This window comes from Arachis ipaensis, chromosome B4 (genome assembly GCF_059453495.1).
Source record: "Arachis ipaensis isolate K30076 ecotype BB chromosome B4, ASM5945349v1, whole genome shotgun sequence".
Classification (NCBI taxonomy): Eukaryota; Viridiplantae; Streptophyta; class Magnoliopsida; order Fabales; family Fabaceae; genus Arachis; species Arachis ipaensis.
In genome coordinates this window covers 95,075,453-95,219,631 of record NC_142439.1, presented here as the reverse complement: position 1 = coordinate 95,219,631, position 144,179 = coordinate 95,075,453, and the positions used below count along the sequence as shown (strand labels likewise).

The following is a 144,179-nucleotide window of genomic DNA, read 5'->3' as shown; positions in this document are numbered from 1 at the left end:
TTACCATTTGATGCCGTGATTTGTGTGTTAAGTATTTTCAGGTTTCATAGGGCAGGAATGGCTTAGAGGACAGAAAGAAAACATACAAAAATGGAAGGAAAGCATAAAAATGGAGTTTTGAAGAGAAGGCAGCGACGCGAACGCATGGACGACGCGGACGCGTGACTTGAGCGGAACACATATGACGCGGACTGATAAACCACTATTTTATGGTTTATCTTATACTGAATTGAGTGGTTTTTATCAACTCTTTACCCACTTATTCATACTATTTGCATGTTTTACATTTTTCTTCCTGGTTTTGTGCTATGATTGAAAATATGCTTCTTTGATCTTATATTTGCTTATTATTAACCCTCTCTTACTACCATTAGATACCTTGATATGTGTGTTAAGTGTTTTTAGAGATTACAGGGCAGGAATGGCTCAGAGGATGGAAAAGAAGCATGCAAAAGTGGAAGGAATACAAGAAGTTGGAGAAACTGCTAAGCTGTCCAGCCTGACCTCTTCGCACTCAAACGGCTATAACTTTAGCTACAGAGGTCCAAACGATGCGGTTCCAGTTGCGTTGGAAAGCTAACGTCTGGGGCTTCGATTTGATATATAATTTGCCATAACTGCTCCGACGCAAGGCAACGCGAACGCGTGGATCACGCGGACGCGTGACCTGGCAGGAAAGCAATCCGCGCGGCCGCATGGACGACGCCTCCGCGTCACTTGCCCACGACCTGGACGTAACAGAAATCGCGATTTCTGGGCTGTTTTTGACCCAGTTTTCAGCCCAGAACACACAGATTAGAGGCTATAAAGTGGGGGAATGCATCCATTCAGAGGGAGCTCGCAATTTTATTACTTTCCATGATTTAGATTTAGTTTTGAGAGGGAGATTCTCTCCTTTCTCTCTTAGGATTAGGATTAGGATTATGATTTAGGACTTCTCTTAGTTTTTAAGAGTGACTCTCGATCCAGGTTTAGTATTTACTTTAATTTATGTTTCTATGCTACTTTTACTTTAATGCTTTTATTCGTATCAATAAATGTTGCCAATTTGGCTTATGAACCCTTTCCATGTTATGATTTGAATTAATGATTATTTGAGGTATTTCAGTTATTGATTGCTTTCTCTTTAATTTGTGTTACCATTGCTTTCCATCCAAGGACATTTTTATTCCAGCAATTTTACTTTTTCCCTTTTTGGTCTTGGTTAAGAAATCAGTAACTCAACATTATTAAACTCAGCATAATTGATAATCGTTATCTTGCTAATTGAACTAAACTTCAATAATCCCAACTTTTTCTTAGGAAATAAATAGGATTCGAAGGTCAAAATAATTAGTCCCTTGACTTTCCTTTACTTTAGTAAAGGTTAACTAAGTGGAATTAAGATTCAACTTTCACTATTGTTGAGAGGAATAACTAAGTTGGACTTCCAATTTCTCTTACCTTACCAAAAGTTTGCTTTACAGTATTTATTTATTTTAATTGCCATTTAAATTATTTGTCATATCTACTCTTCACTCTCAACCCCGATTTTACAACCTCCATAACCAATAATAAGAACATACTTCCTTGCAGTTCCTTGAGAAGACGACCCGAGGTTTGAATACTCGGTTAACAATTTTTAAGGGGTTTGTTACTTGTGACAACCAAAACATTTGTATGAAAGGACTTTTGAAGGTTTAGAAACTATACTTGCAACGAGGGTTTATCCGCAAATTTCTAGACCACGCAAAAGTTCTCTCATCAAAATGGCACCGTTGCCGGGGAACTGCTAACGTGTGCCTTATTATTGGTTATTGTAAATATTTTTCTTTTACTTGTTTATTTATTTCTGTTTTTCCTTTTTATTTTTCATTTGCTACCATGAATTCTCACCCCTCTTGCTTTGAGTTTGGTTCTAACTTTGTTGAAGGAAATTGAAGTTACAGCAGGAATATGCATCAAGGTCAGACTAATCAAGGATGGATGGAGCCAAGAGGATCTAATCAACCCTTTAGGCAGCAACACCCTCCGAGATATCCTGGACAAAGACCATTCTACCGTGCGTACCCAGCTGAAAGATATGGTGGACAACCTTGTAACTACCAACAAGCCCCACCCCGTGCATACAAACCATTCTTTCAACATAACCTCGAACCACCACACTCACAAGCTTCTCTTCACCATTCGCCACCATATGATCCTTCCTTACCCCAGTACCAATCCAATCACTCCCAATCACCGCCACTTTCCTATGTATCATGTCCAAGTCCGGCAACCCGAGAAGCAGAGGTTCGCCTAAAGGAAACAGTAAATAAACTTCAAACAACCATTCGACAACTGGAGCAAGCAGTAATTCAATGGGTTTCTAGGCACTCAAATACACAAGGATCAGCCACAGCCTCATGTGAACAGTCTAACGAAGAGCGTAGCATGAAGGAGATACTAGAAACTCCAGTGGACAAGACAGAGAATGAATTCGTATTAGAACAAGTAGAAGAAGCTGTCATTGTTCAAGAAGAAGAGTTGGTTGAAGATCTAGGAGATGCTGAACCTCCATGGGAATGCAGAGCTGAAGAGAACTCCGTCAAGGACGTTACAGTTGATGCTAAGGAGGATAGTGCACAACCCCCAAGGCAAGTCGTTTATGAAGAATCAGACGGAATAATCCAAGAAGCAAATTCCCTTGATAGTGATAGTCACAAGTCTAGCTCTCTTAGTAATGAACTTGCATCTGCAAGTGAATTCTCTGAGATCAAAGAATCTTCCCCAGACGAATACGAAGATGATGCAGAGGTAGATTTCTCTCAACCTCCAATCTATGACTCAAGTGATGAGGAAGACATAGAAGACTTTGACCAGGACACAGATACAATTGTAGAACCTTGCAAGGAAGTGGAGGAATTCACAGAAGAGCACAAGGGAGTAGAACTTACAGAACCACCGGAAACACCTATCCCAAGGCCATTACCACCTAATACAAGCTTCAAGTGGGTACAATCCTTAACCTATAACTTTACTTATTCACTTGAATATGGTTTTCTTGAAACAGATGGCCAGCTTAGAGCTCTTTGCGGCTTTAAGAGTAAGAGGGAAATGGCTCGTACTCAGAGTTGGTGCACAAGGTTCAATAAAGTTCCACGCTTCAACTCGAAGTGCACGGATTGGCATCAAAATCAATTGAATGGATCGCAGAAAACGTTTGGTTACCATGGTGAGAATTTACTTTTTAAACCACCTGGATGGAAACATGGAGATCAAGACGGAGGCGGATTTAAAAACAAGGCTTGGGATCCTGGAATCTATTCTGACATTCGTCACCCCGGGAGCCTGAAAATTTGTTTGAAGCTGCTCAGAAGCTTTACATGCCTAGTTTGGGACCCCGGAGGCTATTGGCATTCCAAGCACTGGTGGAGATTTCTGGATGAATTTAAACACAAGCCACCATAACAAGAAGCTCCTCCAATGTCCAACTTAAGGACTTTAACTAAAAGTGCTAGGTGGGAGACAACCCACCATGGTATAGTCGCTTCTTTTTCAATTTAATTCTTGTTAATTGCCTTCATTTTTATTTTCTTTTCATTTTACTTTATTGAACCTGGAATCATGCATAGCATTCATATTAATCATTGCATTCTACATTTATCTTACATATATAAAAAAAACGCAACGCGACGCGACCGCATCAGCGACGCGTTCGCGTCGCAAGGAGAGGGGAGAAAATAAAAACGAACAGAGAGTCACGCTGGAGCGTGGCTGGAGGTGTGCCCGTGGCACAAATCGTCCCACGCGGCCGCGTGACCAAGATTTCGACGTAATAATAGTGCACAGCCGAAAGTTGTGCTAAAGTGGTGCTGGACTGGCGCTGGATGCGCAGTCCATCTCACGCGACCGCGTGCCCCACGCGGCCGCGTCACATCCTACTAAGTGCCCACTCACGCGATCGCGTGCCCCACGCGATCGCGTCACCCAATATTTGGCAACTAATGATTTTGAACAAAGAGTTGTGCGAGAGCGAGGCTGCCCTCGCGCCAGTAGCATAAAACGGGTCACGCGACCGCGTCAATCAGTTTAAGCGCAAGCCGCGCGACCGCGTGCCCCACGCGACCGCGTCACTTGCGCCGCACAGCTTATCCTAATTTGCCAAATATCTTATCTTTTCTCCCCCAATCCTAATTTTTCCTCCCTCCTTTCTTACCTACTTCTTCTTCCCTTCTTTCCCTTCTCATTCTTCTTATCTTTTATTTTATTTTACTTAATTTATTTGCATATTTCATTCATTGCATCTTAATTTTGTTCATATCTTTGTTTTCTTTTCTAAATTCATTATTTTTCCTTTGGTGTTAAAATTTTCTTATTTAACTGTTGCATCTTCTCTTGAATTATTTTGGGTGCTTCATGACTTGTTTTATTCTGATTGGGTAATATTATTTAAATCAATGCTAATTTTTATTACTGATACTCCTTTTGCATTGACATGAACTTACATTGTCTTTCATTACCCACTCTCTTCCCCATTGTTGCAAATTTTGCACCACTGGTATGCCATGGCTTCTATTATTTTCTCACGTACATGTTGAAGCTTCCATGTAAATGAGACCCTTTTCATTTGGCATTAACCCAACCATACTTCATTTATTTTCTTATCTTTATTATTGGGTTACCCGTCTTCCCTTTTTCTTTCAGAATGGCCACCAGGAAGAGAACCGGAAGACGTTTACATGGGGAAACAAAACAAGTCCATCTGCACAATCCTTGAAGGAAAGCATCAGTTGGAACAATCCGTCCACCTGCATATCTCAGCATGCACCGAGGACGGTGCAATCTTTAAGTGTGGGGAGGTCGATACCGATCTCCATGGGTTAGTATTTTCTTATCAACACCAATATTTTATTTTTTCTTGTTCATTGTTGCATTTGTATGATTGATTGCATATTTGTTTGATTTTTTGCATATTTTACCACTTGGTTAAAGTAATATTTTCTCTTTCAAGAAACCTTTTAAAGTATTTCACTAATTTGAATAAAATTTTTTGTTACACTTGCTTGAAGAAATATTATATTGGAACATGGTTTAGAGCTCGAACACACAAAACCTGTGAGATTTTTTGAGCCTAATTGATTGGTTGCATTTTGTCAACCAATAATTTATTTTTGATGTGTGTTTTTCTCTCTAAAATTGTGATCTTTGTCTTGCTTGATTCTATATTTCCATTATTTAATGTATGCATGCACTTATATGATTGAGGCCCTTGTTTCACTCAGCTTACATACCCATATGGCCTTAACCCTTTCATTATCCTTTGCAAACCAATGTTGAGCCTATTCTACCCCTTTGTTCTTTACTTTAGCACATCATTAACTCTAGGCAAAAAAAAATAATAATGTCTTTAATTTGAATCCTTGGTTAGCTTAGACTAGTGAAAGTGCTTATGATTTAAGTGTGGGAAATTCTGTTTGGAAACATTTGGTTTGAGAATTGAGTATGTTAGAATTTTCTGAAAATGTGAAAGAATGTTGAGAATATGTTCATGCATTCAATAAATTAATCATATGCATTGAGAAAAAAATAAAAGAAAAAAAATCTGGTTTAAAAAAAATAAAATAAAATAAATAAATAAATAAATAAATAAAATGAAAAAAAAAAGAGCAAATAAATAAAAGGGGACAAAATGCCCCAAAGTTAAGTGTTGAAAGCAATGCATATGAGTTGTACTTGAAATTATAATACATGAATATGTGAAAAATATGGTTAATGGATAGTTAGATGTTGTATTATGATTACATGGATTGTTTAAGTTAGGTGGAAAGTTTAAGTTAATTAAGGATTCAGATTTTAGTCCACTTGGCCAAATACAATCCTACCTTGACCCTAACCCCATTACAACCCTTAAAAGACCTCTTGATATGTGTATCTGTGCATTAAATTTATGTTGATTGTTAGATGAAGAGCAAGCCTTAGAAAGCAAGGATAGTAGAAAATTGAGAGAATCGAACCTTAAACACTTGAGTGAATAGAGTGTATACACTACCAGTGAGGGTTCGATGCTCAATTCCTTGTTCCCTGCTTTCATGAGCTAGTTTCTTCTTGCAAGTCTATTTGTACTTCATTTTCATGATTTGAATTAGTGAAATCCATTTCATATTTCTTCTTGAAGGATTTGTTTACTTTTAACTAAGTAGGTAGAATCATTTCGCATGTAGTTGCATTCATATAGATAGGTTGCATTTCATACATTCTATCATTCCTCTTCATCTTTATAGCTTCTCTTGAGCTTAGCATGAGGACATGCTATTGTTTAAGTGTGGGAAGGTTGATAAACCACTATTTTATGGTTTATCTTGTACTCAATTGAGTGGTTTTTATCAACTCTTTACCCACTTATTCATACTATTTGCATGTTTTACATTTTTCTTCCTGGTTTTGTGCTATGATTGAAAACATGCTTCTTTGATCTTATATTTGCTTATTATTAACCCTCTCTTATTACCATTAGATGCCTTGATATGTGTGTTAAGTTTTTTCAGAGATTACAGGGCAGGAATGGCTCAGAGGATGGAAAAGAAGCATGCAAAAGTGGAAGGAATACAAGAAGTTGGAGAAACTGCTAAGCTGTCCAGCCTGACCTCTTCGCACTCAAATGGCTATAACTTTAGCTACAGAGGTCCAAATGACGCGGTTTTAGTTGCGTTGGAAAGCTAACGTCCGGGGCTTCGATTTGATATATAATTTACCAAAGTTGCACTGACTCCAGGTGACGCGAACGCGTGGATCACGCAGACGCGTGACCTGGCAGGAAAGCAATCCGCGCGGCCGCATGGACGACACCTCCGCGTCACTTGCCCGCGACCTGGACGTAACAGAAATTGTAGGGGACGATTTTTGGGCTGCTTTTGACCCAGTTTTCAGCCCATAACACACAGATTAGAGGCTATAAAGTAGGGGAATGCATCCATTCAGAGGGAGCTCGCAATTTTATTACTTTCTATGATTTAGATTTAGTTTTGAGAGGGAGATTCTCTCCTTTCTCTCTTAGGATTAGGATTAGGATTAGGATTTAGAACTTCTCTTAGTTTTTAAGAGTGACTCTCGATCCAGGTTTAGTATTTACTTTAATTTATGTTTCTATCCTACTTTTACTTTAATGCTTTTATTCGTATCTATAAATGTTGCCAATTTGGCTTATGAACCTTTTCCATGTTATGATTTGAATTAATGATTATTTGAGGTATTTTAGTTATTGATTGCTTTTTCTTTAATTTGTGTTACCATTGCTTTCCATTCAAGGATATTTTTATTCCAGCAATTTTACTTTTTCCCTTTTTGGTCTTGGTTAAGAAATCAGTAACTCAACATTATTAAACTCAGCATAATTGATAATCGTTATCTTGCTAATTGAACTGAACTTCAATAATCCCAACTTTTTCTTAGGAAATAAATAGGATTCGAAGGTCAAACTAATTAGTCCCTTGACTTTCCTTTACTTTAGTAAAGGTTAACTAAGTGGAATTAAGATTCAACTTTCACTATTGTTGAGAGGAATAACTAAGTTGGACTTCCAATTTCTCTTACCTTGCCAAAAGTTTGCTTTACAGTATTTATTTATTTTAATTTCCATTTAAATTATTTGTCATATCTACTCTTCACTCTCAACCCCGATTTTACAACCTCCATAACCAATAATAAGAACATACTTCCTTGCAGTTCCTTGAGAAGACGACCCGAGGTTTGAATACTCGGTTAACAATTTTTAAGGGGTTTGTTACTTGTGACAACCAAAACGTTTGTATGAAAGGACTTTTGAAGGTTTAGAAACTATACTTGCAACGAGGATTTATCCACAAATTTCTAGACCACGCAAAAGTTCTCTCATCACGGATGCATAACTGATGCGTACGCACGACCAGGAAAAACTCCAGATGACGTGAACGCATGACCCACGCGAACGCGTGACAGACGCCACGTGCAAAAACTGCAGAAAACGCTCCCAGCAATTTCTGAAACCCTTTTCAGCCCAGATCCAAGTCCAGAAACACAGATTAGAGGCTATAAAAATGCATCCATTCAGGGGGATAATATCTTCCATGATTCACTTTTCATAATCTAGATGTAGTTTTAGAGAGAGAGGCTCTCCCCTCTCTCTTAGGATTTAGGATTAGGATTCCTCTTAAAGGATTTAGGATTTCTTATTATTTCAACTTACAATTTCTTGTGAGTTCCAGGTTCAATGTTCCTTTTACTTATTTTCTCAATTTATTTTATGAACTCTTTATGTTTAGATTGATTTTCTGTTTAATATAATTTGAGGTATTTCAGAATTATGATTGCTTTCCTTTATTTATATAAATAATTTAGATTTTCCCTTTTTACTTTGGTTGATTAATTGGTAACTCTTGAGTTGTCAAACTCATCATGATTGATAATTGATATCTTTGCTAATTGATTTAGATTCCTATTACTCTAGTCTTTCCTTAGGAGTTGACTAGGACTTTAGGTGTTAAATTGATTTATTCACTTGACTTACCTTCATAGTTAGAGGTTGACTGAGTGGGAGCAAAAATATAATTCTCATCACCATTGATAAGGATAACTAGGATAGGACTCCCAGTTTTCATACCTTGCCAAGAGTTTTCTTAGTTATTGATTTACTAATTCCTGCAATTTATTTCTCTTGTTCAAACCTTTTCAAAACCCAAAAATACTATTTTCCATAACCAATAATAAATCATACTTCTCTGCAATTCCTTGAGAAGATGACCCGAGGTTTAAATACTTCGGTTTATAAATTTTATTGGGTTTGTTACTTGTGAAAACCAAACGGTTGTATGAAAGGATTTTCTGTTGGTTTAGAAGCTATACTTACAACGCGATAATATATTCGTGAATTTCTTTACCGATAGAAAATCAGTTCGTCAAAATGGCGCCGTTGCCGGGGAATTACAAACGTGTGCCTTATTATTGGTTATTGTAAATATTTTCTTTTACCTGTTTATTTGTTTTTATTTTTAATTTTTATTATTTACTATGAATTCTCACCCCTACCGCTTTGAGTTTGGTTCCAATGTTGTTGCAAGGAATGGAAATTATAACAGGAACATGCATCAAGGTCAAAACAATCAGAGATGGAAGGAGCCACGAGGATCTGATCAACCCTTCCGACAGCAACACCTTCCACAATACCACAGACAAAGACCATCCTACAATGCATGCCAAGACAATTGTTATGATGGACCCTTTTGTGACAACCAACAACCACCAAACTGCTATAGTCAAGAGCCATTCCGAGGTGTATACCAAGATGATAGATATGGTGGACCCCTATCATATGCCTATGAACCACCTCCTCAACACAGCTTTGAACCACCACACTCACAAGCCAACTACCACCATTCACCTCCGTATGACCCTAACCCGTATCCACCCCAATTCCAATCCAATTACTCCCATGAACCACCACTTCCCTATGCACCATGTCCATATCAATCACCCCGAGAATCAAGGGAGCAACTCAAGAAAACATTTGAAAAATTTCATGCCACACTTCACCAATTGAATCAAGCGATAAATCGACTGCCTTCCCGACGTTCGGACACTCAAGGAACCCCTATGGCTTCATGTGGACAATCTAATGAAGAACGTAGCATGAAGAAGATATTAGAAACTCCAGTGGACAGTACGGAGGATGACTTTGTACTAGAACAAGTAGAGCAAGCTGTAATTATCGAAGAAGAAGAATTGGTTGAAGACTTAGGAGATGCTGAACCTCCATGGGAAAGTCAAGTTATAGAGCCTCCTTCAAAGACGTTTGAAATAGATGTTGAGGAGGGTGTACAACCTCCAAGGCATATCATGCTTGAAGACTTTGAAGGGGATGATCAAGAGATAGATTCAATCATTGATGAATTCTTATCTACAATTGAATCCTCTCCCATTGGACTTGACATGGAGATTAAAGAAGAAGAAGCACAGCCTCCCATGCCCTTGGTGAACAACGAAGAAGAGATCGAATTAGAAGAAAGCTACCAAGGGAATGGAGCTGGAAATCACCCTGCCAAAGTTGTTGGAGACCTCTCCCCCAAAGCCATCACCATCCATCCCTTCATTCAAGTGGGTAAATCTCTCATCTCTAAGCTTAATTAGCTCACTTGAATATGCTTTGCTTGAGACGGATGGGCAACTTAGAGCTCTTTGTGGCTTTAAGAGTAAGAGGGAGATGGTTAGTGGTTGGCAACACAATCCTAGGTTCATTGTGGTAGGAAGCTCACGGCTGAAGTATCATGGTTGGAAGAATATTAAATTGAATGGGTCTAGGAAGTTGTTTGGCCACTTTAGTGAGAATTCAGATTGCCTGCCACCCGGTTGGAATACTAATGATCAACAAGAAGACGGGTGCAAAAGCAAGGTTTGGGACCCCAGAATTCATTCTGCCAATCCACACTCTTGGGGCCTTGTCACTTGCTTTAACTTGCTTGAAAGCTTTCTGCGCCTAGTTTAGGATCCCGGAGGCCATTGGAATTACAAACATTGGTGGGGATTAAAGGATCAGTACAAGCACAAGCCACCATGATAAGGAGCTCACCAAATGTCCAACTTAAGGACTTTAACTAAAAGTGCTAGGTGGGAGACAACCCACCATGGTATGATCGTTCATTTTCTTCCATTTTGATTTTATTTTGTTTTGTTTGTTTTTGAATTTTATTTTATTCTATTTTCATTGAACCTGGAATTATTCATAGCATCCACACTATTATTGCATTTTGCATCCTGCATAAAAAAAAAAAACACGCACGCGACGCGGCAGCGTCACTGACGCGCCCACGTCACCAGTGCGTTGGGAAGAAAACAACATCGAACAGAAAGTCACGCGAAAGCGTGGCTGGAGGCGTGCCTTAGGCACAAACGTGCTCACGCGTCCGCGTCACCCACGCGGCCGCGTCATTTGCGACATAAGCCTCCCACGCGTTCGCGTCACCCACGCGAACGCGTGACCCTAAAAATTCGACGTAAATAGGTGTATGGCAGCATGTTGCGATGGAGCTGGGTTGGACTGATACTAGAAGCACCAGCTACATCACGCGACCGCGTGCCCCATGCGGCCACGTCATTTTCAAAACATCACCATTCACGCGATCGCGTCAACCACGCGATCGCGTCACCTTAAAAATTTGGCAAAAAGAGTTTTGAAACAGAGAGTCGTGCGACCGCACAGCTGCTCTCGCGCCATTCGCACAATTCAAGCCACGCAACCGTGTGACCCACACGTCCGCGTCACCTGACCTTATCGCACACCACGCGTCTGTATCGCCTGCGCCGCACAACTTATCCAAATCAGCGCCTATTATCTTATCTTTTCTTTTCTAATCCTAATTTCTTCTATCATTCCTTCTTTCTTCTTTCTTTCTTACTTTATCTCTTTCACTTCTCATTCTTTTTCACTTTCATTCTATTTTACTTAATTTACATACTTTCATTCATTGCATTTTAATTTTGTGCATATTTTTATTTTCTTTTCTAAATTTATTATTTTTCCGTTGGTGTTAAATTTTCTTATTTAACTGTTGTATCTTCTCTTGTATTATTTTGGGTGCTTAGTGACTTGTTTTATTCTGATTGGGTAATATTATTTAAATCAATGCCAATCTTTTATACATGTGCTCCTTTTTGTATTGATATGAACTTATACTGTCTTTCATTACCCACACTCCTCCCCTTTATTGCAAATTTTGCACCACTGGTATGCCATGTGCTTCTATTGTTTTCTCACTTGCATGTTATAGCTACCATGTAATTGTGATCCTCATTATTTGGCATTAACCCAGCCATATTTTATTTGTTTTTTTTTATCTTTCTTTCTGGGATACTTTTCTTCTTTTCCTCTACTTTCAGGCTGGCCACTGAGAAAGAGAAAGGAAAAGCTTCTAAATGGGGAGACAAACAAGTCCATCAGTACAATCTTTGGAGAAAAGCACCAGTTGTAGCAGCCCATCCACTTGCACATCTTAGCATGCACCGAGGACGGTGCAATCTTTAAGTATGGGGAGGTCGATACCGACTTCCGTGGGTTAGTTATTTCCTTCTCAAACATCAATATTTTATTTTCTTTGTTTGTTCATTGTTGCATTTGCATGCTTGATTGCATATTTATTTGATTTTGTGCATATTTTACCACCACTTGGTTAAAGTAATATTTACTTTTTCAAGAAACTTTTTAGAGTATTTCACTAATTTAAATTAAAACTTTTTATTAAACTTGTTTGAAAGAATATTATACTGGAACATGGTTTAGAGCTTGAACACACAAAACCTGTGAGATTTTGAGCCTATTTGATTGTTTGCATTTTATCAACCAATATTTTATTTTTGGTGTGTGTTGTTCTCTCTAAAATTGTGATCTTTGTCTTGCTTAATTCTATATTTCCATGGTTTGATGTATGCATGCACTTATATGATTGAGGCCTTTGTTTCATTGAGCTTACATACCCATATGGCCTTAACCCTTCATTATCCCTTGCAAACCAATTTGAGCCTATTTTACCCCTTTTGTTCTTTACTTTAGCACATCATTAACTCTAAGCGGAAAACAATAATGTCCTTAATTTGAATCCTTGGTTAGCTTAGACTAGTGAGAGTGCTCATGAATTAAGTATGGGAAAAGTGGGTTTGGAAACATTTAGTTTAAAAATTGAGTGTTATATATCTTTATGAAAAATGTGAAAGAAATGTTTAGGACATATTCATGCATTCAATAATTTAATCATGTGCATTGAGAAAAACAAAAGAAAAAGGAAAAGAAATATATATATATATATATATATATATATATATATATATATATATATAATAGAAAAAAATAAAGGAGAAAAAGAAAAGAAAAAGAGCAAATAGTAAAAGGGGACAAAATGCCCCAAAGTAAATGGTGAAAGCAATGCATATGTACTGTACTCGAAATCAGGATGCATGAATATGTGGAAAACATGGTTAATGGGTAGTTAGATGTGGTATTATGATTACATGGATTTTCTAAAGTTATGTGGAAAGTTTAAATTAGTTAAGGATTCAGATTTTAGTCCACTTGGCCAAATACAATCCTACCTTGACCCTGACCCCATTACAACCCTTAAAAGATCTCTTGATATGTGTGTCTGTGCATTAAAGTTATGTTGATTGTTAAATGAAGAGCAAGCCTTAGAAAGCAAGGTTAGTAGAGAATTGAAAGAGTCGAACCTTAAACACCTGAGCGATTAGAGTGCATACACTTCCGGTGAGGGTTCGATGCTTGATTCTTTATTTTCGGCTTTCATGAGCTATTTTCTTCTCGCAAGTCTATTTGTACTTCATTTTTATGATTTGAATTAGTGAAATCCAGTTCATATTTGTTCTTGAAGGATTTTTTTACTTTTAACCAAGTAGATAAAAGCATTTTGCATCAAGTTGCATTCATATAGATAGGTTGCATTTCATACATTCTACCTTTTCTCATTCATTCTTTATAGCTTCTCTTGAGCTTAGTATAAGGACATGCTAATGTTTAAGTGTGGGGAGGTTAATAAACCACTATTTCATGGTTTATCTTGTACTCAATTGAGTGGTTTTTATCAAGTATTCACCCACTTATTCATATAAATTGCATGGTTTTACCATTCCTTCCTCATTTTATGAGATTTATAAAAACATGTTTCCTATGCTTTATTAATATTAAAATTTATTTATCCTTTATTACCATTCGATGCCGTGATTTGTGTGTTAAGTATTTTCAGGTTTTATAGGGCAGGAATAGCTTAGAGGACAGAAAGAAAACATACAAAAATGGAAGGAAAGCATAAAAATGGAGTTTTGAAGAGAAGGCAGCGACGCGAACGCATGGATGACGCGACCGCGTGCCTGGCGCAAAACGCGAACGCATGGACGATGCGAACGCGTGACTTGAGCGGAACGCATACGACGCGGACGCGTAACTGACGCGTACGCGTGACCAGGAAAAACTCCAGATGACGCGAACGCATGACCCACGTGAACGCGTGATAGACGCCACATGCAGAAACTGCAGAAAATGCTCCCAACGATTTCTGAAACCCTTTTCGACCCAGATCCAAGTCCAGAAACACAGATTAGAGGCTATAAAGTGGGGAAATGCATCCATTCAGGGGGATAATATCTTCCATGATTCATTTTTCATAATCTAGATGCAGTTTTAGAGAGAGAGGATCTCCCCTCTCTCTTAGGATTTAGGATTTCTTATTATTTCAACTTACAATTTCTTGTGAGTTCCAGGTTCAATGTTCCTTTTACTTATTTTCTTATTTAGTTTATGAACTCTTTATGTTTAGATTGATTTTCTATTTAATATAATTTGAGGTATTTCATAATTATGATTGTTTTCCTTTATTTATATAAATAATTTAGATTTTTCCCTTTTTGCTTTGGTTGATTAATTGGTAACTCTTGAGTTGTCAAACTCATCATGATTGATAATTGATATCTTTGCTGATTGATTTAGATTCCTATAACTCTAGTGTTTCCTTAGGAGTTGACTAGGACTTTAGGTGTTAAATTGATTTATCCACTTGACTTACCTTCATAGTTAGAGGTTGACTGAGTGGGAGCAAAAATATAATTCTCATCACCATTGATAAGGATAACTAGGATAGGACTCCCAGTTTTCATACCTTGCCAAGAGTTTTTTTAGTTATTGATTTACTAATTCCTGTAATTTATTTCTCTTGTTCAAACCTTTTCAAAACCCAAAAATACTGTTTTCCATAACCAATAATAAATCATACTTCCCTGCAATTCCTTGAGAAGACGACCCGAGGTTTAAATACTTCAGTTTATAAATTTTATTGGGTTTGTTACTTGTGACAACCAAACGTTTGTACGAAAGGATTTTCTGTTGGTTTAAAAGCTATACTTACAATGCGATAATATATTCGTGAATTTCTTTACCGATAGAAAATCAGTTCGTCAATGATCCAATCTGGGAGACGAGGGCTTGTATAGTGGAGGTCAGACCGGTAAGTGTGCTTTCCAGGGTCTTTTGTCCTTGTGCAAAAGATTGAAGCATCTCGTCATAGGAAGAGGAATGGGGCAATTGTTTTGGAATTGGGGTGGTTCTATGTATGGCTCATAAGGCTCTTGGTATGGTGGATAAGGATTAAGGTCATATGAGAGTGTTTGGGGGTAAGGTGCTTGTGAGTATGATGGTTTAAAGCTATGTTGAGGAGGGGATTCATAGGTATATTGTGGTGGGTGTTGATTGTCACGGAGAGGTCCACCGTAACCATTGTCTTGGTATACATCATAGAATGGTTGTTGATAGTCCATTGGAGGTGGTTGTTGCCAAGAGGGTTGATCAGATCCTTGTGACTCCTCCCATCTTTGATTTTCCCATCCTTGATGCATATTCTCATTGTAATTTCCTCTTCCTGCAACATAGTTGTAACCAAACTCATAGCCAAAGGGGTGAGAATTCATAGTAGCTAAAGAAAATAAAAACAAAAACTAGTAAAAATAAGCAATTAATTTCTAAACTAACAAAAACTAGCAAACAAGCAAAAAGCAAATATTTACAATAAACAATAATAAGGCACACGTTTGTAACTCCCCGACAATGGCGCTATTTTGACGAATGGATTTCTGCTAGTAAAGAATTTCACAAAAGTAATCACGTTGTAAGTATAGTTTCTAAACCAACAATAATCCTTTCGTACAAAAACTTGTTTGTCACTAAAGTAAACCTAATAAAAATATAAACCGAAGTATTCAAACCTCGGGTCGTTGATGACAAGTCATCTTAGCCTATTTTAACTAGTCTTTTTCTTTTGTTTTCATTAGAATTATGCACTTTCTTGAGCTACAAGCAAGCTAATTGAGTAGATTTTCATGTTTCCCTTGATTGAACCAACCATATATGAATTTATGCCATTTCATGAGGTTTTATGCTATATTTGTTGCATATTATGAAAGAATGAATATCTCATGATTTTGAGCATAGCTTTGATAAGTTTGGTTGATTAATGATAGGTGAAGAAAGCTTGGAGAAAGGTTGAAGTAAAGAGGAATGGCTAGAAGTGAAGAGAGGACAATGGAATAAGTGAAATTGAACCAGGAGGCATGAAGTTAGCCCCAACGTTAGCCCCCTAACTTGGAGGCTAACGTTAGGCATGAAGATTACTCCCTGGGCTCCCCACGTTTGAGCCAACGTTAGCCCCCTAACTTGGAGGCTAACGTTGGCAAGAGAAACTTCTTCCCTGGGCACCAACGTTTGCGCCAACGTTAGACCCCTAACTTGGGGGCTAACGTTGGCACATGAACATTCAAGGAAGAGGCAAAAGTTAGCCCCAACGTTAGCCCCCTAACTTGGAGGCTAACGTTGGAACTTGAGAGTTTCTCCCCTGGGCACCAACGTTTGCGCCAACGTTAGCCCCCTAACTTGGAGGCTAACGTTGGCACATAAATTACAAAGGGGGAAGGGCCAACGTTTGCGCCAACGTTAGCCCCCTAACTTGGAGGCTAACGTTGGCGCCACTAGCACAAAGCATTGCCAACGTTAGGGTCAAAGTTAGACCCCTAACGTTGGCACCAACGTCCATACCAGAAGAATTTTGCTTGCTGCTATGAAAAGTTGGAGCCAAAGTTAGACCCCTAACTTTGGCTCAAACTTTAGGTCCAACTTTGGCTAACCTCAAACCCGGTTCAATTGGTTCACTTTGGTTCTTCTTCAAACTCCAAGAGCAATCAACCAAGGCCTTTATCAACCCAATTCCATCAAGAGCAAGGGCCCAAATGATCATCACTCAAAGGCACAAGAAATAGATAAAATAGGAATTTCATTTAATTGTAATTTGTTTTTAATTTCATTTTCATTTCCATTTTGTAAAGCCTATATAAGGCATCATTTTCATATTTGTGAGGAGGCTGGCTCCAGAAGGGAGCACGAGGATTCAAGAGCTCTCTTTAAATTTTCTTTTCTTTGTTTTTGAATCTTGGGTTGAGAATTGAAGAAATTCTGTTTCAATCTCACCTTGAGAATTCTCTCTGTTTACTTGTCAGCATAATTTCAGTGAATTGTGATTTGAATCAAAACTCTCTTTACTGCTTTCTCCTCTATTTTCTTCTGCAATTATTCTCTGTTGGGTCAAGGAAGGAATTGAGATCTAGACTTGGTCTCTAGTCTCATCCAACCCCTGAGATCTTCAACCTCTCATTTAGATTTTGCAATTGAGCCAAGTTGCTCTCTGTTTTGATTTTAAAGTGATTTTCCAAATCTGTTGAACCTGCTGCATCTTTTACTTCTCTGTTTGATTGTCATTTACACTTCCGTGTTTGATTTCATGAATCCCAGTACCTAATTTCCTTTATTCTTCTTGCAATTTAACTTTCCAATTACTTGATCTACTGCTTTCTTTTAATTTCCAGCACCCACTCCCTTTTAATTTCATGCAATTTACATTTCTTGCAATTTAAGATTCTTGCAATTTACATTTCTTGCTCTTTAAGTTTCAATGCAATTTACTTTCTGCACTTTAATTTTCCTTGTCATTTACATTCTGTTGGCTTCAATTGTCACTCAAATCACTCAATGTTAGCTTGACTAAACTAATCACCCACTAAAGTTGCTTGATCCATCAATCCCTGTGGGATCGACCTCACTCCCGTGAGTTATTATTACTTGATGCGACCCGGTGCACTTGCCGGTTGGATTTGTGTGTTTTGGGAGAAATTTGTTTTTCACCAAAATACTCATCAAGTTTTTGGCGCCGTTGCCGGGGATTGATTAGATTGACAATGATTAAGTGAGGTGGTGATCTAGATCAAGCATTTTTTCTTTTCTGTTTCTTTAATCTTTGACTTGCACACTAACTGTTTGAGACTTTGTCTCTACTAACCCCCACTGCACTCAAGCTACAGAATGCTCTGTGCATCTTTGCTGTTTTGGTTGTATGACCTGAACCAGGAGAGAGTTCTCCACCTCTGGAATTTCTGAAGAAGGGCACCAAGAAATGGAGGAGACCGGAAGGAAGTCCATAGTGAGAGGAGAAAAGCTGAGGCACTATGATTTTCAGCCTCCATGATCAAAGAATGAAGGATGTCAAGCTAGTGACAATAAAGAAGCGCTTTGTTGGGAGGCAACCCAACCTGAGGTAACTTTCTTTTCATAGCTATTTCAATAAAAAGGTTACTTAGTTTTATCTATATTGCAAGAAGCTAAGTTTGGTGTTGCACACCAAAACAATCTAAGGGAGAATGAAGGATTCTAAGTTTGGTGTTCCACCAAAATTTCATCATAAAACGCATTCTCACTTTCTACATAATGCTAGCTTCAAGCATGTAGACAAACTAGTTAACTGTTCTGCTGTTTTCAGTTTTATTGCTTTTGAAAAAGAAAAAGAAATTATCACAAATGGTTAACCATTGGCAAGGTACTAAGTTTGGTGTCCCCACACCAAAGTAAGTTCAAAAAGCCCGCAAATAAATCATGAAAATTAACCATTGTTTCCAAGTGCTTGGGGAACAAGCAACTTTCAATATCATTGCAGAATGACATACAAGCTTTTGGAGGTTTGAACATCATCAAAAAGGAGAAAGATGAACATGAAGGTCAGCAACAATGATGATGAGAAAAAGGAAAGCAATTGAACTCCAACAGGTTGTATTGTTAAGTGATTGTTATACATCAAATATTGCTGTGATTGAAAGTTGGATTGTATCCTTAATTGCCCTGCCTGCATGCATAGTATAATTTCTTTCTTTATAATTCAATAAGCAAGATGTTTGATCATTCACAACATCCTCATCTTCAAAACTTGTTTGCACTCAATTTCCAAGAAATGCATCACATGAAAGTTCTTTAAAAAGAAGGATTGAGGAATTGAACAATTTTGAGGCAAGCAAAAGATTAGGAGAAGTGGTGGTTCTAGTTGTATGATTATGTATTGAGGTTGCATGCTTGTGAAAACTTGCATGGGAGCTCATAGGCGGGACATGAAGTTCAAAGAAGTATTGTGGAGATTCTCAAAAATCTATTGATCCAAGAAGCAGTAAACAAAACAAAAGAAAGAAAAGAAAATACAAAAACAAAAGGAATATGGCCCAAGGCTCTGAGCATCAATTACTAGGCAGAAAAGAAAGAAAGAAACAAAAACTCAAAGAGTTGTTATCCTAGTAAATGCTTGTGGTTGAAGTGTGTCAAGGAAAGAGGCTTGAGCAAGTAAATCCTTAGGGGTGCTTTAACACCTAATACCTTAAAACCAACTGGTTTAGGAGTATTGATTGAAAGCTTATCTAAAGAGCCGCTTTGAGACATGATACTTAGAGTCGAGGCCAAAGCACAGAAACTATAAGCTGCTTCAAGGTGATTACTTATAAAGAGATCTCCATGGTACCATTTGGATGAAAATCCTAAGACCTACGACTCCCAATATGTAAGGACTAGTGAGCACTGAAGCCCTTGCATAAACATATGATTTAGAGTTCACCCCACTGATACTTGATCACTTCACTCACTGTACTTTACAAGTGTTCCTCAATCCATCTTAATTGAAAGAATCTCTGAGCATAATTCATTTCTTGCTTGAGGACAAGCAAGCTTTAAGTTTGGTGTTGTGATGACAAGTCATCTTAGCCTATTTTAACTAGTCTTTTTCTTTTGTTTTCATTAGAATTATGCACTTTCTTGAGCTACAAGCAAGCTAATTGAGTAGATTTTCATGTTTCCCTTGATTGAACCAACCATATATGAATTTATGCCATTTCATGAGGTTTTATGCTATATTTGTTGCATATTATGAAAGAATGAATATCTCATGATTTTGAGCATAGCTTTGATAAGTTTGGTTGATTAATGATAGGTGAAGAAAGCTTGGAGAAAGGTTGAAGCAAAGAGGAATGGCTAGAAGTGAAGAGAGGACAATGGAATAAGTGAAATTGAACCAGGAGGCATGAAGTTAGCCCCAACGTTAGCCCCCTAACTTGGAGGCTAACGTTAGGCATGAAGATTACTCCCTGGGCTCCCCACGTTTGAGCCAACGTTAGCCCCCTAACTTGGAGGCTAACGTTGGCAAGAGAAACTTCTTCCCTGGGCACCAACGTTTGCGCCAACGTTAGACCCCTAACTTGGGGGCTAACGTTGGCACATGAACATTCAAGGAAGAGGCAAAAGTTAGCCCCAACGTTAGCCCCCTAACTTGGAGGCTAACGTTGGAACTTGAGAGTTTCTCCCCTGGGCACCAACGTTTGCGCCAACGTTAGCCCCCTAACTTGGAGGCTAACGTTGGCACATAAATTACAAAGGGGGAAGGGCCAACGTTTGCGCCAACGTTAGCCCCCTAACTTGGAGGCTAACGTTGGCGCCACTAGCACAAAGCATTGCCAACGTTAGGGTCAAAGTTAGACCCCTAACGTTGGCACCAACGTCCATACCAGAAGAATTTTGCTTGCTGCTATGAAAAGTTGGAGCCAAAGTTAGACCCCTAACTTTGGCTCAAACTTTAGGTCCAACTTTGGCTAACCTCAAACCCGGTTCAATTGGTTCACTTTGGTTCTTCTTCAAACTCCAAGAGCAATCAACCAAGGCCTTTATCAACCCAATTCCATCAAGAGCAAGGGCCCAAATGATCATCACTCAAAGGCACAAGAAATAGATAAAATAGGAATTTCATTTAATTGTAATTTGTTTTTAATTTCATTTTCATTTCCATTTTGTAAAGCCTATATAAGGCATCATTTTCATATTTGTGAGGAGGCTGGCTCCAGAAGGGAGCACGAGGATTCAAGAGCTCTCTTTAAATTTTCTTTTCTTTGTTTTTGAATCTTGGGTTGAGAATTGAAGAAATTCTGTTTCAATCTCACCTTGAGAATTCTCTCTGTTTACTTGTCAGCATAATTTCAGTGAATTGTGATTTGAATCAAAACTCTCTTTACTGCTTTCTCCTCTATTTTCTTCTACAATTATTCTCTGTTGGGTCAAGGAAGGAATTGAGATCTAGACTTGGTCTCTAGTCTCATCCAACCCCTGAGATCTTCAACCTCTCATTTAGATTTTGCAATTGAGCCAAGTTGCTCTCTGTTTTGATTTTAAAGTGATTTTCCAAATCTGTTGAACCTGCTGCATCTTTTACTTCTCTGTTTGATTGTCATTTACACTTCCGTGTTTGATTTCATGAATCCCAGTACCTAATTTCCTTTATTCTTCTTGCAATTTAACTTTCCAATTACTTGATCTACTGCTTTCTTTTAATTTCCAGCACCCACTCCCTTTTAATTTCATGCAATTTACATTTCTTGCAATTTAAGATTCTTGCAATTTACATTTCTTGCTCTTTAAGTTTCAATGCAATTTACTTTCTGCACTTTAATTTTCCTTGTCATTTACATTCTGTTGGCTTCAATTGTCACTCAAATCACTCAATGTTAGCTTGACTAAACTAATCACCCACTAAAGTTGCTTGATCCATCAATCCCTGTGGGATCGACCTCACTCCCGTGAGTTATTATTACTTGATGCGACCCGGTGCACTTGCCGGTTAGATTTGTGTGTTTTGGGAGAAATTTGTTTTTCACCAAAATACTCATCAGTCGTCTCTCAAGGAATTGCAGGGAGGTGTAGTTATTATTTGGTTATGGAAGAGTATATTTTTGGGTTTTTGAAAGGTTGAACAAGAAATGCAAATGATAAGAAAATAAACTAATAATTAAGTGAACTCTTGGCAAGGTATGAGAATTAGACATCCTATCCTAGTTATCTTTATCAATTGTGATGAGAATTGTTTCTTGCTCCCACTTAGTTAACCCTTACCGAATAAAGGAAAGTCAAGTGGACTAATCAATTTGATTTCTCAAGTCCTAGTCAACTCCTAAGGAAAGACTAGCTTTAGAGGGATCCAAATTAACCAGCAACTGTCAATTATCAATCAACAAAGGAGTTTGATAACTCAAGAGTCTCTAATTACTCAACCAAAGCCAAGAATCATAAAAGGCTAATTTAAAACTCTCCCAAGTATTTTATCAAACACTTGGAAGGCATAACATAAAAACATAGAAAAGTAATAGGGAATGTAAAATCTAAAACCAATTGAAAGCATCAATAACATAAAAACAATCATAAATCTGAAATACCTCAAATTGCATTAAATATAAAATCAAATCTAACATTGGAAGGTTCATAAACCAAATTGGAAAAGAAGAGAATCAACAAGAGGAACAGATAAACCAAAGTACTAGAACAAACAAAAGTAGAAGATAAACTAAATTAAAGGAACATTGAACCTGGAATTGAGAAGAAATAAACCTAAAACTAAGAGAAATCCTAAAATCTAGAGAGAGGAGAGAGTCTCTCTCTCTCTCTAGAAACTACCTCTAAAACCTAAAATTGATGAATGAATGTTGTGTGAATGCCTGAATTTGTGATTCCCCCATTCTGCAGCCTCTATTCCGTGTTCTCGGGCTTGGAATTGGGCCAAAAAGGAGCCCAGAAATCGCCCCCAGCGCTTTCTACAATTTTCTGCACGTGGCGCATGTCACGCGTGCGCGTCATTTGGCGAATTTCCTTGTCACGCGTACGCGTCAGTCACGCGTACGCGTCACCCTTGTGTGCGCGTCGCTGCCAGCTTCTCAAAACTTTATTTTTCACGTTCCTTCCACTTTTGAATATTTTCTTTCCATCCTCTAAGCCATTCTTGACCTATAAAGCCTGAAAGCACTCAACATACAAATCACGACATCGAATGGTAATAAAGGATAATTAAAATTGACAGTTTAAAGGTCCAAAAGACATGTTTTCAAGCATAGTACAGAATTAATAAGGAAAATATAAAACATGCGAATTATATGAATAAGTGTGAGTTTAGTGGATAAAATCCACTCAATTAAGTACAAAATGTACCACGAAATAGTGGTGCATCACATATGCAACTGTAGACAATGAGCGTTCTATCAGTAATGAGGAGTTTGAGGTCTGAAGTTGATTCAGGAAACATCAAACCCTACTGTTATGTGGAGATTAATGGTCTGAAGTTGGCTTCACCAGAGAATATCTATTGGGTAAAGTTAATGAAATCTACACTGTTTTTAGCTTTAGATGGACTATATTCCCGATTTATGTATAGCTCCAATATTGCTTCAGGTCATATATGAGGCATTAACTGGGCACAGGGTTAGCTAGAAAAAGGCTCTTCACTTCTTGCATGATAGATTTGTTGAAGGGAAGAAGACTGGGGAAGATGCTGATCGGCCATGTATTTTGCTTATTGATGAGCTTAATCTTCTTGTAACCAGAAACCAGTCGGTAAATTCCAAATTTTATAACAAAAGGTTTTATTTGGATCATTATTAGTATACGAATCACATTATGATGAAGTTGCATTAATTACAAGTACTGTACAATATTCTTGACTGGCCTACTAAGGCACATTCCAAACCTATTGTGATAGGTAAGACCTATGGCATGCCATGTTTTTTTAGTGTTATGATCTTCCAGATTGGTTGGGGAAATTAAATAAGGGGAAAGCTGAAACAAGAATCCATATTATACATCCGCAATGGCTTTTTGTTTTCTACCTTACAATATCTTAGGCTTGTGATAATCTGATGAATTCAGGGATAGCAAATACCATGGATCTTCCAGAGAAGTTACTTCCTCGATATTGAGTCGAATGGGCATACAGAGGCTTTTCTTTGGCCCATATAATTATCAGCAGCTTCAAGAAATCATTTCAAGTCGCCTTAAAGGAATCAATATATTTGAAAAGCAAGCCATAGAATTTGCTTCAAGAAAGGTTAGTCTCTGTTTCATTAAGATGAGTTATGTGGCATATATGTTTGATTTGCACTACGTTACTTATGTGGCATGGTTGTTGAAATTGAAACATTTCATCAATTGAAACATTTTTTTTCTCCTTCTGTTTTAAGTTGAAGTAGTTCTTGAGCTCATCAGAAAACAAACCCAACTCACTGTTAAGCAGGTATCTATATATCAACCAACTCTAATTTATAAAATCTTCATCGAAATGCATGATTCATTTAACTAATTAATACAGGAGAAGTTCTGCAACTATGCTTGTGTGGAACGCTTTCTGAAACAAAATGGTGATAATGTCAAACGAGCTGCCAAGCAACTCAAGTCTTGCCTTTCTTGGAGAGACTCCATAGGCACTGGTACATATTATTCTCTTCTTTCTCCAAATTACAAAGCTTCTTAACCGTTATCATCAACAAATTAAACTACATGGACTCTTTTCTATTCTTTGAAATTTTAATATCTTTTCTATTCTCACACATACAAAATATAGAGTATTTGATGTTAAAATTCAATCTATTAAAATAAAATAATAATATGATTAACATGTGTAGTGAGGTGTGAAGTTTTTCATATTCCTTTGGACTAATTCATTTCACCATATTGTCCAATCATGTATCCAATTGGAGCTATTTGATTATGGTTAGTATCTCATACATTCATTTCATGAGTAAAGTGGATTGTTGAACATGATTCAGGCTCAGCTATCTGAGTTTGTAAACGATGCTTTATTGTCATCAGTTTCATGCAAGCAGCCTTCCCAGCCACCTCCTCTCATGGTGCCCATTACTGTTATCAATGGAGCTACTGTCAAAAGAGCTGGTACCTACTGCTTCCTCTCTCTAATGGCAAAGCCTAGTTTATTGTGAAACGAAATTAGTGTCTCAAATGCTTCAAAATTGATATTAAGCTTCATATTTTCTTGTGCTACATTTGCAGTATGTTTGGATGGAACATTGCCTGCCTATCACTTTCATCTTGGATCCGAATCAAGAGCAAATAGTTGGCTCATTGACTTAGAGGTACATTCAAAAAATATATACACTTGATTTCAGCATCTTTTGCCAGTTCTATTTTGAGTCTGGTTTGTTATTTTTAGCTTATAATGATGGCTGCATATCAAATGTAATTGAATGTAACAATTATTTGGTTTCTCTCTCTGACTAACCCATGGTCATATTATTTGCGAAAGCTGTGCATTCAAGCTAGTAGTAAGTTGATTTTCATGTCTTGTACCATAAACTTATTTACTTTTTGACTGGTTATAAACTGATTTGGAAGAGGAAAAGGCACATGAAATTGCCAAGTTACAGGATACTTTGCATGCAATGGTGAGCTTCACTTATTTATCTTTCTCTTTTTCTCCTATTAAACTTGCAGCCCCAAATCGAAAGTCACTGGAACTAAACCAGATGTTGAGGTGAGCCTCACTTATTCATCTCAAGAATACATTGTATATAGATTATGTTGTCACTATTTTTTATATTTTTGTCAGAATTTGATACTTGAAAAACAGATGAGAAATAGAAAAATATAAGGAGGCAGAGAAGCCTGAGGTAGAGGATCAATTCATGACCCACTGTTTGAATCAATGGACACAATAATGATGAATGGTTTTTGTACAGATGAAGTTCCAATTTTAGAACCTAATTAAGCAACCTTATTGTATATTTTGATTTAATTAGAGGACAATAGTTGATGTATCAATACACTTTGTTGATATATGGTTGTTACTTGTTATTATAATTGATGTATCAACACTTTGTTTATATTTTGAATTATATTGACTTGTTTGTTTATAGTACTTTTCTTTTAGTTTGATAATACGATGAATTTGTTTATTTTTTGAAATATTATAAATATTCGAATACAAATTAGATAAAAATTTGTATTAAATTTATATTTATTTTGTATGAAAATAAGTTTATTTTGTACTTGAAAAAATAAAAAAAATTATTTTACCTTACTGACAGATTTACAGACAGATTTTCTGTCTATAATCATAGTGTGAGATGATTTTCCAAGGTTCAAATTACAGACAAAAAATCTGTCAAAAAATTCGTCTGTAATTACAGACGAAAAATCCGTCAGAAAATCCGTCTATAATTACAGACAGAAAATCCATCTGTAATTACAGACGGAAAATCCGTCGAAAAATTCGTCTATAATTACCGACGAAAAATCCGTCGGAAAGTTTGTCGACTTTGGGAAATAGATGGAGAATTTACAGAGGGAAAATCCATCGGTAACTGGTAAAAATTCGTCGGTAATTTTCCGACGGAAAAAAATCCGTCGGTAAATAATTTTTGACGGAGCTTTTACAAAGGGACAAAATCCGTCGGTAATTTCGTCGGTAACCAAAAATCCGTCTGTAATAAAGACTAAATCTGTCTGTATTAATCTATTTTCTAGTTGTGTCTAATTTGGTATCCAATGTTTTGTTTCTTTTTATTTTTATTATTTTAGTTGCATTTGGATTAATGGTGCTATTTAGTATTGGGACACTCTATTGTACAGATTAAAGTTGTATAGAGAAAGTATAAATTCTTTTTATAGTTATTTTTTATTATTTTATTATTGTTTAAAATGTGAGTCCTAACTTTTTCAATCTCTCTTTCATCTCATAAAAAGAAAAATCTGTAAACTTACACCTTTACCATATAATTCACCTTTAGCATTACTTGAATTGAATTGGTGTACAAGTAAATTATAAAGGATTTCCTTTTTTTTCTCAAATAATCCGGCAATCAAATCTCAGCAAAACCAGTCATACGTAACACAGTGAATTAACATAATTTAAACAATTTCAAACAACTCCAACAACAATATTCTGCAATTCAGTTCAATAACCAAACACTTTTCAGCAATTCAGAACCTAATAACCTAATCTAATTTATCCTAACTACTTAAAATCTACTAATAAAAAATTAATTCAAACTAACTAACTAGAAATCAGATCAATAAAACTAAAATTAACTGAAATAGAAATTAAAAACAGAGTACTAACCTGGGTTGCCAAAACAAAACGAAACGAAGAAGGGGAAAGGAGTTGCAGCGGCATTATGATGTTGCTAGTGTGAAAAATGGCAAACAAATGATCGCTGAAGCTGGAAGCTAGCCGGAACGAGGAACAGGGACTATGTTGTTGCTCTGTTCTGCGAACAAGAATGAGAGGTAGGGGCCGAGCTAGAGTCGGTTAGAGAGAGAAGGGAAGAAAGAGAAGGTAGGCACGGCGGCTTAGGGTGGCCAGCGGCCACAAGGAAGGAGGAGAAGGGGTAGAGGGTTAGAGAGAGAGTGGAGAAGAAAGGGTAGAGAGAGAGAGTGACAGAATCGAAATGAAGGGGGAGAATGTTCGTACTTCGATTTAGGGCAAAATTACCATCGGATTTATCGTGGAAAAATCTGACGGTAAACCATTGTAGGTCACCAAAACGCAGCATTTCACTTATTTGAGTTTACTATCAGATTTTTTCGACAGTAAATCTAACCCTAAAGGAGGCGCCAATTTATTTTTGTTTCTCTCCAATTATTACCGACAAATTTATCGTTGGAAACGTAAATCTGCCGGTATTTATTTAACCTTACGAATTCGACACCGTTACTCCCGACAGATCCAATGATATTCTGCAATGCTAAATCCGATGATAAATCCGATATTGCTCCACGTTTTTCTTGTAATGGAACAAAACATCTTAAGTCGAACTTCAGTTGATTTTGAATAATGTTATGTTGATTTTGAATCTGCCCTATGCTACTTTTGCAGGAAAGATAGTGCTTTAATTTCTTTTTTTTATTTATCATTTTTTTTTTGTTTATGATCAAGACTACAATATCAGAAATGTGTTTTAGTTTATGAGTCTATTTAACTTGTCACTTTCAACAGTCTTATGGATTTACTTCTTTTACTTATCATTATGTGTTGATGTTACCATCTTAGTTTCCATTTGGAAATTAGCACATATATGGTCTAATGTGCATTTTTCCTCCTCCTTCTTAGGCATTGTACAAGGAAAAAAAAATTGAGTTCATTAAAAATTTTTATGTATTCTTCACACAACAATATGCAGTTTTATTCTTATATCTAAAGTGGTGGTTATTTTTTTCCTTATTTATTTATTTTTTCTGCTGAATGGTTGTAATTTAGCCTCTATTATGCTTAATGGTTAATGCATGTAAAGCTATGCTTCCAACGTGGGATGGATTTCAATATTACGATCATCTTTTTTTTTTCTGCTTACAGATTCACATTGGATTCTGCATCTTAGTTGCAGTTGCTCCTCCTACAATATTCAAAGAAAAATCCCTGACGTATGTTTACATGTGTATACTCTTCATTTAACATCATTATGCCTATATTGCATTTTTTTTTTTTATGTTTTCAAGAGCCTAGTGTTACTCTGAGATTATGTTTAAAATACTTTGTTGCCTTTATGCTTGTGATGATAACGGTCTTCACTAAATCTGCTTCACCCAAATGTTTGCACCTCCAATTATCTAACTAATAAGTTACAATTATGCCTATTATAACTCTACTATTTTATGCAGAAACTATACTATGCTGCATTAATCATTAAGACAACTACTCAAATGAAGATGCTACAAAAAAAAATTTTACGAAGATTTTTGTATTAAAAGTGTATTTTATTTGTTTAGCCACACTTTAAAAAACATAACACTTTTGTAGCACATCAAAATCAAACCATACAATTCATGATCTAATGGTAAAAAAAAAAAGCATCTTCATATGAAGATAATTATAAAATCTTTATGGTAGTATCCACCAATCATTAATTACTTTCTTTTTATCGTTTAATAATAAATAAATTAACATTAAAGATAGATTTTAAGGTATGAAAAATTAAGCTAAGGTCTAACAGATTTTTTTTTCTTTTTATTTTTTTAAAATTTGAAGATTAATAGAATTTAGTAATTAAAAATTGAATATCGATCCAACCTTACAAAATAATGTGATTAGTAATTAGAGACATTAAAATGCTGAAATTAATTTTAAAAGCAATACTTTTATAAATCTATGTTTGATCATTTTTATATTTTGTTAAATTATAATTATATATAAATAATGTGATTAGTAATTAGAGACAATAAAATGATATAATTAGTTTTAAAAGTAATACTTTTATATATCTATATTTGATGATTTTTTATATTTTGTTGAATTATAATTATATATAAAAATTAGGGTTTAAGAATAAATGTAAAATTTAGTAAAAAAATAGGTAAATAAAAACTTAGGATCTGCAACCGATTTAGCCACCAAAAAGCCTAGTCGTTATCAATAAGGAAAATTTTGGTCACTAATGGTTGGTCGCTAATTAGCGACCGATTACCTCAACGACCGATTTAGCGACGGAAAATTCGGTCACCATTTAGCGATTGATTTGGTTAGCGACCAATTTTGTTTGGTGAAGGTTTGGTAGTCTTGGTTGAAAATCGGTCACTAAATCTGTCGCTAATGATTAGCGATCAACATCGGTCGCTATTTTAAATTTAGGGACCAAGGTTTTGGCAACTACTAGAATCAGTCGTTAAGTCGGTCGCTATACTGATAATTTTTTGTAGTGGTAGCCCGGCCCTCACCTCAACATTAACTGCGATGTCGTCATCACTACCACCTTCTCCTTGTTGCCCTCCTAAATTCTCAACACCACAATTCTATCTTTCCACCATCACTAACACCTTCTTCCTCTTCATCTCCAACTGCAATCGCACAACCCTACCATTGCACAACCCCACTATCACCAGCATCTTATCGTTCAACAACAACAAATTGCAACAACATTCAATTTTATGTTTTAATTCTTTTTTAAAGAAAAAATGTAGAGAGAAAGAAAGAGACCAGGCAAAGAAAAAATAAGAAAGAGCGTAAGGAAAAGGGTTATGTGGTGGGGCATGAGTTGGAAAGAAGATCTGATATGGAGAAGGAAGAGGGCAATGGTTGTGGAATATGAAGGTGATGGCGATGATGCTAGTGCTGAGTTGTAAGAGAAAAGGGCTACGACTTACTCAAATATCAGAGCCATACATGGACCCATGGTGTGGCTTTGATTTCGGAAAAGTGAGAGAGGAGAATGGCTTTGAGTTGGAGTTGGGGGAGCTATAGTGTGGTGAGGGGTTGTCGAAGTTGAAGATTTACGCATAGCAAGAGAGCAAGAGAGTATGTGATGATGATGGGTGAGATAAGGGTAACTTAGTCTCTTCTTCCATTGCATCCCTCTCTCTCTTCGTTCTCTGCGCCTCCAGCTATGACGACGACGACAAAGTCCTCCTCCATTGAGAGATCTATAACCAACTTTGAAGATCCAACTCTAATGAACCCGAAGCGCAACAATAAGTCGAGCTCTTAAATCTCTTGAGATGGCAACTTTGGATGCAGGCACAGAAAAGATGTCAAAGCTTCAAATGCGATAGATTTGGTAAGGCGAGTCGCCGCTGCTTCTGCCGTGAGGAGGCTGGCGAGGGAAGACACTGAGGTTAGAATGAAGCTCAAAATGCTCGAAGCAATTTTCCAACCCAGTCCAGTCGTTGTATTACCTCCACATTTTTCAGTTCAAGTCCTAACAAATTTACTACCTTACTATCATGGTCTCTCTCTACATTCAAATTTTTGTTTAATCTGGAACTATTTTTGTTTTTATTGTTATTCTTGTTATTACATTTGCTTTTAAATTTGAATATAGAAGTATTTTTGTTTTTACTGTTGTTATTAAATCTTCTTCTCAATTCGATGTTGTATTTGGTAGTGGTGGTGATTGAGAGAGAGAGTAAATTTGTCAGCGCCTAAAACTTTTATTGGTAAAAATGATAGTTTACCCATAAGTCTTGTACCTTGATGAGGTCATTACTGATTTAGTTATAATCACTACAAGTTAGTTCATGTTTAATTATAACTAATTTGGGTTGGTCGAATAGTCAGCTCACTTGTCTGTTTAAGCAAGTATCGAGAGTTTGAATTTCGTATTATCTATACAACAACCCATTAGTAGGATAAATCCTTAAATGAAATTCAGATCTATAATAAATTAATTTTTGACTTATCAAAACTAATAAGAGATAATAAAAAATCTAAAATTCGTATTTAATTATGAAGATTCTAAAACAATAATTTGATCTATTTCATTTTGATGTTTCTGCCGACACAATTAGTTATAGTTACATTGCATAACTTCAAGAAAACAAAAACCTTAAATACACATTTAAAATAAAATACATCACATATATTTATAAAAAAAATATATTAATTACTACTTTTTTTGTATGCACGTTTTTTATTTTCAATTTAGTTGAGATTTAGCACACAAACTACCTAAGACATTAGCATTAAGGTGATATATTTTTAAATGCCTTCTATACTAAAATACAAAGTTCCTAAGACAGTGCAACGTTTTTCAAAAAGGAAATAAGCAACGATACTAGTTATTATGATTTTAATAGAATTTAGAAGTATTATTATGACGAATGTTAATGCATTTAACAAAACTAAGGAGTGCAATGCTTCTTGCTATTAAAGTAAAAGAAAAAAAAACAAAAACAAAACATTTTAAATTTTTTAAATTTTAAATTATAAATATAAATTATTGATTTAAAATATAATAAATAGAGAGTTAACATTTATTTTATTAATAAAGAATACATCATTTCTTAATAAAAAACGATTAAGGATAAATTTTATAATATTGAAGGTAACAAAGCGTGTGGCTATCCAAACTTAACAAAAATTTATGTAATTTATTTTTGGAAAACAACCATATGTACCTATGAATTTTGCGATAAAAAAATTTATCAAATAAGGAAATTAACAATGTATCCATAAAAACTAGAATTTTTTTGTGACAAAAATACCTAAATTCTAATTTTTTGTTGGCTTTTCAATAAAATTTTCAAATTATCCTTACCATTTTTTGGGTGACTGAAATAAATTAAACAAAGAAAAACAAAAGAAACAAAACAAGGAACTGCTTAAATAGAGGGACAGTCCCGTTTAAGACTACTCTTAAACTCCTCCCAAGGTGAAAGAAGCTCCACATGCGAAAGTTGTAACTTCATCGCCATCTTTGCCATAGTATCTGCCACCGTGTTTGCATCTCTCATAATCAAACGAAAGTCAACACGCCAATTCCAATGCATGATATCTCTTATTTTGAGCACCAGTGGATCAATAAACCCAAAACCATCTTGAGTAACAAGATTAAATGCTTCCACACAATCCGTCTCACAAATAACATCTCGTTGACCCACATCCCAAGCTAAGAGATATCCTCTCCAAATAGCAAACAATTCTCCTTGAAGAATACTATTACTCTCAATCATTCCCAAACACCCCCTTTGCCAGCTCCCATTACAATCTCTAATAACACAAGCAAAACCAACACTATCACCCGAACCAAAATAACTAGCATCACAATTAATCTTAAAAGTACCAATGGATGGGGGATTCCAAAAACCATTTAGAGTAGAGGGAAGGGACATACGTTGTAATTCAAAAATATTTCTAAGCTCCTTTTCTGAAGTTAATGCCAAACAAATGACTTTTTCCGGAGGCCAAGTTTCATGGGGATTAAAGATGTCGTTATTCCTTGCTCGCCATATCCACCAAAGTCCCGAAAAGAACTTGAACGGGTGCTCTCTGCTATGATACAAGAACCAGTTCTTCAAATCCAAAGGATGACAAGGAATATCCAACCTTTGCCAGACAAGCTGAGCTTTTGGACAATCCCGAATACAATGTATAACCGATTCCTGGCTAGAAAGACATCTTGGACACCTATCCGATGACGACATCCCTCTTCTAAAGCGAAAACTTGCAGTAGGAAGAGCCTCCTTAAGACACAACCAAGCCAAAAACTTATGTTTTTCCGGAACAAGCTGACGCCAAAGCCAAAGCCAATTCTCCCTCTCCTCCCAACCAAACAGCTGCTTACACAACCACAAGTAACCATTGCGTGAGTCATAGACTTTGGCAGCAGACCCACTCCAATACCAACCCACTTCCGGACCTGCTTGTTCATCTGGATTGTAAGAGAGAATATTATCTTTCAGATTTTGAGATAAAGGAGAATAAAGAGTATCCAAATGCCACCTACCAACCGACCAAATATCTTGTATCCGGAGATTCGAATCAGAAATGTGGACATAATCCATCTCATTAGATAACCGTCCTTCTCTCCTCCAGCTAGAAAACCAAAAATTCTGGTTCAAATCTCCAATACACCAAGCAAACCCATCCTTCAACACTTTCCAAGCCTTGCAAAGACACCTCCAAATGGGAGAGTCCTTGTTCTTAGGATAACTAAAACAGTCATATAGAGATGATCGGTATTTGGCATCCAATAATTGGACCCATAGCTTGTTTGGCTGCTGGAAAAAAGTCCAAACTAGCTTCCCAAGAAGAGCAATATTTACACAATAAGGATCTCTAATCCCCAAACCTCCATATTTTTTTGGAGTAACCAGTACCTTCCAACTAACAAGATTCAATCCTCTTCCATCAACTTGTCCTTTCCAAAGAAAATTCCTCATCATAGACACCAATTTACTAATGATTCCTTTGGGAAAAATAGAGACCTGCATCTGGTACGTGGGAATAGCAGCGGCAACAGAATTAACCAAGCAGAGTCTACCAGCCCGATTGAGTAAACTCCCTTTCCAGCTTGCTAGCCTACTCCGAATCTTATCCAGGACACCATTGAAAGCTGAACGAGTCACTCTAGAATGGCTAAGGGTAACTCCAAGATACTTGCCCAAATCCTGGACAAATCTGATAGAGGATACCCCAGTGAAAACCTCTTTCCTTGTTGCAGAGACATTCTTGGAGCAAAGCGCTTTAGACTTCTCCACATTAATCTTCATCCCAGATGCTTTGCAAAAAGTCTCTAAAACCAACATCACATTTTGCACTTGTCTCTTTGTAGCTTTACAGAATAGAAGCAAGTCATCCGCAAACATTAAATGGGATATTCTTGGTCTCCCTCTAGAAATAGCAACCGGCTCCCACAAGCCCAAATCAACCTGATGACTAATAAAGCATGCCAGTCGCTCCATACACAACACAAAAAGATAGGGTGACATAGGGTCTCCTTGTCTAAGACCTCGGCTAGGAGTAAAGCCATTCAGACGACTCCCATTCCAAAGAATAGATAAGGAAGAAGCAGTGACACAATTCATAATCAAATTAAGTGTAGGAATAGGAAAACCAAAGCTCTTAAGGGTATGAGCTAAAAACCTCCAGTCAACTCTGTCATAAGCTTTCTCCAAATCAATCTTAAAGGCCAGTGTGCCTTTCTTTGATTTAGTCTTCTTCATAAAGTGGAGGACTTCTTGAGCAATAATGATGTTGTCAGGAGTTCCTCGTCCCGGAATAAATCCTCCTTGAAGCGGGCCAACAATCTCCGCAAGATGAGGACGAAGCCTATTAACAAGGACCTTCGTGATGATCTTGTAAACTACATTGCAGAGACTAATCGGCCTGAAATCTTTCATAGATACCGGTGATTCAACCTTTGGAATGAGAACCAGTAAAGTCTCCAACATTCTCGGATCAAGAGTAACACCGGAGAATGCCTGCTTAACCATCTTCCAAACATCAAGACCAATGATCTCCCAATATTCTTTGAAGAAGAAAGCTTGAAACCCATCCGGACCTGGAGCTTTAAAAGAGTTCATGTGAAAAACAGCTGTTTTGACTTCCTCCATAGTAACTGGTGCCGTAAGATTATTGCAAGCTTCCTCATTCAGAGAAGGAAGAGGCACATCACCAAGGTAACCCAAATCAACATCATCCAAATGACAGAATAAGCTTTTATAGAAAGACTCTGCTTCTTGACTCAGAACTTCTGGATCAGTTTCCCACACTCCATCCTTGAGAAAAAGGCCATGAATCTTATTATGCTTCCTTCGCGCAAGAGTTTGAATATGAAAGAATCTTGTATTCCTATCCCCGAACGTTACCCACTGCTCTCTGGACTTTTGGAACCATAGGAGCTCTTCTTGCACTAGAGTATTATTATAATCATCAAGCAACTGTTGCTCTTTCTGACGCAAATAAATACTATCCACCACTTCCAAACGCTTTTGTAAATAATTAATCTGCTGCTCTAATTCACATTTCTTAACAAAAATGTTACCAAATACCTTCGAGTTAAACTCTAGTGAATTCTTCTGTACTTCTGAAAGCTTGCCATGAATTCCTCTATTACCATTTATTTTCAACTTCAATTTCACCACCATCTCTTCTAAAAAGATGAGATAATTTAAAAATTTTATTAAAAAATTAAAATTTTGGTATTTTTACCACACAAAACCCATCTTTTATAAGTACAACTTTAGTTTTTTTATTTATGGATACAAATAGTTGGTTTTTCTTTATTTTTAAACCTGATAACTTTTAGACATTACATTAATTAAAAATCTCGAAATCAATAATTGATTAGCATTGTTAAAACTACATAAACTTAACTTTTACCCTAAATGGTTGCGGGGCAAAAAGGAAAAAATTGCACACGTTCTTCATTTCAGTTTTACAAACTATTCAAGTCTTCTATATTATTTGGTAATTACTAAACTCAACATTATATTGTGACCTTTTCTCACCACTGTTCAACTTCATAAAATGCTTGTGCTAAGAGTAACAAATTCTCTCAATTGTCCTAGTCTTGAATTCAATTATTGTCGTTGCATGTGATTCTCGTTATTATTTCCTCCTACAATCACCATCTAACACAATTATGGTTTAAGTAAAAAAGATTAGTGGGAACACATTATGCACATAATAAAATGGAGGCAAAAATATGGACAAGAAAAAATTTCTGTGGCCCCTGTTGAAGCTTTACAAATTTCATAAAAAGAAATGAATGAATCAGGGGCTTCAACATGGCAACAAATTAAACGCATTCTAATTACAATGAAAAAGCTTACACAAAACCAAGGCTCTACTTAACAACTCCACAAATTTTAACCAAAAATCTAACCGAACGTTGTGGCTTTTCCAACAACGATCAACCTCTTTGGTCATTGAGAATCAGCAATGAGGAGTGCATTGCCGTCTTCCATGGTGGTCTTGCCGTTTGCCGGAGATCTCAGCCTCTGATTCTGAACAAAGCCAAGAGAGAAAGAGAAATAAGCGCATTATGTGGCGATCATAAACAATGACAATGACACAGAAAGCAGATTGGTTAGTATTACTCTTGCATCTTAATTCTTACCCTATCTGATGAAGGGTCTACTAGAGCACTCATGCTCAACTTGTGGCTCTCTTCTTTTGACCAGCTATCTTTGTCTTTGGTGCTCAATGGTAGCATGGTCATGGCCATTCTATCTGGCATTTCTGCAACAATAATAATAATAACTTAGTCAGGACCAACACTAAATTCATTTTGTTTTGAGAGTAAGACAACTTGTAATTAGAACACAAATATAGATCATTTTTCCTTTCTCTGTATTTTCTTGGCATATTGTTTGGAATTTGTCCTTAGAACACAAATACAAAGATAATGAGACACTGTCTCTATATTTGTGTCTAGAGAGACCACAATTTTTGTCTCTACTTATTCCAACTACTTTACGGATTTCACAATATTTTTTTTATCTCTATAATTATTCCAACTATCTTACAGATTTCTATCTCGTTGTCTCTGCATTTCTATTTAAAGACAGCTTCCGAACATTACTTAACAAACACAGCCCATGAGAGACGGCTATAATGTACAAACAAATGAATGAACATAGATTACCAAAATTTAAGTGTTCAACAAACATGTACTATTTTAACAATTATTATGTACAAATGCACTAACCTGGCAATTTCTTCTCAACAAAAAATACAACCAAATTAACCGTGTACCTGCAAGGAATCAAGAAAGCATTAACTTACAAGAAGGACATGGATCAGAATCAGTTCACGTAGGAGACGAAAAAGGCTCCTCACCAGGCAACAACTACATCGACCGAGTAATGTTTGCGCGATGCAATGATCAAAAGACTCTGGATTACTGCAAGAACCCACCCTAGCTGCTTAATAAACCTGTGGAGGTTCCCAAAAATCACAATTAAGTCATCAGTCAAAACTTAAAACATAACACAACACAATCTGATAGAAATTTGTTGTACCTGATTGTGCCATATCTGTAATACGTGATAACCGAGACAAGAGTGAAGATCATGTGTGATGAAAATATCAAGTCTCCACAGCCATGTACCAAACCATCAGGAACTGCGCGATGACAAAATCAAATCAGAACCAAATCAAAACAATCGCGAGATGGCATTAAAGCTAAACAAATTCAATGCAATAATACTATACTAACAATTAATTGTTATGATTTCTATGGCATCTTTTGGAGGAGGTAGCCTAGCAGAAGGAGATCCCTGTATCATCACAATAGAAAAACTCTTAAATTTAAAAGATTGTTTAAGAAAAAATTAACTCATACGCATAAAAAAAAACTTTTATTGCAACACATTCGAAAATAGTGATTTCGATATACCTCGCGGCAATGGTAATTTGGACCAGGAAGCTGTGTAGAGTAAAATGTCACTACGCGAAGAGCTTGACAAACCTGCAGTAAAGAATTACAGAGGAGCCAAAAAATAATCAGAAAGTTGCAATATATTACAAATTTATTCTCTTGCAAGTTCTTGAATACACCATTTTGATTTTGATTCTTAAAATACACAAAATATTAAGCATTAAACTTAATTTTCTACCCCATCCAGTCCGATAAGGCTTAGTTGCACTATATTAAGCATTAAACATAACTTGCACAACTTAACAGGGAAAAGAACAAATCAAATGAAGGGACCACAGAAGTCTCTTCACATTTCTATTCTAAAGCTATTAGACAAATGCATGGAAGCATCACTTGTTTGTCAAATCATGACATTGCTTTAATAATAGACGTTACAATTATTGTTGGTTAAGAACTGCATTTTTATGTTGAACACACTAATGAAATTATCTGTCATCATTGAATCTAAGCACTCGACCTTTTATAGTTGTAAAAATAAAAGTAATAATGTTACGCAAAATGCTTCATTAAACAAATGAGAAGGAAAACACTTACAACTAAGTAAGCTAGAACCCTGCACCATAGTAGAACTGTGTAGATCTTTTTGTTCTTGAATATGAATGGGTGAAATGTCCACTGCAGAAGCATAAACCACATTTAAAAAAAAAAATTGGAAGAAAAGAAAGAAAAAAAAACTCATTTCTGTGTTTTAATTTTCACTGAGAAATTAAAATTGGACAAAATGAAATATATGAAAAAAGAATAGAACATTTCAGACGTTCAGAACAAAATTAGAATTTAACCTAAATATTAGAGACTAAAACAATACTTTACTCTTACATTTAAATATACCTTGATTTTTTAATATACCTAATAAAGAATAGTAAAAATGGCATTGAATTTGAAATAAAAGGAATGTTTCCTATTTCAAAAAACAAACACTAATTAGTTTTGAATGTAACCATTTGTGTTTATAGAGAGAAGACTTACCAAGATAAAAGATACGAAGATAAAGGTAAACAACGTTTCACTAACATAAGCTCTCTCGAGGCCAAGTTCCTGTGACATCAGCAACACCAAATTAGAATGGAATATTCAGTATGTATATATATATATATATATATATATAGAGAGAGAGAGAGAGAGAGAGAGAGAGAGAGAGTACTACAAACCGGAAGAAGGAAGAATCCAGTATCCTGTAATGTAGGACCGGGTCTATGTAAATAATGAACTCCATGTGCAGCCAAACCATGAAGGTACTGTGTAAAATAAAAATAAAAAAGCTCAATACATATTTAGTTTTGGACATCAAATATTAAAAGAAAGTAATTGCGCATTTAAATTAGATTCTTTCTTATTTTTATTAAAAGAGAAATTCAAAACAGCTTGACAGATTCTTAAAGCAACTTTAGCGAATGAATTCCATTCATTTTTAAGAAGAAAATAATAATAAAATTATTGGAGTACATTAGTTGTGTGCCAATGATGAGCATTTCAAATGCGAGGGAACACAATTATGAAGAGAGGTTTCTGTTATTCAAATTTAAGGCAATTACGATTTCTACAATAACCGTAAATGACTTGGTTATTAAAGTAAGCACACCAATTGAAAAAGAAAAAAAAAAGTTCACACACAAAAACAAAACAAAAAAAAAAAACACGTTTTTTAGCGTTCAAGGAACGTTGCCAGACTCTCCACAACCACATGCGATAACTACTCCCACAAATTAAATTTTATTTTTCTTTTTTCCTTAAAAAAGATGTACTTGATATTTTCATAATTCATGATACCTGACAGAAAATACCAGCGAGAAGGTACTTCCAATTATCGGCAAGGAGGATTCCCTCTGTAACTGCCTCCGCAGAAGCTCTCTTCCATAGCTACACATTATTCATACATTCAAAAACAACACTCATTACTTTCATTTTTTTTATCCATAATCAATAATAAAACATGATAACATAACAATAAGAACAAGCTACAATAAGCATTGAAAACACCGAACCAACCAACCTACCTTGGAAGCCTCGCGACCAATGTAAAGCGACATTTTCATCCTTGTCCTTGCTATGTAGCTTCTGGCGTTGTTATTGATGATTACGATGTTGTGAGCACCACTTCAATATTCTATTCTTTCTTTCTTTCTTTCTTTCCTTCTTTTGTTTATATTCCCACCACGAAGAAATGAGTATTATTCAAAAGAACACAGAGAGAAGAGGATTTGATTAAGACAAAAAAGTGAAGCCCAGAAAGATAAAAATGATAGAGAGAACCCAGAAGACGATTCACAAAAGAAACCAAGTTCCCCCTTTCTCCGAAACCGATCAAAGGGGTAGCTTGGGCTTTTTGCTTTCTCTGTATTCTCTCTTTTCTCTTTATCTATCTCTCTGGGTATTTTTCTTTTCCTTTTTCTGTTTCTTCTCCTTCTTCTTCTTCAATGCGTGAAATTCTAATTCTATTCTCTAATCTATTCTCTTCGAGTTTTCTCGCCTCGCCTTGACTATAATGCAACGCGAGATGAACACGGAGAGAGATAGTTTTGAGAAGACGAAGAGAAACGAAACTATATATAAAAGCAACTTCCTTTTTTTTGTTTTTTTCTATTTTATTGTTTATTAGGAGAAAAAAAACAAAAAAACAAAATACTAAAATAGAGGACTTTTTAGTTTTGGAGTTTGAATTGAAAAACGAAAAAACAGGGAAGGTGAGATTGTGGAGTGAGAAAGTGGGTGGTTTCTAGATTAGACATATATACTTTTCCTCCTTTGACCCTCCAAGTCGCAACCCTTTCTCTCTCCTTCTTCTTCTTCTTACTAAGAAACTCTCATTTATGGATAAAGACAACAATAGCCTTAATTGTATCTTCGTTTTCTATATATATCATTTTATTAAATACATAGTGTATTTTTCTTATAAATGTATATAAATAATTAAATACAAAGAAACAGTAATTTTAGCATGTTAATATATATTTTATATATACAACTGATTTTTTATGTGTGTATAATATAATAAAAAAATAATTTTTTGAAAATTTATGAATTTTTAGGAAATGGCTTCACTTTTAAGGAAAATTTATGCGTTAGCATTTGAACAAATCACCGAAAGGTTTTGCTTTTAAATTTTGAAAATAACAAATTTTGTTGAATTACATATAATGTAGAATATTTAACTAACTTTATACAATACTTACTATTAAAGATAGATTGCATTAATTTAACAAAACTATCTAAAAATGAGTCATTAATTGGATAGTTTTGTCAAAATAACCATATGAAAAATTTGATGCGCATTGATTTAGTTCATATTTTTTTTATTAAAATCTTATTTTTATCTTTTAAAGTCGTGAATAATAATAGTTTACTGAATAATTAACTCTTATCTTAACCTACTTTTCCATTTAATACTATCTATAATTGTACTAACATCACATGCAACATCCCCAAAAAAAAATATATAAAGTGATGGACAAAAGAAATAAAACTAAATACACAAAATATTGAACTAGCTTAATAGAATGTCCAATGTGAATTTGCGATAGTTTCTATAGGGGTATTCCTCAAATATAATGCAAAGAGATGAGATGCAAAAACTATGTTTTGATGCTCTTCTTTAAATATTGGAAATACAAAAGCAAAATAAAGCATAAACTACGAAGAGTTATTGATTGTTCTCATATCAAAGGGAAAAAAAAGGAAGCAGAAAGATTACTCGTGTTGCCACACATATATATATGGCGTGATCATTGTTGATTAAAAAATGTCCAATTAAAAATAGGTTCTGTTTGGTTAGATAATGTTCCTCGCTCAAAGGTTAAAATATAGGGGAGAGACAGAAACACATACACAAAAATATAATAAAAAAAAATATGGTGAAAATTTAGGTGGAGTTAATTTTATATGAAATTAAAAATTGAAAATTATTAAATAATTTAATAGATTTGATTAAATTATTATTTAATAATTTTTAACTATTAATTTCACATAAAATTAACTTCAGTTGAATTTTTACCAAAAGATAATTACATACTTGACAATTATTATAAATAAAACAATATTAAGAAAAAGTCTATTTTATCCTCAATTATAAAAAAATAGTATTATTTTATCATCTTCATCATTTATCATTCCTTTATCTTTTTTCTCTCTATCTAATTATTTTTTTTAGAAAAAAAAAACAAATTGCAGAACAAAAAACCAATTTATAATTCTATTTTTATAATCTAATAATAGATTCAAACAAAAAAAATCAATGCAAACATATAATTTTAGGGGAAAAATAAAAATAAAAAACTGATGATGAGTGGAGAAAAAAATAGATTTACAGGTCAAATGAAAAAAAATGGAAAAAAAAAAATAAATCTGCAAATCAAATAAGAGAAGAATGAAAACATCAGATTTGTAAAATAAAGAAAAAAGAAAAAGAAAGTCATTATAACAATCTCACTAATAAAATATCACACTTAAGTCATGGTGCTATTGACAATAAACACATTACGTTGACTTATGTTGTACATCTAAAATATACAAAAGTCTTTACTTTATTATCTTAGTGACTTTTTGTAATATCCTAACTAATGAATCTCATTATACTCCAGTTAAAACAAGTTATTAATGAGAGTATTACTATATATTCCTTAACTTGCAGCCCTACAATATAACTAATAATAATAATAATAACAATATGCGTCTATATAAAATTTCTCTTATCATCAACGTATGCATGTCATCGATTCAAAAGACGAATGACATTAATGAAGGAAAAACCAAAATCGACATGTTCACAAATAACATTTAAGCGGCAAGAAAGAAAATCTTGAGTGTTGATATAAACAAATATTCTTCGCATACAAGTCATTTACATAAACAAATTCATATAAGTTTTTTTTAATTTAATTTACCTCACGATGTCACTATCTAACCAACTTTTTTATTAAGGCGTAAGTATATAACTGTCTTTTTTAAAAGAATTTCATTTTCGAATTTTTCTCAACGTTTTCGATATACATTCTCTTCCATCTCTGCGTTCTTTGCGTTTCTTTTTGTTCGTTCTCTAGGTTCTTTTTCTTTGTTTTTTGTGATTTCCTTCGTTCTCTATATTTTTGAAATCAAACTCTGAAATCAGTTTTAAACAGTTATCTCATTGTTGAAGATAATGAATGATTTAAGTTTAGATTGTCAATTGAACCAGAACAAAGTAAATTATTGTTTTGAATCCAATTAAGTGACTGAGGTGTAGTTCGATTCTAGTTAAGGTTTTCGTTAGTAGTTGATAATTTTGTAGGTGAATAATATTGTTTTTATTTGTGAAAATTATTGTTTATCGTGAATTGAATGTAGTAAGAGTTTTGTATTAAAGAAAATGTTTTTATCTATTTGTAGCAAATTTTGGTATAAAATTAAGATATTTATGTGTATTGTTAAGAATTTTCGGTCTATAATTGTACTGATAAGTTATACATAATTCATAATTCAAAACTCTTTTTCTTCCTCCTCCTTATCTTCTGCTATTGCTTCTTCTTTTTCATTATCATCATCATCTTCTTTCTTTTTTTTTTTTATTCATCTTTTTCTTTTTGTTTTACCTTCTAAAATTTCTTTTTGTTTTACTCTTTTAACAAGCATAAAAACAAAAAAAATCAAACAAAAAATAAGAAGAAATACATAATGCTACAAAATTACTTGGAGAAGATGAAACTACATTCATTCAACTAAAAGAAAAAAATAAATAAATAAATAAAGAAGAAAAAATGCATCATTAAAGAAAATATTTTTTTTATATTTGCAACAAATTTCAGTAAAAAACTAAGACATTTATGTGTATTGTTAAGAATTTTCAATGTATTTATACTGATAAATTTTGCATAATTCAAAACTCTTCCTCTTCCTCATCTTCTGCTACTTCTTTTTCTTTATCATCATCACCATCTTCTTCTTCTTCTTTTTCTTATCATCTTTTCTTTCTTGTTTTACTCTCTCAAGTTTCTTCTTATTTTACTCTCTTAACAAGAATAAAAACAAAAAAAATCAAACAAAGAAGAAGAAGAAATACATAATGCTGCAAAATTACTTAGAAGAAGATGAACTTATATTCATTCAACTAAAAGAAAGAAAGAAATAAAAAAAAAACAGCATTAAAGGAAACATTTTTGTGTATTTATATCAAATTTCAGTATAAAACTAAAATATTTATGTGTATTATTAATAATTTTCGGAGTATTTATACTGATAAGTTCTGCATAATTCAAAATTCTTCCTCTTCCTCCTTCTCATCTTCTGCTGCTTCTTTTTCTTTCTTTTTTTTTCATCATCATCACCATCTTCTTCTTTTTTATTTATTCATCTTTTCCTTCTTATTTTACCGTCTCAAGTTTCTTCTTCTTTTACTCTCTTAACAGGAATAAAAACAAAAAAAAAAATCAAATAAAGAAAAAGAAGAAACACATAATGTTGCAAAATTACTTGGAAGAAGATGAACTTATATTCATTCAACTAAAAAAAAGAAAGAAAAAAGAGAAAAAAGAAGGAAAAATACAGCATTAAAGAAAATATTTTTGTGTATTTGTAGCAAATTTTGGTATAAAACTAAGACATTTATGTGTATTGTTGAAAAGTTTTCGGTATATTTATACTAATAACTTCTGCATAATTCAAAACTCTTCATCTTTTTCATTCTCATCTTCTGCTGCTTCTTCTTCTTCATCTTCTTATTTCATTTTCTCATAATTCTTTTTGAATTCAGCTTCGAAACTTCCTTCACTTTTCGCAAGGATTTTGAGAGATTTTGATTCTTGTTTGAATTTTGAGTGTTGTGGTTTTGATTATTGAGGGAGAAGAACCGTTGTCATAATAATTTTTGCGCTATTCAAGAGTTGGGGAAGCGCGTGTTTACACGCAATCTAAATTGAGAGTTATTTTTATTAGGTTTGGGCCAACTTGTATGATTTTGTATGCCAAAAAGATTTGTATGTATAACAGGTCTGGGACAGAATAATACACGGGTGAACATTCTTGAGGAATAATATAAATATAATAAAATCATATTTCTCAAGTCAAATCCTCTACGTGAATCACCTTTTATAGAGAAAGAAAACTAGCCTAATCTAAATAACTAGTGAAGAACATGAATTTTGCAAGCAGTGACTTCGTTTTTCAATGGAATTCGTTGTGATCTGAAAAAGATATTAATAATCATGGGTGAGAATCTAACACTTCCTAGCAAGATAGAAAACACATTATATAAAACTACTTGAATTTTTAGAGTTCTTAATTCCTGTCTAGGTTTCATTTTCTAGGGTCATCTAATATAGTTGATTGGAAAATATAGCATCTTAATATTAAAGTGATTTGGACGTCACATGAGTAAGATCAAAACAGTGTCACAAAATAATGATGGATGGTTCCATGCTATGACACAAGTTGATTATCTCTTCCTACATGTACAAGTGTTATGAAATTTAAGATGAGCTTAACTTAATTTCTAGTAAATAATCTCAATTAATCATTATCTTTATTTAACAGTTTGTTTACCTACACAAGTCGAGCCTCTTCAATAGAGAGCTCAGCACTAACATATCCTCTGCCAAACCATAGCTTGAAAAGAAGAAAAGAGCGGTTAATGTACATTTTACAATATATGTTAACTCAACCACAAAATCTAACAGCAAGCATTAAAGAGTAATATACAGATTAGGTTAAGCACCCATCAAGTACAATGATAATGGAATGCAAGTTTGGTATAGAATGCACTTTCAATTTTTTTAATCACATGCATTTATATCAGTTTATAGCCTGTAGTACTGATTGAACAGCTTATCATTTAATACTAAATTTATCAGTTTCACATCCTACAGTATTCAGTTTAACCCTCCCTCGTTTGTTAATTTGAATTTTGAAATTGAAATTGCGATTAGTGAGGGACATAAAAGGCCAGGGTAGCCCACAATCCATATGGCCAACTAACACCTTCAGTTCAACTTTGCAGTGGCCATTCTTGTCCCTCCATTAAGCATGTCGTTTTTGCCAGCCCATAAGGGGAACCTACCACTCTAAGAAATTCAAAATCAAATAAACTTTCGATATTCAACACATTTCATTAAAAATGTATTTCAACAGGTTGTTTATTGATTCTTAATTAGCTCTGGAAGCTTGGATTTGTGGTTCTTTTTCATAGGTATGAGATTGATTATATTTATCTTAAGATTTTTTCCCCTTATACTATAGGTACTTTTAAAATCTAATGTTTTCTTGAATACCTGTAAAAAAATACATAATATAAAAAAAAAGTGAAATACAACATAAATATGAACAATAGAAATATGTCAAAGAGGATAATATCCTATCAAATTATAGTATCAAGTACTCTCTTTGTCTTTACAGAATTCCAAAATTTGGCAAAAGAATGGATTCATCTAGAACAAACCTTAATCTTTATAGAATTTCAAAGTATTAAGAATGTGTTTGTTTTCTGCAGACATAAAGAAAATTACAGAATTGACCTGGACAAAGATTCAAACATTATAGAAAAATGAAATTAAAACAACACAGGCAAGAACATATTTGTAACAGGCAACTTGTAAATCGTTTGTGTCCCTAGAAGGAAATGGAAAGAATAGTGATGAGTTTGGAAAACTCTAAACTAATATTTGTGATGACTAAACATTATTAAAAACAATTAATTACAAAATTATTAATCTGATTTTCATTTAACATATATTGATTAAATAATTTTGTTGCAGGTGCTATTTTTGGGCCGAAAATGAAACTCTGGTGCAAGCCCAATATGTTTAAAAATGCTCAGTTTTGATATTAATTTATTATGATCATTGTGGCTGAGACAATGTTGTGTTTTAATTGGGCCCGAATGAATTTGGTTGCTCTAAGCCCAAGTGTGTCACATGCTTTTCCATTTGATCATTGCTTGATCCAAATTTCATCAGAAAAGCAAATGTTATTATTGGGCCAGAGATTAAATGTTGTTGCTACCAAGCCCAATTTTAATTTTGATGAATGCCTCTTATGCTTGTTTGGTCCGAAACCAAAATGAGAAAGAAAGCAAAGTTACTTCATATTTCCAACGGATTCCATTTATCATTATGGGATGGATCTCAAAATCTAATATGCTAGTATTGGAAAGATAAATGTGAGAGAGAGAAATTGATTTGATGGGTTCAGTAGCTTTACACGCTACCTTATGCAAGGAAGTTGAACTTTAATTTTACTTTATCATTACCCATTAGCTAGTGTTTAAATTTCTCTCTCCTCTCTCTCATCTTTGCTTTCTGTTTCGGTCTTTACACAGCAAACCATGGAAGCTCTTGCAACATATCAAGATGAAGCTATGAGCAAGCTAAAGACCATCGAACTAATGATGGCAAGAAAACATAACAAAAGAAAAGTATGCTGTGGCTAAGATCTGCATCACTCTTGGTAAGATTCTGTGATGAGATCTTGGCTTCTTCATACCAAAAATGGTTGATGAAGATTTGGCCAGCAAGGAAGATCTTTGGAGGATGGCTTGTCTTTGATTATGCTCAACCACCACAGGAAGTAGCTAGAGTGGCGAAGTGATGGTAGAGGCAGAGATTGAAGCAGATGAAGTCATCATCATCATGAAGCATCAAGGGCCAGAAATCCATCTTGGAGAGGAAGCCAAGGATGGAGTGCTCGGATTGATGAAGAGTGATGACCAAGGAAGGACTAGAGGTAATTGCATGTTGGTTATTGCATGTTTATCTCTTCTCTCTCTGTGTGGCCGAACCGGTTTCTTGAAGGAAGAAGAAGTTAGCTTTGGTTTTTGGCTTCAAGTGTGGAGGCTTCTCTTTTCTATAAAGAAGGGAGAACAACCACTGTTTGGAGCAAGGAGTTAGAAGTAAGCAGTGAGAGTGCAAGGCACAGGATTCTCAGAGCTACCTAAGCTTACAGATTTTTTTCTCCTTCAATGTATTCTGTTTAGTATTTTTCTGTTTAATTTTGTCATGTCTTGAGTCTCATGGAAAAAGACAAACAGTGAGGTTTGTATGAAAAAGCCATAGAGCGGAAAAAGGCAGAGAGTGCAAAATTAAAAGAAAAAATCATAGATGTCCTTAGAATTCCTTTGTTCATCTATGTTGTGTTTCATGATTCTGTGGGAATCCCCTTGTAAGTTGGGTTAGCACTTTACAGTTTGTAATCAGATTGATTATAGTGAAATTCCATCATGTTTGTGATGGAGACTGGATGTAAGCTGCACTGCACTTAGCAGCTGAACCAGGATATATCTGGGTGTAATTTTCTTCCCTTCTCTACTCCATTTCTGTTTCTACTGCACATGAGCTAAAACCAAAAATATCTCGTGCCAAGTAACGAGACAAAAAGAAAAGTTTCGTGGCTAGGCACGAGACAAAAGAAAAAGTCTCATGTGAAGTGATGAGCTAAAAACAGAAAAGTCTCCTCTAAGTCCAGCAAGTGTTAGCAAGCAAAAAAGGGGGCTAAGATTCAACCCCCTTCTCTTAGCCACTAAAACCATCAAATAGATTAGTAAGTGTATTCTATATATATGAGTAAAGTTTCAACCATTATATTTTACAATTGACACACTATCTATTTATATGAAAACTTCATTCGTAACACTGTTGTTGGCATCTTTGTTATTGTTTTCCTATCAAACATTTCTTGAATTTATGTCGAATCACTTTCTATCGACAAATAATTTGATATATTTTCTGGCTAATAATGTTATTTACTAAAATTGTGACATCATTTATATACAAAGAAAAAAAAATTGACTTAAACAAATGCATTTACTTGAAATTAAGAAAAGAAAAAGAAAACTCACCATCCGACTTATAACATATCATGCAGGAAATTGTTATTGACTAATAAAGTAATAATATAGATGGTTGTAAAGAAAAAACGTAATTGAGTTTCAAAATTATCTTGATTAAGGGTGATTGGATGTTGCTCTCTGTTCACTTGATTTTTGGTAATTTCCAATCATCAAGATCTCAGTTTAGGAAGCAGATACGATTCTTTAAAAAAAGAGTGGGTTCGATTTGAAAATTACTTAATATTTGTGTCAAAACAAACTGCGTCGGAAATTGGTGACAAATTGTACCAAATAAAAGAAAGTACGTAAAATAAATAAAAGCTTTAAATAAATGAAAGAATAAAATTAAAATTGAAAGAAACAAAATAACAATAAAATATTTAAAGCAAAGAAATAAAAAAAGAAAAAACAAAAGAAAAATAAAATAAAGGTGGACTTCATATACTCACATGCATTTGCACTCTATGATTTTTTGTTGCATTGTTGGGACTGAAAATTTTTGCAGAATTTTATCTGATGATCTAGTGTTTTTTATTGAAGTCCCAAAACTCTTCTCAGTTTCTCCTATTTATAAACCATGAAGATAGATTTGCCATGGAGCATATTGTCCACGATCTTATTCCCTCCTTTTTCTCAAGCCATGACCTTGCCTTGACCATGAAGAACATTGACTCCCAAGTTTTTACACTTATGTCTTTCTTGGTCTTCAAGTCTTACATTTTTTTTAGCTTGCTTCTCAAATTTCATACTCATACTAGCAGAGTAGCCCGTGCATTCGCATGGCAACATATATTATTGTTTAGATTTGGAAAGAAAAAAACTAAATCTTTCTATTCTTAAGTTATTATCACAAGAAAAAACTAAATCTTTCCATCCTTAAATATTATTAAGCTATAATATTATTAAAGAACAATCTTTTGTTTGAATTTTACTTTTATTATCCATGTAAAAATTATGTCCGGTCACAAATCAAACATTGAGTACAAAATTATTAAAGAGAAGTCGCTGATATCTATTAGAAAACAAAGTTATTACAAAATTATCAAAGAGAAGTGGTTAATCTCTATTATGAGACAAAGTTTGTCAAAAGGTTTAAACAATTTGAAAATATTACACAATTAATCAAAATAGACCACATACTTTAACCACTGTATTCATTCATATACTCATTAAAATGACAATTCAAAGATTTGCCAAAAATAAAGATCTAGCTGAGGCATAATGATCCTCGGGTTGTGTCTTCAACTTTATCTGAGTCATTTGAAATTTTGATATTACGGTGATTGTTGTCTTCCACAAGCTGAAAGAATTGAATGAATTAATACAATAAAATTCATATGCATAAGATAAATTTTAAGAAATACTGCAGACATCTGTGATTTATTTTACCAATTTAAATAAGATACCTTGTGTTTTCATCTTCACTACTTAATGCTACATTCTTGAATTATGACAAATTCTGCATATGTTCAAACTCAAATACAAAAACAAAGTAAAGTTAGGCTAAAACTAAAGAAATTAAATGCTTCTTTCTTTTCAATACAAAATCAAGAGAACAAATTTTTAAAAATTGATATACCCAAACATTCGATTTGAGAACAGAAATTGGTGACCCATTACAGGAGATATCACTTGAATTTGAGATAGCATTATTCAGAGAATCAGAATACATGTGCACACCATAACTTTTTTCTAAAGGAATGTGTGGAGTTTCACCATCCAAGTTGAATAACTACAATAACAATTCGTAAATGAGAGAACAATAGTAGCAACATAAATAACACAAAAATCACATACACAGACCTTGTGATCATAAATAGCAGCAGCATCTTGGAGAAAATTGACAAATGAGATATCATCACAAACACTATTAACAACATGTAGCGATGTGTTTAACTCATATCCAACAATTCTTGCATCAACGACAAACAGTAGTTTCTTGTTGATAAATTCAGAAACAATTCGAACTGGAATAGTATAATCATAGGGAACCTGCAAGGATGTATGAAAATGAGGAAAACAGAAAGAATAAAGGGGATGAGAATGAAATTCTAGAAGCAAAGATTCACAATATATAGAAGTAAAAATTCAATAAGATACATGGAATACATTACTTGTGAGAGAGCAGGATGTTCTTTAAAGAAATCAGAGCAACTTTTCTTGAGTATTTGTTCAACCTCACGATCATTAAGTATAAAAAGATTATGCCCATTTCGATGAGAAACAACAATTTTGATATGATAACTAAAACCAACCAATGAAAGAATTATATTAGAAACACATTTAAAAAAATTAAGGAAAGGAGTAAAAAAAGATTTCAAGCTTTTTAAAACGAAAACATACCTTGGGATAGCATCTACACACTCAACTCTACACATATTACAATAAAATACATTGTTCACATGACTACTAGATGCACCACAAAGACACCGTAAGAACCACCACTTTTGATGTTTCACCACAGATATTATGTTACCAAGAAGGAAGCAATTTGTCTCCTGATAGAAAGTATAAAATTAATTTATATATATTTAAGAAGAACGATTTAAAAAACAATTTTTTTAAAAAAATATAGATAATATTAACTCATACAGATTTTGATGTAAAAGGATATAAGTTGGCTGAAACAAGGTCCATAAGTATTTGTTCAATATTTTCTGACTGTATAGAAGGATCAGATACGATTTGATTCTTATAATCACCAAGTTGTTCATAGCGTGAGTAGTCTTCAAATATTGGACTGAATATTGGACTACGCATACTTTCCTACAAAAATATGTGTAATATTAATGGAATTACTTAATTTTATGTAATCAATACATTAAATTTCCTATAACTAAATATTGAGCAAAAAAAATTTAAAAAAGCTTAACTCAACATTAACTATGAATATCATATTTTTTACTTCCTTCTTAATTATATAAAATTGATAGTTAACTTACATTGATAGAATTATCAAGCTGCTCATTTTCCAGAAGAGAAATATCACCCAAGACATTAATAACTTTAAAAGTTCCACAATACTCTTCATTGCCAATTATCTTTGTGTAAATCTTAAAAATTTTTTCCTTCCCAACAATATCATAGAACAAGTGTTGATGGTATGGAGGATCAATTCTCTAATATACATAGAAAAAATACAATATTAATCAGCACAATTTTAGATGTAATTAGATATAGCATACAAAAAATAAGATAATAATATTGTGAAGAGATTTAACCTCAATCTCTTGTTCTAATTGCAAGAAACAATCAGAATAAGTCTTCCCAAATAGTTTTGTTGCAACATTATCCATTAGAACAAAGATGGCAGCAGAAGTTCCATCTTCAACAACCAATTTTATCCTATATCTAGAAAAGCATGCAAGATCAGTATAGAAAAAAAAATAATTTTAATGAAATTTACTTGGATTTTATTATTTTAAAGATGATATTAACCTTACAATGATGTGCTCAACATCTCGAGAACACAACTGGCAATGAAATACACCATCATCTCCTGCAACTGGATGACCACATATGCAAGAGAAGAACCACCAATCCGGATCATCTATTACCGCTTTAATTTTGCCAATAACAAAAAACTCACCATCCTATTTATACATATAATGATGTCATCATATAACATATATAAACAACAAAAAAAAGACTGCAATCAAAGAAAAATCAAGGCCAACAAACCTCAGAATTAGCTTTCAGATTCTTGATATTTCTAACTAATTTCCAATCACACTCTTCATTATCAATCCTTGAAATGAGATATCCAGTTTCAGCGGGAGTCAAGGTTGGAAAGTGGTACTTCGCAATATTATATCTAAAAAAAGAAAATAGATTCTTCAATACTACAATAAAAATTCTTATACGAAACAAATAAGCTTAACAGAAAAGTAAATAGATGAAAGAAAGATGCAACAAACCGATTGAGGAAGTCAACTGTTTCTTGAATATCTGGATTGATTGAAACTCTTGATACCTCAATAACATTTTGTAAGCTATTTCTTTCTGGAAAAAATGCATTCAAAATGAAAATCAAATAACACAATTAGAAATCTAAACCATACATAGCAGCAAAAAAAATATCACATAATATAAATCAGCACTAACCCCCTCTCGCTTTTATCGCAAAAGATTGGAGAAGAACAACAGGAGCTCTCTCATATTTCCTTAATGAAAGGATATTAAAAACTTCACAAGGATCACCAAAAATGTTGCATTGAATTTTTTTCCTATATTAGAATACATTATTCAAATGAGAATAACGATATAATAAAAATATAACATCTTATAAATACAAAATAACAGTAATCAGCACACAAAATTATCCAGATGGAAAACAAAGATAAGAAAATTAGATGAACAACCCATCGGCATAAAGCTCAATAATAACAACATTGATCATCTTCCCATAGTATTCTACATCTTTTTGCCTTTCTACACATGTGAGAATCCCAATAAAATCTGCATAATACACAACCACAGTATATTGAAACTAAAAGATGTAGGAATAAAAATAAAGTTGAAAATTTTGCAAGAATGACCTGAAAAATGTATCTAGAATAAAAAAGAACAAAAAGAAAATTTAACTATCAGAAATTCATGATCATTAGACTGTTGAAGAATTTCTTCTATAGAATACAAACTCAAACCAGAATCAGATATACTAAAAGATAGGCTTTCCACAACAGAAGTTTGATACTGAAAGATAAGCTCAAATCGATGTTTGGTTACTCTCCTTGCTCCAGTATTTGGTAAAACTGTTAAGTTAGAAATGAAATACACATTTCCTTCTTTGAGCCTTCCACTGAAACTTGATATGAGATGATCTTTGATGGTAGCTTGAATTTTATCACGCTACAACAAAGCAATGTAAAGATATTAACTTGTTTTAATCTCTTGATAGAAACACATATTGTATATTAGAAAAAATTCAAGCAACTGCAAAACTAATACTTTTTCTACGGAGATTAAAAAAATACAACTCTTATATTATGAATACACTTACATTCTCATCCATGAGAAGCATCTGTACAACCCTTTGTTTCTTCTCATGAATTGAAGATGAGCTTTCCCAGATTCTAATAACCTTAACTTTAATGTTCCAGTCTTCTCTCCATGGAGAAATCTTTTTAACGGGATCAATTAAAGGATTCATTTTGACAATTGACAAAAAAGGAAAAAGGGGGAAAAGCTTCTTATAAGATGGATGAAAATGAACTTTGGTTCTAAGGTAAGATAGAAAAATAACAGGTATATATAAAAGATCAAGAGAAGAACATAGAAAGTTTTCAATTTTTTGAAATTCGAATTGATACCTCCAAAATAGGCTTCCAAAGCACGTTAATGCAACACTGTAGAAGCCTGTTCATGAGTATGTATTCCTACTATAAGAAGTTACATGACAGCTAGTCTAAACTCTTAATATCTAACATCTGACACACCATTCTTTTATTTTACTTTCTAAGAAAACTGTTGAATACATGATTGAGTACATAAATTTTTGTGTACAAATTAGTCATATAGTCAATCAAATCCTATAAGTATGAGATAACTTGTTAAAAAAGAAAGACCTAACCTATTTTTTAGAGAAGAAAAAACCAAATATTAATAAAAAATATAATATCCAAAACTGAAAAAAATCTATATGATAAGACACAGCATCCTCATAAACACAGCCATTTTTTAGGAAAAAATAATGATAACTTTTTTTTTCCTTATATTTTTTCACTTGAATTATTTTAATGATTTGAAGTTACGCATGGATTGAAAACATAAGTTAAGATAGTTTAATTTTAAAAAAAAAACTTTAGATTGCTTAATAATTCCTCATTTTATAAACTAATAAAGAAAGAAATAAACTCATTTTTTCTCTCGTACCCTTGATAAATGATCAACATAATTCCTAACCTTCGTTTAAAATATATCTTTTAAAAAGAGAAAAAACAACTAACCAAACCTGAGAAATTTTTTGCCAAATATTTTGGTCCAAGTTTGGAGTACATTTTAGGCAAATTGCAACTGCGAGATGACTGGAGGAGATGTTACTGTGCCAACGCGAGCCAGCAAGAAGAAGAGCGGAAGAGATGAGAAAGGAGAAGGCATGGTGCAAGACCGAATGAGGAGATCCTACTGCTGAAGTTTTCTTCTGAACACTCCAAAACTGCATTAAATCTACTTCACCATCCAAAAGGAATTTCAATAATTTATTTAATCAAAACTTCTTCTCCGTTTTTGTTGAACATTTAGACTCATAGAAAGAAACCCCTTTGAAGATTTGGTAAAAAAGTGATACAATGAATCTGGACCCAAATGTAACAAATGTAATTAAAAAAAAGTCAAAGACAATTACAAATACACCCCTCAATCTGAATAATTAACTCTGCACAAAAGTATAGTGCAATAACTACATCAAATTCAAGTTTAAATAATGAATTAAACATTATAATTTTAGTGATGAATTATAAGAGAAGATATAAATAAATATAAATTAATCTCATATTATAATTTTAATCTATCTATAATCTTAAAAATATTTTAATACCAGAATTATATTTTTTATTCAAAATGAATAAAAAAGAAAAAGAAAAAGTGTTAATACAAAGCTATCTTAATTCTAGACTTAAACAAAAACACGATTAACCTGTTACATGAATTAAATATTATGAAAGTATTATTACTGATGTATATACTATAAGAAAATTGAAGAATAAATTAAAAGTGAAGACATAATGGTTAAAATAGCATAATATTAACTTCAAATATAGAAACCCATACAAAAGAAGATGAAACAACAATTAAACATAAAGCATTACAAAGTTCACACCATATTACTAATATTCTACACCAATTTGAGAAAACCTTTAAACACTAACATCTTCATCATTGCATAATAGCAAGAAAGATACTTGAGTACAATATATGTAACACTAACAAAATGCAAGACTCTTTCCAATCCTTCACTTTAATGCCAGACATTGGACTCTGATTGACGTTGGATACACAATTTAAAAGCATCTTGAAGTTGATTTGTAGTTGTAACAGAAGAAAATTCATGTGCCAAATTTATCTCGCTGGTAGTAGAATTAACCTCTTGGTTAACAGAGAATTCACAAGGCTACAAAAAAATCACAAAATACAAAACACTCATCAGAATAAGAACAAAAGAAATACAAAATCATCAATAAAGGCTAATGAATACTAAAGGAAATCACTTTAAAGTAAATGATTTAACAGTATAATTTAATGCAAACCTTTTGTTGCATATTAACTGTAGCCTCTGTTGTGCAACCAAAATCCATTGAGTATTGCTGCATAAATGAACCGAAAGAAAAAGAAAAATTAATAATACAATGATAAATAATTAAATACAACACCATGAGACATAAGAATTGAGTTTTTAAACCGAGAGTGAATGAAGAATTAGCTAAACCTTATCATATAATTTCTGATTTCGTGGTTGGAATGAATCTGCTATTAACCTTCTTGAGGTTGAAGGTCCAACAACTTTGGCACCATGAACAGAATCCGATAATTCAATTTGAAAACTACTTGGCTGGAATAAAACATGAATGAATTACAAAAATTTAAATAGGATTAACAGAGGACAATAATATAATTGAAATAAAGAATGAGAACACAATTAAATTGAAAAGCACAAGATAGAATATGAGCAAAATGTTATCATTGCAACCAAACCTTTCTATCATGCACTGAAGAAGCACGTTCAAAGAGATTGACCAATGAAACATCATCACAAATACGATGCACTATATACACAGTTGTCTTATACTCATAACCAACAGGTCTAGGATCTATCATTAAAACCATCTTCTTCCCAATTAAACAGTCAGACATGGTTGGCGGGACTCTATGCTCATAAATAGTCTATATAATTCAAAGAAAAATACAGGAAAAAGTAAGCCACAAAAAACAATTTAACCAGTAAGAATGAGAGGGAGAAATAAATAATAAGGGTAACATTTCTATGCATGAGAAAATCCAGTGTAACACCCTAATATTCAAATCCTTATGCTCGAGTCATAAGTCAATGATATTACGGTGGTACGACTCTCAGGTGGATTTTTAATAAATAAATATAGGTAATTTCGAAAGGAGTATTAATCGAGAAGCCTGAAAAGAGTAGAAATAAAATCGCGAAGACGTATCTTTCACGTTTCGACAACAAAAGATAAACCGTGAAGCCGAAAACGATATACGGACAAGGCGTAGAGGAGATTAAGAGATAGATAACAGATAGATATATATAACATAAGTAAATAGCCACTAGTCGCGACCCGCGAAGTTTAGGTCGGCTAGGGTACATTATGAAATTAGTTGACAACAGTATATCCTAATCTCTCCCGAAGGAAACATGAGAGCCTCTATAGGCAAATTCAAAGAGTTCAATACATAATATAAACTTTCCAAAACAAAGGTGGAGAGATTCTAATCAAAACATAAAGTAGAGGAAATAAAGATCTTCGCCGTCTCTCAGACGACCCTTAACTCACTTCTGAGCACCTGGACCTGTATCTGAAAAACAAGAGATATATACGGAATGAGAACCCCGGGCCCATGGGTTCCCAGTACGGTAAAAGTGCCAAATAAATTCAATGTACTGCAACAAAAACTCACTAAGCATCCTAAACTTCTTCACCAATTATTCATCCTAGGTTCTCGCTAATCCATGAATAGGCAACTGTCATAAGGGAGTGCTAAATTCAATTCATGTTTCACATGTTTCCCAACTCGCTGACTCTTCCACGAATCAGACTCAGAATATAAGCAAAACCATCACCAGTTGTTCTGCCTCAGCAGTTCTATATCAATACATCATCATGCAATCGCATCATCAATTCATCTCATCAAGAACAGCCCTCACACCCACCGACACCAGCATGAGGGGCCTCTCAGTTGTACAAACACAAGCAATACAGGCAAGTAATACACAAACATGATACAAGTAGAACAAGTAGCATATAGTCAGGTAATATGGCATATATGATGTAGAAATCCAAGACAAATGGCAAACCCAAACAATTCAAACATATGCAAATGATGAATACCTACCCTATGGCTGATGATATCATCTGTCGGTTATATAGCCAACCTGACATGTCCTGGTAGCTAACCATTGGACAGAAACACCCATTGCAGAGCAATTAGATTTGAGCTACAACCCCCTTGCTACTACCCGCTCAACTCAGAGCTAGTGGAATAACCACTACTGCGGCTACTACCCAGGCGGGTGTTTAAAAGCTCAACCTGGAGCGAGTGGATTCACCACTACTGCCGCTACTATCCAGGCGTCACAATCTCTGACCTGGAGCAAGTGGGACGAACCACAACCCTTGCTACTACCCAGGTATCTCAAGCATTGGCCCGGAGCAAGTGGGACAAACCACAACCCTTGCTACTGCCCAGGTATCTCAAACATATATTCATTCAATCTCAATTCATATTATCAACATTCATTGTTACCAAATCTCAAACATTAACTTGGAGCAAGTGGGACGAACCACAACCCTTACTACTACCCAAGTATCACAAATAAACATTTATTCATAATCACCCTTCATTATTATCAATTCTCAGACAATGACCCAGAGCAAGCGGGACGAACCACGACCCTTGCTACTACCCAGGTATCACAAATACACATTTATTCAAAACTCCATGATTAAACTCGTTTATCATAATCCTCCTTTCCCATCTCATACCCGGAGCAAGTGGACAATGCCACTGCCAACTACCCGGGGTCGCACATCACATTTCAATATTTTTTCATTATTATCCATTTAACATATTCATTCATTAATCATATATGCATTTATACTCAGCCATAAACAATAATGGCTTTGCCGAAACCCGGCAATAACTCAGTCATCCGGCTCATGGTCCAATCAAGAACGGGCCATTTATCAATAAATATAGCCCTCCGGCTCATGGCATACACAGTACTTCCACCGTCATCCTCCATATCTCATATAATCATCTTTGATCATAACTTTTCCCCTTGTTTTACTCGCAAGTTACCATATCCCCTAGCTCCTTTCTCATTGCTAGGCATATCATAATGATTTAATACATAAGAGGTGAGATCGGAGGCTTAGAAGTATGAGATTTGGCTTTAAAAACTCAAAAATCAACTTTGGCATAAAAACAGGGCCACGCGTACGCGCACTCCACGCGCACGCGTGGATGGCCAAAAACTCATCGACGCGCAAGCGCCATATGCGCGAACGCGCGGGTTGAAAAATATCCAAACGGTGCGCAAGCGTTAGCCACGCGTACGCGTGGGTGCTCTTGCGCCCAGGCATAAAACTGGCACAATCCTGGCACAACTCTCTGGAAAATGGCTGGGCAATTGGTCCTGTGCATCGACGCGCCCGCGCACACCACGTGCACGCGTGGATGATGCTTTCTGGAAGAACGGCGCGCACGCGCCAAGTGTGCCTACGCGCGTACGGTTCGTTCTGCTAAAAATTTTCTAAGTTAAAAGCTGCAAAATTTACAAATTCAACCCCCAATCTTCCGACGGTCATAACTTTCTCATTTTAAATCATTTTTCACCCGTTCTTCGAACGGCATGGACATCCCGGATCCAATTTCATTTCTAAACAGATTCGGCAGAAAACAGAGATCCGTAGTCCAGGTTATGTCTCGTCAAAGTATGCCAAAAAAAAAACCATGTTTTCATACAAAACCACAAAGTGCCATTTTCAAAACAAGCCATTTTCAACTCTTTCCAAAGTCAATCAAAACATGCCAATTTCAACCCTTTTTGAAATCAATCAAAATGTACCAAAATCAACATCAAGCCATCCTCAACTAACACATTGACACTTTTTCAAACTCAAACACATTTACATATCATATACTCTTCCTCATGCCAAATTTCAACAACACTATTTCCAATCAACCATCATTATACATAATCAATATCATACTCACTATCATGTGGTTTCACCCACAAATCAACCTTAATCACTCCTCAAGTATATATCACAACATACATATCTCTAATGCATCATAATACCACCAAGGCATCAATAATCATAATCACATATATGACCACATAATATATCTCAACCAAAACCAAACATGCCTCATATATATAATTTCACCCAAATTTACCAAATTCCACACTTCAACTCCTCAAACCTTATTGTTCAATAACCAACCCAATCATTCATATATTCATTATCTGAAATTCATCCAATCACTTGTGTCATCATACAATGCACACATCAACTTACCTTTCTTACCTTTCTCCGGCCTCCGGCCCAAAATTCACGGCCTCCGGCCCAATTTCACAATTTAAATGGATAAACCACAAATAAATACTCATTACCCAATACATCAAATTCTCAATACACCAAGCATACAAGGCTACACAATCCTCAACCCAATCATTAATTCACATTACATACCAACTATGCATATTAGCACCAACCATTTACGCAATCCAATCTTAATCCTAGGGGCATCTAGCCTAGGAATTCTCATCACAATACACGGTACTTAAATGAAACTTAAACCGTACCTCTTGTAGCCAAACCAATTGAGCCTCTTCTTTGGAAGTCTTCACCAACCTTAGCTCCAAGCCTTACCAAAGCTCCTCAAGCAATACCAATCTCCCAATTGTCCACCAACATCACCAAATACACTAACATAACCAATATCACATACATACATCAACCTAGGGCTCATAAAAATGACAAATCACAAGGGTTTGAGCACTTCTTACCTCAGCCCATATGAATTAGGGATAGAACCCACTTAGAATCCATGTTGGAGTATCCCTAAATACCCAAAATCACAAGATTTCAACACTAACTACCCAAAAACGTGTAACAGTGGGGAATTTCAAAAACTGGGCAGAGATGAATGAAATAATCACCACTAAACTTAGATAGAATTGTAGAGGATGAGAAGAGTAATGCGTGGCCGCAAACGGCTCGTCAATCGGAGCTCCGTAGCTCAAGTTATGGTGGTTTGAAGATCAAATAGAGTTAAGTTTTCTCTCTTCTCTTCTCTCTTCTCAATTTCAGCGCCCCAACCCTTCTTTTTAGGGTAAAATGAGCTGAAATGCTCATAAATAATGTTTATATATGTTGGGTCTTGGGCCCACTTAGGCCCGGTTCACTTATTTTTGTCCGTTGGCCCAATTTTGGGCCAAAACCTTTAAGATTAGCGCTCTAAATCGCACTTTAAATATTTCTACATTCCCTAATTATAATTCCTCATTTCTTAATCTCATTTACTCATAATCAATTTTCTTAGCTGTAGTACCAGACAGATCTCAGCCAGTACTGCCGGTCAAAATTTCACTGTGCGCTTTTACGCAGAAAACTATGTTATCCGACTCAGAAAAATTCACTGAATCTAAATATCATATTTAGATGATCAAATTCCAATTGCCGAATCTTCCAACCATATTCGCTTCCATTTAACTTATTATTTAATTAATTTTGGCTAGACCGGGTATTACATTCAGCAATAAAAGGAATAAACAAACCTCTTTGAAATTTGATTTTTCATTCAACAAATCACCACAATCTTTCTTGATAATATGCCTAACTTCACGATCATGAAGAATGAATACATTGCTACCACTTGCATGAGAAATCACCACCTTTAACCGATAGCTTTTTAAAAAATTCAAAAGAAAAGAATCATTATTGAAATAACTAAAGACCTATGCAAAACGATGAATTTTGCAAATAAAAAAGGTAATCACAGTTATTTTTGTTAATATAATAAGAATGCAACCAATTTTTTTTTAAACCTTGGAATAGCGTCAACACACTCAAGCTGGCACATACTACAAAAAAATTGTCCATTCTGTGGATAAATAACTGCACCACAAAGACATGAAAAATACCACCATTTTTGCTCCTTTAATATAGATGTGATCTTTCCAAGCACCAAGCAGAAAACATCCTACATGGATTTTTTGTGTAAGTCAAATAAGTAAGGCAATATCAAAAGGAAGCAAATAAAGAATGAAAAAGTACTCAAAATGGAGAAAAAAAAAACTATTTTCCAGAAACCTTCATATGAAAATTAAACTTAATCTGATCCTAAAAATATATAAAAAAAACTAAAATATGATTACATACTGGCTCTGGAGTAGAACAACAGTAACGCACGGCAAAAGGATCAAGCAACATGTCATCAACATTGCAAGCATGAATAAAAGCATCGCATGCAATTCGACTTTTATATTTTTCAACTTCTGCATAGTGATGATAATCTTCACATATGGGAGTATAGATAGGTGCTTGAATACCATTCTACATTATAAATCAAAATGTTATACTCAATAGATGAATATAACCTTGAATAACAACTAAGTTTAGTTTGGGAAAGTGAAAAAATTAATATATATAAAAGATGTGATATAAAATCAACAAAACAATTTAAACATACATTTATATTTGGATCAAGCTTCAATTCTACATGTGGTAGATTGTCATTCAAGATTGAAATAACTTTGAATGTCCCCGTGTATGGCTCGTTGCTTACTTTTTTGCAGGAAATTTTGAAAATTAGCTCTTTCCCAATAAAAAGATAAAAAAAAGTAGGATACAATGCATAACTGAAATCCTGGAATATTTTTAGAAAAAGAGTTAACAAATAAATGATGAATGAGAACAAAGACAGAAATAATATTTAAAAACAAAATGAATCTAAATCACATTCAGTTCTTTCTCATGATCCATCAATGCAGAAGAACATGTCTTTCCAAATAATTTAGTTGCAGCAGAATCCATAAGAACAAAGACAGCAGTTGCATTTCTATCTTCAACAACAATCCTAACTCTATACCTGTAAAGATAAATTTTTAAAAATTAAAAAAAATATCACTAATATAAGAGAAAAAAAGAAATTTGAATTGATAATAGAAAATCAAATCAACGAAGAAAGAAATGATATATTTTAACTTCTAAAAATAATTACTTTGCAATAGCATTATCAACATCTTTGTCACAAACTTGGCAATGGAATACATTATCCACTTGATCAAGACTATGTCCACAGACACATGAAAACAGCCACCAATTAGCACCACCAAAGATTTCTTTTACTTTAGCTACAACAAAGAATAAACCATCCTGCAAATAATAAAAACCACAAAAAAAACCTTTTAAGTGTGCAAAGAACTTACATTCATTTAAAAAGATTGCATTAACATTATATGGTGCATACAGAAAAATAAAACACGACCTCAGTACTCTCTTGAATCATTTGAATTGTGCGAATGCATCTTCAATTCAAGGAATCATCATCAATGTTCGAAACTAAAGAACCATGCTCATTCTTTGTAAACATATTAAAATGACAACTTGCTACATTCATTCTGCAGATGTAAAAAATGAAGAGGCAATTACAAATTTTCAATTACCTAAAAAGACCAAACGGAAATTCATAAAAAAATTATGCTTACAACTAACCTTTCAAGAAAATGCACAGTTTCTTGCAAATCAGGGTTGATAAGGATATTCGATATATTTAATACATTTTGCAAAGAAACTCAATCTGAATAATACATAACACAACAAAATGTATCGGTAAAGACCAAAATTAAAGGAAAAAAAGGCACAATATTAGATTGTTAATTTCTGATAATCACATGATTTAACAATAGATAAATTAAATGAAATTCCAAACCTCCATAAACTTTGATTTTAAAAGATTGTAGAATAATTATAGGAGGTCTCTGAAATTTAGTTAGCATAGAAAACTCCAAACATTCACAACTTTTTCCAAACACATTGCACTGAATCTTCTTCCTATAAACATAAAGTTCAAAGGCATTACAATTAACATATTAAAATAACATTAAAAAATAAAACAATTAAAAATTTAGATCTCATGATAAAATACCCATCAGCATAAAGCTCCAAGATGACATCTTTAATAATTTTTCCACAATAATTAATTTCTTTATCTGGACGCACACCAGTGATAACTCCAACAAAATCTAGAAAAAAAAATTAAAAAAACAAATATATTATAAATAGAATAACCATTTGAGAAGGAATACTAAAGAAACAGATTACAATTAGTTAGAAATACAAAAATTCTAATCTAATTACATACCTATTAAATAGTCAGAGTCACCTCTTTTTTCTAGTATTTCAGATATTGGACAGAAACTGAAACCATCATTTAAAGTCGAAAAAGGAACTCCTGGGGTGATAGTAGTTTCTTCTTGAAATAGCAACTTGAAACGATGCTGAGTTACCCTGTTGGACCCAATATTTGGAACAATAGAAAAATTTGTCATGATGTAAACGCTTCCCTGATCCAACACATCAACGACATCTGATATGAAACATTCTTTGATGATAGCTTCAATCTTATCCAGCTGTTTTAATAAATAAAAAGAGTGAAAAAAATTAAACACATTCAATGGTGTTTAAAAGTTGAAAAAAACCAAACACATTTTTTTTCCATGAATATGGAAAAAAAAAGCGCTAAAATTACTGTAAAAATGAAAATAAGAAGATAATATTATAACTCACATTCTGGTCTATCAGTATAAGGTGCAGCAACCCATCATCATTTTCTTCTAGTACTGAGTTTCCATGAAACCAAAGTCTAACAACTTTCACTCTCAACCTCCATGTTTCTCTCCAAGGCGTAATGCACTTGATTGGATCAAATAAAGTATGCATCTTCTTTAATGTTCTCTCACAATGCTGAAGAAGTGAAATAAAAATGAAGAGCAAAGCAGGGATGAACTTAAGTTGGCAATTTTCTGACTCTCTTGCTACATATATATATATATATATATATATATATATATATATGAAAAGCTTCTGCTATAAGTTTGCTTAGGGTATGACAAGACTTGACTTTCCCTTATTGGGAAAGAATCAAAAACTTCACGTATAATTCACCCACTAACCTGCAAAAAATACCAACTCTGTATGTTATACTAATAGTTAATAAAAAAAATTGTTTTGACAAATTAAATAAAAAGTTAACAAAAAAATTTGGTATGTTAAAGCCTTTTTTTTCAAGCAAGAACTAACTTGAAGAAATTAAATTGAAAATTAAAAAGTTAATAACAAAAATAAATTATAAAAGAAACTCTTCACTTAACAACTTTAAAAAAATTAAACCAAAAATAAATATAAAAAATGATCAGCCTCAATATAAGATGCTTTAAAATGAAAGAAATTATATGCCAAATAATATATGCCAAATTATATGCTAAATTAAATTGGTTCACTAAAATTTTTATTTTTTTTAAGATAGAACTAAACTGAAAAAACTGAATTGAAAATTATTAGTTAATAATAAAAATAAAGTATATAACTTAGTATATTAAAGAGTCGAATAATACTTAATATTTTGGACCCTCCTTTCTTATATTAAAATAGAAAAGTGCAGGAAATATATAACTTAAGAATAATAAAATTTAATAACTATTCATACATTATAATCTATAACAAATAAATAAACAGACCAAAAATTTTGTTGAAAACTTCTGTAAATACTATATTTTCAGTCAAGTCGTTTTCAGGTCTATTTTCATCACATAAGAGTATCTTCAATCCCCTTTTATACTTAACACGTGATATAGCAACATACAATTGACCATGAGAAAACACAGGACGACGTAAGAATAACCCAACGGTTGATAAAGTTTGTCCTTGACTTTTGTTAATTGTCATAGCAAAGCAAAGCAATAAAGGAAACTACCGATGTTGAAACTTAAAAGGTAACCCAGAATCACTTGGAATCAAATTCATTCGAGAAATGAAAACTCTATCACCGACGTTACTTCCAGAAACAATATCTGCAGTAATTACATTTCTTCCTAGACTATGCACAATAAGTCGAGTTCCATTACATAAACCACCTGCTGGATCAATGTTTCTCAATAAAATAACAGGAGCACCTACTTTCAACTTTAGAGAATGATTTGGCAATCCTGAACATTTTATTTGATTTAGAAACTCAACATTAATCCAATTAAGATCAATGTCAACATTAGCATCGGTACCACATATACAATCTGAACTCAAATACTCTTTCATCTCACCTGGTAGTAAATTCACAATATGATCATTGATCTCCTCAACAATTTCAATAGTTGCAGCGAGAATAGCCCTATCTTGAAAATATGTTGAATTATTCAAATTTTCAGAAAGATTAGGATATATGACTGAAACAATATCAATAATTGGATCATCAGTGATAGGAATTAACAACTCTGAAGCAATTTTAACAAAGACTCTATCATCAATCCTTGTACCACATTTACCTTCTCCAACTTGAAGAATCCACTCTGAGAATAATCTTAATTCATTCATGTCTGAATTTTGAGCTGCACTTTCTAAACGCATATTCCTAGTTAAATTAAAAACTTCACAATGCTTCCATAAATATGAAGAATTAATTGAAGCCATAACAATCTCAGCACGAGAGGCTTTTGGTATAACGGGTAAAACTTGTCTGAAATCTCCTCCTAAAACAATAACTTTACCTCCAAAAGGCAAGTTTTGATTAGAAATAGAAGTAACTTTCATCAGATCTCGAAATGTTCTATCAACAGCCTCAAAAGCTAACTTGTTTGTCATTGGAGCTTCATCCCAAATGATTAGATCTGCTTGACGAATTAAATCTGCCTTTTGCGAATTAACTCTAATTCTACAAACAGATTCTTCATTTAATTCAATAGGGATATTAAACATTGAATGTGCAGTTTTTCCACCCGGCAGCAACAAAGAAGCAATACCACTAGAAGTAACATTGATAACAATTTTTCTCTCAGATTGCAACTTAGTTGACAATGTTTTATAGAGAAAAGTTTTACCTATTCCACCAAAACCATATACAAAGAAGAAACCATGTTCTTTGTTGCAAACACGACTAATAATGGCATGGTATATACTCTCTTGTTCAGCTGTAAGTTGAGCAAAATAATCATCATGCTGAGCCAACATCTCTGATACATCATATTGCATTTCACGCACAACCATAGAATTAGAAAAAGTAGAAATCAGACCCACATTAGGTAGCGGCATCCCAGCATAATCTTTCAAAGATTTGCCATTATTTTGCAAAAGTTTCTCGATCTCAATCAAACAAAAGGTTTGTAACTCCTCAGGTGTCACTGTTAACGCTATCAGAAAAAAGAAAAAAGTAAAAGTTACAAAAACAAAGAAATAGTTCCAATGAGAAATTATGTTGTTTAACATGTATGAAAATAATTGTAACAAATAAAGTAAATTCGTTTCTTTTAAAAACTACCTGGATATTATAGCTGAATCCTTCTATGATAAAGAATGTCATCAGATAAATACACCCAAGTTTGATTCCAAACAGACAAAGGTCTACTGATTGAAGCTGACAATAATAATGTTACAAATAATCGTCTGAGTTGCAAGCCTGTTCCTAACAGAGCAGCTTCTTTAATAGCTTCAACAAACTCATTATCATCAGTCAACAATCCTAATGCAAAATATGCTTCTTGAAATGTATCATAAGTAGTCCCATTAACTGTTCTAATGCTCTTAAAGCTAGTACACCCTCTTTGTACATTTAATAACAAACGCATATAAAACAATTCACCCGCAGTTGGGGGAACAAAACTCAATCTACCGATTGAAAATCCTCTTTGTCTTGGTTTCCATTCCCTATTATCAACAACATAAACAAAATGCCGTGGGAACTCAACATACGTCAAATCTTTTCCTTCAGGATAGACCCTATTTGCTAACATCCAAGCTATAAACATGGTAACCAAATCCTTATTCCTCACAAGAATAGAACTTATAGTGTCACGATCATCAAAGATAATATGTTGCTGGTTTGGCAAATGAAAAGTTAACCTTTGAACAGATGGTCATCTATGATGAATATCATAAGCAAAAATTCTCCATATAGACTCACACGGAGATAGATATCGACAATCAAAATACTCTTTAATTTCATCAAGAACACGAGTATTTTGGTTCCCAACATGAACATTGCTAATTGTGGCTGTAACACGATCAGGACCTTTGTTGACATATTTGAATAAATATTTAATCACATTTGACTTATTGCAAAACTCCAAATTGATGTGAGCACTGATGCACGAAATTGTGTTCCATGTTCTTTGTACTTGTGTAAGATTAACAATATATAATTGTATTGAATCCTCATTGTGGCTCTATGTGTGGACACAACTCCGTTCAACTAACCAGCAAGTGCACTGGGTCATCCAAGTAATACCTTACGTGAGTAAGGGTCGAATCCCACGGAGATTGTTGGTATGAAGCAAGCTATGGTCACCTTGTAAATCTCAGTTAGGCGGATATAAAATAATTATGGAGTTTTCGAATAATAAATAAAAGAATAGGGATAGAGGTACTTATGTAAATCATTGGTAGGAATTTCAGATAAGCGAATGGAGATGCTTTTCGTTCCTCTGAACCTCTGCTTTCCTACTATCTTCATCCAATCAGTCTTACTCCTTTCCATGACTGGCTTTATGTGATACATCACCACTGTCAATGGCTACTTTCGGTCATCTCACGGGAAAATGATCCAATGCCCTGTCACGGCACGGCTAATCGTCTGGAGGCATCACCCTTGTCAATGGCTTCATCTTATCCTCTCAGTGAATAATATGCTCACGCACCCTGTCACGGCACGGCTATTCATCTGTCGGTTCTCGATCATGCTGGAATAGGATTTACTATCCTTTTGCGTCTGTTACTAACGCCCTGCAATCGCGAGTTCGGAGCTCGTCACAGTCATTCAATCATTGAATCCTACTCGGAATACCACAGACAAGGTTTAGACCTTCCGGATTCTCTTGAATGCCGCCATCATTCTAGCTTACGCCACGAAGATTCTGGTTAGGAGATCTAAGAGATACTCATTCTAGCTTATTTCATGTAGAACAGAAGTGTTTGTCAGGCACGCGTTCATAAGGGAGAAGGATGATGAGCGTCACACATAATCATCACCTTCATCACGTTATTGGGTGCGAATGGATATCTTAGAAGAGAAATAAGAAGAATTGAATAGAAAACAGTAGTACTTTGCATTAATCTTTGAGGAACAGCAGAGCTCCACACCTTAACCTATGGAGTGTAGAAACTCTACCGTATGAAAATACATAAGTGAAAGGTCCAGGCATGGCCGAGAAGGCCAGCCCCCTAAACGTGATCTAAGATAGCATACAACTGATCAAAGATGCCTAATACAATAGTAAAAGGTCCTATTTATAATAAACTAGTCACTAGGGTTTACATGAGTAAGTAATTGATGCATAAATCCACTTCCGGGGCCCACTTGGTGTGTGTTTGGGCTGAGCTTAAGTGTAGCACGTGCAGAGGCCATTTGTGGAGTTGAACGCCAGTTTCTGTGCCAGTTTGGGCGTTCAACTCTGGTTTTGGATCCTTTTCTGGCGCTGGACGCCAAATTTGGGCAGAAGGCTGGCGTTGAACGCCAGTTTGCGTTGTCTATTCTTGGCCAAAGTATGGACTATTATATATTTCTGGAAAGCCCTGGATGTCTACTTTCCAACGCAATTAGAAGCGCGCCATTTCGAGTTCTGTAGCTCCAGAAAATCCACTTTGAGTGCAGGGAGGTCAGAATCCAACAGCATCAGCAGTCCTTTTTCAACCTCTGAATCTGATTTCTGCTCAAGTCCCTCAATTTCAGCCAGAAAATACCTGAAATCACAGAAAAACACACAAACTCATAGTAAAGTCCAGAAATGTGAATTTAACATAAAAACTAATGAAAACATCCCTAAAGGTAACTAGATCCTACTAAAAACATACTAAAAACAATGTCAAAAAGCGTATAAATTATCCGCTCATCACAACACCAAACTTAAATTGTTGCTTGTCCCCAAGCAACTAAAAATCAAATAGGATAAAAAGAAGAGAATATACTATAAATTCCAAACTATCAATGAAACAGAGCTTCAATCATATGAGCGGGACTTATAGCTTTTTGCCTCTTGAATAGTTTTGGCATCTCACTTTATCCATTGAGGTTCAGAATGATTGGCATCTATAGGAACTCAGAGTTCAGATAGTGTTATTGATTCTCCTAGTTCAGTATGATGATTCTTGAACACAGCTATTTTATGAGTCTTGGCCGTGGCCCTAAGCACTTTGTTTTCCAGTATTACCACCAGATACATAAATGCCACAGACACATAATTGGGTGAACCTTTTCAGATTGTGACTCAGCCTTGCTAAAGTCCCCAATTAGAGGTGTCCAGGGTTCTTAAGCACACTCTTCTTTTGCTTTGGACCTTGACTTTAACCGCTCAGTCTCAAGTTTTCACTTGACACCTACACGCCACAAGCACATGGTTAGGGACAGCTTGGTTTAGCCGCTTAGACCAGGATTTTATTCCTTTAGGCCCTCCTATCCACTGATGCTCAAAGCCTTGGGATCCTTTTTATTTGCCCTTGCCTTTTGGTTTTAAGGGTTATTGGCTTTTTCTGCTTGCTTTTTTCTTTTTCTTTCTATTTTTTTTTTCTATTTTTTTTTCGGCCCCTTTTTTTTTTCTGCAAGTTTTGTTCTTTGCTGCTTTTTCTTGCTTCAAGAATCATTTTTATGATTTTTCAGATTATCAAATAACATGTCTCCTAGTCATCATTCTTTCAAGAGCCAACATATTTAACATTCTTAAACAACAACTTCAAAAGACATATGCACTGTTCAAGCATACATTCAGAAAACAAGAAGCATTATCACCACATCAATATAATTAAACTAAGTTCAAGGATAAATTCAAAACTCATGTACTTCTTGTTCTTTTGAATTAAAACAGTTTTTATTTTAAGAGAGGTGATGGATTCATAGGACATTCATAACTTTAAGACAGAGTTACTAACTACTAATGATCATGTAATGAAGACACAAACATAGATAAGCACATAACATAGAAAACGAAAAACAGAGAAAGTAAGAGCAAGGAATGAATCCACCTTAGTGATGATGGCATTTCAATGATGTTCTTGGGCTCTTCTATGTCTCTTCCTTGCCTTTGCGGCGTGATTCCTAGTGATTTTTTTTTTTTGGGATTTCTATCCTCAGTTGCTTCTAATAATTATGTGGAGGGAGGTGCATCTCCTGAGGTATCTCAGGGATCTCTTGATTTGCAGCCACATGTTCTACCACTGAGCTATAGATCCTTTACATAATTGTTTTACCACACCAAACTTAGAATGTTGCTCGCCCTCGAGCAAAAGGAGAAGGAATAGATGAAGAAGAAGATGTGGAAAAAAAACTAGGATTATGAGGAGGTAAGGTGGAGATCCTGTGGGGTTCACAGATCCTGAGGTGATCCTGTGGGGTCCACAGATCCTGAGGTGTCAAGGCATTTACATCCCTGCACCAAATTAGGCATGTAAAATGCCCTTGCACACAACTCTGGGCGTTCAGCGCCAGGTTGGTGCCCATTTTGGGCGTTCAACGCCCCTTTGCTGCCATTTCTGGCGTTGAACGCCAGAACCATGCTTGTTCTGGGCGTTCAGCGCCAGGATGCTCCCATTCTGGGCGTTCAGCGCCAGAACTATGCTCTGTTCTGGCGTTTGAACGCCAGACAGATGCTCCTCCAAGGTGTGATTTTTCTTCTTCTGTTTTTGATTCCGTTTTCAATTTTTATATTTATTTTGTGACTCCACATGATCATGAACCTAAGAAAACATGAAAAACAATAAAAATAAGAATTAGATAAACATTGGGTTGCCTTCCAACAAGCGCTTCTTTAATGTCAATAGCTTGACAGTGAGCTCTCATTGAGCCTCACAGATGTGCAGAGCGTTGTTGAGACTCTCCAACACCAAACTTAGAGTTTGGATATGGGAGTTCAACACCAAACTTAGAGTTTGGTTGTGGCCTCCCAACACCAAACTTAGAGTTTGACTGTGGGGGCTCTGGTTGACTCTGCTTTGAGAGAAGCTTTTTCTGCTTCCTCTCCATGGTTGCAGAGGGAGATCCTTGAGTTTTAAACACAAGGGAGTTCTCATTCCATTGAAGGACTATTTCACCTCTGTCAACATCAATCACAGCTCTTGCTGTGGCCAGGAAAGGTCTTCCTAGGATGATGGATTCATCCTCTTCCTTTCCAGTATCCAGGACTATGAAATCAGCAGGGATGTAAAGGCCCTCAACCTTTACTAATACATCCTCTACTTGTCCATAAGCCTGTTTTCTTGAGCTGTCTGCCATCTCTAGTGAGATTTTAGCAGCTTGCACCCCATAGATTCCCAGTTTCTCTATTACAGAGAGGGGCATGAGGTTTATTCCTGAACCAAGGTCACACAGAGCCTTAAAGATCATGGTGCCTATGGTACAGGGTATTATGAACTTTCCAGGATCCTGTCTCTTCTGAGGCAATGTCAGTTGATCCAGATCACTTAGTTCATTGATGAACAAGGGAGGTTCAACTTCCCAAGCATCAATGCCAAATAATTTGGCATTCAGCTTCATGATTGCACCAAGAAACTTGGCAGTTTGCTCTTCAGTAACATCCTCATTCTCTTCAGAAGAGGAATACTCATCAGAGCTCATGAAGGGCATAAGGAGGTTCAATGGAATCTCTATGGTCTCTAGATGAGCCTCAGAGTCCTTTGGTTCCTCAGAGGGAAGCTCCTTATTGATCACTAGACGTCCCAGGAGGTCTTCCTCCTTGGAATTCACGTCCTCTCCTTCCCTTACAGGTTCGGCCGTGGCGCTTATGTCAATGGCCTTGCACTCTCCTTTTGGATTCTCTTCTGTATTGCTTGGGAGAGTACTAGGAGGGATTTCAGTGATCCTTTTACTCAGCTGGCCCACTTGTGCTTCCAGATTTCTAATGGAAGACCTTGTTTCATTCATGAAACTCACAGTGGCCTTGGATAGATCAGAGACTAGATTTGCTAAATTAGAAGCATTTTGTTCAGTGTTCTCTGTCTGTTGCTGAGTGGATGATGGAAAAGGTTTATTATTGTTAAACCTGTTTCTTCCACCATTATTAAAGCCTTGTTGGGACTTTTGATCCTTCCATGAGAAATTTGGATGATTTCTCCATGTTGAGTTATAGGTGTTTCCATAAGGTTCACCTAAGTAATTTACCTCTGCTATTGCAGGGTTCTCAAGATCATAAGCTTCTTCTTCAGAAGATGTCTCTTGAGTACTGTTGGATGCAGCTTGCATTCCATGCAGACTCTGAGAGATCATATTGACTTGCTGAGTCAATATTTTATTCTGAGCCAATATGGCATTCAGAGTATCAACTTCAAGAACTCCCTTCTTCATAGGCGTCCCATTACTCACAGGATTCCTTTCAGAAGTGTACATGAACTGGTTATTAGCAACCATGTCAATGAGTTCTTGAGCTTCTGCAGGCGTTTTCTTTAGGTGAATGGATCCACCTACAGAAGTGTCCAGTGACATTTTTGATAACTCAGATAAACCATCATAGAATATATCCAGGATGGTCCATTCTGAAAGCATGTCAGAAGGACACTTTTTGGTCAACTGTTTGTATCTTTCCCAAGCTTCATAGAGGGATTCACCTTCTTTCTGTCTGAAGGTTTGAACATCAGCTCTAAGCTTGCTCAGCTTTTGAGGAGGAAAGTACTTGGCTAAGAAAGCCGTGACCAGCTTATCCCAAGAGTTCAGGCTGTCTTTGGGTTGAGAATCCAACCATAATCTAGCTCTGTCTCTTACAGCAAAAGGGAAAAGCATGAGCCTGTAGACTTCAGGATCTACTCCATTAGTCTTAACAGTATCACATATCTGCAAGAATTCAGTTAAGAACTGAAAAGGATCTTCAGATGGAAGTCCATGAAACTTGCAGTTCTGCTGCATCAGAGAAACTAATTGAGGTTTCAGCTCAAAGTTGTTTGCTCCAATGGCAGGAATGGAGATGCTTCTTCCATGTAAATTGGAATTAGGTGCAGTAAAGTCACCAAGCATCTTCCTTACATTATTATTATTTTCGGCTGCCATCTCCTCTGCCTGTTCGAAAATTTCTGAAAGGTTATCTCTGGATTGTTGTATTTTAGCTTCTCTTAATTTTCTCTTCAGAGTCCTTTCAGGTTCTGGATCTGCTTCTACAAGAATGTTCTTATCCTTGCTCCTACTCATATGACAAAGAAGAAGGCACAGAAAAATAATAATAATAATAGAGATCCTTTATACCACAGTATAGAGATCCCTGTGTGAGTAGAAGAAGAGAAGAAAAGAAAATCTGAACTCAGAGAGAGAGGGGGTTCGGATTTTTGGTGAGTTGAAGGAAAGATGTTAGTATATCAATAAACAAATAGAAGAAGATGAGAGGGGGAAGTGAATTTTCGAAAACAATTTTTGAAAATGAGTTAGTGATTTTCGAAAATAGTTTTTGAAAAAGGTTAGTATTTTTTTTTCGAATTTTTTTTAAATAAAAAATAAAAATAATTAGTTAATAAAAAAGAAATTTTTGAAAAAGAGGGAAGATATTTTCAAAAATTAGAGAGAGAGAGAGAGTTAGTTTAGGTAGTTTTGAAAAAGTTAAGAAACAAACAAAAAGTTAGTTAGTTAGTTGAAACAAATTTTGAAAACCAATTTTGAAAAGATAAGTAGTTAGGAGGTTAGGAAAGATATTTTGAAAAGATATTTTTGGAAAAGATAAGATAGGAAGATATTTTTTGAAAAGATATGATAAAATTAGTTTTGTAAAAGATTTGATTTTTAAAATCACAATTAATGACTTGATTCATAAGAAATCACAAGATATGATTCTAGAACTTAAAGTTTGAATCTTTCTTAACAAGCAAGTAACAAACTTCAAATTTTTGAATCAAAACATTAATTGATTATGTTATTTTCGAAAATTTGATATAAAAATAAGAAAAAGATTTTTGAAAAATATTTTTTTGGAATTTTTGAAAATAACTAAGAATTTTGAAAAAGATTTGATCTTTGAAAAAGATTTTGAAAAAGATAATATTTTCAAATTGAAAATTTGATTTGACTCATAAGAAACAACTTGATTTTAAAAATTTTTGAAAAAGTCAATCCAAATTTTCGAATTTGATGAGAGAAAAAGGGAAAGATATTTTTTTTTATTTTTTGAAATTTTTATGAAAAACATGAAAAATATGCAATGCATGAAATTTTTAGATCAAAACATGTGATGCATGCAAGAATGCTATGAATGTCAAGATGAACACCAAGAACACTTTGAATGTCATGGTGAACATCATAGACACAATTTTGAAAAATTTTTAATGCAAAGAAAACATGCAAGACACCAAACTTAGAATTCTTTAATGCTTAGACACTAAGAATTCAAGAATGCATATGAAAAACATGAAAAGACACAAAACAAAAAATCATCAAGATCAAACAAGAAGACTTACCAAGAACAACTTGAAGATCATGAAGAACACTATGAATGCATGAAATTTTCGAAAAATGCAAGATGCACATGCAATTGACACCAAACTTATAACATGACACATGACTCAAACAAGAAACATAAAATATTTTTTTTTTATTTTTATGATTTTCTAATTTTTTTTTTTGGATTTTTTTCGAAAATAATATGAAAAAGAAAAAATAAGGATTCCAAAATTTTTAATATGAATTCCAGGAATCTTGCCATGTTAGTCTAAAGCTTCAGTCCAAGAATTAGACATGGCTCACTAGCCAGCCAAGCTTTCAAAGAAAGCTCCAGTCCAAAACACTAGACATGGCCAATGGCCAGCCAAGCTTCAGCAGGTGATCATGGATCAGCAGCAGGTGGATGAGCAACAACTAAATTGCTCTTGATAACAAATTGCAAGCCTCAGTCCAAATGAATTTAGACATGGTTTTACAGCCAGCCAGGCTTCACATGCTTCATGAAACACTAGAATTCATTCTTAAAAATTTTGAATAAATTTTTGAAAACATTTTTATTTTTTTTCGAAAACAAAAGAGAAATTTTTTTTTTTTTGAAAATATTTTTGAAAGATTTTTGAAAAGAAAACAAAAAGAAAATTACCTAATCTGAGCAACAAGATGAACCGTCAGTTGTCCAAACACGAACAATCCCCGGCAACGGCGCCAAAAACTTGGTGCACGAAATTGTGATCTCTAGGTTCGAATAATCCCTGGTAATGGCTCCAAAGCTTGGTGCTCTGATCTTAATTCATAATTGTCACAACTTCGATACAACTAACCAGCAAGTGCACTGGGTCGTCCAAGTAATACCTTACGTGAGTAAGGGTCGAATCCCACGGAGATTGTTGGTATGAAGCAAGCTATGGTCACCTTATAAATCTCAGTCAGGCAGATATAAAGTGATAATGGTGTTTTCGAATATTATATAGTAAAATAGGGATAGAGATACTTATGTAATTCATTGGTAGGAATTTCAGATAAGCGAATGGAGGTGCTTTTCGTTCCTCTGAACCTCTGCTTTCCTGCTATCTTCATCCAATCTGTCTTACTCCTTTCCATGGCTGGCTGTATGCAAGGGCATCACCGTTGTCAGTGGCTACATCCCCTCCTCTCAGTGAATAATATGCTCACGCACCCTGTCACGGCACGACTATTCATCTGTCGGTTCTCGATCATGCTGGAATAGGATTCACCCTCCTTTTGCGTCTGTCACTAACGCCCAGCACTCGCGAGTTTGAAGCTCGTCACAGTCATTCAATCATTGAATCCTACTCAGAATACCACAGACAAGGTTTAGACCTTCCGGATTCTCTTGAATGTCGCCATCATTCTAGCTTACGCCACGAAGATTCCGGTTAGGAGATCTAAGAGATACTCGTTCTAGCTTATTTCATGTAGAACAGAAGTGTTTGTCAGGCACGCGTTCATAAGGGAGAAGGATGATAAGCGTCACACATAATCATCACCTTCATCACGTTCTTGGGTGCGAATGGATATCTTAGAAGCGAAATAAGAAGAATTGAATAGAAAACAGTAGTACTTTGCATTAATCTTTGAGGAACAGCAGAGCTCCACACCTTAATCTATGGAGTGTAGAAACTCTACCGTTGAAAATACATAAGTAAAGGTCCAGGAATGGCCGAGATGGCCAGCCCCCTTGATCTAAGAACTAGGCGTCCAAAGATGCTCAAAAAGACTAGTAAACGGTCCTATTTATAATAAACTAGTCACTAGGGTTTACATGAGTAAGTAATTGATGCATAAATCCACTTCCTGGGCCCACTTGGTGTGTGTTTGGGCTGAGCCTGAGTGTTGCACGTGCAGAGGCCATTTGTGGAGTTGAACGCCAGTTTCTGTGCCAGTTTGGGCGTTCAACTCTGGTTTTGGATCCTTTTCTGGCGCTGGATGCCAGATTTGGGCAGAAGGCTGGCGTTGAACGCCAGTTTACGTCGTCAATTCTTGGCCAAAGTATGGACTATTATATATTGCTGGAAAGCCCTGGATGTCGACTTTCCAACGCAATTGGAAGCGCACCATTTCGAGTTCTGTAGCTCCAGAAAATCCACTTTGAGTGCAGGGAGGTCAGAATCCAAAAGCATCAGCAGTCCTTTTTCAACCTCTGAATCTGATTTTTGCTCAAGTCCCTCAATTTCAGCCAGAAAATACCTGAAATCACAGAAAAACACACAAACTCATAGTAAAGTCCAGAAATGTGAATTTAACATAAAAACTAATGAAAACATCCCTAAAAGTAACTAGATCCTACTAAAAACATACTAAAAACAATGTCAAAAAGCGTATAAATTATCCGCTCATCACAACACCAAACTTAAATTGTTGCTTGTCCCCAAGCAACTGAAAATCAAATAGGATAAAAAGAAGAGAATATACTATAAATTCCAAACTATCAATGAAACATAGTTTCAATCATATGAGCGGGACTTATAGCTTTTTGCCTCTTGAATAGTTTTGGCATCTCACTTTATCCATTGAAGTTTAGAATGATTGGCATCTATAGGAACTTCAGATTTCGAATAGTGTTATTGACTCTCCTAGTTCAGTATGATGATTCTTGAACACAGCTTCTTTATGAGTCTTGGCCGTGGCCCTAAGCACTTTGTTTTCCAGTATTACTACCGGATACATAAATGCCACAGACACATAATTGGGTGAACCTTTTCAGATTGTGACTCAGCTTTGCTAAAGTCCCCAATTAGAGGTGTCCAGGGTTCTTAAGCACACTCTTTTTTTTTTTGCTTTGGACCTTGACTTTAACCGCTCAGTCTCAAGTTTTCACTTGACACCTACACGCCACAAGCACATGGTTAGGGACAGCTTGGTTTAGCCGCTTAGACCAGGATTTTATTCCTTTAGGCCCTCCTATCCACTGATGCTCAAAGCCTTGGGATCCTTTTTATTTTCCCTTGCCTTTTGGTTTTAAGGGTTATTGGCTTTTTGCTCTTGCCTCTTGGTTTTAAGAGCTTTTGGCTTTTTCTGCTTGCTTTTTCTTTCTATTTTTTTTTTCGCCTATTTTTTTTTTCTGCAAGCTTTGCTCTTTGCTGCTTTTTCTTGCTTCAAGAATCATTTTTATGATTTTTCAGATTATCAAATAATATGTCTCCTAGTCATCATTCTTTCAAGAGCCAACATATTTAACATTCTTAAACAACAACTTCAAAAGACATATGCACTGTTCAAGCATACATTCAGAAAACAAGAAGCATTATCACCACATCAATATAATTAAACTAAGTTCAAGGATAAATTCAAAACTCATGTACTTCTTGTTCTTTTGAATTAAAACAGTTTTTATTTTAAGAGAGGTGATGGATTCATAGGACATTCATAACTTTAAGACAGAGTTACTAACTACTAATGATCATGTAATGAAGACACAAACATAGATAAGCACATAACATAGAAAATGAAAAACAGAGAAAGTAAGAACAAGGAATGAGTCCACCTTAGTGATGTCCTTGAGCTCTTCTATGTCTCTTCCTTGCCTTGGCTGCTCCTCCTTCATTGCTTTTAGATCTTCTCTGATTTCATGAAGGATGATGGAGTGCTCTTGATGTTCCACCCTTAGTTGCTTCCAATAATTGTGTGGAAGAAAATGTATCCCCTGAGGTATCTCAGGGATCTCTTGATTTGCAGTCAAATGTTCTACCACTGAGCTATAGACCCTTGATGGAAGCTTTTGTCTTCCCTTTCCTCTTTCTAGAGGTTTCTCTGGCCTTAGGTGCCATCAATGGTTATGGAAAAAACAAAAAAGCTATGCTTTTACCACACCAAACTTAGAATGTTGCTCGCCCTCGAGCAAAAGAAGAAAGAATAGAAGAGGAAGAAGATATGGAGGAGATGGATGGCTGTGTGTATTCGGCCATATGGGTGGGATTGGGTGGGGAAGAGATGTTGAATTTTTTAAGGTAAGTGGGTGTATGGGTGTGAGTGGTAAATGGAAGACAGAAGGGATGAGTGTTTATTGGGAATGGAGGATGATTGAGAAGAGAGAAGAGAGTGAGTGAAGGTAGGTGGGGATCCTGTGGGGTCCACAGATCTTGGGGTGTCAAGGCATTTACATCCCTGCACCAATTTAGGCATGCAAAATGCCCTTGCACACAACTCTGGGCGTTCAGCGCCAGGTTGGTGCCCATTTTGGGCGTTCAACGCCCCTTTGCTGCCATTTCTGGCGTTGAACGCCAGAACCATGCTTGTTCTGGGCGTTCAGTGCCAGGATGCTCCCATTCTGGGCGTTCAGCGCCAGAACTATGCTCTGTTCTGGCGTTTGAACGCCAGACAGATGCTCCTCCAGGGTGTGATTTTTCTTCTGCTGTTTTTGATTCCGTTTTTGATTTTTTTGTTTATTTTGTGACTCCACATGATCATGAACCTAAGAAAACATGAAAAACAATAAAAATAAGAATTAGATAAACATTGGGTTGCCTCCCAACAAGCGCTTCTTTAATGTCAATAGCTTGACAGTGGGCTCTCATGGAACCTTACAGATGTGCAGAGCTTTGTTGAGACTCTCCAACACCAAACTTAGAGTTTGGATATGGGAGTTCAACACCAAACTTAGAGTTTGGTTGTGGCCTCCTAACACCAAACTTAGAGTTTGACTGTGGGGGCTCTGGTTGACTCTGTTTGGAGAGAAGCTTTTTCTGCTTCCTCTTTATGATTGCAGAGGGAGATCCTTGAGTTTTGAATACAAGGGAGTTCTCATTCCATTAAAGGACTATTTCACCTCTGTCAACATCAATCACAGCTCTTACTGTGGCCAAGAAAGGTCTTCCTAGGATGATGGATTCATCCTCTTCCTTTCCAGTATCCAGGACTATGAAATCAGTAGGTATGTAAAGGCCCTCAACTTTTACTAATACATCTTCTACTTGTCCATAAGCCTGTTTTCTTGAGCTGTCTGCCATCTCTAGTGAGATTTTAACAGCTTGCACCCCATAGATTCCCAGTTTCTCTATTACAGAGAGGGGCATGAGGTTTATTCCTGAACCAAGGTCACACAGAGCCTTGAAGATCATGGTGCCTGTGGTACAGGGTATTATGAACTTTCCAGGATCCTGTCTCTTTTGAGGCAATGTCAGTTGATCTAGATCACTTAGTTCATTGATGAACAAGGGAGGTTTAACTTCCCTAGTATCAATGCCAAATAATTTGGCATTCAGCTTCATGATTGCACCAAGAAACTTGGCAGTTTGCTCTTCAGTAACATCCTCATTCTCTTCAGAAGAGGAATATTCCTCAGAGCTCATGAAGGGCATAAGGAGGTTCAATGGGATCTCTATGGTCTCTAGATGAGCCTCAGAGTCCTTTGGTTCCTCAGAGGGAAGCTCCTTATTGGTCACTGGACATCCCAGGAGGTCTTCCTCCTTGGAATTCACGTCCTCTCCTCTCCTCACAGGTTCGGCCATGGCGCTTATGTCAATGGCCTTGCACTCTCCTTTTGGATTCTCTTCTGTATTGCTTGGGAGAGTACTAGGAGGGATTTCAGTGATCCTTTTACTCAGCTGGCCCACTTGTGCTTCCAGATTTCTAATGGAAGATCTTGTTTCATTCATGAAACTTACAGTGGCCTTCGATAGATCAAAAACTAGATTTGCTAAATTAGAAGCATTTTGTTCAGAGTTCTCTGTCTGTTGCTGAGTTGATGATGGAAAAGGTTTGCTATTGCTAAACCTGTTTCTTCCACCATTATTAAAGCCTTGTTGGGGCTTTTGATCCTTCCATGAGAAATTTGGATGATTTCTCCATGTTGAGTTATAAGTGTTTCCATAAGGTTCACCTAAGTAATTCACCTCTACTATTGCAGGGTTCTCAGGATCATAGGCTTCTTCTTCAGAAGATTCCTCTTGAGTACTGTTGGATGCAGCTTGCATTCCATGCAGATTTTGAGAGATCATATTGACTTGCTGAGTCAATATTTTATTCTGAGCCAATATGGCATTCAGAGTATTAACTTCAAGAACTCCCTTCTTCATAGGCGTCCCATTACTCACAGGATTCCTTTCAAAAGTGTACATGAACTGGTTATTAGCAACCATGTCAATGAGTTCTTGAGCTTCTGCAGGCGTTTTCTTTAGGTGAATGGATCCACCTGCAGAAGTGTCCAGTGACATTTTTGATAACTCAGATAAACCATCATAGAATATATCCAGGATGGTCCATTCTGAAAGCATGTCAGAAGGACACTTTTTGGTCAACTGTTTGTATCTTTCCCAAGCTTCATAGAGGGATTCACCTTCTTTCTGTCTGAAGGTTTGAACATCAGCTCTAAGCTTGCTCAGCTTTTGAGGAGGAAAGTACTTGGCTAAGAAAGCCGTGACCAGCTTATCCCAAGAGTTCAGGCTGTCTTTGGGTTGAGAATCCAACCATAATCTAGCTCTGTCTCTTACAGCAAAAGGGAAAAGCATGAGCCTGTAGACTTCAGGATCTACTCCATTAGTCTTAACAGTATCACATATCTGCAAGAATTCAGTTAAGAACTGAAAAGGATCTTCAGATGGAAGTCCATGAAACTTGCAGTTCTGCTGCATCAGAGAAACTAATTGAGGTTTCAGCTCAAAGTTGTTTGCTCCAATGGCAGGAATGGAGATGCTTCTTCCATGTAAATTGGAATTAGGTGCAGTAAAGTCACCAAGCATCTTCCTTACATTATTATTATTTTCGGCTGCCATCTCCTCTGCCTGTTCGAAAATTTCTGAAAGGTTATCTCTGGATTGTTGTATTTTAGCTTTTCTTAATTTTCTCTTCAGAGTCCTTTCAGGTTCTGGATCTGCTTCCACAAGAATGTTCTTGTCCTTGCTCCTGCTCATATGACAAAGAAGAAAGCACAGAAAAATAATAATAATAATATAGATCCTTTATACCACAGTATAGGGATCCCTTTGTGAGTGGAAGAAAAGAGGGGGAGACAAAGAATGTGATGTAAAGGAAGAAACACAACTGTACGGATGGAAGAGATGTGAGATGAGATGTTAGGATATGAATGAATAAATAGAATGAGATGAGGGAGGGATAATTTTCGAAAATTATTTTGAAAAAGTGTTAGTGATTTTTGAAAAATGGTTTTTGAAAAATGTTAGAAATTTTCGAAAAAATTTTTAAAATTTAAAAATAAAAATAATTAGTTAATAAAAAAGTTTTTGAAAAAGAGGGGAGATATTTTCGAAAATTAGAGAGAGAGAGAGTTAGTTAGGTGGTTTTGAAAAAGTTAAGGAACAAACAAAAAGTTAGTTAGTTAGTTGAAACAAATTTTGAAAAGATAGGAAGTTAGGAGGTTAGGAAAGATATTTTGAAAAGATATTTTTGAAAAAGATAAGATAAGAAGATATTTTTGAAAAGATATGATTGAAATTAGTTTTGAAAAAGATTTGATTTTTTTAAAATCACAATTAATGACTTGATTCATAAGAAATCACAAGATATGATTCTAGAACTTAAAGTTTGAATCTTTCTTAACAAGCAAGTAACAAACTTCAAATTTTTGAATCAAAACATTAATTGTTTATGTTATTTTCGAAAATTTGGTATAAAAATAAGAAAAAGATTTTTGAAAAATATTTTTTTTTGAATTTTCGAAAATAACTAAGAATTTTGAAAAAGATTTGATTTTTGAAAAAGATTTTGAAAAAGATAAGATTTTCAAATTGAAAATTTGATTTGACTCATAAGAAACAACTTGATTTTAAAAATTTTTGAAAAAGTCAACTCAAATTTTCGAATTTGATGAGAGAAAAAGGGAAAGATATTTTTTTTATTTTTGAATTTTTTATGAAAAACATGAAAATTATGCAATGCATGAAATTTTTAGATCAAAACATGTGATGCATGCAAGAATGCTATGAATGTCAAGATGAACACCAAGAACACTTTGAATGCCAAGATGAACATCATAGACACAATTTTGAAAAACTTTTAATGCAAAGAAAACATGCAAGACACCAAACTTAGAATTCTTTAATGCTTACGCACTAAGAATTCAAGAATGCATATGATAAACATGAAAAGACACAAAACAAAAAATCATCAAGATCAAACAAGAAGACTTACCAAGAACAACTTGAAGATCATGAAGAACACTATGAATGCATGATATTTTTGAAAAAATGCAAGATGCATATGCAAGTGACACCAAACTTATGATATGACTCAAGACTCAAACAAGAAACACAAAATATTTTTTATTTTTATGATTTTCTAATTTTTTTGGATTTTTTTCTTATTTTTCGAAAATTAATTGAAAAAGAAAAATAAGGATTCCAAAATTTTTAATATGAATTCCAGGAATCTTGCCATGTTAGTCTAAAGCTTCAGTCCAGGAATTAGACATGGCTCACTAGCCAGCCAAGCTTTCAATGAAAGCTCCCGTCCAAAACACTAGACATGGCCAATGGCCAGCCAAGCTTCAGCAGGTGATCATGGATCAGCAGCGGGTGGATGAGCAACAACTAATTTGCTCTTGATAACAAATTGCAAGCCTCAGTCCAAATGAATTTAGACATGGCTTTACAGCCAGCCAGGCTTCACATGCTTCATGAAACACTAGAATTCATTCTTAAAAATTTTGAATAAAATTTTTGAAAACATTTTTATTTTTTTTCGAAAACAGATGAGAAAATTTTAGAAATATTTTTGAAAATATTTTTGAAAAGAAAGCGAAAAGAAAATTACCTAATCTGAGCAACAAGATGAACCGTCAGTTGTCCAAACTCGAACAATCCCCGGCAACGGCGCCAAAAACTTGGTGCACGAAATTGTGATCTCCAGGTTCGAATAATCCCTGGTAATGGCTCCAAAGCTTGGTGCTCTGATCTTAATTCATAATTGTCACAACTTCGATACAACTAACCAGCAAGTGCACTGGGTCGTCCAAGTAATACCTTACGTGAGTAAGGGTCGAATCCCATGGAGATTGTTGGTATGAAGCAAGCTATGGTCACCTTATAAATCTCAGTCAGGCAGATATAAAGTGATAATGGTGTTTTCAAATATTATATAGTAAAATAGGGATAGAGATACTTATGTAATTCATTGGTAGGAATTTCAGATAAGCGAATGGAGGTGCTTTTCGTTCCTCTGAACCTCTGCTTTCCTGCTATCTTCATCCAATCTGTCTTACTCCTTTCCATGGCTGGCTGTATGCAAGGGCATCACCGTTGTCAGTGGCTACATCCCCTCCTCTCAGTGAATAATATGCTCACGCACCCTGTCACGGCACGGCTATTCATCTGTCGGTTCTCGATCATGCTGGAATAGGATTCACCCTCCTTTTGCGTCTGTCACTAACGCCCAGCACTCGCGAGTTTGAAGCTCGTCACAGTCATTCAATCATTGAATCCTACTCAGAATACCACAGACAAGGTTTAGACCTTCCGGATTCTCTTGAATGCCGCCATCATTCTAGCTTACGCCACGAAGATTCCGGTTAGGAGATCTAAGAGATACTCATTCTAGCTTATTTCATGTAGAACAGAAGTGTTTGTCAGGCACGCGTTCATAAGGGAGAAGGATGATGAGCGTCACACATAATCATCACCTTCATCACGTTCTTGGGTGCGAATGGATATCTTAGAAGCGAAATAAGAAGAATTGAATAGAAAACAGTAGTACTTTGCATTAATCTTTGAGGAACAGCAGAGCTCCACACCTTAATCTATAGAGTGTAGAAACTCTACCGTTGAAAATACATAAGTGAAGGTCCAGGCATGGCCGAGATGGCCAGCCCCCTTGATCTAAGAACCAGGCGTCCAAAGATGCTCAAAAAGACTAGTAAACGGTCCTATTTATAATAAACTAGTCACTAGGGTTTACATGAGTAAGTAATTGATGCATAAATCCACTTCCTGGGCCCACTTGGTGTGTGTTTGGGCTGAGCCTGAGTGTTGCACGTGCAGAGGCCATTTGTGGAGTTGAACGCCAGTTTCTGTGCCAGTTTGGGCGTTCAACTCTGGTTTTGGATCCTTTTCTGGCGCTGGATGCCAGATTTGGGCAGAAGGCTGGCGTTGAACGCCAATTTACGTCGTCAATTCTTGGCCAAAGTATAGACTATTATATATTGCTGGAAAGCCCTGGATGTCTACTTTCCAACGCAATTGGAAGCGCGCCATTTCGAGTTCTGTAGCTCCAGAAAATACACTTTGAGTGCAGGGAGGTCAGAATCCAACAGCATCAGCAGTCCTTTTTCAACCTCTGAATCTGATTTTTGCTCAAGTCCCTCAATTTCAGCCAGAAAATACCTGAAATCACAGAAAAACACACAAACTCATAGTAAAGTCCAGAAATGTGAATTTAACATAAAAACTAATGAAAACATCCCTAAAAGTAACTAGATCCTACTAAAAACATACTAAAAACAATGTCAAAAAGCGTATAAATTATCCGCTCATCAAGCACGATACTTCATTAAAAGTAAAGGATTATAAGGGACAACAAACCTATTATCTTACCTTTTTCAAAAAGTTGGTTTCAAAATATCTTTTCTAACCTCCTAACTTCTTATCTTTTCAAATTTGTTTCAACTAACTAACTAACTTTTTGTTTGTTTCTCATCTTTTTCAAAACCACCTAACTAACTCTCTCTCTCTAATTTTCGAAAATATCTTCTCCCTTTTTCAAAAATTTCTTTTGAATTAACTAATTATTCTAATTTTTTATTTTAATTTTCGAAAAAAAAAATTTTTACTAACCTTTTTCAAAAACTATTCTCAAAAATCACTAACTCTTTTTCAAAAATTGTTTTCGAAAATTCACTTCCCCCTCTCATCTTCTTCTATTTGTTTATTGATATACTAACATCTTTCCTTCAACTCACCAAAAATCCGAACTCCCTCTCTCTCTGAGTTCAGATTTTCTTTTCTTCTTTTCTTCTACTCACATAAGGGAACCTCTGTGCTTGGGCAAAAAGGATCCCTATTATTATTATTTTTCTGTGCCCTCTTCTTTGTCATATGAGCAGGAGCAAGAACAAGAACATTCTTGTTGAAGCAGATCCAGAACCTAAAAGGACTCTAAAAAGAAAATTAAGAGAAGCTAAAATAAAACAATCCAGAGACAACCTTACAGGAATTTTCGAACAGGAAGAGGAGATGGCAGCCGAAAATAATAATAATGCAAGGAGAATGCTTGGTGACTTTACTGCACCAAATTCCAATTTACATGGAAGAAGCATCTCCATTCCTGCCATTGGAGCAAACAACTTTGAGCTGAAACCTCAATTAGTTTCTCTGATGCAGCAAAACTGCAAGTTTCATGGACTTCCATCTGAAGATCCTTTTCAGTTCTTAACTGAATTCTTGCAGATATGTGATACTGTTAAGACTAATGGAGTAGATCCTGAAGTCTACAGGCTCATGTTTTTTCCCTTTTGCTGTAAGAGTCAGAGCTAGAACATGGTTGGATTCTCAACCTAAAGATAGCCTGAACTCTTGGGATAAGCTGGTCACGGCTTTCTTAGTCAAGTTCTTTCCTCCTCAAAAGCTGAGCAAGCTTAGAGTGGATGTTCAAACCTTCAAACAAAAAGATGGTGAATCCCTCTATGAAGCTTGGGAAAGATACAAACAGCTGACCAAAAAGTGTCCTTCTGACATGCTTTCAGAATGGACCATCCTGGATATATTCTATGATGGTTTATCTGTGCTATCAAAGATGTCACTGGACACTTCTGCAGATGGATCCATTCACCTAAAGAAAACGCCTGCAGAAGCTCAAGAACTCATTGACATGGTTGCTAATAACCAGTTCATGTACACTTCTGAAAGGAATCCTGTGAGTAATGGGACGCCTATGAAGAAGGGAGTTCTTGAAGTTGATACTCTGAATGCCATATTAGCTCAGAACAAAATATTGACTCAGCAAGTCAATATGATCTCTCAGAGTCTGATTGGAATGCAAGCTGCATCCAACAGTACTCAAGAGGCTTCTTATGAAGAAGAAGCTTATGATCCTGAAAACCCTGCAATAGCAGAGGTAAATTATTTAGGTGAACCTTATGGAAACACCTATAACTCATCATGGAGAAATCATCCAAATTTCTCATGGAAGGATCAAAAGCCTCAACAAGGCTTTAATAATGGTGGAAGAAACAGGTTTAGCAATAATAAACCTTTTCCAGCATCCACTCAGCAACAGACAGAGAACTCTGAATAAAATACTTCTAATTTGGCAAACTTAGTCTCTGATCTGTCTAAGGCTACTGTAAGTTTCATGAATGAAACAAGATCTTCCATTAGAAATTTGGAAGCACAAGTGGGCCACCTGAGTAAAAGGATCACTGAAATCCCTCCCAGTACTCTCCCAAGCAATACAGAAGAGAACCCAAAAGGAGAGTGCAAGGCCATTGACATAAGCACCATGGCCGAACCTACTAGGGGAGTGGAGGACGTGAATCCCAAGGAGGAAGACCTCCTGGGACGTCCAGTGATCAATAAGGATCTTCCCTCTGAGGAACCAAAGGACTCTGAGGCTCATCTAGAGACCATAGAGATTCCATTGAACCTCCTTATGCCCTTCATAAGCTCTGATGAGTATTCCTCTTCTGAAGAGAATGAGGATGTTACTGAAGAGCAAACTGCCAAGTTTCTTGGTGTAATCATGAAGCTGAATGCCAAATTATTTGGCATTGATACTTGGGAAGTTGAACCTCCCTTGTTCATCAATGAACTAAGTGATCTGGATCAACTGACATTGCCTCAGAAGAGACAGGATCCTGGAAAGTTCATAATACCCTGTACCATAGGCACCATGATCTTTAAGGCTCTATGTGACCTTGGTTCAGGAATAAACCTCATGCCCCTCTCTGTAATAGAGAAACTGGGAATCTATGAGGTGCAAGCTGCTAAAATCTCATTAGAGATGGCAGACAGTTCAAGAAAACAGGCTTATGGACAAGTAGAGGACGTGTTAGTAAAGGTTGAAGGCCTTTACATCCCTGCTGATTTCATAGTCCTGGATACTGGAAAGGAAGAGGATGAATCCATCATCCTAGGAAGACCTTTCCTGGCCACAGCAAGAGCTATGATTGATGTTGACGGAGGTGAACTAGTCCTTCAATGGAATAAGGACTCCCTTGTGTTTAAAACTCAAGGATCTCCCTCTGCAACCATGGAGAGGAAGCATGAAAAGCTTCTCTCAAAGCAGAGTCAACCCAAGCCCCCACAGTCAAACTCTAAGTTTGGTGTTGGGAGGCCACAACCAAACTCTAAGTTTGGTGTTGAACTCCCATATCCAAACTCTAAGTTTGGTGTTGGAGAGTTTTAACAATGCTCTGAATATCTGTGAGGCTCCATGAGAGCCCACTGTCAAGCTATTGACATTAAAGAAGCGCTTGTTGGGAGGCAACCCAATTTTTATTTATCTAACTATATTTTTCTTAATTATATGTCTTTATAGGTTCATGATCATGTGGAGTCACAAAATAAATATAAAAATTGAAAACGGAATCAAAAACAGCAGAAGAAAAATCACACCCTGGAGGAGCATCTGTCTGGCGTTCAGCGCCAGAACAGAGCATGGTTCTGGCGCTGAACGCCCAAAATGGGCAGCTTCTGGGCACTGAACGCCAGAACAGGCATGGTTCTGGCGTTCAACGCCAGAAATGGCACACAAATGTGCGTTGAACGCCCAAAATGGCCACCAACCTGGCGCTGAACGCCCAGAGTTGTGTGCAAAGGCATTTTTACATGCCTAATGGGTGCAGGGATGTAAATCCTTGAACACCTCAGGATCTGTGGACCCCACAGGATCCACTCAAGATCTGTGGACCCCACAGGATCCACTCAGGATCTGTGGACCTCACAGGATCCCCACCTACCTCCACTCACTTCTTCTTACCACTTTCTTTCACACAACCCCATAAACACTCTTCCCCAAAAATCCTTCACCAATCACCTCATACTCTCTTCCCCATCACCTCTTCACCACTCACATCCATCCACTCTTCCCCATAAACCTACCTCATAAACTCCACCTACCTTCAAAAATTCAAAACCAATTTCCCACCCAAACCCACCCATATGGCCGAAACCTTTCCCCCCCTCCCTTCCCTATATAAAGCCCTCCATTCTTCATCAAATTCACATAACACACCCCTCTACACCCTTCTTGGCCGAAACACTCCCCACTCTCCCTCTCCTCCATTTCTTCTTCTTCTTCATCTATTCTTTCTTTTATTGCTCGAGGGCGAGCAAAATTCTAAGTTTGGTGTGGTAAAAGCATAAGCTTTTTGTTTTTCCATTACCATTGATGGCACCTAAGACCGGAGAATCCTCTAGAAAGGGGAAAGGGAAGACAAAAGCTTCCACATCCGAGTCATGGGAGATGGAAAGGTTCATCTCCAAAGCCCATCAAGACCACTTCTATGATGTTGTGGCCAAGAAGAAGGTGATCCCTGAGGTCCCTTTCAAACTCAAAAGAAATGAGTATCCGGAGATCCGACATGAAATTCAAAGAAGAGGTTGGGAAGTTCTAACAAATCCCATCAAACAAGTCGGCATCCTAATGGTTCAAGAGTTCTATGCTAATGCATGGATCACCAAGAACCATGATCAAAGTAAGAACCCGGATCCAAAGAACTATATTACAATGGTTCAGGGGAAATACTTGGATTTTAGTCCGGAAAATGTGAGGTTGGCGTTTAACTTGCCCATGATGCAAGGAGATGAACACCCCTACACTAGAAGGGTCAACTTTAATCAAAGGTTGGACCAAGTCCTTATGGACATATGTGTAGAAGGAGCTCAATGGAAGATTGACTCCAAAGGCAAGCCGGTTCAACTAAGAAGATTGGACCTCAAGCCTGTAGCTAGAGGGTGGTTGGAGTTCATTCAATGCTCAATCATTCCCACTAGCAACCGGTCTGAAGTTACCATAGACCGGGCCATCATGATCCAAAGCATCATGATTGGAGAAGAGGTGGAAGTTCATGAGATTATACCTCAAGAACTCTACAAGGTGGCTGACAAGTCCTCCACCATGGCAAGGTTAGCCTTTCCTCACCTCATTTGCCACCTATGCAAATCGGCTGGGATTGACATAGAGGGAGATATCCTCATCAAAGAGGACAAGCCCATCACTAAGAAAAAGATGGAGCAAGCAAGGGAGCCCACTCATGGAGCTCAAGAGGCGTATGAAGCTCATCACCATGAGATCCCGGAGATGCCTCAATTGCACTTTCCTCCACAAAACTATTGGGAGCAAATTAACACCTCCCTAGGAGAATTGAGTTCCAATATGGGACAACTAAGGGTGGAACATCAAGAGCACTCCATCATGCTCCATGAAATCAGAGAAGATCAAAAAGCAATGAGGGAGGAGCAACAAAGACAAGGAAGAGACATAGAAGAGCTCAAGGACATCATTGGTTCCTCAAGAAGGAAACGCCACCATCACTAAGGTGGATTCATTCCTTGTTCTTATTTCTTCTGTTTTTCGTTTTCTATGTTATGTGCTTATCTATGTTTGTGTCTTCATTACATGATCATTAGTAGTTAGTAACTTTGTCTTAAAGTTATAAATGTCCTATGAATCCATCACCTCTCTTAAATGAAAAATGTTTTAATTCAAAAGAACAAGAAGTACATGAGTTTCAAATTTATCCTTGAACTTAGCTTAATTATATTGATGTGGTGACAATGCTTCTTGTTTTCTGAATGTATGCTTGAACAGTGCATATGTCTTTTGAAGTTGTTGTTTAAGAATGTTAAATATGTTGGCTCTTGAAAGAATGATGACTAGGAAACATGTTATTTGATAATCTGAAAAATCATAAAAATGATTCTTGAAGCAAGAAAAAGCAGCAAAGAACAAAGCTTGCAGAAAAAAAAAATAGGCGAAAAAAAAATATAGAAAGAAAAAAAAAGCAAGCAGAAAAAGCCAAAAGCTCTTAAAACCAAGAGGCAAGAGCAAAAAAGCCAATAACCCTTAAAACCAAAAGGCAAGGGCAAATAAAAAGGATCCCAAGGCTTTGAGCATCAGTGGATAGGAGGGCCCAAAGGAATAAAATCCTAGTCTAAGTGGCTAAACCAAGCTGTCCCTAACCATGTGCTTGTGGCGTGTAGGTGTCAAGTGAAAACTTGAGACTGAGCGGTTAAAGTCAAGGTCTAAAGCAAAAAAAAGAGTGTGCTTAAGAACCCTGGACACCTCTAATTGGGGACTTTAGCAAAGCTGAGTCACAATCTGAAAAGGTTCACCCAATTATGTGTCTATGGCATTTATGTATCCGGTGGTAATACTGGAAAACAAAGTGCTTAGGGCCACGGCCAAGACTCATAAAAAAGCTGTGTTCAAGAATCATCATACTGAACTAGGAGAATCAATAACACTATCTGAACTCTGAGTTCCTATAGATGCCAATCATTCTGAACCTCAATGGATAAAGTGAGATGCCAAAACTATTCAAGAGGCAAAAAGCTATAAGTCCCGCTCATATGATTGAAGCTATGTTTCATTGATAGTTTGGAATTTATAGTATATTCTCTTCTTTTTATCCTATTTGATTTTCAGTTGCTTGGGGACAAGCAACAATTTAAGTTTGGTGTTGTGATAAGCGGATAATTTATAGGCTTTTTGACATTGTTTTTAGTATGTTTTTAGTAAGATCTAGTTACTTTTAGGGATGTTTTCATTAGTTTTTATGTTAAATTCACATTTCTGGACTTTACTATGAGTTTGTGTGTTTTTCTGTGATTTCAGGTATTTTCTGGCTGAAATTGAGGGACTTGAGCAAAAATCAGATTCAGAGGTTGAAGAAGGACTGCTGATGCTGTTGGATTCTGACCTCCCGGCACTCAAAGTGGATTTTCTGGAGCTACAGAACTCAAACTGGCGCGCTTCCAATTGCGTTGGAAAGTAGACATCCAGGGCTTTCCAGCAATATATAATAGTCCATACTTTGGCCTAGAATAGACGACGTAAACTGGCGTTCAACGCCAGCTTTCTGCCCAAATCTGGCGTCCAGCGCCAGAAAAGGAGCCAAAACCAGAGTTGAACGTCCAAACTGGCACAAAAGCTGGCGTTCAACTCCAGAAAGGACCTCTACACGTGCAACACTCAAGCTCAGCCCAAGCACACACCAAGTGGGCCCCCGAAGTGGATTTATGCATCAATTACTTACTTCTGTAAACCCTAGTAGCTAGTTTATTATAAATAGGACATTTCACTATTGTATTTGACATCTTTGGACGCCTGGTTCTTAGATCAGAGGGGCTGGCCATTCGGCCATGCCTGGACCATTCACTTATGTATTTTCAACGGTAGAGTTTCTGCACTCCATAGATTAAGGTGTGGAGCTCTGCTGTTCCTCAAAGACTAATGCAAAGTACTACTGTTTTCTATTCAATTCATCTTATTTCGCTTCTAAGATATTCATTCATACTTCAATCTGAATGCGATGAACGTGACAATCATTATCATTCCCTATGAACGCGTGCCTGACAACCACTTCTGTTCTACCTTCGACTGAATGAGTATCTCTTAGATCTCTTAATCAGAATCTTCATGGCGTAAGCTAGAATGATGGCGGCATTCAAGAGAATCCGAAAAGTCTAAACCTTGTCTGTGGTATTCCATGTGATGAGCGGATAATTTATACGCTTTTTGACATTATTTTTAGTATGTTTTTAGTAGGATCTAGTTACTTTTAGGGATGTTTTCATTAGTTTTTATGTTAAATTCACATTTCTGGACTTTACTATGAGTTTGTGTGTTTTTCTGTGATTTCAGGTATTTTCTGGCTGAAATTGAGGAACTTGAGCAAAAAACAGATTCAGAGGTTGAAAAAGGACTGCTGATGCTGTTGGATTCTGACCTCCCTGCACTCAAAGTGGATTTTCGGGATCTACACAACTCGAAATGGCGCACTTCGAATTGCGTTGAAAAGTAGACATCCAGGGCTTTCTAGCAATATATAATAGTCCATACTTTGGCCAAGAATAGATGACGTAAACTGGCATTCAACGCCAGCTTTCTGCCCAAATCTGGCGTCCAGCGCCAGAAAAGGAGCCAAAACCAGAGTTGAACGCCCAAACTGGCACAAAAGCTGGCGTTCAACTCCAGAAAGGACCTCTACACGTGCAACACTCAAGCTCAGCCCAAGCACACACCAAGTGGGCCCCGAAAGTGGATTTATGCATCAATTACTTACTTCTGTAAACCCTAGTAGCTAGTTTATTATAAATAGGACATTTCACTATTGTATTTGACATCTTTGGACGCCTGGTTCTTAGATCAGAGGGGCTGGCCATTCGGCCATGCCTGGACCATTCACTTATGTATTTTCAACGGTAGAGTTTCTGCACTCCATAGATTAAGGTGTGGAGCTCTGCTGTTCCTCAAAGACTAATGCAAAGTACTACTGTTTTCTATTCAATTCATCTTATTTCGCTTCTAAGATATTCATTCATACTTCAATCTGAATGCGATGAACGTGACAATCATTATCATTCCCTATGAACGCGTGCCTGACAACCACTTCTGTTCTACCTTCGACTGAATGAGTATCTCTTAGATCTCTTAATCAGAATCTTCGTGGCGTAAGCTAGAATGATGGCGGCATTCAAGAGAATCCGAAAAGTCTAAACCTTGTCTGTGGTATTCCGTGTGATGAGCGGATAATTTATACGCTTTTTGACATTATTTTTAGTATGTTTTTAGTAGGATCTAGTTACTTTTAGGGATGTTTTCATTAGTTTTTAATGTTAAATTCACATTTCTGGACTTTACTATGAGTTTGTGTGTTTTTCTGTGATTTCAGGTATTTTCTGGCTGAAATTGAGGGACTTGAGCAAAAATCAGATTCAGAGGTTGAAGAAGGACTGCTGATGCTGTTGGATTCTGACCTCCCTGCACTCAAAGTGGATTTTCGGGAGCTACACAACTTGAAATGGCGCATTTCAAATTGCGTTGGAAAGTAGACATCCAGGGCTTTCCAGCAATATATAATAGTCCATACTTTAGCCAAGAATAGATGACGTAAAATGGCGTTCAACGCCAACTTTCTGCCCAAATCTGGCGTCCAGCGCCAGAAAAGGAGCCAAAACCAGAGTTGAACGCCCAAACTGGCACAAAAGCTGGCGTTCAACTCCAGAAAGGACCTCTACACGTGCAACACTCAAGCTCAGCCCAAGCACACACCAAGTGGGCCCCGAAAGTGGATTTATGCATCAATTACTTACTTCTGTAAACCCTAGTAGCTAGTTTATTATAAATAGGACATTTCACTATTGTATTTGACATCTTTGGACGCCTGGTTCTTAGATCAGAGGGGCTGGCCATTCGGCCATGCCTGGACCATTCACTTATGTATTTTCAACGGTAGAGTTTCTGCACTCCATAGATTAAGGTGTGGAGCTCTGCTGTTCCTCAAAGACTAATGCAAAGTACTACTGTTTTCTATTCAATTCATCTTATTTCGCTTCTAAGATATTCATTCATACTTCAATCTGAATGTGATGAACGTGACAATCATTATCATTCCCTATGAATGCGTGCCTGACAACCACTTCTGTTCTACCTTCGACTGAATGAGTATCTCTTAGATCTCTTAATCAGAATCTTCGTGGCGTAAGCTAGAATGATGGCGGCATTCAAGAGAATCCGGAAAGTCTAAACCTTGTCTGTGGTATTCCGTGTGATGAGCGGATAATTTATACGCTTTTTGACATTATTTTTAGTATGTTTTTAGTAGGATCTAGTTACTTTTAGGGATGTTTTCATTAGTTTTTATGTTAAATTCACATTTCTGGACTTTACTATGAGTTTGTGTGTTTTTCTGTGATTTCAGGTATTTTCTGGCTGAAATTGAGGGACTTGAGCAAAAATCAGATTCAGAGGTTGAAGAAGGACTGCTGATGCTGTTGGATTCTGACCTCCCTGCACTCAAAGTGGATTTTCGGGAGCTACACAACTCGAAATGGCGCGATTCGAATTGCGTTGGAAAGTAGACATTTAGGGCTTTCCAGCAATATATAATAGTCCATACTTTGGCCAAGAATAGACGACGTAAACTGGCGTTCAACGCCAGCTTTCTGCCCAAATCTGGCGTCCAGCGCCAGAAAAGGAGCCAAAACCAGAGTTGAACGCCCAAACTGGCACAAAAGCTGGCGTTCAACTCCAGAAAGGACCTCTACATGTGCAACACTCAAGCTCAGCCCAAGCACACACCAAGTGGGCCCCGAAAGTGGATTTATGCATCAATTACTTACTTCTGTAAGCCCTAGTAGCTAGTTTATTATAAATAGGACATTTCACTATTGTATTTGACATCTTTGGACGCCTGGTTCTTAGATCAGAGGGGCTGGCCATTCGGCCATGCCTGGACCATTCACTTATGTATTTTCAACGGTAGAGTTTCTGCACTCCATAGATTAAGGTGTGGAGCTCTGCTGTTCCTGAAAGACTAATGCAAAGTACTACTGTTTTCTATTCAATTCATCTTATTTCGCTTCTAAGATATTCATTCATACTTCAATCTGAATGTGATGAACGTGACAATCATTATCATTCCCTATGAACGCGTGCCTGACAACCACTTCTGTTCTACCTTCGACTGAATGAGTATCTCTTAGATCTCTTAATCAGAATCTTCGTGGCGTAAGCTAGAATGATGGCGGCATTCAAGAGAATCCGGAAAGTCTAAACCTTGTCTGTGGTATTCCGTCTGATGAGCGGATAATTTATACGCTTTTTGACATTATTTTTAGTATGTTTTTAGTAGGATCTAGTTACTTTTAGGGATGTTTTCATTAGTTTTTATGTTAAATTCACATTTCTGGACTTTACTATGAGTTTGTGTGTTTTTCTGTGATTTCAGGTATTTTCTGGCTGAAATTGAGGGACTTGAGCAAAAATCAGATTCAGAGGTTGAAGAAGGACTGCTGATGCTGTTGGATTCTGACCTCCCTGCACTCAAAGTGGATTTTCGGGAGCTACACAACTCGAAATGGTGCGCTTCGAATTGCGTTGGAAAGTAGACATCCAGGGCTTTCCAGCAATATATAATAGTCCATACTTTGGCCAAGAATAGATGATGTAAACTGGCGTTCAACGCCAGCTTTCTGCCCAAATCTGGCGTCCAGCGCCAGAAAAGGAGCCAAAACCAGAGTTGAACGCTCAAACTGGCACAAAAGCTGGCGTTCAACTCCAGAAAGGACCTCTACATGTGCAACACTCAAGCTCAGCCCAAGCACACACCAAGTGGGCCCCGGAAGTGGATTTATGCATCAATTACTTACTTCTGTAAACCCTAGTAGCTAGTTTATTATAAATAGGACATTTCACTATTGTATTTGACATCTTTGGACGCCTGGTTCTTAGATCAGAGGGGCTGGCCATTCGGCCATGCCTGGACCATTCACTTATGTATTTTCAACGGTAGAGTTTCTGCACTCCATAGATTAAGGTGTGGAGCTCTGCTGTTCCTCAAAGACTAATGCAAAATACTACTGTTTTCTATTCAATTCATCTTATTTCGCTTCTAAGATATTCATTCATACTTCAATCTGAATGTGATGAACGTGACAATCATTATCATTCCCTATGAACGCGTGCCTGACAACTACTTCCGTTGTACCTTCGACTGAATGAGTATCTCTTAGATCTCTTAATCAGAATCTTCGTGGCGTAAGCTAGAATGATGGCGGCATTCAAGAGAATCCGGAAAGTCTAAACCTTGTCTGTGGTATGCCGAGTAGGATTCAATGAATGAATGACTGTGACGAGCTCCAAACTCGCGATTGCAGGGCGTTAGTGACAGACGCAAAAGGATAGTAAATCCTATTCCAGCATGATCGAGAACCGACAGATGAATAGCCGTGCCGTGACAGGGTGCTTTGACCATTTTTACTGAGAGGATAAGATGAAGCCATTGACAAGGGTGATGCCTCCAGACGATTAGCCGTGCCGTGACAGGGCATTGGATCATTTTCCCGAGAGATGACCGAAAGTAGCCATTGACAGTGGTGATGTATCACATAAAGCCAGCCATGGAAAGGAGTAAGACTGATTGGATGAAGATAGCAGGAAAGCAGAGGTTCAGAGGAACGAAAGCATCTCCATTCGCTTATCTGAAATTCTCACCAATGAATTACATAAGTATTTCTATCCCTATTCTATTAATTATTATTCGAAAACACCATGATCAATTTATATCTGCCTAACTGAGATTTGCAAGGTGACCATAGCTTGCTTCATACCAACAATCTCCGTGGGATTCGACCCTTACTCACGTAAGGTATTACTTGGACGACCCAGTGCACTTGCTGGTTAGTTACACGGAGTTGTGAACCATGGTCTTGGCATCATGTTTTTGGCGCCATTTCCAGGGAAAGGAAGAGCAATGAATTTTACATAATTAAAGTGTAATCACGATTCCGCGTACCAAGTTTTTGGCGCCGTTGCCGGGGATTGTTCGAGTTTGGACAACTGACGGTTCATCTTGTTGCTCAGATTGGGTAACTTTCTTTTCGTTTTCTTTTCAAAAAGTTTTCAAAAATCTTTCAAAAATTTTTCTTTTATTTTCGAAAAAAAAAATGTTTTCAAAAATATATTTTTATTCAAAATTTTTAAGAATGAATTCTAGTGTTTCATGAAGCATGTGAAGCCTGGCTGGCTGAAAAGCCATGTCTAAATTCATTTGGACTGAGGCAGCAATTTGTTATCAAGAGCAAGCTAGTTGTTGCTAATCCACCTGCTGCTGTTCCTGATTCACCTGCTGAAGCTTGGCTGGCCATTGGCCATGTCTAGTGTTTTGGACCGGAGCTTTCATTGAAAATTTCATGCATTCATAGTGTTCTTCATGATCTTCAAGTTGTTCTTGGTGAGTCTTCTTGTTTGATCTTGATGATTTTTTGTTCTGTGTTGTATGTTGTTTTTCATATGCATTCTTGAATTCTTAGTGTCTAAGCATTAAAGAATTCTAAGTTTGGTGTCTTGCATGTTTTCCTTGTATTAAAAATTTTTCAAAAATATGTTCTTGATGTTCATCATGACATTCATAGTGTTCTTGGTGTTCATCTTGACATTCATAGCATTCTTGCATGCATCACATGTTTTGATCTAAAATTCTCATGCATTGCATAATTTTCATGTTTTTCTCTCTCATCATAAAAATTCAAAAATCAAAAAAATATCTTTCCCTTTTTCTCTCTTCAAATTCGAAAATTTGGATTGACTTTTTCAAAAATTTTCAAAATCAAGTTGTTTCTTATGAGTCAAATCAAATTTTCAATTTGAAAATCTTATCTTTTTCAAAATCTTTTTCCAAAAATCAAATCTTTTTCAAAATTCTTAGTTATTTTCGAAAATTCCAAAAATATTTTTCAAAAATCTTTTTCTTATTTTTATATCAAATTTTCGAAAATAACATAAGCAATTAATGTTTCGATTCAAAAAATTTGAAGTTTGTTACTTGCTTGTTAAGAAAGATTCAAACTTTAAGTTCTAGAATCATATCTTGTGATTTCTTATGAATCAAGTCATTAATTGAGATTTTAAAAAATCAAATCTTTTTCAAAACTAATTTCTAAAATATCTTCTTATCTTACCTTTTTCAAAAAGTTGGTTTCAAAATATCTTTTCTAACCTCCTAACTTCTTATCTTTTTAAAATTTGTTTCAACTAACTAACTAACTTTTTTTTGTTTCTTAACTTTTTCAAAACTACCTAACTAACTCTCTCTCTCTAATTTTCTAAAATATCTTCCCTCTTTTTCAAAAATTTCTTTTTAATTAACTAATTATTCTTATTTTTATTTTTGATTTTAAAAATTTTCGAAAAATACTAACATTTTTCAAAAACCATTTTCGAAAATCACTAACTCTTTTTCAAAAATATTTTTCGAAAATTCTCCCTCTCCCATCTTATTCTATTTATTTATTCATTTACTAACATCTCATCTCACATCTCAACCCTCCTCACAGTTGTGTTTCTTCCATTACATTACATTCTTTGTCTCCCCCTCTTTTCTTCCACTCATAAAGGAATCCCTATACTGTGGTATAAAGGATCTATATTATTATTATTATTTTTTTTTTCTGTGCCCTCTTCTTTGTCATATGAGCAGGAGCAAGGATAAGAACATTCTTGTGGAAGCAGATCCAGAACCTGAAAGGACTCTGAAAAGGAAACTAAGAGAAGCAAAAATATAACAATCCAGAGATAACCTTTCAGAAATTTTCGAACAGGAAGAGGAGATGGCAGCCGAAAATAATAATAATGTAAGAAAGATGCTTGGTGACTTTACTGCACCTAATTCCAATTTACATGGAAGAAGCATCTCCATTCCTGCCATTGGAGCAAACAACTTTGAGCTGAAACCTCAATTAGTTTCTCTGATGCAGCAGAACTGCAAGTTTCATGGACTTCCATCTGAAGATCCTTTTCAGTTCTTAACTGAATTCTTGCAGATATGTGATACTGTTAAGACTAATGGAGTAGATCCTGAAGTCTACAGGCTCACGCTTTTCCCATTTGCTATAAGAGACAGAGCTAGAACATGGTTGGATTCTCAACCTAAAGATAGCCTGAACTCTTGGGATAAGCTGGTCACGGCTTTCTTAGCCAAGTTCTTTCCTCCTCAAAAGCTGAGCAAGCTTAGAGTGGATGTTCAAACCTTCAAACAAAAAGATGGTGAATCCCTCTATGAAGCTTGGGAAAGATACAAACAGCTGACCAAAAAGTGTCCTTCTGACATGCTTTCAGAATGGACCATCCTGGATATATTCTATGATGGTTTATCTGAGCTATCAAAGATGTCATTGGATACTTCTGCAGGTGGATCCATTCACCTAAAGAAAACACCTGCAGAAGCTCAAGAACTCATTGACATGGTTGCTAATAACCAGTTCATGTACACTTCTGAGAGGAATCGTGTGAGTAATGGGACGCCTATGAAGAAGGGAGTTCTTGAAGTTGATACTCTGAATGCCATATTGGCTCATAATAAAATATTGACTCAGCAAGTCAATATGATCTCTCAGAGTCTGAATGGAATGCAAGCTGCATCCAACTGTACTCAAGAGGCTTCTTATGAAGAAGAAGCTTATGATCCTGAGAACCCTGCAATAGCAAAGGTGAATTACTTAGGTGAACCTTATGGAAACACCTATAACTCATCATGAAGAAATCATCCAAATTTCTCATGGAAGGATCAAAAGCCTCAACAAGGCTTTAATAATGGTGGAAGAAACAGGTTTAACAATAATAAACCTTTTCCATCATCCACTCAGCAACAGACAAAGAACTTTGAACAAAATACTTCTAATTTAACAAACTTAGTCTCTGATCTATCTAAGGCCACTGTAAGTTTCATGAATGAAACAAGATCTTCCATTAGAAACCTGGAAGCACAAGTGGGCCAGCTGAGTAAAAGGATCACTGAAATCCCTCCCAGTACTCTCCCAAGCAATACAGAAGAGAATCCAAAAGGAGAGTGCAAGGCCATTGACATAAGCAAAATGGCCGAACCCAATGAGGGAGAGGAGGACGTGAATCCCAAGGAGGAAGACCTCCTGGGACATCCAGTGATCAATAAGGAGCTTCCCTCTGAGGAACCAAAGGACTCTGAGGCTCATCTAGAGACCATAGAGATTCCATTGAACCTCCTTATGCCCTTCATGAGCTCTGATGAGTATTCCTCTTCTGAAGAGAATGAGGATGTTACTGAAGAGCAAATTGCCAAGTTTCTTGGTGCAATCATGAAGCTGAATGCCAAATTATTTGGCATTGATACTTGGGAAGTTGAACCTCCCTTGTTCATCAATGAACTAAGTGATCTGGATCAACTGACATTGCCTCAGAAGAGATAGGATCCTGGAAAGTTCATAATACCCTGTACCATAGGCACCATGATCTTTAAGGCTCTATGTGACCTTGGTTCAGGAATAAACCTCATGCCCCTCTCTGTAATAGAGAAACTGGGAATCTATGGGGTGCAAGCTGCTAAAATCTCATTAGAGATGGCAGACAGTTCAAGAAAACAGGCTTATGGACAAGTAGAGGACGTGTTAGTAAAGGTTGAAGGCCTTTACATCCCTGCTGATTTCATAGTCCTGGATACTGGAAAGGAAGATGATGAATCCATCATCCTAGGAAGACCTTTCCTGGCCACAGCAAGAGCTGTGATTGATGTTGACAGAGGTGAACTAGTCCTTCAATGGAATGAGGACTCCCTTGTGTTTAAAACTCAAGGATCTCCCTCTGCAACCATGGAGAGGAAGCATGAAAAGCTTCTCTCAAAGCAGAGTCAACCCAAGCCCCCACAGTCAGACTCTAAGTTTGGTGTTGGAGAGTCTCAACAAAGCTTTGCACATCTGTGAGGCTCCATGAGAGCCCACTGTCAAGCTATTGACATTAAAGAAGCGCTTATTGAGAGGCAACCCAATTTTTATTTATCTAACTATATTTTTCTTAGTTATATATCTTTGTAGGTTCATGATCATGTGGAGTCACAAAATAAATATAAAAATTGAAAACGGAATCAAAAACAGCAGAAGAAAAATCACACCCTGGAGGAGCATCTGTCTGGCGTTCAGCGCCAGAATAGAGCATGATTCTGGCGCTGAACGCCCAAAATGGGCAGCTTCTGGGCGCTGAACGCTAGAACAGGCATGGTTCTGGCGTTCAAGGCCAGAAATGGCACACAAATGGGCGTTGAACGCCCAAAATGGCCACCAACCTGGCGCTGAACGCCCAGAGTTGTGTGCAAAGGCATTTTTACATGCCTAATGGGTGCAGGGATGTAAATGCTTGAACACCTTAGGATCTGTGGACCCCACAAGATCCACTCAGGATCTGTGGACCCCACAGGATCCCCACCTACCTCCACTCACTTCTTCTCACCACTCTCTTTCACACAACCCCATAAACACTCTTCCCTATCACCTCTTCACCACTCACATCCATCCACTCTTCCCTATAAACCTACTTCATAAACTCCACCTACCTTCAAAATTCAAAACCAATTTCCCACCCAAATCCACCCATATGGCCAAAACCTTTCCCCCCTCCCTTCCCTATATAAAGCCCTCCATTCTTCATCAAATTCACACAACACACCCCTCTACACCCTTATTGGCCGAAACACTTCCCACTCTTCCTCTCCTCCATTTCTTCTTCTTCTTCATCTATTCTTTCTTTTATTGCTCGAGGGCGAGCAAAATTCTAAGTTTGGTGTGGTAAAAGTATAAGCTTTTTGTTTTTCCATTACCATTGATGGCACCTAAGACCGGAGAATCCTCTAGAAAGGGGAAAGGGAAGACAAAAGCTTCCACATCCGAGTCATGGGAGATGGAAAGGTTCATCTCCAAAGCCCATTAAGACCACTTCTATGATGTTGTGGCCAAGAAGAAGGTGATCCCTAAGGTCCGTTTCAAACTCAAAAGAAATGAGTATCCGGAGATCCGACATGAAATTCAAAGAAGAGGTTGGGAAGTTCTAACAAATCCCATCCAACAAGTCGGCATCCTAATGGTTCAAGAGTTCTATGCCAATGCATGGATCACCAAGAACCATGATCAAAGTAAGAACCCGGATCCAAAGAACTATGTTACAATGGTTCGGGGGAAATACTTAGATTTTAGTCCGGAGAATGTGAGGTTGGCGTTTAACTTGCCCATAATGCAAGGAGATGAACGCCCCTACACTAGAAGGGTCAACTTTAATCAAAGGTTGGACCAAGTCCTTATGGACATATGTGTAGAAGGAGATCAATGGAAGATTGACTCCAAAGGCAAGCCGGTTCAACTAAGAAGATTGGACCTCAAGCCTGTAGCTAGAGGATGGTTGGAGTTCATTCAATGCTCAATCATTCCCACTAGCAACCGGTCTGAAGTTACCATAGACCGGGCCATTCATAGAGCTCAAGAGGCGTATGAAGCTCATCACCATGAGATCTCGGAGATGCCTCAAATGCACTTTCCTCCACAAAACTATTGGGAGCAAATCAACACCTCCCTAGGAGAATTGAGTTCCAATATGGGACAACTAAGGGTGGAACATCAAGAGCACTCCATCATGCTTCATGAAATAAGAGAAGATCAAAAAGCAATGAGGGAGGAGCAACAAAGACAAGGAAGAGACATAGAAGAGCTCAAGGACATCATTGGTTCCTCAAGAAGGAAACGCCACCATCACTAAGGTGGATTCATTCCTTGTTCTTATTTCTTCTGTTTTTCGTTTTCTATGTTTTGTGCTTATCTATGTTTGTGTCTTCATTACATGATCATTAGTAGTAGTAACTATGTCTTAAAGTTATGAATGTCCTATGAATCCATCACCTCTCTTAAATGAAAAAAATGTTTTAATTCAAAAGAACAAGAAGTACATGAGTTTCGAATTTATCCTTGAACTTAGCTTAATTATATTGATGTGGTGACAATGCTTCTTGTTTTCTGAATGTATGCTTGAACAGTGCATATGTCTTTTGAAGTTGTTGTTTAAGAATGTTAAATATGTTGGCTCTTGAAAGAATGATGACTAGGAGACATGTTATTTGATAATCTGAAAAATCATAAAAATGATTCTTGAAGCAAGAAAAAGCAGCAAAGAACAAAGCTTGCAGAAAAAAAAAAGGGGCAAAAAAAATAGAAAAAAAATAGAAAGAAAAAGCAAGAAGAAAAAGCCAAAAGCTCTTAAAACCAAGAGGCAAGAGCAAAAAGCCAATAACCCTTAAAACCAAAAGGCAAGGGCAAATAAAAAGGATCCCAAGGCTTTGAGCATCGGTGGATAGGAGGGCCTAAAGGAATAAAATCCTGGTCTAAGCGGCTAAACCAAGCTGTCTCTAACCATGTGCTTGTGGCGTGTAGGTGGCAAGTGAAAACTTGAGACTGAGCGGTTAAAGTCAAGGTCCAAAGCAAAAAAAGAGAGTGTGCTTAAGAACCCTGGACACCTCTAATTGGGGACTTTAGCAAAGCTGAGTCACAATCTAAAAAGGTTCACCCAATTATGTGTCTGTGGCATTTATGTATCCAGTGGTAATACTGGAAAACAAAGTGCTTAGGGCCACGGCCAAGACTCATAAAATAGCTGTGTTCAAGAATCATCATACTGAACTAGGAGAGTCAATAACACTATCTAAACTCTGAGTTCCTATAGATGCCAATCATTCTGAACTTCAATGGATGAAGTGAGATGCCAAAACTATTCAAGAGGCAAAAAGCTATAAGTCCCGCTCATTTAATTGTAGCTATGTTTCATTGATAGTTTGGAATTTATAGTATGTTCTCTTCTTTTTATCCTATTTGATTTTTAGTTGCTTGGGGACAAGCAACAATTTAAGTTTGGTATTGTGATGAGCGGATAATTTATACGCTTTTTGGCATTGTTTTTAGTAAGTTTTTAGTAGGATCTAGTTACTTTTAGGGATGTTTTCATTAGTTTTTATGTTAAATTCATATTTCTGGACTTTACTATGAGTTTGTGTGTTTTTCTGTAATTTCAGGAATTTTCTGGCTGAAATTGAGGGACTTGAGCAGAAATCAGATTCAGAGGTTGAAGAAGGACTGCTGATGCTGTTGGATTCTGACCTCCCTGCACTCAAAGTGGATTTGCTGGAGCTACAAAACTCGAAATGGCGCGCTTTCAATTGCGTTGGAAAGTAGACATCCAGGGCTTTCCAGCAATATATAATAGTCTTTACTTTGGCCAAGAATAGACGACGCAAACTGGCGTTCAACGCCAGCTCTCTGCCCAAATCTGGCGTCTAGCGCCAGAAAAGGAGCCAAAACCAGAGTTGAACGCCCAAACTGGCACAAAAGCTGGCGTTCAACTCCAAGAAGGACCTCTACACGTGCAACACTCAAGCTCAGCCCAAGCACACACCAAGTGGGCCCTGGAAGTGGATTTATGCATCAATTACTTACTCATGTAAACCCTAGTAGCTAGTTTATTATAAATAGGACCTTTTACTAGTTTTTTTGAGAATCTTTGGACGGCTGGTTCTTAGATCAGAGGGGCTGGCCATTCGGCCATGCCTGGACCATTCACTTATGTATTTTCAATGGTAGAGTTTCTGCACTCCATAGATTAAGGTGTGGAGCTCTGCTGTTCCTCAAAGATTAATGCAAAGTACTACTGTTTTCTATTCAATTCATCTTATTTCGCTTCTAAGATATTCATTCGTACTTCAATCTGAATGTGATGAACGTGACAATCATTATCATTCCCTATGAACGCGTGCCTGACAACCACTTCCGTTCTACCTTCGACTGAATGAGTATCTCTTAGATCTCTTAATCAGAATCTTCGTGGCGTAAGCTAGAATGATGGCGGCATTCAAGAGAATCCGAAAAGTCTAAACCTTGTCGGTGGTATTCCGAGTAGAATTCAATGAATGAATGACTGTGACGAGCTCCAAACTCGCGATTGCAGGGCGTTAGTGACAGACGCAAAAGGATAGTAAATCCTATTCCAGCATGATCGAGAACCGACAGATGAATAGCCGTGCCGTGACAGGGTGCGTTGACCATTTTCACTGAGAGGATAAGATGAAGCCATTGACAAGGGTGATGCCTCCAGACGATTAGCCGTGCCGTGACAGGGCATTGGATCATTTTCCCGAGAGATGACCGAAAGTAGCCATTGACAGTGGTGATGTATCACATAAAGCCAGCCATGGAAAGGAGTAAGACTGATTGGATGAAGATAGCAGGAAAGCAGAGGTTCAGAGGAACGAAAGCATCTCCATTCGCTTATCTGAAATTCTCACCAATGAATTACATAAGTATTTCTATCCCTATTCTATTAATTATTATTCGAAAACACCATGATCAATTTATATCTGCCTAACTGAGATTTGCAAGGTGACCATAGCTTGCTTCATACCAACAATCTCCATGGGATTCGACCCTTACTCACGTAAGGTATTACTTGGACGACCCAGTGCACTTGCTGGTTAGTTACACGGAGTTGTGAACCATGGTCTTGGCATCATGTTTTTGGCGCCATTTCCAGGGAAAGGAAGAGCAATGAATTTTACATAATTAAAGTGTAATCACGATTCCGCGTACCAAACAACCTTCTAGATTTGTGAATAATACTTTCTTCTATCTCTCTCATCTGCAAACGAAAACATATGAACTCACGCAATGAAACTTTTGTCCTTCTCCCACGAATATTGATATTCTGAACACCTCTATAAGGTATATTCTCTTCGAAACCATCTTCACCATAAGGAAAAAGTAAAGGATATTGCAACGGCCAATATAAAGGATGAGTTTCATAAATTCGTCTCAATTGACCATCTACAGATCGAAGGATTATATCCCTTCCTTGATCAGAACTATCAAAATCACCAACTATTAAAGCAGCTATTTCATCACATGATGGAAAATTATAGACTCTCCGATCAGATCTCCTTTGACAAAATAATCTAAGAGAGTAAACTTCTGAAGGATGATACTCATGGAATTCTCGAACTCTTCGAAATGACTTTGCAATAACATTATGTTCATCAATCATATGCAGCAATCGAACAATCAAATCTGTATCTATATCAAATGTATGACTGGCATAAAAAAAATATAAGAATCATAACAACACACATACATCTTAATTTTTTTTTTAAAATTCAAAGTTTAAATAAAAATTAACACATACCTAAAAAAACTTTGCCCATTATTAACCTCATGTGCCGTGTCATAAACATACAGTTGTGCAAACTTAGGCTTTTCGCCAGCATTAGGCAGCAAACTACCAATTCTATGATAATTTTGTCCAGTCACAATAAACTGTGGCGGACCTCTCCCATCATTGATAGAATTAAGAATTTTACCCCCAAATGACGTGAAAGCGAACATACTGTTGTATGAACATATATTCTTTTGGAAATGTCAGCTTTTGGCATCAGCACCGTTAATTAGTTCAACTAATAAATCAGGTGCTCGCTCCAAAAACGGTAACTGAACTTTATCTTTAGCACAGCAAATTGTAAAAACAGGTTGTCCTCGTCTTGAATCTTTCTCTAGTCATTCTAAATACCAAAAAGAAGCTCCACACGTGGAACATGTGCAATCACAATCACTAATATCAAGACAATCTAAAGAAACAATTTTTGATGTAAGATTGGTTTATGTGAAAAAATTTAAACTTAAAAAGAGTAAAAATGCCATACTAAAGCACTTGCTACTTGTTATTATTACCCTTTATACTAAAAAAAATTGCTTTTAAACAAAATTTACATTTAATATTTTTTAAAAATATAATTAAATAGTTAGAAGTTGTTACTATAACTTTGTTTGCAAGAAGAAGTATATATTTCTTTGTTAAAAAAGTTGTTTTAGAAAAGGAATTTCTAAAAAAATTTTATATTTTTCTAAAAGATATATTAAAGAAGAATTTGTTTTAAACAACTTATGATATAAGACTGGTTTATTTTTTTAAAAAAATTAAGAGTCTAAAACAATTGTTGCTTGTTATAATTACCTAAAAAAAACTGCCATTGAAAAAAATTTACATTTATTACTTTTAAAAAGTACATAACTTTCTAAAAAAATTTCATATATTTTCCTAAAAGATATATTAAAGAAGAATTATTTTTAAAACAATTTAGATGTAAGACTGGTTTATTAAAAAAAATTAAAAAGAGTAATTAAAAATGTAAGACTCAAACACTTGTTGCTTGTTATGATTACCCTTATGCTTAAAAAAGTTGCTTTTTAAACTAATGTACATTTAATAATTTTTAAAAATTGAATTAAATAGTTAAAAGTTGTTACTATAACTTTGTTTGCAAGAAAAACTTTTTCTTTCTTAAAAAGGTTGGTTTAAAAAAGAAATTCTCGAAAAAAAACTGCTTATATTTTTCTAAAAGAACTATTAAAAAAGATAATTTTTTTGAACAATTTATGATGCATGACTGATTTATTTAAGAAAAAAGAAAAACTAAAAAACAGAGTAAAAATATGAGACTAAAATACTTGCTGCTTGTTATAATTACTGTTTATGCTAAAAAAAGCTGTTTTCAAAAAATAAGTAATTTAATCATTTTTACAAATATAATTAAATAGTTTGAAGTTGTAACTATAACTTTGTTTCTTAAGAAAAACCGTCTTTCTTAAAAAGGTTGTTTTTGAAAAGAAATTATATCTAGAGAACTCCTTATATTTTCATGAAAGATATATTAAAGATGAATTTTTTTTTAAAATAATTTATGGTGTAAGATTGGTTTAATTTTTTTTAAAAAAGAAAAACTTAAAAAAGAAGTAAAAATATTAGACTAAAATACTTGTTGCTTGTTATGATTACACTTTATGCTTTAAAAAATGCTTTTAAAAGAATTCCATTTAAACTTTTGAAAATATAATTAAATAGTTAGAAGTTGTTACTATAACTTTGTTTTTAAGAAAACCTTTTTCCTCCTTAAAAAGGTTGTTTTAGAAAAAAAAAATTCTATTGAAATACTTCTTATATTTTTCCAAAAGATATATTAAAGAAGATTTTTTTTTAACTAATTTATTATGTAAGACTGGTTTATTTAAGATAAAAGAAAAACTTAAAAAGGTTAAAAATATAAAATTAAAACACTTGCTGCTTGTTATGATTATCCTTTATGCTAAGAAAAGCTACTTTTAAAAAATATTAAAAAGGTTATTTTTGAAAAGAAATTATCTAGAGAACTCCTTATATTTTCCTGAAAGATATATTAAAGAAGATTTTTTTTAAAATGATTTATGATGTAAGATTGGTTTAATTTTTTTTTTAAAAGAAAAACTTAAAAAAGAAGTAAAAATATTAGATTAAAATACTTGCTGCTTGTTATGATTACACTTTATGCTTTAAAAATGCTTTTAAAAGAATTCCATTTAAACTTTTGAAAATATAATTAAATAGTTAGAAGTTGTTACTATAACTTTGTTTTTAAGAAAACTTTTTTCCTCCTTAAAAAGGTTGTTTTAGAAAAAAAAAATTCTGTTGAAATACTTCTTATATTTTTTCAAAAGATATATTAAAGAAGATTTTTTTAACTAATTTATTATGTAAGACTGGTTTATTTAAGATAAAAGAAAAACTTAAAAAGGTTAAAAATATAAAACTAAGACACTTGCTGCTTGTTATGATTATCCTTTATGCTAAGAAAAGCTGCTTTTAAAAAATAGTTTACAGTTAATAATTTTTAAAAATATAATTGAATAGGTAGAAGTTGTTATCATAACTTTGTTTGCAAGAAAAACTATTTCTTTCTTAAAAAAGTTGGTTTAGTAAAAAAATTATCTAAAAAAATTTCTTATATCTTTCTAAAAAATATATTAAAGAAGATTTTTTTTAAACGACTTAGGAGATAAGACTGTGTTATTTAAAAAAAATCAAAAATCTAAAGTACTTGCTGCTTGTTATGATTATCCAAAAAAAAAGCTGCTTTTAAAAAAATAACATTATTAAAATTTTTAAAAATATATAACTTTGTAAAAAATTATTTATTATATTTTCCTAAGAAATATATTAAAGGAAATTTTTCTAAAAAAAAAAATATATTCAACATTTTTTTAATAGACACTGTTGAAAAAGATGTTAAAGAAAAGAAATGGAAGAAAAGTTAGCTAGACTTATGTTAATATATGAATTAAAAATAATTTAAAGTTAACCATAACTAATTTAATAAAAGGTTGAACCTAAGCATAACTTAAAAAGATGGAAAAATTGAATAACCTAACCTTGCATTTCACTTTGTGCAAATAATGGATGATCAGCAGCAACATCATCAACAGGTAAAATACTGATAGAAGGATCTAAAATATCTAGTAATTCTTCTACAATTTCAAACCAAACAAAAATGAAATCAAATCACACAAATCAACACTATAAAATTATTTATCATTTATTTTAAAAAAAATAAATTATTTATCATTTCTTATAATAATACCGGGAATAATACAGAATATAGTTATGACAACTAAATAATTTATCTATATTAAAGAAGATTTTTTTTTAAAATAATTTATGGTGTAAGATTGGTTTAATTTTTTTAAAAAAAGAAAAACTTAAAAAAGAAGTAAAAATATTAGACTAAAATACTTGCTGCTTGTTATGATTACACTTTATGCTTTAAAAAATGCTTTTAAAAGAATTCCATTTAAACTTTTGAAAATATAATTAAATAGTTAGAAGTTGTTACTATAACTTTGTTTTTAAGAAAACCTTTTTCCTCCTTAAAAAGGTTGTTTTAGAAAAAAAAATTCTATTGAAATACTTATATTTTTCCAAAAGATATATTAAAGAAGTTTTTTTTTTAACTAATTTATTATGTAAGACTGGTTTATTTAAGATAAAAGAAAAACTTAAAAAGGTTAAAAATATAAAACTAAAACACTTGCTGCTTGTTATGATTATCCTTTATGCTAAGAAAAGCTGCTTTCTAAAAATAGTTTACAGTTAATAATTTTTAAAAATATAATTGAATAGCTAGAAGTTGTTATCATAACTTTGTTTGCAAGAAAAACTATTTCTTTCTTAAAAAAGTTGGTTTAGTAAAAAAATTATCTAAAAAAACTTCTTATATCTTTCTAAAAAATATATTAAAGAAGATTTTTTTTTAAACGACTTAGGAGATAAGACTGTGTTATTTAAAAAAAATCAAAAATCTAAAACACTTGCTACTTGTTATGATTATCCAAAAAAAAAAAGCTGCTTTTAAAAAAATAACATTATTAAAATTTTTAAAAATATATAACTTTGTAAAAAATTACTTATTATATTTTCCTAAGAAATATATTAAAGGAGATTTTTCTAAAAAAAAAATATATTCAACATTTTTTTATAGACACCGTTGAAAAAGATGTTAAAGAAAAGAAATGGAAGAAAAGTTAGCTAGACTTATGTTAACATATGAATTAAAAATAATTTAAAGTTAACCATAAATAATTTAATAAAAGGTTGAACCTAAGCATAACTTAAAAAGATGAAAAAATTGAATAACCTAACCTTGTATTTCACTTTGTGCAAATAATGGATGATCAGCAGCAACATCATCAACAGGTGAAATACTGATAGAAGGATCTAAAATATCTAGTAATTCTTCTACAATTTCAAACCAAACAAAAATGAAATCAAATCACACAAATCAACATTATAAAATTATTTATCATTTATTTTAAAAAAAATGATTTATCATTTCTTATAATAATACCGGGAATAATATAGAATATAGTTATGACAACTAAATAATTTATCTATATTGAATTAACAATAAAGTTAACCAATAAATAGGAGAATTACAAACAACATATATTCCATTAAAAGTAACACATTCTATGAAATGAACGTATAAACATTTACCATAATTAATTCCGGTGGCTTTGTCTCCAAGTTTTCTTTTAGCAACTAAGAACGAACCAGCCATGGATAGAAGAAATAAATAGAAAATAAAGGTAAAACCAATCAACTTATATTAATAACTATGACCGACTCTAACCCAGTAAAAAGAAGGGCAACACACCTCTTATATTCCCAAATTTCAATGCTTTCTTCCTTTTCAAAATGTTAATTCTTTTCAACCTCGAAGCCGCAGGATTGGAATACATGATTTTAAAGGAAGTAAAAGACAGGAGTCTACAAAAAGACAGAATGACACATCATTTTATACGTAGACAGAATGATGCATCATTTTATACGTAATCGAGAAAACTGTTGAATCACACACACGCTTGAATTTTTTTATAAGCACAAATAGAAATAATGACTAACCATCGCATGGATATCATTTTTTATCAAAGTTGAGATATAAATCGATAGGAACGAAAAATAGTATATAAGCACAAATACAAAAGGATAGTAGCAAACTTGCAATAGAAATCAAATATTCGATCAATTACAATACAATCAAATGAGACTATTACATTGGAATTTACTGTAACCATATGATATGTTGAATTAAAACATGTTCAAAGGCAATTATGGAGCATAACAACAACTAATCATGAACAACACAAATGAATAAAAGACAGCATACGAAAAAAACAAAAGAATTAAGACTAATGGAGCTATTTCCTTCCATTAATATTATAAAATTCATTACACTTGCTTGCTTACATTCACAAAAGTGACATTATAATTCCACACTCTGACTATAACCTATGTCCTTCTAAATACATGACAATATGTACAATCTTTAGCAGAGTACATTTGAAATTAACACAAACCCTTCCTAATTCAAAAAAGCATAACAATACTTACAACAGACCAACCAAAACATGAAGGGATAAGTTGTGACTCTCCTAACAGTTGGACATATCCTCAAAAAAAAAAAGGACACACTTCAAATATAAGTCAGCATGAGAAATATGAAATCTAATTCGAAATTTAAGTCATATAACCCTATTAAAGCTGCTAACTTCAGCTAAATAACTATCCATCCTAATTATCTTCAACCTTGATCATCTTTGATGAAGGACCAACAGTTTCCTCCAAGGCTTTCCGAAAATCTGATTCAAGGTTTCTCTTCACTTTGGAACGCACACCATCATTGCAAATAGAAGAAACATCAATGTTGTCCGAATTATCCAGAAGATGAGATAGGAAGTCCTAGACAGATAAAAAAAATAGAAAACACAAAACCAATGAATAAAAAGAGAAAATGGAATGCAATAATAAATTGAATAAGTGATCTGATTCAATAGAAAGTTCAGACTGTGTGACCTGAGTTTCTTCAACACCTGAGTTGAGCAATGAGCCAACTTCATCACTAAAGACCTGATTCTCATCATCATCGCCAGAAACTTGAGGAACAACAGATTTCCTATTAGTGTCCATATCTATCGAAATGTCATCAAGACCAGGAACACTTTCATCCTTATCCAAGACTGAAAGCTTAACATCTTTTGAGGTAGGCTGTGTATAAGAGGGTTCACCTATGTCCAAACCAATCCCAGGAACACATGCATCCTTCGATAAAGAATGAAAGAAGAAACACTCAAGCAAGAGCAATGCAATAAAAAAAATAAAAGAATCAAAGAATAAAGAAAAAGCAAAAAACAATAAAAGAGAATAACCTTGACAGGTGTCACTTCGTTCTCATTCTCAGCAAGCTCAAACATAGAAATAATAGTTGGGTCATCACAAATCCTTTTTACACGAAAGGTTCCAAAGTATTTGTCTATACCAAGGGACTTGGTATCTACTTTTAGTAAAACTTTTTTACCCTCTAAAGTTTTAAATGTAATAGGATAGCTATCTCCACACAGAACCTATAAGGATAAAATCAGAGAGGTCACCATCTAGATCATAATGAATAATATCATAAAAAAAATGATAACTATTTATAGATCAACATTTAGATGGACATAAAAAATTATACGCACAGTTGGCTCCTTTTGGACTTCATTAAAAAGGTCAGCACATGCTTTTTTAAGCAAATAAGCTATTTCACGATCGAACAAAACGAATATGCCCTGTCCAGTATGATCAGAAACTGCTACTTTAAGTCTGAACCTATAACAATATGACGATAAAATAGAAAAATTAATAAAAGACCTTGTCAGAATTTAAGTAAACAAAAAGAGGAAGTAATTATTTGAAAAGCTACAAATCATGAAAATAGAAACCTTGGAATCACATTTGTCACATGATGCATGCAAACATCACAGAAATAGACCCCAGACTCAGGATAAACTGCCTTTTCACACACACAAGTGGAATACCACCAACAACCCTCTTCAACAATATCAGTGATAGTACCCATAATAACAAAACTCCCATCCTGCATACCATGCACAACAAAACACCACGTGAAGGAAAAAAATAATCTAATCGAGGAAAAAAAATTAGTTAAAACCACCTTGAAGTATATTTAAACATACAAATTATGTATAAACATAAGAGGGCAGAATGAAAAAAGTATAAATTTATAAACCTCTTTGTTATCATGTAATTGATCTATTGTGGATCGCCTAGTTAAGCGCATGAAGTCATCCTCCAATGAAACAGATTTTCCCTCATTCGCAATGAATAAAGGTTGAGTGCCATTAATCCCTTGTTCGACCATGCTAAGATTTAAAAAACACTATTTAGTTTCACATCAACAGAATAAAATAAAAACAAAGAAAGGACTGCAACATAGAGATAATTTGGGAGGGATAACACAAACCTTTTTCGAAAATCAATAACTTCTGACAAATCAGGATTAAAGTAAATTTTTGTTGCTTTCATAACATTCTGGAGACTAGGTTGACCTATGGGTAATAAAAGAATGTCAACAGATCTAAAGATCGGGATAACATAACCGTACACATAATAAGATAACATTCAGTTACAACACCTCGAAAAAGTTTAATCTTAGCAAGTTGAACAATGACAACCGGTTGCTCAACATAACCAGAAGCAAGAAAATCATTTAACTGGTCCACGTACTCTCCAAATAATGTGCATCGCAGCATCATCCTATACATGAAAAAAAGGAAAACTCAGTAGAAACTTTTTTCAGAATAGATGAGAATACAAATAAATATAGAAATAGAAATAAAGGGTGAGAGCAACAAACTTTTGTGAAGAAAGTTCGACAACCACCATCTTAACCGTTTTACCATCCCTGTCATAGTTTTTCTCTTCCCCAACCAATGTCAAAAGACCAATTACATCTACATTGATATGTTAATAGGAGTAAAAAAGATGTAACAAATAATTTTCAGAAGAAAAGAAACTGAAGAAGTAAATGAAAGACACGAGGTCAAGACTCACCAACTAAATAGTCATGATCCTGACTCATTTGCAATATGTCTTCAAAGGGATATATAGAAAAACAAGACTTGGGTATTATATCATCAGGAATTGTTGTCACTGTTGTACGAAACAGAAAAATGAGTTTGAACTCATGCTTTGTAGCTCTATAAGAACCTTGGTTTGAAACAACAGCAAAATAGCTCATCTTATAACAACTGCCTTCAAGAAGATGATCTTTAAACTTGTGGATTAGTTGCTTCCTTATAGTGGCCTGGATTTTGGTAGACTATGAACATCCAAAAGAACAAAAACATACAACTCATCAAGAACGAAAACAAAAGCACAACAAAAAAAATTGGAAAAATTAATAAGAAGAAACTAAGTATATGAACACAACAAATAAAAAGAAAAGATCAACCGCTCACATTTTCATCAACCAGAATAAGTTCCATTGAATTTGGAACATCTGCATTACCAAAGCTAGGTACAGTCCAAGCCCTTAGTATCCTAACTTTGATCCTCCAGGCCTCACGTGGAGGAACGATCTTACTGATAGGATCAAAAGGAGGACTCATTGCAAACAATCAAATCTCACAATATCACACTTACGAAAGGCAGAACAAACTCAACAAAGAACAAACAACAGAAAAGAGAGCAGAAAGACAGAGAAGAGATGGGGGTAGAGAATGATGTACACGATATCGAAGAGAGGCAATAGCCTTTTATAGGCAAAAACTAAAGAACAACTCAACATTTGAATTCAAAAATTTTGCGATAGTGGAGGGAAATCAACATTGCTTACCAATTGAAATCTTCCTCATATCCAGGGATGATAACATCAACCACTCCACTCATTCTCTCAAACATCAAATCAACCATCATCTTCATCCCAGTTCTCAACCTTACCTTTATATTAGTAGCTCTAGTTTTTAGTTTACCTCTATAGGAAGAAAGAAGAGCAAAAAGATGGAAAGAACCAATGAAGAGAATGTCGTAATCTATCTAAAAGAAGAATATATTGTAATATTATATACCAACTAACATGACATGAACAGCATTCTAACTGACATCAAGAAGGAAAAAAAATAAAAATGCATACCACACGTCACAATCTCCTACCTAAACTATGACATCAGTTTCCAGATTCAGAAACATCACTATTCATCAAAATTCAATTCAATGAATGACCATAAACCCTAAAATGGGACAAGATCAGTATAATTATACATAAATAATCTAATTTTAGATTTCAGCAAAACATGTATTATCCATCCATAGTTCACACAAACATGGATAAAGACAATTTAATAGTAAGAAGAAGATATAAATAAACAAATAATCGAATTCCAGACATAACAAAACATGTATTATGGTTCATTACAAAAAATGGATACAAACAATTAAATAGTACAAAAAACATAATCTTACCTTGAATCGATTACTGCAATGAAAGTAAGAAGATGACGGCTGTCACTCTGCTGCCATCGGTCTCCATATCCAAAAGCCACGCCAATTGCTTGCCCTAAGTAACGTGTTTTGCATATACATAATCAATTTAACCTAAATGTTATCCTGAACCTTCTATTGGGCTTATAACAAGTGTTGGATACCCATAAAAATATTTTGAAAAGTGGCCCAAAAACAAACACATTGAATACAGGCTCTCATTCACTCTGACAAAAAAAAAAAAGGTTCTCATTGACTAAGAATATACATTGAATTCTATAACTTACTGAACCCCTACATATTAGGTGAAGAATTAGTTTCAAAGCAATAGATAGAGGTGTAGCTTTCAAATCAAACAGTGGAATAGAAGCATCTCATTCCTTCTTGCTTTTTATTTATAGCTTACAGTTTTGCCAAAAAAAAAGCAAAAAAAGGAAAAAATGGATTGGAATTTCGAAGTGGCAATAATGATACATACTTACCCTCTTTCACCAACAAATAATAAGGATTTAAAAGTATTTTATTTTTGAGAAAAATCAAAATTTTGAGAAAATGCCATGTAAGCACTAACTCTTCCAAGTTTACTAGTATAGAAAGATATTTAGTGACAGATATAGAAAATTTTAAAAATGGGGGTAAAGTATACATAATATAATAATAATTTTTGTAATTATATTATGTTGTAAAATATAATTAGTTTTTGAATTATCTAATTAACAAATTAAAATGATAAAATAATAATTTAAAGAGTTAAGTATTATTTTGGTCCTTAAGATATAGGTTGAAAATTTTTTTGTCCCCAACTTTTTTTTATACAAAATCGTCATTTTTACTTAAATCTTAAAATTTTGGACCAAATTACTTATAACAAAAAATTATAAAAAAAAAAAAAAGAAAAATAAGAGAATGAGAGTGTTTGTGGTCCTGCAAAGGGGGAAGGAAAGAAGAAGGGGGAAGGGAAGAAGAAGTGGAAGCTGTCCACGTACGATCCACCTCTGTCTCTGCTTCTGTCGCAAAAACTTTAAAAACAAGTCAAACCTTAGGAAAAATTTTAAAACCAAGTTAAAGTTTAGGGACCATTTTGTATAAAAAAAAAAGGTTGGGGATAAAAAAATTGTCGGCCTATACATTAGGGACCAAAATCGTACTTAACCCTAATTTAAAATAATAACAAATAATTTAAAATTTATTCTTTCGAATTTTATATTTTCAAAAAATTAAATAATTTTTTTATTGTCAATACAATCAAATATCTCTTTTTATATATGTTACTAAATATTCATTTAAAAATTTATCTCCCATATAATTATGAAGCCAACTTTTTATATGATGTTCATAGTAAAGATAGTTCTTTCAACTGATGCAGTTACTATGAGCAAAACTAAAACTAACTTCAAAAGAAAAATACTAATGAATAAACAATATTTTTTCGAGTCTCAACTAATTTTTGAAAAATAAACACCAATTTTTTATAAATTTAAAAATTAGTCATCAAAATGCACATTTAATACGAAGTTCTCAAGTTGACTATCAAGAGTCAAATGTTAAATGAAAGAAAATTTAATGGATAAGATAGAACATCAATCAAAAGTTAAGGACTTGGAGAGTTGGAATAATTAGAGTAATTGTAAAGCTATAATTTATTTTGACTTCTAATTTTTTATGTTTTTATTAATTTTTTTAAATTTAATATTAAAATAAGTTTAATAAGATAATTCTTTTTAATTTGGGATTAATTAACACAATAAATTTATATATTAGTAAAGTTAAATTTAATAAATTAATTTTTATAATAATTTAATATAATGAGGTCAATATTAATAATATAGTGGGAGCAAAAAAACTTCTTCACTAAGAATTATTCAAAAAAGTTTAAAATTTCTTGGGGGCATTTGTCCCCCACCCCCTTGTGAATGAATCCGTCCCTGCATGTTCTCCACCCAGCTCTCGGGATAAAGGGAGCTCTATTCTGAAAGTTTTGTCAAGATCTAGCTCGACCACTACCTCTTCTACTGGTCATACGTCGAAAAGGGATTTGGATCCTCTAAAGTTTGAATTTCACTTTAAAGAGTAAAGTGTGATCTTCTACCTTTGAATAGTTTCTCTTTCATATTTATTATTGGTCCCACCTATGAAATTAATGACGAGAGATCACACTTTACTCTCTAAAGTGAAATTCAAACTTTAGAAGATCCAAATCCGTCGAAAAGCACCTTGACGTGGCAGAAATTGGCGAGTCAAAAATTGTTGTAAATATGCGTTGCTAGTATAGTTCTTAACCAACCAGAATTCTACTTATCAATTTAGAAGGGTTGTCACAAAAATTAAAATTAAAATACTCGGAGTATGAATCCCAGGTTGTCTCCCAACGAGTTGCAGAAAGGTGTGCTATTTTATTAATCAGATATTTTCAGAAAGAGTTTGAGTTGAATAAACAGGAAATTAAATTGGGGAAATTAAGTAATTTAAATAAAAGCCTTGACTGGGAGTAGATTAGTTGGAAGCCCTATTCTTGTTGTAGTACTCTCAAGATTAATTGATAATTGAAGGTCATTCTGTTTAGTTATCCCTTACTAAGTAAGGGAAAGTCAAACAAGTTGAAATGATGTTTCTACTCACAAGTCCCAATCCGCTTACTTGGAAGGACTGGCGTTAGTGACTAGAGAGCCATCCAACAGTAAACCCAATTACAATCTCTCTTTTGAGTATTCCAACTAAAGGGTTCCTTTCAATCAACTCCCCATCAAGTTAGGGAACTACTCGCTCATTGTGATTATGGAACACATAACATAGAAAAGGGAACTAATGAAAGACATGATAAATAAAACTCAAAGGAATCAATTAAAAATAAAAGTAACTCTTGTATTAATAAATTCTAAAATAATTCAATAATAAAATTGAGTAAATTAAAGGACATGGAAGAGTAAAGCCAAGTAAAGAAAACGAACTAGAATGACGAAGTCTTGATGAGGTAATAACTCTTTTCAATATCCCAATGCAAAGAGCAATCGAAATAAAAATCCTAAGAACTATGAGTGTGTAGAGAGAAAACCTAGAGGAGGAGTAAAACTAGATCTAAAAACTAAAAACTGTATAGAATGAATGTTCTCTTTTGGTTTCTGCATGTCCTCTGGCTCTAGTATGCTTTTTCGGACCGAAAACTGGGTCAAAAGAGGGCCCAAAATCGCCCCCAGCGAATTCTGCAGATTATGCAGATCGCGCATGTCACGCGATTGCGTCATTCATGCGGACGCGTCATGCGGCGTTTTGCTTTGCCACACGGGCGCGTCGTCCACGCCTCCGCGTCACTTGTGCTATTCCAATCCGCGCGGTCGCGTGAGCCATGCGACCGCGTCATTGCGATTTCCTCTCTTCCGCGTCACTTCTCGCTGGTCATATCCTTAATTTCTTGTGTTCCTTCGATTTTTGCAAGCTTCCTTTCTAATCTCCAACTCATTCATGCCCTATAAAACCTGAAACACTTAACACACAGATCACGACATCGAATGGAATAAAGGAGAATTAAAATACATAATTAAAAGTCTCTAGGAAGCAAGTTTTCAATCATGTAATAATTTTAGGAAGAAAATATAAATGCATGCTAATCATATGAATAAGTGGGTAAAGATCATGATAAAACCACACAATTAAACACATTATAAACCATAAAATAGTGGTTTATCAACCTCCCCACACTTAAACATTAGCATGTCCTCATGCTTAGTTGAAGGAGATAAAATAACTGAGTAGGAACATATAAAACTCATGCAATGCAATGCAACCTATATATATGAATGCAACTGTATGATTTTTGTGTCCACTTGATCAATAATAAATAAGCTCTTCAAAACAATTACAAATCAAATTCCACTAATTCAATTCTCATGCAGTAAGAACAGATAAAAATGCAAGAAGGCAGCTCATGAAACAGGGAATATAGAATTTTAAGCATTGAACCCTCACTGATAATGTATATACACTTTAATCTCTCTAGTGTATAGGGCAATCACTCTATCCTTCTCAAATCATGCTTTCTAATTTTTGTTCTTCTCCTAATCAATCAACAACATTTAATATACCAATGCAGACATCATGAGGTCTTTTCAAGGTTGTAATGGGGCCAAGGTAATGGTAAGGATACATATATGGCTAAGTAAGCTTATAAACTGAATCTTTAATTAACCCAAGCTTTAACATAACCTATGTATATATTCTATATAACTTTAGAATTCATACCTAGCTACCCAGAATTTCTCTTTCACATTCCATACTCATGTATCAACTTTTATTTTAATTTTATCATACATGCATTGACCTTTGAATTCTTAACTTAACGTTGGGGTAATTTTGTCTCCTTATTTATTTATTGAATATTTTTTATTATTTTTTTAATATAAGCATAAAAATAAACATAGCTTATCAATGCACATAGATTTTTAATTCTTATAGTTTCACATGAGTAGGTATCCAAATTCTCATTCTATTATCATGACACATTCCCTTATTATCTTTTGTTCCCACAATTTTCCATACTTAATTAGCACACACAATTCTATCTTAAGCTAACCAAAGATTCAGTTTGGGATATATAATTGTTTTTCCGCTTAAGGCTAGTAATGTGGTAAAATATGGAACAAATGGGATTTAAAGGCTCAAAGTGGCTAACAAAGGTAATTGAAAGGGTAGGCTTAATTTGGATAAGTGAGCTAAACAATTAATGGCCTCAATCATATGCAAACATATAAATATAATAAATATTGGACATATAAGATGAAACAAAATATAGATTACAATCATAGGGAAGTAAACACACAAGAATAAAATAATTATGGTTAAATAATGTAACCATGCATAAAGGCTCAAATCTCACAGGTTATGTGTTCTTTAGCTCAAAAATCATGTTCCAAGTACAACTTCAAGCAAATTTAAAAAAAAATATGTTTTTTATTAAAATTAGTGAAATTTTGTTCCAAAAATAGAGTCTTAGAAGAAACTTATTGTCTTTTCAATCAAGTAGAACATGCATGCAACTAATCTATTACTATGCAATTTATCCTATCCTATAAAAGAAAAACTAACTAAATATCCTAATTTATTGATGTCTAGGGAAGAGAAATTACCTCCGGAAGTCAGGTACTGACCGACCTCCCCACACTTAAGGCTTTGCACCGTCCTCGGTGCCATCTGTCAGGAACAGGGGTGGGCTGGTAGCAGTATCTCCACAGTCGGGACCATCATGGCTCCCTGTGCTGGTAAAGGAAGTGGAGTCCGGGGTGTCTGAGTCCTTGAATTTTCCCATAATCAGCTCCTTGAGGTATATGAATCGGCGCTTGTTACGGCGCTCTCTCATCTTAGCTTTGTGTTCCTGCCGATCCAACCTTTCGAGTATCTGATGGAGCAGTTGGTCTGTGGTAGGTGCTTGTGGTACGGAAGGAGGAATATTCGCAGCCGGTTCAATAGGCTGGCCTGTAGCGGCTGCTGAGGGTCTGATATATTTCCCATTAGGGACATATTGATCATCCCGTGAAAGTATGGCTTTGGTGTCCCCAGCTCTGAAGGAGACTCCGGCTGCGGAGACGATATCTGAGACCAAGGCGGGAAAAGGTAAGTTGCCCGCGATTTGTACGTGTCCCATGGCATTCCGGATGTGTCTTGGTAGGTTCAGAGGCTGGTCTGTAAGGATGCACCATAGTAGAACGGCCATGTACGCAGTGAAGAAGGACTTGTGAGTGCTCAGAAAGACGTAATGGGACATGATCTGTGCCCATACGCGAGCCTCCAAGGTAAGTGCTGAAGCCAAAATTCCCTTAGGGCAGGTACGATGGTATCCGTAGATCCATCGGCTGCCAGGTAGTGCGATAACTCTGAGAACGGCGTCCCAGTCAAATTGGTACATCTGTCACTTGAGTGCGGCTTCTTGAAAGGCGTCCAAACCTTCTGGAATGGGGGAAGACCTAGAGCTTTTTGAATGGCCTCTTCTGTAATGGGGACTTGCTTCTGACGAACAAAGACAGACTGCAGGGTTGGCAGGTGGAAGTTGGAGTAGAACTCGACTACCCAAGAAAGGTTGACCTGCCTCGGCTGTCTCTGTAGGAAACCCCATTGTCTTTGTGCAATTTGCGGCTCAACAAAGGTAGCAATATGGTTTGGGAGGAGAAGAAGGTATTCGTTGTTGCAGCTCCTTTCTGCCAGGATGGAGAACATCTGCTCACAGTAGCGATTGGGAAATTATGCAGTGTCCTTTGCTGGGAAGGCTTTTTCTTTATCATCAACCTTTATAATCCTCTTAAGTCTCTTTGTTAAGGGTTTAACCGCAGTTGAAGAGGGTTCTGCCACTAATGCTCTTTTCGTTCCTCTTCTTGCTGTGGATTTGGGAGTAGCTTTCTCTTTTCCTTTCTTGGTGGCCATTCTGAAAAAGGGAAGAGAAAGTAAATTAAATTCAAAGAGATAGAGCAAGGAAGAGAACGGAAAAGGGTGGTTATGAATGCACAATAAAAGGTAAATGATGTTATCACATGGTCATGACTACATGTGAAAAGTCATCAATGGAAAATAGTTAGTGCATATGATGACAAGTGAATGCAAGGTGTTTATTGGCATGCTGGCAAAGGCATGAGTAGCATAGATCAAGCATCACTCGTAACAAACCATCACGTTTGTATTGACAATTATTTATAACGAATAAAATATAAAAGGGGTTTTGTGAAAAACGGGCATTTAATAGTAGAGTAGAATAACGTAAAAAAGTGCAAAATGCTATATGGGCTTTTTCACAAACACATAGCATGCATGGTGAAATAATGTATGGAAAGTATTAAATTGAACATGCAAGCAACCCTTTAAAAGGTAATACATAATTGCCAAACACATTTAGAACAATCCACAAGCATATAATGAGAGATAATGACTCAAATAAATTTCTAACACCAAGTAAAAAGGAAGAAAATATGAATAATGAAAGGAGAAAGAAAAGAAAAGAAGATAACATATAAAAATAAGAAGAAAAATAGAAAAGTAAAGAGAGAAGAAGAAAAAGAAAACCTTGTTAATGGGGGAGAGAGAGAGAGTGGGGGTGTAAAAAATGAGAAGGAAGGAAGAAGGAGGAAAGAAGAAGAAATAAGGAGGGAAAAGAGAAAATAGGATTTGAGGAGAAAAAGATAAGATAAGTGGAAAATTAGGGGAGCTGTGAGGCACAATCGACGCGGTCGCGTGACCCGTTTTATGCCACTGGCGCGAGGGCAGCCTCGCGCTCGCACAACTCTCTGTTCAAAATCATTAATTGCCAAATATTGGGTGACGCGATCACGTGGGGCATGCGATCGCGTGAGTGGCCATTAGAAGGATATGACGCGGTCGTGTCGGTCACGCGGCTGCGTGGGGAGGATTGTGCGTTCAGCACCAATCCAGCACCACTCTAGCACAACTTTCGGTCGTGCACCCTTTTGACGTCGAATTCTAGGGCACGCGGCCGCGTGGGTCACGCGGCTGCGTGGGTCACGCGGTCGTGTGGGAGGCCAATGTTACCATGTGACGCGGACGCGTCTGCGACGCGGTCGTGTGGGACAATTTGTACCATTGGCACGCCTCCAGCCTATGTTACACTTGCGGTACATAGCCGGTCCCAAGCCCGGATAAAGGAGGAGGGTTGTGTTAGGTCTTCGGCAACCAACATAAAAATATAGCCGAACCCCTATGACATGGCACGCCTCCAGCCACGCTCCTGCGTGACTCTTTGTTTGTTTTTATTTTCTCCCATCTCCTTGCGACGCGGACGCGTCAATGATGCGGTTGCGTCGCGTAACCTTTTTTTTCAATTAAAAATAAAAGTATGTAAATGCAGATGCACGAAACCTACTAATCAAGAGAAGAGTTATTAAATAGAAAAAAACTAAAAATAAAGAAAAGAACGTTCATACCATGGTGGGTTGTCTCCCACCTAGCACTTTGCTTTAACGTCCGTAAGTTGGACGCTCCATTAGCTCAATCTTCGGCTATGTGAGGATCTTCCAAGAGGAAGATCTCGAGCTCCTTGTTTTTCTGCATCCTCTCTCCATGGTACAGCTTTAAACGATGTCCATTAACTTTGATAAGTTCAGAGCTTGAAGGATGGCTTAGGTGATAAACTCCGTACGGTTCGGCCTTCTCTACTCTGTATGGACCTTCCCATCTTGATCTCAACTTGCCTGGCATGAGCCTCAGTCGAGATTTGTAAAGGAGGACTAAGTCTCCAGGTTGAAACTCTTTTCTCTTAATGTGCTGATCATGTACAGCCTTCATCTTCTCCTTGTATAGTCTGGAGTTCTCATAAGCTTCTAGGCGAAGGCTTTCCAATTCTTGCAATTGCAATTTCCTTTCAGCTCCGGCTTCCTCAATTCCCATGTTGCACTCCTTTACTGCCCAAAAGGCTTTGTGCTCGACTTCAACAGGGAGATGACAAGCTTTTCCATAGACTAAGCGGAAAGGACTCATCCCAATGGGTGTCTTGTATGCGGTTCTGTACGCCCAAAGTGCATCTTGTAGCCTGGTGCTCCAATCTCTTCTATGAGGTTTGACTATCTTCTGCAAGATACGCTTTATCTCTCTGTTTGACACCTCGGCTTGCCCATTAGTCTAAGGATGGTATGCTGTTGCAACCTTATGAATTATTCCATGCTTCTTCATTAATCCTGTTAGTCTCCTGTTACAAAAATGGGTGCCTTGATCGCTCACGATTGCTCGTGGTGATCCAAAGCGACAAATAATGTGGTTTCTTACAAAGGAAACAAAAGTGTTAGCATCATCAGTGCGGGTAGGAATTGCTTCCACCCATTTGGAAACATAATCCACAGCTAACAATATATAAAAATAACCATTAGAATTTGGAAATGGACCCATGAAGTCAATGCCCCAAACGTCAAAAATTTCACAGAAAAGCATAATTTGTTGACGCATCTCATCCCTCCTGGATATATTACCAAATTTTTGGCATGGAAAACAAGATCTAAAAAATTCAGCAGCGTCTCTAAAAAGTGTAGGCCACCAGAATTCACAGTCTAAGATTTTTCTAGCTGTTCTTTGAGGGCCAAAATGTCCTCCACTCTCAGATGAGTGACAGGCCTCTAAGATGGACTGGAATTCTGATTGAGGCACACACCGTCTAATTACTTGGTCAGCGCCACATCTCCATAAATATGGGTCATCCCATATATAATATTTAGACTCGCTTTTCAGCTTGTCTCTTTGATGCTTAGAAAAGTTTGGAGGAAAAGTGCGGCTAACTAGATAATTAGCTACAGGTGCATACCAAGGGACTACCTCAGATACTGCTTGCAGGTTATCAAATAGGAAATTATCAGCTATAGGAGTGGGGTCATCTGAAATGTGCTCAAGGTGACTCAAGTGGTCTGCCACTAAATTCTGGTTACCACTCCTATCCTTAATTTCTAAATCAAATTCTTGTAATAGTAGTATCCAACGTATAAGTCTTGGTTTGGACTCCTTTTTAGCTAATAGATACTTTAGAGCTGCGTGGTCTGAGTACACTACTACCTTCGTACCAAGTAAATAGGCTCGGAATTTATCCAGAGCAAAAACAATAGCAAGAAGCTCTTTCTCAATAGTAGTGTAATTGGATTGTGCTGCATCTAGAGTTTTAGACGCATAAGCAATAACAAAAGGGTCCTTACCTTCACGCTGAGCCAATGCTGCTCCTACTGCATGGTTGGAAACGTCGCACATTATTTCTAATGGCTGGCTCCAGTCCGGTCCTCTCACAATTGGAGCTTGAGTCAGGGCGGTTTTCAGCTTATCAAACGCTTGTTTGCAATCTTCACTGAACTCGAACTCAATATCCTTCTGCAGTAGTCTGGATAAGGGAAGTGCTACCTTACTGAAGTCCTTAATGAATCTCCTGTAAAAACCTACATGGCCAAGGAACGAGCGAACTTCCCTCACAGAAGAGGGGTAAGGTAAACTAGAAATAACATCCACCTTTGCTGGATCTACAGAAATGCCAGTATTAGACACAACATGTCCTAGTACAATCCCTTGTTTAACCATAAAGTGACATTTTCAAAATTTAATACAAGGTTTGTACTGACACATCTATCTAATACTCTAGATAATCCATCTAAGCAAAGGCTAAAGGAATCGCCATAAACACTAAAATCATCCATAAAAACTTTCATACAGTCCTCAATAAGATCAGAGAAAAGACTCATCATGCACCTCTGGAAAGTAGCTGGTGCATTGCACAAGCCAAAGGACATTCTCTTGTAAGCATAAGTCCCAAAAGGGCATGTAAAAGTAGTCTTTTCCTGATCCTTAGGAGCTATATGAATCTAGAAATAACCTGTGTAACCATCTAAAAAACAATAATGTGATTTACCTTACAGGCGATCCAGCATTTGATCAATGAATGGAAGAGGATAGTGATCCTTACGGGTTGCTTGGTTGAGGCGTCTGTAGTCAATGCAGACCCTCCAAGCATTCTGTACTCTGGTTGCTATGAGCTCTCCATGCTCATTCTTCACTGTAGTGACTCCAGACTTCTTTGGTACTACTTGTACTGGGCTTACCCGTTCACTGTCTGAGATGGGATAGATGATATATGCCTCCAGTAGTCTGGTCACTTCCTTTTTGACAACCTCTAAGATAGTGGGGTTCAGTCTTCTCTGGGATAGACGAACGGGCCTTGCTCCCTCTTCTAAAAATATTCTGTGCTCACATACTTGAGGGTTGATACCTACTATATCTGCTAAACTCTACCCAATTGCCTTCTTGTACCTCCTCAGCACATTTAGTAACTGCTCTTCTTGTTGAGAAGTGAGTTCCCTTGCAATGATAACTGGACACTTTTGCTTGTCCTCAAGGTAAGCATATTTGAGGTGTGGAGGAAGGGGTTTTAATTCTAACTTCTGGTCATGGTCAGGCTCTGGGTTGTTTGGAGCTGGCAACAATGGGAAAGCACTGTCATTGTCCTCTGAGAATGTCCCCACACTTGGACCTTGTCCTGTGTGCTTCTCTTCTAACTCCTCCTAGTGAACTTCAGCCACGGTTTCATCTATAATGTCACACTGGAAGATAAATGATCTTCTGAAGGGTGCTTCATAACTCCATTCAGATTGAAACTTACTAATCGGCCATCTATTTCAAAAGAGTATGTTCCTGAAAAAGCATCCAATTTGAACTTTGAAGTCTTCAGGAAAGGTCTTCCAAGTAGGATTGATGATGACTTCTCTGAGTCATTTTGGGGCATCTCCAGAATATAAAAATCAATGGGGAATGTGAGTCCCTTAATGCCCACTAATATATCTTCAGCAACTCCAACCACTGTAATAATGCTTTTATCTGCTAACACAAAACGAGCTGCCGACCTTTTTAAGGGAAGGAGCCTCAAAATATCATATATAGACAAAGGCATTATACTCACACATACTCCTAAATCACACATGCAGTCAGAAATTATCACACCACCAATAGTACAATTAACCATACAAGGACCTGGGTCACTACACTTCTCAGGTAAACCACCCATTAAAGCAGATATGGAACTACCTAAAGGAATAGTTTCTAATTTATTAATTTTGTCTTTATGTATACATAAATCTTTTAGAAACTTTGCATATTTAGGTACCTGTTGAATAACATCAAAAAGAGGAACAGTTACCTCAACCTTTTTGAATATCTCTACCATTTTGGGACCAGGTTCCAGCTGCTTCCTGGGCTTCCTTGCAAGTTGTGGAAATGGAATAGGAGTGGTGTCTTCTACAGTATCTGCGCCCTGTGGTGCTTCCTCCTATGGTTGAACTTCTTTTTTTTCAGCTATGTCCTGTGTGTCCTCTTCCTCTTCAACATCTTCTATTTCCACTACCTCTTCAGCTGAGGCGTGTTCTGGTGTGCTTGGCTCCTCCTGATTCCTCTCCTACAGTGTGGTTCCGGACCTTAAGGTGATGGCATTAATGCCACCCTTAGGATTGGGTAATGGTTGAGAGGGAATTCCACTGGAGCTCAAAGGCTGGTTATTGGAGTTATTCATTGATCCAATCTGTGAGACAAGAGCTTGCAAAGTAGCGTTCAGACCATTTAGAGTGGCATTAATGTTATTTTCCATGGTCTGTTGTCTCTGATCGATAGATTGTAGTAAATCATCATTAGAAGATGAGGAAGGATAAGTAATTTGAGAGGTCTGCCGTTGGATATTCTGTGGTCCTTGGGATTGTCTTATGTGAGGTGCTCTGTAAGGCTGGTTCTGGTTCTGCTGCATGTTGTTGTAATTATTCTACCTCTGATTTCTCTGATTTTTTCTGCCTCCTCTGTTGTTGTTGTCCCTCCAATTCTGGTTAGAATTGTCCTGCCATCCATGGTTGTAATTGCCACCTTGATTGTACCCTTGGTTGGGGCGGTCATAGAAGTTATGAGTGGCTGCTACGGTGTTGTCTTCCTGCTGGAGCTGCGGACACTCATCAGTATAGTGGCTATAATCAGCAAAGATTCCGCAAACTCTCTATGGGACTAACTGTTGGTTTTGCTGTGGTGGAGAAGGTTGAGCTTGCTGAACTTGTTGTTGATTCAATTGCATCTGCTTCAGCAAGTTGGTCATTTCACAGATACTCTGAGTTAGAGCAGCAGTCTCTCTGCTAGAGGATACTTCTGGAATGGCTTTTGAACGGCCTTGTTTTTGCCTGTGATTCCGAGTAGATTCAGTTAAGTCGCTGATCAATTGCCATGCCTCATCAGTGGTCTTGTACTTTTTCATAGACCCATTGCTAGCACTTTCCAATGTGGTCTTATCTTGGGGCCTCATGCCTTGTGTGACGTAACCGAGTAATACTATCTTGTCAATCATATAGTGGGGGCATGCTTCCAGAAGATTATTGAAGCGCTCCCAGTATTCATAGAGAGTCTCAGATTCATCCTGAACAATCATGGAAATGTCTTTTCTCAGTTGGATACAGTTGCTGCTGGTTGAGTGTAGTACCACTCTCTTGCCTTCCCCTCAAGAGAAAACGGGAAAGCTTTCAGAAAAATTGAAGTTTCATCTGCACCATCACGCCTGACAGTAGAACAGGCTGCTTGAAAATCTCTCAGGTGCTTGATAGGCTCTTGAGCAGGTAAGCCATGAAACTTGGGCATCAAATTGAGCAGTGCGGTCTTTATTTCAAAGTTTGTAGCCACTGCTGGGTGATGCGCTTGAAATGGTTGCATTGTAAAATCAGGGGCTCCAGCCTCCTGGATAGTAACTCTCCTAGCTGCTGCCATGTTACCTGCACGTAAATCAACTAAATCAGTAGAACGGGGGCTGGTTTCTTTCTCAAGTGACGTTTCAGATCCGTCCTCAGAGAGGACTAACCGACGCCGAGCTTGCCTTATTCGTGAAATAGTTTTTACAATCTCAGGATCGAATACTAGCAAGTTTGGATCAGGAAGTGAACGCGTCATCTAACGAAAGAAACAAGCAGCTCATGGTAGCAAGATAAAATAAAATGCAAATAAATAAAATCCAATTAATAACTTTAGCATTCTATTGCAACTTCCGGCAACGGCGCCAAAAATTGACGTAGCAAAAATTGGCGAGTCAAGAATTGTTGTAAATATGCGTTGCTAGTATAGTTCTTAACCAACCAGAATTCTACTTATCAATTTAGAAGGGTTGTCACAAAAATTAAAATTAAAATACTGGGAGTATGAATCCCAGGTCATCTCCCAACGAGTTGCAGAAAGGTGTGCTATTTTATTAATCAGATATTTTCAGAAAGAGTTTGAGTTGAATAAACAGAAAATTAAATTGGGAAAATTAAGTAATTTAAATAAAAGCCTTGAGTGGGAGTAGATTAGTTGGAAGCCCTATTCTTGTTGCAGTACTCTCAAGATTAATTGATAATTGAAGGTCATTCTGTTTAGTTATCCCTTACTAAGTAAGGGAAAGTCAAACAAGTTGGAATGATGTTTCTACTCACAAGTCCCAATCCGCTTACTTGGAAGGACTGGCGTTAGTGACTAGAGAGCCATCCAACAGTAAACCCAATTACAATCTCTCTTTTGAGTATTCCAACTCAAGGGTTCCTTTCAATCAACTCCCCATCAAGTTAGGGAACTACTCGCTCATTGTGATTATGGAACACATAACATAGAAAAGGGAACTAATGAAAGACATGATAAATAAAACTTAAAGGAATCAATTAAAAATAAAAGTAACTCTTGTATTAATAAATTCTAAAATAATTCAATAATAAAATTGAGTAAATTAAAGGACATGGAAGAGTAAAGCCAAGTAAAGAAAATGAACTAGAATGACGAAGTCTTGATGAGGTAATAACTCTTCTCAATATCCCAATGCAAAGAGCAATCGAAATAAAAATCCTAAGAACTATGAGTGTGTAGAGAGAAAACCTAGAGGAGGAGTAAAAGTAGATCTAAAAACTAAAAACTGTATAGAATGAATGTTCTCTTTTGGTTTCTGCATGTCCTCTGGCTCTAGTCTGCTTTTTCGGGCCGAAAACTGAGCCAAAACAGGGCCCAAAATTGCCCCCAACGAATTCTGCAGATTATGCAGATCGCGCATGTCACGCGATCGCGTCATTCATGCGGACGCGTCATGCGGCGTTTTGCTTTGCCACGCGGGCGCGTCATCCACGCCTCCGCATCACTTGTGCTATTCCAATCCGCGCGGTCGCGTGAGCTATGCGACCGCGTCACTGCGATTTCCTCTCTTCCGCGCGGTCGCGTTAGCCATGCGGCCGCGTCACTTCTCGCTGGTCATCTCCTTAATTTCTTGTGTTCCTTCCATTTTTGCAAGCTTCCTTTCCAATCTCCAACTCATTCATGCCCTATAAAACCTGAAACACTTAACACACAGATCACGGCATCGAATGAAATAAAGGAGAATTAAAATACATAATTAAAAGTCTCTAGGAAGCAAGTTTTCAATCATGTAATAATTTTAGGAAGGAAATATAAATGCATGCTAATCAGATGAATAAGTGGGTAAAGATCATGATAAAACCACACAATTAAACACATTATAAACCATAAAATAGTGGTTTATCACACCTCTTTTCTAGCTTCCAGCCCAATTTTCCAAACTTCTTTTGGGAACGTTAAAGTTATAGTTCCTAAAGTAGTTTGGAGCATTATTCTACACCCGTTTATTGATCGACACATTGGCAGGTGGTACTCTAGTTCGACTCAATCCCCATAGGATTTCTGATCGACCGTGATCACCGTACGCATCTGATGCCTAAGATTGGGTTATGTTCTGACCATAAGCTTGAGCAGCATTGTTTGGTCTTGCCTCATTCAAAATTCTATTTGGACCATCTCCTTTGTTTGACATTAGGGGCAGATTATTAACCTGCATTCCACCTATTGGTGGTATAAACGGTCGATTGACTACTCTTACAATATCATTGACGCGTCGAGCTATCTGCTCTATCCTGGCATTACTGTTTTTCATTATAGGATTCAAAACTATAGCCATCTGCTGTGTAAGCATATTAACCAAATTATGATGGTTGCCCTTAATTTGTTGTCTAAACACAGTCAAAGATTCAACCGTGTCAGAAGACGTTATTTTGACAGAAACTTGTCTCGACATCTCTGGAAATATGGAGGCACAACCTCCACTAACTGGCAACCTTATTGGGTTTTCCCTTGTGATTTGTGTCGAAACAACATTCGCCACCATTACATTAGGTTGCAAGGACATGGGTACCAATCCTAGATATGGGAGATTATTCATCAAGTACTGAAAAATATTATAATTTTTCATATTAGGGTTATAATTGGCTAGCATACCTATTGAAGGATATCCTAGAGGAGGTGTAGGATCATACAAGAAGTTGTTCCTTGTAGTGGTTGTACCTCTTATATATCCTATATTGGGATTCTCCAACGGTGGAGAGTAATTTGGAGGCAACCCATATGGGGGTAAGTAGCAGGCACAGTCGACGGAATTTCCTCTGTGATAACAGGGGTTCGACCTGATGGGCCAGTTTTTATCTCTGGGCCTCTTGTATTTTCATCAGTGCCATTATTCGACGTATCCATCGAAGTAGAGGCTTTATCAGACATCATTAATTTGCCACTGCATAATTACATGCAAATTTGACACGTCACTTAACCAAATGTCTCATTGGGCGTGCCAATTTGTTTCACTTGATTTTTAGTAAATTTTGACAAGGTGTCGAATCAAGCTTGTATTAAGATCTCAGTTCAAGGAAAAGATACGACTCCTTTGAAAAAGAGTGGGCTCGACCCGGAATTACTTAACATTTATGTCGAAACAAACTGTGTCAAAATACTGATGACAAATTGTAGCAAATAAAAGGAAGTATGCAAAATAAATAAAAGTTTAAAAAAAATGAAAGAGTAAAATTGAAATTGAAAGAAAGCAAAATAACAATGAAATAGTTAAAGCAAAGAAATGAAAGGAAATAAAAAAGAAAAAGAAAACAAAAATAAAATAAAATAAAATAAAGGTGGACTTTATACACTCACATATACATGCACTCCATGATCTTCTGTTGCATTACTGGGATTGAGAATTTTTGCAGAATTTTATATGATGGTCTAGTATTTTTTATTGAAGTTTTAGAACTCTTCTGAGTTTCTCCTATTTATAGACTATGAAGATAAACTTGTCATGGATCATGTTATCCACGATCTTACTCCCTCCTTTTTCTCAGGCCATGATCTTGCCTTGACCATAAAGAACCTTGACTTTCAAGTTTTTCCACCCACATCTCTTTAGTCTTCAAATCCTACGTTTTCTTCAGCTTGATCTTCAAATTTTGTACCAATGTTCTCCACTCAACTTGAAGATTGAGTAACAAGCCTTGATACTCAAAGAAAGACAATAACTACCTTTCGACTTCGACGTCCTTTGCCCCTTCTTTTTTCGACTTTAGTTTGTCCATCTCTACTTCTGTAGTCGAAACAATTTGGCAGTCGAAACGCCTTCTAATTGAGATAATTCATTTTTAGTACTAACACTTTTAAAAATCAAAATCTAAATCAACTTTAAAAACAAAATTACATCAATTTTTTTAAATTCTACTAAACAATAAATATGTACTGATAATATTTTGAAAGTAGGAATATCTCTTAGTCATGCATTGACAAATGATTTTCTTTGATTCAGGACCAATTCTTCCCCCCTTTATTTGAAATAGTGTGCATCTTTTTTAATGCGTTCCAAATATTTGGCCACATTAGATTTACAATTCTTTTAGCCAATTCGTCACTCGATTTCTTTGTGCAATTTTACATAAATGATTTAGTATGGTTAAGATTATCTATTAATTTTTTTGTAAAAAGTATAAAAAAATTGAATTTTTAATATATTTATTAAAATAAAAATTTTAAAATTGTTTACTAAGAGCAATATATATAACTCATATATATAAGTATTACTAATCACTTTTGAGGTAAAAGTCTAAAGTTGACTGCGACCTCATCACCTCAAATCAATAAATTCTATCCATATTCTTGAGAGTTTGGCTTTTCATGGTGTCACTTTAAAGATAGGTTAAGTGTATATCTTCTATTTGAAATTAGGTAAAGCGATTTTTATGACAAAAAACATTTATTACTTATTTATGTTATCTAATATTTAATTGGAAACTAAAAAATTGAGATGACATACATTGACATTGAAAAAAAAATTAGGGTAATTTGAGTTAATAAATTGATTGGAGGTTAAAATTATACAAACTGAATAGAAATTAGTTATATGTTTATCTTAAACAAATTTATGTGAATTGAATTAGACGAATTCGATTTAAGCATATATAAATAAATAGAATCAATTTAATTTGATTTATATATAAAATAAGGCACATTCATATAAATTAAATTAACTTAATTTGGTTTATTATGGCAAAAATCATTTTGAGAATTTAGACTTCTTCCCATGGTAAATTGATACATGTCAATTTGATTTAGTCTTGTGTTGTTTATTTAGTATTTATTTGGGTGTTACTAAGTTAATAAAAAAAGATTTTTTTAATAAAAAAGATTTTTTTTTATTTAAGGTATTTGACAAATTTTTAGTAATAAGAGTAAAAGTACTAGAAAAAAAAAATAAGAAGCTACTATTTACAATTTTTTTAAAAAGAATTTTTTTTTAAAAAATTATTTTTCACATAATAAATAAACAAATATTATTTTTATATTGTACCTAAACATAATTAATAGATAAAAATATTTTTTATATGAGATATTCAAATATAAAATTATTTTTAATTTTCTAAAAGATCTTTTAAAAAAAAGATAACTAAAAAAAAAATCTTTTCTTAGAAGTTCACCTAAATAAGTCCTTAAAGTTCAACTTTTCTTCATGCGATTTATTTTATATAGTTTTAACGAGCAACAACGAGTATATTCGTATATACTGATTTAGATACGAACATATTAATATATACTAATTTGGATCGATTTAGACAATAAAATTTTAAAATTTTGTTTCTTAAAAATTAAATAAATTGATCTAATTTAAACTACACTAATTTATAATTAGATTAGATTGAAAATAAAACCAAACTAACCCAATTTAAACAATAGAGAAAAATTCAAAATAGTCATCGAAAGACAACGAGGCTCTTGACAAAAAAACCAACTCGATTCCTGACAATTACTTCGAAAGGACAACGAGGTCTCTGTACCAAAAAAAAGGCAATATTATTTTTTTTAACACAGAGATTAATCAATCCAAAAAAAATTAAAAGTCGAATTTGGTATTTTTTTTTCTGAGAACCTTGTTATTGAGATAATTGTGAGGAATCCAATGGAGTATTCTCTAAAGAAAAAGATTAGGAGGCAGTAGTTTTGTTGAATTTTGGCCAGCATATAACCAGTAAAAAGGTGAGTTATTGGATAAAATCTCACACCAATCATCATTCATGACTATTTGATGGCTACCAATCACAAAAGTTGCTGCGCCTAACATTACTTTTCTCTAAATTATATATCTCGAATTGAAGGGATTTTCGCTTCAAAATAAACGCGCACGCGTGCCCCAAAACTCCCGAGTCAGACAAGTGACACAACAAAACAAAGACACTTCTCTTCCTCCTCCACTCTCCGCTTCTATATCTTCCCCTTCCCTCTTCTTTGGCGGCGACCGCTTCGTCTTCTCCGTCTTCTCTTGTTTTTGGGTCTCAACAAAGTCACCATTAAATAGGTATAAATTCGACTCCATACCTCAAGTGCAAAGTGGCATCTGATGACTCTGTGTTCGAAGAAGGCATGAATAGATGCAAATAACCAAGATGTGACATTGTAATCATCGACACGCCGCTGTTGATATTTCTTTGTCTCTTTTTGGATGTTTTCATTATCTTCAGGGGTTGCAAATCGTTGGGGAATCTCCTGTTTATCTAACTGGTCTTGTAATTCTTGTCCGCAGATGGAAAGTGTAACAAAATGGCTTTCATGAAGATTTTCTGCCAATGGGATATTCAACAGTTTGGTGTTGGAGGTGTTTGCAACATGCATAACGAGCGTAGCATTATTGGTCTCCACCATGTCATTGGTTTCAACACTTTTAGCATTATCTGCCATGGATCTTGATTCCATATAATTAAGAGTAACTAGTACTGACAGAAAGAGATTTGTAATATATATATGCTAAACTGACAGGTGTCCACTCTCTCTTATCTTTACAGTAATAAATACTGAATAATGGATCGGATATTTGTTTTTATTTAAAAATGAGCAATAAATAAAAAATAATTATATTAATATGTAGATACATACCAATATATTATATAATATGGTTGCTGCCGGAGGCGGAGCTTAATTGAGATAATGGACATGATCTCTCCAAATTTTTTATTAAAAAATTAGTAGTATTTTTTTAAAAAATAAAAAATAATTCAGTTAGCATTGACAACACATTAAAATTAAAAGATAAAATTAAATTAAATAAAAAAATTATCTAACGAAAAAAGATAAGAATAAAAAAAGATTATCTAACAATCAAATCAAATAAAAAAAATTATTTAACAAAAAGAGATAAGAATAAACAAAGATCATCTAACAAAATAAAAGATAAAAATCATCATTATAAAAATACGCTGCTTTGTTAGCAGCTTCTCTATTCGTATTTTGCAACTCTATTCAAATATAAAAAAATAGGTATTTTTTATTTATTTAATTTAATATTATTTTATATTTTACTGTTTATTTAATTTAATTTTTTATATGATAAAAAAGATTAGAATATCCAATAAGTATTGATATTATTGTATTTGTATAAATTGATAAAAAAATTCAATAAATATTATAAATGGCTGAAAAGTATAGTTCTAATTTAATTATTGAAGATTTTAAGTCACTAAAAATTCAAAGAATACCATTATAAATTTTATCTGTAGAATTATTTATTTATTATCTTATTAGTAACAAACTTAAAGAATAATTATATTTATAAATTTTATTTTAATAAAAATATTATTATTAAATTTTTATGTTAAATTTTTGGTCCCTCCAAAATTTTGTTTCAAGCTCCGCCACTGGTTGTCGCCTTCGAAGAATTAAGAAATGTAGAAAGAAAAAGTATAGGTAGACAATTAAAATACTAAATAATAAAAAAATAGATATATTATATGTTCAATTTATTAGGTGTGGCTATCCTAATATTAAGATTTAAGTAGATAATTTGGAGTGTAATGTATTTTTATTTTATTAGACTAATTTTAGAATCTATTGTTTATATTGTTCACAAAAATCAGTATCTACCTAACAAAATTCATGTAAAAATATTAAATTACGTAAATTTTTATCTCATTTGTTTTGTGAACAAAGTATTACACATTTTAAAAAATTTAATCAATTAGGAAGTTAAAATTTTTGTTAATATCAGTAAAAGTTTTTGAAATAACATTTTTTATTTTAAATTTTAAATTTTAAATTCTTTTATTCATCAAACTTTAAAGTAAAAAAGCAGTTATAAACGGAGTCTACGTGGACCGCGGTAGAAAGATTTTGCGACTTTTAAACTGCAACTCAACCCAAGTCGAGTCTTCTTGACTCAGATGCGTCTGTACGCAATACGTGGCGCCAAATCCTAGCAATCTTCGCGGGAGATTTTTTTTTTTTAAGAAACATTATTATATTTATTCTTTTAGGCATAAAAAAAAAAGAACGCATCCAGGCAGGATTCCATATGGACCATTTATCTTATTCTATGATGCGCGAACACTGACATAGACACGGGACACGATACAAGACGGGACACATTGATACGCAAATTTTAAAATTTTACATGACACGGGATATGCATACATATAAAATATAAAGTATTTTTTAGATAAATTGTAATGATACTTTGATATTTTATTGATTTTAAAATATAAATAAAATTTTTTAATTATTTTTAATGTCTTATTTTAATTATATCAAGTATTTAAAATATTTTTTATTTTAATAAATAATAATATATACTATATCTAAATTTATTTTAAAAATATATGTGTTACGGATCCGGCCCACGGATCATATACCCGGAACGGTCTTCGAACTTAGTTACTCGGGTCCGACCCACTTCGCCCTTCCAGAAGGCTCGAAACCGACCCACTAGAGCTCCTAACAAACTTTCGAATTCAAACGTCTCCCTTATCTTAGTCAAGTAAGATAAGATAAGATATTCATCATCATCTATAAATAGAGGACCCAGGTCCCTCTAGGTATTCATTCATTCCTCACACCTTATACCTCTTAGATCCATTCTGACTTGAGCGTCGGAGTGTCTTTGCAGGTACCTCCTCCCATTGCTCCAGCCAAGTGATCCGGCATCTGCCTCAACCCGCAAGTTCTCGATCCATCTCTCAACCCGTACCAAAGACATCTTGTACATTGGCGCCGTCTGTGGGGACTTTGCAACGTTGTGGCGGCATGACGGATAACCCAGAAGAGCAATAATCAAACTCAGATTTCTTGGATATAGCTGAGAGCAAAAAGGAATAATGTTCCTTAACTTGCATCACCTTTGCAGGAATAACACACCTTCTCCCTACTCCAACGGCGAAATCCCAAAGGAATAATGTTTTCTTAACTTGCATCACCTTTGCAGGGATAACACACCTTCGCCCTACTCCAACGGCGAAATTCCAAAGGAATAATGTTTCTTTAACTTGCATCACCTTTGTAGGGATAACACACATTCACCCTACTCCAACGGTGAAATCCCAAAGGAATAATGTTTCCTTAACTTGCATCACCTTTGCAGTGATAACACACCTTCGCCCTACTCCAACGGCGAAATCCCAAAGGAATAATGTTTCCTTAACTTGCATCACCTTTGCAGTGATAACACATTTTCGCCCTACTCCAATGGCGAAATCCCAAAGGAACAATGTTTCTTCAACTTGCAATCACCTTCTTAGTGATAACACTCTTTATGCACCTTTGCCCTACTCCAACGGTGAAATTCCAAGTCCTCCGAGCCCAAAGTCTCGCCTCCCTTTAGTGGGACACCTCCACCTCTTGGAACCTCTCATTCACCACTCCCTCATCTGTCTCTCCAAGCACCATAGACCCATCTTCTCCCTCTATTTCGACTCCATGCTCACCGTGGTTGCTTCTTCTTTTGAACTCTTCAAGCTCTTCCTCCAAACCCACGAGGTCACCTCCTTCAACACCAGGTTCCAAACCTCTGTCATCCGCCGCCTTACCTATGACTACTCTGTCGCCATGATCCCCCTTCGGACCTTACTGAAAATTCATAAGGAAGCTCATCATGAATGACCTCCTTAAACGCTACCACCGTGGCCAAGCTCAGACCTCTCAGGAGCCAAGAGATCAAGAAAGTTCTCAAGGTTCTTACACAGATGCGGGGGACAGCCAAATCATGACGGCATGACGGAGAACCTCGAGGAGCAATCCTCCACCCAACACCCCAACTCCCGAACTCCAAGATAACACTCCTCCCACCCACGGAAGGATAATAAGCGCGGCACATCGCCAACCAACCCCAACCCAGCAACAACCAAGAGAGGACAATCGTCCCCCCACTGAAGCCCGGCCACCCGACGGCCTAGGGGAGAAGGTGGTCCAGATAATCCAAGAGCTGTGTCTCAGGGTACAAGGCCTCAAAGGCCGAGTTACACCCAAAGAAAAGCACAACACCAAAAACGGAAGTCACGCAACCTCCAGATCAAGATCTCGCCATGAAACCAGGCACGGCGGATCGCCAGAACGGCGACATGCCAAGAGATACAATCGTAGCATCTCCCGTGACCACGGACACGACATGATGCCCGAACGACGACACGGCAAAAGGTATGATCGCAGCGTCTCACGCAACCCGGCTCATCAATATGACACGGACGACGACCGGCGACATCGAGAGGCCAAACGCAGAAGAAGTGACCACTTGATAATGGGAGCCACTCCCTTCACTGAAAGAATCCTGAAAGAAAAACTCCCTAAAGGCTTCGACAAACCTACGGATATGAAGTACGACGGAACCAAGGACCCCCAGGAGCACCTAACGGCCTTCAAGGCCAGGATGAACCTGGAAGGGGCCGCTGACGCGGTTCGAGGTAAGGCCTTTCCGGTAACCCTAGCCGGGCCAGCGATTAAATGGTTCAACGCCCTCCCCGACGGATCCATAATTGGATTCCACGATATATCACGGAAGTTCATGGCCCAATTCACCACCAGAATCACCAAAGCTAAACACCCTATCAGCTTATTGGGAGTCACCCAGAGACAAGACGAGTCCACGAGAAAATACCTCGATCGCTTCAACGATGAATGTTTAACAGTCGACGGACTCACGGACTTAGTCGCAAGCCTTTGCCTAACTAACAGGCTCATAAATGAAGACTTCCGAAAACATCTCACTACCAGACCGGTGTGGACCATACACGAGATCCAGAGCGTCGCAAAGGAGTACATAAACGACGAGGAAGTAAGCCAAGTCGTAGCCGCCAATAAACGGCAGCATGGCAGCACACGACACGGCGGCATGGCACCTCGACATAACCCCCCCCACCAAGAGAAAACCATAAAGAATATCCCAAACCAGCAAACGTAAACCAACCCCCCAGAATCAGAAAATTCTCTAACTACACACCTCTGACGGCCCCGATCACCGAGATATACCACCAAATAGCCGATCGAGGTATTCTCCCGAGGGCCCGACAACTCAAGGAAAGAACGAGCGGCAACAAGACCCTGTAATGCGACTACCACCGAGGATGTGGACACATGACACAAGATTGTTTCGACCTAAAAGACGCCCTCGAGCAAGCCATACGAGACGGCAAACTCTCCGAGTTTGCCAAAATCATCAGGTAACCAAGACGCGCGAAAAAAGACAGATCACCATAAAAAGAAGGACGTAACCCGAGGACACAGAGACAAGCCTCTAGGGAAAGCCCTGAAACAGATCCGACCATTATCGTGAACGTCATCACAGGGAAAGACACCCCAGAAAAATCAAAATCAGCACTGAAGAAGGATCTCAAGATCCTGGCAGTTAGAGACCAAACCCCAACCGCCACCACCAATAGAGCGATAACATCTCCCCCGAGGATTGCCAGCATGGCACCTCGGCAGAAGACGCCCCCTTCGTCATCTCGGCAAAGATTGGAACTGGGCTAGTAAGAAGAATACTGGTGGACACGGGAGCAGATTCCAACATCCTCTTCAGAGGAGCTTTCGACAAGCTCGGACTCCGCAACGACAACCTCCAGACACACCTCAACAGAGTAACCAGACTCGGAGACAACTTCCTCAAAGCCAGATGGCTCCATCATTCTTCCCCTTACCATAGGGACGGGAAGCCAGAGGAAGACAATCCTGTCCGAGTTCGTGGTCCTCAAGAACTCCACCGCTTATAACGTCATCCTCGGAAGAAAAACAATCAACGACCTCTCCGCCGTCATCTTTACCAAATACCTTCTAATGAAGTTCACGACAGAAGATGGCTCTATCGGAACCATCCACGGAGACCGGGAAACCACAGTAGAATACAACAACACCAGCCTAGCCCTACGCAAGAGATCCCGAGACGCGGCAGGCATCTTCCTTTCCGACCTCGATGCATACCAAAGTCCACGCAGAACCATGGGAGGAAACGACAAAGAAGCAAAGTAGGGCCTTGCAGACAAGGTCAGGAGTATAGCACACCTACGGGAGCTAGCCCTAAAATAGAGAATAAGCCTAAGGTACAATGGCAGCACGGTACGATGAGACTTCGGACCAGGAGATCTCGTTTTGCAACAAAACAACATCGGTCTACCCACTCCCGAAAAAGGGAAGCTCACGCCTAACTAGGAGGGTCCTTACCAAATCAAGACGGTAATCAGAAAAGGAGCCTACAGGCTCGAAAGACTAGATGGGACCAAGCTCCCAAGATCCTGAAATTTTACCAACTTACGGTGCTACTATATGTAGAAACATCCTTCCAAAGCAACAAGATCGAGGCACTCTTTCCTACCCACATCGGAAGGTTTTAACGAGGCCCAAACCACAAATAAAATTCATTATTTCAAAAGCATTGCCCCGTTCGACGACACGAACTAAAAACGGCTACCCATGGATCGATCACCCCTAGGCCAACAAAACGGATATCCAAATAACAAAACGGGTATCCAAATAACAAAAAATGGCGACTTGGGAATCGATCACCCTGAGGCCAACAGAACGGATATCCAAATAACAGAACGGATATCCAAATAAGTAAACGGCTACCCAGGGATCGATCACCCCTAGGCCAACAAAACGGATATCCAAATAACAAAACGGGTATCCAAATAAAAAATGGCGGCCCAGGGATGATCACCCCGAGGCCAACAGAATGGATATCCAAATAACAGAATGGATATCCAAATAAGTAAATGGCTACCGGGGAATCGATCACCCCTAGGCCAATAAAACGGATATCCAAAAAATAAAACGGGTATCCAAATAACAAAAAATGGCGGCCCGGGGATCGATCACCCCGAGGCCAACAGAACAGATATCCAAATAACAGAACGGATATCCAAATAAGTAAACGGCTACCCAGGGATCGATCACCCCTAGGCTAACAAAACGGATATCCAAATAACAAAACGGGTATCCAAATAACAAAAAATGGCGACCTGGGAATCGATCACCCTGAGGCCAACAGAACGGATATCCAAATAACATAACGAATATCCAAATAAGTAAACGGCTACTCGGGAATCGATCACCCCTAGGCCAACAAAACGGATATCCAAATAAAAAAATGGGTATCCAAATAAAAAATGGCGGCCCAGGGATGATCACCCCGAGGCCAACAGAATGGATATCCAAATAACAAAACGGATATCCAAATAACAAAAATAGTGACTCATGAATTGATCACCCGCAAAGCCAACAAAACGGAAATCCAAATAAGCTAAATAAACAAAGTCTTGAAATCGGCCCACTAAGAGGTCTAAAATAAGTTCACAATAACGGCAAAAAAAAAAGGCCACACAAAACAAGCATGAGGACAGGTCTTCCAACTTGCAGAAAGCCAGACTGACCAACATCATCCTACCAATTGGTGCAGAATGACGTCACGCCGTTTTCAGGCCCCTCACAGTCTCCCAAACTACAGAGGATCGGACTCTCCAACAACTTAGCACTGAGACCAAGAAAGCATACTCTCATGCTCCGGGGGCAACTGTTACGGTCATCAAACCCGACATGTGATGAAACGCCCAAACAACGCGCTCCTCGCCTGACCATGAAACGGCCAGGAACTCCCCAAATCGTCGACCTCGACCGGAAAAACCAAACAACGATCTCCTTGCCAAACCACAATGGCAAGGAAAAGGTTCCTCTAGCGATGAGACTGAGCACCCTCACTCTCTCGCTCCGGGGGCAACTGTTACGGATCCGGCCCACGGATTCTATACCCGGAACGGTCTTCGAACTTGGTTACTCGGGTCCGACCCACTTCGCCCTTCCAGAAGGCTCGAAACCGACCCACTAGAGCTCCTAACTAACTTTCGAATTCAAATGTCTCCCTTATCTTAGCCAAATAAGATAAGATAAGATATTCATCATCACCTATAAATAGAGGACCCAGGTCCCTCCAGGTATTCATTCATTCCTCACACCTTATACCTCTTAGATCCATTCTGACTTGAGCGTCGGAGTGTCTTTGCAGGTACCTCCCCCCATTGCTCCAGTCAAGTGATCCGGCATCTGCCTCAACCCGCAAGTTCTCGATCCATCTCTCAACCCGTACTAGAGACATCTTGTACAATATGTTAAGAATAAGATTGGATACGCTGACACGTGATAGTATTTAAGTGTGTTCAGACGTGTCCGGAAAAGAAATTTTTCTTTTTTAGTAAGACACGATTGGACACAGCAAACACGCGTGTCAGACGAGTGTCGATGAGTGTCGTGTCCGAAATGTGTCCGACACGGGGACACGACAATTCAGCGAAGTGTCCGTGCTTCATAGATCTTATTAATTATTTAGTGGACAAAGATATTCTTTATTAATTAATATAAAATAACAAAGATCAATGTTAATAAGAAAATATATATCGTTAAAAACTTGTAGTGTCACTATGTGGTGATGGTTTTGTGGTCAGAGCCACCACCTTAAGGAAAAATTGACGAGGTCAAATTAAAGGGCCGTTGGTCAAGCCCCCACAGTTAGCTTTTATATTTTGGTTCTTGTGGGTCATGGATTCCATGTGTTACAATATATCTTTTTCATAAGAGAAGCGACCAAGTCAACAAGGACAAATTGGATGTTCACAAACAACCATATCCAATGTACTGGAGATTATTGTAGTTGTTTGGCCGGTAACGTCTTGCCATGCACAAGGTCGTTCTAGAAAACATGCACAAACTATTGTTAATTATAATTTAATGTTTTAAATTATTTTAATTTTAAATTTAACCTCTAATTGCACCCGATATTAAATTCATTGGTTTCCAGAAAACTGATTGGATTGATTTAAAACAGTTGACCAAATAGCTTTTATATAAATCAATCAATTTGGTCTATCAATTGCTTTCTAGACCTCAATAATTCTGTATAACTACATCAAAAAGCGATATGTAAGTATATATTTATGTTTCGGAAGTTCCTCTTGAATCCAATAAAATCACTTAATTCATGATCTAACCCAAATTTGGTTTTGGAATCTTGAATAACAATATTTTATAATTTAAATTATATGAAATTATATATCTTTATAATTGAATCGTATCTTATCTTATCTAATTTTTTTTTTTAAAATATCACTAAAAAAAAACGTTAAGTATCGTTGAATTTATCGTCAGATTTTTTAAATATATCCAATGTTAATCAATTTTCTGTCGGATTTACCATAAAAAATAATCAGACGGTATAAACCTCACCGGTAAATATTTATCATCAGATTTATTTCGTCCAATGGTAATTACCTCAGATTTTACGACGGATTATCAGCTCAGGAAACTAATTGGTTACCAGTGAATTTTTCCAACGGTAATGTTAGCACCAAAACATGTTGTTTGCACCATGTTACCGTCGGATTATTCCTACGGTAATTTCGACGATAATGTCAATTTTTTTTTCGAATTTAAAATAAATAGTCAATTTTAATTTTATATTTAAATTCTTTTCACACAATTAGTGGTTAATTTATAA

At 35.8% G+C, this 144,179-nt stretch overlaps 4 protein-coding genes, 4 non-coding genes and 1 pseudogene across 10 annotated transcripts; 3 read left to right on the top strand and 6 right to left on the bottom strand.

Annotated features, from left to right (window-relative positions):
• Positions 1-35,515: 35,515 nt before the first annotated feature.
• Positions 35,516-39,850, bottom strand: LOC107639439 (phosphatidylinositol:ceramide inositolphosphotransferase 1). Its single transcript, XM_016342936.3, has 12 exons — positions 39,309-39,850; positions 39,082-39,171; positions 38,463-38,549; positions 38,281-38,349; positions 37,846-37,926; positions 37,270-37,341; positions 37,090-37,150; positions 36,893-36,995; positions 36,711-36,806; positions 36,580-36,626; positions 35,989-36,110; positions 35,516-35,875 (listed from the first exon to the last, which is right to left on the bottom strand). The coding sequence occupies exons 1-12, from the start codon at positions 39,345-39,347 to the stop codon at positions 35,795-35,797; spliced, it is 948 nt and encodes a 315-aa protein (XP_016198422.1). The 5' UTR covers positions 39,348-39,850; the 3' UTR covers positions 35,516-35,794.
• A 14,863-nt stretch (positions 39,851-54,713) lies between these two features.
• LOC107636629 (uncharacterized) lies at positions 54,714-63,780 on the bottom strand. Its single transcript, XM_016340126.1, has 13 exons — positions 63,628-63,780; positions 63,203-63,470; positions 62,987-63,083; positions 62,874-62,892; positions 62,060-62,214; positions 61,798-61,927; positions 61,219-61,392; positions 60,615-60,731; positions 55,790-55,978; positions 55,524-55,646; positions 55,345-55,401; positions 55,068-55,208; positions 54,714-54,734 (listed from the first exon to the last, which is right to left on the bottom strand). The coding sequence occupies exons 1-13, from the start codon at positions 63,778-63,780 to the stop codon at positions 54,714-54,716; spliced, it is 1,644 nt and encodes a 547-aa protein (XP_016195612.1).
• A 1,029-nt stretch (positions 63,781-64,809) lies between these two features.
• Positions 64,810-110,822, bottom strand: LOC107636628 (uncharacterized). The gene is made up of 8 exons (XM_088484698.1): positions 110,759-110,822; positions 110,405-110,500; positions 109,138-109,233; positions 106,085-106,226; positions 105,496-105,992; positions 67,039-67,117; positions 66,506-66,948; positions 64,810-66,239 (listed from the first exon to the last, which is right to left on the bottom strand). The coding sequence occupies exons 1-8, from the start codon at positions 110,820-110,822 to the stop codon at positions 64,810-64,812; spliced, it is 2,847 nt and encodes a 948-aa protein (XP_088340824.1).
• On the top strand, positions 72,566-72,673 carry LOC148568439 (small nucleolar RNA R71). The gene has a single exon (XR_015881846.1). It is a non-coding gene; the product is annotated as a small nucleolar RNA R71 (small nucleolar RNA).
• On the top strand, positions 80,671-80,778 carry LOC148568438 (small nucleolar RNA R71). Its single transcript, XR_015881844.1, has one exon. It is a non-coding gene; the product is annotated as a small nucleolar RNA R71 (small nucleolar RNA).
• LOC148568437 (small nucleolar RNA R71) lies at positions 85,982-86,089 on the bottom strand. Its single transcript, XR_015882322.1, has one exon. It is a non-coding gene; the product is annotated as a small nucleolar RNA R71 (small nucleolar RNA).
• LOC148568436 (small nucleolar RNA R71) lies at positions 99,079-99,186 on the bottom strand. The gene has a single exon (XR_015882321.1). It is a non-coding gene; the product is annotated as a small nucleolar RNA R71 (small nucleolar RNA).
• A 692-nt stretch (positions 110,823-111,514) lies between the features above and the next one.
• LOC107636627 (replication protein A 70 kDa DNA-binding subunit A-like) lies at positions 111,515-115,630 on the bottom strand. 3 transcript variants are annotated; one of them, XM_088485597.1, is made up of 12 exons: positions 114,939-115,015; positions 114,562-114,685; positions 114,155-114,422; positions 113,958-114,054; positions 113,736-113,857; positions 113,565-113,649; positions 113,331-113,463; positions 113,023-113,177; positions 112,780-112,909; positions 112,471-112,665; positions 112,118-112,363; positions 111,515-112,003 (listed from the first exon to the last, which is right to left on the bottom strand). In XM_088485597.1, the coding sequence occupies exons 1-12, from the start codon at positions 115,013-115,015 to the stop codon at positions 111,836-111,838; spliced, it is 1,800 nt and encodes a 599-aa protein (XP_088341723.1). In that variant the 3' UTR covers positions 111,515-111,835. The 3 variants fall into 3 exon arrangements, with proteins under 3 accessions (XP_088341723.1, XP_088341722.1, XP_020976940.1); XM_088485596.1 differs by lacking the exons at positions 114,562-114,685; positions 114,939-115,015 and adding an exon at positions 115,565-115,630; XM_021121281.2 differs by lacking the exon at positions 114,562-114,685 and having other exon boundaries at positions 114,939-115,019.
• Positions 115,631-137,915: 22,285 nt separating this feature from the next.
• Positions 137,916-138,414, top strand: LOC148568435 (2-hydroxyisoflavanone synthase pseudogene; annotated as a pseudogene).
• Positions 138,415-144,179: the final 5,765 nt, after the last annotated feature.

Bases quoted from the DNA above. Each gene is read 5' to 3' on its own strand.
- LOC107639439 (XM_016342936.3), bottom strand. From the start codon at position 39,347: ATGAAAATGTCGCTTTACATTGGTCGCGAGGCTTCCAAG. The intron at 36,996-37,089 runs GTTAGTATAGTA...GTCATCGCGCAG, and splicing joins AGAAATCATAACAATTAATT to TTCCTGATGGTTTGGTACAT. The intron at 35,876-35,988 runs GTAAGAATTAAG...GGCTTTGTTCAG, and splicing joins TAGACCCTTCATCAGATAGG to AATCAGAGGCTGAGATCTCC.
- LOC107636629 (XM_016340126.1), bottom strand. From the start codon at position 63,780: ATGCATACTTTATTTGATCCAATCAAGTGCATTACGCCTTGGAGAGAA. The intron at 63,084-63,202 runs GTATGTAATTAG...TTTTTTTTCTAG, and splicing joins TGACTCTGACTATTTAATAG to ATTTTGTTGGAGTTATCACT. The intron at 55,402-55,523 runs GTTTAGCTAATT...TCATTTATGCAG, and splicing joins ATCAGAAATTATATGATAAG to CAATACTCAATGGATTTTGG.
- LOC107636628 (XM_088484698.1), bottom strand. From the start codon at position 110,822: ATGGCTGGTTCGTTCTTAGTTGCTAAAAGAAAACTTGGAGACAAAGCC. The intron at 110,501-110,758 runs GTAAATGTTTAT...TTGAAATTGTAG, and splicing joins AGCCACCGGAATTAATTATG to AAGAATTACTAGATATTTTA. The intron at 106,227-109,137 runs GTTAGGTTATTC...ATGATGGGAGAG, and splicing joins TGCACAAAGTGAAATGCAAG to GTCCGCCACAGTTTATTGTG.
- LOC107636627 (XM_088485597.1), bottom strand. From the start codon at position 115,015: ATGGTTGATTTGATGTTTGAGAGAATGAGTGGAGTGGTTGATGTTATC. The intron at 113,650-113,735 runs GTGTTGTAACTG...TATTACCCATAG, and splicing joins TAAGATTAAACTTTTTCGAG to GTCAACCTAGTCTCCAGAAT. The intron at 113,178-113,330 runs GTTTATAAATTT...CATGGTATGCAG, and splicing joins AATTACATGATAACAAAGAG to GATGGGAGTTTTGTTATTAT.